Genomic DNA, 144,179 nt, shown 5'->3' with positions numbered 1-144,179 from the left:
CACACACACACACCTGCTGCATACAGATGCAAACATAATCTAAATACAGTCTAAAACAGTCGGAGCTATTAATACTCCCCTGCAGCATTTTCACACACAGCACAGATCCCCCTTGCTCCTCTTGTCTCTCTCTTCCCGCTCTGCCTCCACAGCAGCAGATAGGAGCAGCTCCAGCTTTGAAGGCCCTCACCCCCGCCTCCCTCCCCTCCGCTCTACTCCCTCTTTCCTCCTCTTTCACCCCTCCTCCCTCGGTCCCTGTCAGAATCCATTTATTGCTGTGTGCTGTCAGTGGGTGGCTATGTATATGTAGTGTTAACCTCTCTCGCTCACTCTCCTGCCTTCCTTCCGTCTCTCAACCCTCTCTCACTCTCTCTCTCACACACACACACACACACACACACACACACACACACACACACACACACACACTCAGACTTTGATCCCTGGCCTGTCCGGTCCTTTTAACTTCCACAGCCCTGTAGTATTAACCTCTCCTCCCTCTCAGCCCCCTCCTCGCTCTCCTTCCCTTTTCAAACACTGCCTCTCTTCAGTTTGATCTGCCTCCCCTCACCTTCCCTCTTCTCTCTCGCTCTCTCTCTGGGCTGCTGGTGATTTTGGGGCTTGTCAGTCTGTCGAGGAGAATTTTTAACCCCCTACACCCTTGCCTTGCCGCTCTCTCACATGTTTCTCTCAAGGTGTCAAGTTATATCTAATGCCGCATTTCCACTGCATGGTAAGCCACGGTTCTGCTCGGCTCGGCTCGCTGGAGCAAAGTTGTGGATAGAACTTGCACAACATGGAAGATCTTGCAAACCAGACATTTGTAAATAGCCAAGCTACTGGGAATAGCAGCTAACACATATATATATTTACTCAACTGAGGTTTTTTAGAAAAGTCCAAGTTGCAAAACTACGGCCCAAACTAAGCCGTACACTAAGTACGCTGCACAACTGACAAAGTGCATATACGTTCCTTTGTTTTGCTTGAAAGGATTCAGCGAGTGTTGTGTTGAAGAGGATGTCGCAGCAGTTTCACGCGGCATCACAATGGCAATCAGCTAAGAATCCGGCCTCCACTGAGGCAGTGCTCTCTGCAGTGGAATACGAAATAGAGAAAAAGCCCTGGTACCAAAAATGAGTGGAGTGAAGTCGAGCCGAGCCGAACCATGCAGAGGAAATGAGGCATAATTAAAGTCTTTTGACTAAGAAAAATGGTTTAACCCACGTTCCCTCGCCCTTCCTCTTTTTTCTGTCTCACTCATTTTCATCTCTCTTTCTCGTTCAGCCTCTGACGTGGATGATGAGCCAGGGCCGACAGAACCAGACTACACGCTGAGACCAGGCCTAAAAATTGACGATATTGGTGAGTCACGCACACACTCACTTAAATACACCTGAAGTTGAGTGAGTGTGGAGCACAATTACCCGACCCGTCTAGATTCATGCAGACATAGACATCACAGCAGCCTCAGAATCGTGGAAATCATATGATTCACACTTTTCAAGCCGCCAGATTATGTTACAGACAATTATTCTGTTTGTTCCTATTTTCAATGAATGGACGAAAACCAACAAAGTGTGTCTCTTTTTTCCAATACTTTCTGATCTCCACAGACTCTGTGGCCACAATCCCAATTATTGGAGGCTTTGTGGTGGTCTAGTGACTAATTACAGCTCCAGGATGGTGTATGTGGGAAAGAACATGTCATCCTCATTTATGTTTTTTAATAATTTTTGGGCAACTATGAATATCTGTGACACAGAAGCCTGCAGGTAATACGAGGCTCCAATGAGAGACATTGGTAGCGAGTCCCCCTCACTGAGAAGCTTTCAAAATAAGGTCGACAAATTGCAAAAATAGGAACGTCATGGAAGTTCCACACTTTTCATCTCATGGGATTGTAGACAACAACACAATTGTACAATGTCACAAGCCTTATCCTTGAAATACTGATCCTTTATATCTGATGGGGTAGTCACCAGTTAATTTCCCATGCTGCATCAGAAGTGGCCAGCTCAAGTGAAATGTGCCGTTTTCAAAAGGGACCGTCAGCACAGTTAACTTCACAGCACCAGCTGGCTTGGCAAGCTGCTGATCGTGCTAAACAACTACATGCAAATTCATTTCACACTCGCCGTTTTCACCCGGATATGCAAAGAACACAGAGTTTCATGGTTAGTGACCAAAAAAGAACTCAATTCAGATTTCCTGTAGTCAACTTCTAGATCTTGCTCCCACTTTGCCCGCACATTGCTCTCGTCAAGGTTACACAACAGGTCACGTGATTCACGCTAAATCCATTAGCTCCGGAACTGTATGACATTTGGCACTGGTTTTAGGGCTGAGCAGTAAATCAGTAAGTGACAGACTTTAGGATAATCTCTCAGATGATCATGTGGTTACTGTTATGAGCAGCACAGTAACTAAACCAGAAATGTTGGTATCAATCATCATCCTGGCCGGCTTCCACACTTTTCTCCAAGGTAACCTGTAAAATATGGTGCTGAGTTGCCGCTAATCTGTGTGTGTGTGTGTGTGTGTGTGTGTGTGTGTGTGTGTGTGTGTGTGTGTGCGTGTGTGCGTGTGTGCATGCTCACATGCGTGCCTTTGCGTAATAAATCAGTCTGTTCTCATAACCGTGGTGAGAAAACTCATCACTGACTGCAGCAAATAGCTGCATGTCTTATGAGTTTGTCGAGATACTTCTCCCTCACTTCTTTTTCTCCCTCCATCATCCTTTCATCTAATTTTTCTCCCTCGCTCCATCTCCTTTCTCGATGCCCTCCTCATCCTCCTGCTCTTTAATTCCCATCTGCCATTTTTCCCCCCAGAGCACGAGTAGAAATGCAGTGGAGAGGAAAGCCACCAAAACTCAGTTTATTCACCTTTTGATGTGTGAAATTGAGTTTTTCCATTTTTTTTTCTTCAATAAATACGATATTAATCTTATGGTCATAGTATGCATTTAATGCTATCACAGTAAGCCATTTGAAAAAAATCTCAAATTATTTCAAGTTTCTTGTGTTTTTATCTGCTTTTGGAAAGCTGATTGGCGTTAGTTAACCCCTGCTTCTGTTTGCTACTCCAACACGTATTACATTCTTATCAAATGTACTCACCTCTTGTGTGGCTTCCTTCCTTTCCTGCAAATATGTTCAAACTCATAGCAAAAATATGCTCATTCCAGTAATGCATAGAGTTTTATTCAAGATACTTAATTACAATATCCACAATAGAATAAACAGAAACCCAAAAGGTTATTTCAACAGAAGAATAGTTATATTGGATGTTCTTGAACAGATAAGGAATGTGACCTACATGAAAATACTGTTAATATTAAGCGGACGGCTGACACAATAGCAGAGCACAAATTACCCCAGCTCCTGTGGGTCATTTTCACCTGTAGTGCTGTGTTGCCAATTAAATTAATAGGATAACTCAAGTGGCGCAAGAGGAAGTGAGGAAATCAGCAGGGAGATGTGAAATGAATTGAAAACAAAACAGCAGTGCGGTTTCCTATTCCTCTCCCTCATTCACAGCCCTGACTGCCAATTAGACTCATCACATCATAGTTTTAATTACTGTTATTCAAAGTTCACATCAGCACATTCGCACAAACACGAGGCGTCGTTGCAAACCGCTCGGTAGAAATCTGCCTGATTTCCGTGTCTGAACATTTTTCAGTAAGCTGAATGTTGCTGGTGTTGTAAACCACCCGTCCCTCTCCCCTATTTCCTGGCCGCTGCCCCTTTCAATCAGTGTCGACAGCTCAACAGTGGCTCCCTCCTGAATAGGGCCGCTAGTATTAGATTTCATTTAGATCTCATTTACAACGCAGATGGAACGGTGCTAGCAGCTCCCCGTGCAGCCATGTGATTACTGATGGCTTTCAGTGGGAGGATACTCATTTACCCACCCTGTTGGCTCAGGTTACTGCATCTGACGGTCAGGTCCAGCCATTAGTGGAGAGAATCAGAAGCTCTTTCTTTAATGGGGTTTATTGTACCAATTAGCACTCCTCTAAGTGACGGTGTGCTTGGGCCACTTTGCCGTGTCGGCAGGCAGAACACCGTTCAAACCGAATGTTTTTATAACATTTGTAGAGACGGTTATGTTATATGTTTTAGTTCAGAATATCTGGGTTTTATATTAAAAAAGAACTTCAGTTCCTGAGAGGCTTTCAAACCACTGTTTAAAGAAGATTTATATCTTCAAGTGGCAAAGGCTTTTTATTTATTTATCGTATCCCTGGTGCTTAGTAGGGCATTGCTCGGCGCAATAGTTAATAATATGAAAATGTGGCAAAAAAAATAAAACGCTGCAGTAATAGCTTAACGGTTATGCTTTCCAAATAATACGTATTATCTCTACTTACAGGGAGTCATACACCAGAGGGTACAGTTCAATTACATATATGAACACTGTAAAATGATGCCTGTTAAAGTAAATTTACCAGTTACAAGGAGGACTACGCAGCATCTAACAATAGTTGTGTTGTCTTTTGTGGCTCTGCACTTACTTACTTACGTTTTCAGGTCAGAGAGGGTACAATAAATTATGCTATTGTATCAATTATGTTTTGAACTGTATGGAGTTGCAATATTAAATCACATTCTGATCTCAGCACACAAATTATAATGCCTTTGATTGCCACATCGTTGAACTACAATACAAAATAATTATTAAGTATTTGTATTTGTCACTCAAGACTCATGAATTGTGTAACAAAGTATTAGGGATTCTACTTTTCAGGTCAATCATTAAACATAAACCACTACAGTTGATGCTACTGACACGCACACATCACAGTAAGAGACTAAGATATCTACTTCTTGTTCTTGTCAACACGACATTCAAATTCATAGACGCCTCTCGGTGTCTGAGCTTTCAAATTATCAGGCGGATGTTGCCTGTTTTTCTTCTCCAAAATGTGGCAAACACACACACACACGCAGTGATACACACAGCTTCCTCGTGCGAGCTGATGTTTGGTTCGGGAACGTGTCAGAAGGTCACGATGTACGTCACGTTCCCCCTGCACAGACATCGCGCCCATGATTAGGTGTTTATCTGTGACAGTCAGCGAGAAAGAGTGTGTATGAGGCGATTAGTGGAGCCACGCTTTAGAACCAGTTTTGGCGAGATGCTCCGCAGTCTGCCGCTTGGTCTTCGAAACCACATTCCTCTGTCGGTCAGCGCCAAGGTAGCAGTGTCCTGACCCCTCGGCTGCATGCTCGGTTACAGAGCGGTCAAAGCATTTAACCTGAGCTCCACTGCTGCATAGACCTCATTATATTGGCCGGCGGAGCATACCCAGAAGAGGCCATCTCTAAAACCAGGTGTCAGCCAGTCATTACTCTGCTGTCTGACCCACAAAGCTGCTGGAAATGTTCTGCAGCCTGATATGGAAACACTGAGAATATCCACACGTCTCTTGGATGCCATCAGACCATTAACACACGGACACTAATCAGCATCAGCCGTCGCCATGTTCAGACAGTGAATGACGCTACTGTCTGTTCTCCGGTCTCATTAATCAAGTGTAAGGAAGGCGTGTCGGGCCTCGCGTGTGTCTCATAAGTGCAGGCGTGCAGCGAACAGTCTGCTGTTTGTGCACGTCGACTAGACATCAGCGCTCAGCATGAAGCCCGCAACTAAAGACCGCAAACTATTTTTAGGACATCACCAGGTGTACATGGGGGGGGGGGTACTGTATATACAGTGTGTCTGGGTGTAAAGGGATGTGTCACTTTAGTATAACAATAAGAGCTCTCTGATAACAGCTGCAGCAGTCTGCCTCGGCCCTGCTGTTGTGTTGTCTCTATAGCGGACTTTAGAGGGAGTGTGACTCTGTGCAGCCAGCTGCCTTTTTTCAGTCAGACTCTTCCATTTAAAAAGTGTTTAGTAAAGGCCGGGCTGTGTAAGCCGATTATAGCTCAATTAGAAGCACAGATTAACTCTTTTTGCCTCATTTAAAGTTTTTAAAGTGCAGAAAAAATCCCTTTCCATCGTTCTTTACCTTTTTTTTCTTCTCTCTGCTTCTGTTTTTTTCAGATGAATTTAACCCTTTTGTCCCCAAACTGGAGAAGAGTGTCAGCGGAAGCAGCCCATCCAGGGATCGCCTTCTCCTCACCGTGACGATGCTCTTTCTGGCCAGTTTTTTCATCTCCTAGCAACGGCCATCCCATCAGCGTCACCATGCCAACTAGCCTTGGGAGGGTGTACAGTATCAGCGGATGGGAGAGTTGAGGAGGGGGGGAGTCAGGAGGAGAGAGAGGAGAATTAAGATACCACAAATAGAGCAGAAGGCAAGAAGAGCAAGAAATGAGAGTTTTCAAGCATCACGGTGTGAATGCGTGCGATTGTGTGTGTGTGTGTGTGTGTGTGTGTGTGTGTGTGTGTGTGTGTGTGTGTGTGTGTGTGTGTGTGTGTGTGTGTACAGCTGTGTGTCTGAGGGAGTGTGGTTTTGGTGGAGTTGAAAGACCTTCAGGCACTCAGTGACACAGACTGAACCGTATGTTGCATCAAAGTCAGCCTGTGTGTGTGTGTGTGTGTGTGTGTGTGTGTGTGTGTGTGTGTGTGTGTGTGTGTGTGTGTGTGTGTGTGTGTGTGTGTGAGAGTGTCTGAACAGGCCATAGTTTGAGCTTGTTGAATCATGCACACCACACAAAAGCATTTATACACCAGGAGAGGCGAGGCTGAAATCCGAGTAAAAAGAAGAAAAAGCATCAAATCCACCCACCCAATTGAAAATAATTTGAAGACTTTCCCCTGGATCTGATTGGCTGAAACACTTCCTTAGCGGTAGTTGCCATAGTTTCTTGCAACAAGAATTAAACTGACCTCAAATGAACTGAATCAGATAGATTTCATCACAACTGAACTGAAATTGCCTTTTGTTGTTGTTCTTCTTCTTCTTCGTGGTGTTGTTGTTGTTGTTGTTGTTGATGATCTTGATGTTGGGAACTTGTCCCAGTCCACGGAGAGGGGGCGGGGGGGGTGGTGAAAGGAACCAGTTGATGACCTACGCAGGTCCTGTGTAGGAGACTAGTCAAAGTAGCTGATAGTTCATGAACACACCCTGGGACTCCAGTGTTTTAGCTCTCCACTCGGCCTGCAGCACGTCTCTGAGGAAGCACAGGACGGGGTCGGAGCATTTAAACCACAAATCATCCCCCTGAAACAAAAGAAAGTGGCTTTGCTGTAGATGTGCCGCTGACACCGAAACTGCAAAGGGTGTGTTGCTGTTTAAGTCGCTGTGTCTACTTTTCTGTCCGGCCTTTGAAGTACTGGGTTACTCCTCTGTCATCTCTGAGGTTAAAGAAGCACACGATGGCTACGGGGCGGCCATGGACACACTCAGCAATACTGCCCTCCTCTCAGCCCACTGCAGGCTGATGGAGGAGAGCAGGAGGAGAGCAAGAGGAGCGGGGAGGCGGGACGGAGGAGGAAGAACAGTCGCTCGCACAACAGGTTCGGTCAACAAGACATAAGGACAATAAGACGCTCTCCACTGATCAATGCTGGAGCAGCGTCCCGCTCTACGATCTCATCTCTGAAAACCCATTCGTCAGATGCCACATGTAAACGTTTTTCTGTTCCTGAATGAGCGCTTGTGTGTGCTTGAACGAGAAAACATGTGTGCCACGTGTGTGTGTGTGTGTGTGTGTTTGAGAGCGAGAGAGACTATTTTAAGTGGTACTAACAGCCTGAAAATACATCCACATACTGTATATCTTGCAAAATGCAAAATCAAAATGCAAAATCAAAAAAAAAAAATCAAAACACAAACTAAAGCAACAAGTAATACATACAAACCAAGTGCTTTGGTGGGGAGGTTCGGCAATTCAAAACTAAAACAGCTGTACCAGTCGGGTGCTCCAGAATAACGTTTCCATAGCAACTAGCACCTTATTCACCATGGTTACCCCACCCTGCCAAACGATGGACTCTAGTAGGGCATGGCTTACCATAGTAGCTGATAACAATGATGAAGGTGAAGATGATTATAATGACGACGACGATGATGATGATGGACTGCGAGCTGGCCGACCAGGTCACGCAGCAGCTCACCCACCGCCATGTGAGGCGTTCAAGTACTCGTGTAAATGTTATAACGGACAAAGAATGGAATAACCTATGTGTTAAAATTTGCCAAGGTGAAATGTGATGTAAGCATTTTACAAACTCGAAACTCAGTTTTCTTGTGTGTTTTTTTTAATGTTTTTATTATTTCGTTGAGTTTACTGTGGTGTATTTTTGGTTATCTTGAGGGGGAAAGACGGGGGTTTAAAAGTTGTAAAATTGGGTGAGTTGAGCCATATGTAAACTTGGGCTGCACTCTGAGTCTCTTTGACAGAGCTGTGGCGATTTAAAGGACACTTTCCCAACTATACACATGTTGTCAAATGTCTCCTGTGGCTCTGGAGGGATCTTTTAAAAAAATGGAGGGAATAACCCTGATGATGTCACCTGGGTTGGTTTGGAGTTGGTAACCAGTTCAAGGAAGGGATAATTATACTTCCTCAAGAGGTATACTTATTTGAAAGACGAGAAGAAAGTCTGAAATCATAAACGCTTTGTGTGATATTTGTATTCTGCTTAAAGGTGCTTCATTCGAGCATTAATGTAGCAGCAAACCACTATTTGCAATGTGACGCCATGGTGGAGTAATGTCTACCTGAGCTCCCTCGCTGCGTGTTGTTCTTCTTGCTTTGGTGACATGGTCGGGCCGGCCGCGCGTGCTTTTAGCGCACGTGAGCGCGTCCCACTGGCTCGCACGCGCTGCTCTGCATTCATTCAGAGGTTTCAGCCGATGACGTCGTCCTGAACAAGCGTAGCAGCCGCCCTCCGGTTCTTCTCAGGTAAACGCTGATCATTCTGTCAGCACTTTTGCCGTTGTTTGCACCCTTAGTGCCGGCTCAGCCTTTGCCATGTTGAGAGCCGTTAAGAAACAATAGAAAATGCTCCAAATCTCGTATTCAGCACCTTTAAGTATTTCATGAGGAGTCAGACTCGTTTTGCGGGGAGGGTTCAGTTCTGGGAAGTACAGTTCCTGGGGTTTTCTGACCGAGAGGACCGAGAGGTGTCCAGTCCACTAGGTTGGGAAACCTTTGTTATGTGTTAAATCCAGAAGGAAAACAAACTTTTCATCATTGTGTGCTTGAAGTTTGGGAGTATTGTGGCTTGTTTTTCTCCAAAGGACAGTGTCAATCAACAAAACGTCAAGGAACAGCTCTTGAGTTAACCACAAAAGCACACGGTGTCAAATAGAAAATGTAATAAAAGTGATAGCTTTTGCCAACCAGACAAGAGATTATACAGGTGGGGAGGAACAGGGACCGCGTGGTTTTGGAGCATCATTGAGAACAGTGTGAACCAACCCAGGTGTATATATGGCTCTCGGTGGGAGGGCCAGGTAGGAAAGGTGTTGGGTCCTGGTGTGGACTGGGAGGGTTGAAGAGCTGTACAAGAGGTTCAATCACTCTTCAAGAAGTTGCACTTAAGAACTTAGACACGAGAGTAAGAAAGTGTGCTGTTGTGTGCCCGTCTGAATGTGTGTGTATGTGTGTGTCAGGGAGAGTAAGAGCTCATTTCTGTTCATCACTTCATAACTGTGTGCAGGAGCTTTAGAGTGAGATGCTGTCTGTCTTTGTGTGTGTGTGTGTGTGTGTGTGTGTGTGTGTGTGTGTGTGTGTGTGTGTGTGTGGCTGACTGAATGAGTAAGCAAAAGTCTTTTTGTTTCTGCTCTTCCCATGTGCGTGTGAGTGAGAGGGAGTGACCGATTTTTGTCTGGCAAAAGAAAAAAAAAGCATTTAATAATGTTGGAAACAACAATTACAATCATGTTTACCTTCGACTGGAATGACTTTAAATGAACTTGAAAATAAACTGTAAACTGAACAAACCATAACAGAGGTAATAACAATGATCATGATAACAAAAATAATAAGCTTACAAATCTTACTTTTAACAAGATGTGTGTTCGGCTCTTTATTTTCCTCCCTTTTCTAATCCTCCCTCCCCCCCGCCTCTCGCCCTCCCTGCTCTCTCTGTCTTTGAGGATCAGAAAAAAAGGGACCAAGCATGGAGCTAATCCAAGACAACAGATGGAGGGGTTACAGGAAAGGTTTTTCCTGGTATATTCAGTTCTGTGTAGATAATGTTATTTGGGAGCTCACAGATGTGATTTTCCATATCAAAGTTGGTGTGGCGACGCTCTCCCTCAGCAGTAATACCTTGACACGCTCCGATTAGGAGAGATAAGCGCTTCAATCACCAGCTCAACATTTGAATGACAAAGGGACAGGCCAGCAGTGTGTACCTGTGTGTCTGCTGCTGGCTGATGGAGGGATAAAGCTGCCAGGCTCGCTGTCTGATGTATGCAACAGGTCCTTGTCATGCGGGAGATATTCTGGACGTGAGTGACAGCAGAGCACAAAGAGGAAGATCGACAGACGGAGGTCAGCACTGGGTTCTCTGTTGTAGTAAGAAGAAGGTTGAAAAGACAAAGGTCATGTTCACAGAGACAATCTTCCAGCAGCAAAGTTGTGTAAGTTGAGGTTTGGGTTTTGGAAGGTAAGTAAATAAAACCTGAAACAAAGCGACACTAACCAAGCTGGTGTATGCTTGAAAGGTGTTTGTGAAAAGGTTCTTCTTAGTTTTCACAATGGGAGAAAAATAAATAACCAAAGAAACTTCTCAAGGCATTCCTGCAACATAAGCACTTCTGTGTTCGCCTTCTCCATTCCAGTCTATTCAATTAAATAGTTTGTATAGCCCAAAATTACAAATTTTCCTTGGAGGGTTTTACAATCTGTACACATACAACATCCTCTGGCCCGGGACCATCACATCGGTGCAGGAAAAACTCCCCCAAAAAACCTTTAAGGGGAGAAAAAGTAAGACGCCTAGGGAGATCCAGAGATGTATAATAGATGTAATCTATAAATAATTAAATCTGTCCGTCAATCGAAGCAGAACGAACATTCACTGGTTCAAGCTTTTTAACTGTAAACATGTATTGCTTTTCTTATTCTCATGTGATGGTGAACTGAGTATCTTGGGTTTTTGACCATGGGTCGAACAAAACAGGCAAAGTTAGGATTTGACCTTGAGATTTAGGAAATTATGACTGAGAAAAAAAAATTATATTTTCTTTTGTTCATATTTCAGAAACCAAATGGTCTACAGGTAGTGTTTCCTTCTCAGAAAATGTATTTTGGCTGGAGTGTCACTTTAATGAGATAGGATCCCAAAGTTCTGGCTCCAACCGATACAGTAGGTTAGAAGATGGGTCCAGTTGTTTGCTTTAACTCCCAATCGGTGTGGAAAACACATGCGCATCTGTCTTTCACAGGTTAAAAAAAACAGAGGTGCTCCAGTGTTTTGCGTTCTTAACACTGTGATGAGGTGTCTTGCTGATCTAATGTTTGGGGAAAAAGCAACATGATCTTTTCCATTTGGAAGCGGACACATCATCAGCCCTGCGGAAGAGGATCCAGGCAGTGAGTCAGACAAGAAGTGAACTCGATGGATGAGTGCTGACTGGCAATCAACAAACCGTATTCTGGTAACAATATGTCTGCTTTTCCAAGAATCACCATCATGACTCACTTCTGGGTTACTTCCAGACATTTTTGTTGATTTTTTTAAATAGTCAAAGCACTCCCTCCCTTATGAATCTCGGGCCATTATTCTTCACAAGGCTATAAGCCCTTTTCACAGCAGCCATTTCCACGTCCTTTGTAGGTTAAACACAGGCACAATCAATACCATTCATTATGGCCCTGTTGTATTTAGGTGCTACATGCTGTGTGCTGCATTCTGCATGATGGCTCACTGGAGTCACACACACACAAAGGTAATTGACCAAAGCTTGAAAAACTGATTGAGTTTATTAAAGAGACAAAGTTTGCAGCATGAACAATTGTGAATTCACTTAATTCTTAGTTCTATTTGACATGTCCACGCAGTAACCAAAGTGAACCACTTGGAGCCGCTGTTCAGTCACAGCTTTGGTGAGAAGAGGTGCTGCTCCCTTGTGCCCTGCCTTGTAATCCTTTATCTGAATACATGCATTACAGCCACAATGGCCATTGTATAAGTGGAGTTGGGATTAAACATGCAGATCTATTTGACTGGCTTATGATATAACAGAGTATTTGCATCATGTTGAAGGCAAGTGAATTCATAGAGAGCGTTTTCTATGGCAGTGGATATCAGCCATTAAAAAAGTATGCAGAAGGCATCCAAGCCTTCTGCAAATTCTTGCAGTCAGGAATGTCATGGCAGTGTTTTCCGTCTGCATTCATTTATCACAATGAGTTAAGCTGAAGAGAAAATGTTCTGCCGTCTCTGATTGTGTTTGTTTAACAGAGAAACCAATGTTATGCATGGGCAGGCGTGTAAATATGAAGCTGTTTGCACTAGGCTCGTTCTACCAGTATCTGAAACACACACACATGCACACAATGTAACTCTTTTGTTAGGAATTCTGACATCTACAATTAACTGTCTCCACTGCATGTCTGACCTGAAGTCTCAAAGAAGTGAGGAACATGTTTAGCTTCATTTCACTCTGTGTTAAAGGGTTATGGCCTTCTAAAGGTCTTATGTATTAAAAGAAATGCCATGATTAATTCAAACGTGGGTTTTATTTTTGTAACTCAGGACATCTGTCCTATTGATTGATGTATTTAATTAATCTAAGATCCCAAAACGCAGGAACCTTCGCAACAAATAGGTCCAGTGGGCCAACAAATACATGGTCATACAACTAAACACACAGTTTGGACCGATTAGCTACCACTTTATTCAATGATGCAAATATTGCCTCATGAGGGAAACTATGCTATAGGTCAAAGTTGAACCACAGAGTTAATCTCAACACTCAATTGTAGTAATGTGTTGTCAGAACCGATCGAGCCTGAGCTACAAAAATAAAACAAATTGCAATAAACTGTGACTTTCATTCAATATCATGGTCTTGATCATTAAGAAATGATCAGCCCCTCCACACCCATCCTACAACACCCAAAGACACATACGCAGAAAGAAAGACGACGACACACATGAAACAGATGATCTGCTCCCCTGTCTGCTCTTAGTCACGTCTGTGTGGGGATGAGCCCAGTGACTGGCGGAGCGACAAAGAAAAGGAAGTCCTCCCACTCTGCTTTATGGCCCCTGCTTCAAAAACATGCTCCTCGCCACGTGAACTCGCCTCTCAGCTAGAAAACTAATTCAATCAACAAGCCTTGAATAAAGTATGCTATCCAGTCCCAGGCGTTGCACTGGGCAGAAGGGCTGTGTGTGTGTGTGTGTGTGTGTGTGTGTGTGTGTGTGTGTGTGTGTGTGTGTGTGTGTGTGTGTGGCACCTTTTCATAGCTAAATCTTGTTTTTGTTTTTCTTCACTTTGAAAAAAAGAAAACTCACAGATGTTTAAGGTCTGAGAGGAATTTTGGTTACACCCCTTTATGGTTGACGCCAAAACCGGTCTCTTTAGCGCTTCGAGGGTTTAACGATGCAATTTCATCACTGATCACTGATGCCGATAATTCCATTTCTCAAACCTCATGGTACAAGCCTTTAGGTTGAAGCAATGATCTGTGTCATTTTCATATAAATACATTTCTATTCCATTTCAAATCAACTCATTTCATATTTCATTTAACCTTGGAGGCTTCCAGGAAAAATCTAGAGAACAGCAAGTGATGCATGCGTATTTATGAGAGGAGTAACAGGGAGTTCCTTGGAGTGGATAGAGGAAAACTAACATTATTATGGATGTTGAAAACCACCAACTCAAACTGCGTCATGGAAATCAAAAGAAAGAGACAGAGATGCACTGGAAACACTTTTCTTAAGTTACTTGATTTGCCATTTTACAAAAATGTTTTACATACTGTTTGTTTAAGGTTTTACAATCTACAGACATAATCACTCTTTCACATTCACAATGTAAGGAGCACAACGGTGAGGAACTGAGAGAGCAAAGCTGAACGACCCTCTCCACCCTGTCTGTCTGTTACTTGGTCTGTTCGGCTGCTTTAATCAGCTAAATGGCAACACCTGTGTGTCAGTGCTCTTTTAATAAACAACCCTCATGGGGCTCAGTTGCTGGTTCTCTCTCCTCCATGAAACGCCCATGAGGCCCTTGGTTATGGTTTGTGTTGCAGTGTCATACAACATGGCTCATGCACTCTCCTACTCCTAATCTACTTATTCCACATGCCAATATTAAATTTATTTTTCTGTTGTGAATTCATTTTTAAAAAGTGTGTTAATTTGCCTGGCCGTGTGCATCTCCCTCTTTTGTTATGAAGGTTATGTGGTGACAAGTCGGGGTTCAGTGGTCCAATTTGATTTGTTAGAGACCATTGTTGGTCCTTGACATGAGTGGGCAGGTGTGAGCCAGTAGCAGTGATTGCATGGACCTCTAGTGTGTTTTAAATTCTGAGTTTTTTTGTGGTCCGTTTGGGCTCGCTGCTTTTTAATTCTTTTAGTTTGTGGGGCCTCACTGGTCTCCAGATTAAAGTGATGAAAAAGCCTGTGCTCGTCATTCGTTTGGTATAGGAAGACTTCCACATTGGTTTGGTGAGCATTATTACTTTCTCCATCGTGCACTACTGATCTGGGCAACATTGTCTGTTGAGACCTTAGTCATGGTCTGTTATAGCAGGGATTGAGGATTTAACCTGTTAAGCCATCGCGTCCCCCATTTGGGGGACCTTTTTATATCAGGGAACTCAAGAATAAATCATGGTATAAATCCCTCCCCCCCCCCAAAAAAAAACATGTTAGGTATCAAACTAAACATAAAAATCAGGGCTACAATAATATATAATCCCAATGTACAACCTCTAAACACAACGCAAACAATAAATAGGGTTAGGGTTAGCTTTATTGTCAGGGATTTATTTTATTTTTGCACTTGAATATTAGCAGAGTGAAAGATGGCTTGAGGAAAACGTAAAGGCCATGGTTCAACTGCAGTTGGCTGAGAAAGGTGAGCTGTTGCTAAGCAGGAGGGACTCGTCTGTCAGTAGCAGCACAGTCACTTTCAGTTCGGTTGGGAAACTTGTATTGCTTTTATTACAGGAGTCTCATGAAAAAGGTAAACAATTGGAATTGATAGGAGCCTGAAGGGCAAAGGATTGAGATAAGCTGGAGGTGGATAAACAAGAGGCAGTGGAGCGGTTGCGGTGTTAGACATGGAGGAATACATTGTGTGGCAACAGAGTGATGTTGGTAAGTTAGAGATGGTACACTTTCTCGGGATGCTTTGCGAGGAGAAGAAAGTTAATTTCTGCCAGGGTCTCCTTTGCGTCATTTGCCTAAATTCAATGAGAAGGATCCTGATATATATATTTTTCTTCTGTTTGACCACCATTTTCTTGCTTGTGAAATCCGCTCAGAGTTGGACCAGTTCAGAAAAGCACATGAGGCGGGTGCATCTTTCTGTAATGACAACATAACTTGTAAATCAGTCGAGGCTTCTGTACTGAAGGCGTATGCGTTGGTCCCAGAGGCGTATCGCCAGCGGTTTAGGATGTGAAGAACGACGTCTAACCAGTCACACATGGAGTTTGCAAAGGAGCTGACGAATCATTATTTGGTGCATGTCCTCTGACGTTGAACATTTTGAGAGTCTGTACAATTTGGTCATCATGGATAAGTTTAAGGGGTTTGAGGTTTGAGGGGTTTCTAACGCAGGCTGATGGTGACACTAAGGTGCCCGTTAAGATTTTGAGAGATACAGGTGCTGTCAACTGACGGTTACTGGGGGATGTTGTGTGCATCTGCGTCTTTTTTTCATGAATGTGCGGCCCGGTTTGGGCCCATTGCCATCAGACATTAAAATGCCATCAGACACCTACCAATGAAATGTCGGGTCCCCTTCTGACAGCCGCGAAGCAGATGATATTCTGACTGCAGCTGAAAGCATCGCAGTTCTCTACATCTTTTTATTTGAAGGCCCAAGGAGATTTAGTAATGCCCCTAGAGAGCATCACGCTAAATAAATGAAAAAAGTTATTGTCCTGTAGATTAAGTTATTTGCTAACATTACACCATTTTAATTGTTTTCTCATAAAGCAAAATAGATTTTATTCTCTGAAATTCCCCGTAGTTGTTCTGAATCGTGAAGTTATGACCGATTGTGTCTCTTTAGACGAAAATGCATACAGTAAAAGTAATTTAGTTTGGATGCACTTAGAGTCGGAGTCCATTTCCTCCCTTCAGACCAACAACCACATCCCCCTACTTTATTACTCGGTGGACATTTTTAACCAACTCCATCTCAGACTTTGAGCTGTTATGACAGTGTTGAATGTTACAAATTTCTTTATTTAATCTTCTGTCCAGTTTGCTCCATCTTCCTTATTTGTACATTTCCCTTCTCCCCGACTCCTCATCCCTCACATGGATGCAACGTGCTTGGCCCCATCACATCTTGGCACTGCCTGCTTCTCCGTCTCTCCATGTTCTCATCCTCCCTCTGAACGGCTGCTCTGACACTGTCAGTTGCCCTCAGATTCATGTGCTTGGTGTTTGTCACTGCTTGGCTTTCCCCCTCGTCTTCTCATCACATGTCCCCCCTCGTCCCTAAATTTAGCACTAATCCTCTACTTCTGAGTCAGCATCTGTACAGGCCGAAACGGATGGGAGGGTTATATGTACTGTCTGACAGACACATCCATACACATTAATAAATACACACTGGAAATGAAAGACTATTAATACCACTCTTGAGACTGGAGATTCAAAAAGTTATCATTCAACTCATCCCGTGTAGTTTGTCAGGTCAAGATATCAGAAAAACATAGTTTATATATATATATATATATATATATATATATATCACCCATATGACAGTGTTTCCGCATGCTTATTAAACATTGTGTGATATCTTGGAACTGGTCTTAAGGTCGGACAAGGTATCGGATTGACTTAATGGCTTTAGATTTAATTGATTAATCAGAGCGGTCTAACTCTAACCCGTCATGTCCTCTTTTCTTATCCTGTAATCACCAGATTATCCGCCCTCAGATTTCCGGAGTGACGGTCTCTGTTCTGGATTTTTTTGCATTTCTGACGACAACAACTTGTTCTTATGTGACACGCGTGGGTTGGAGCCCACATAATACTAACCTCTCTGCGATCCATTGTATGGCGTTTGTATCTTTTTTGCATGTTTTTCCTGAGACTAATTGTTGCCAAAGAATATAAAATGGTACTCCTGTTTCAAAATGTGATCACAAGCAAAAGTTAACCTAAAACCAAAATAAATCCACTTTTACAACAACAAACAAAATCAGAATCTATCTGAATCTTTATTTTTAACCAAAAACTAATCCCAGCTCAAGGTCCTCTTACGGTTTTCTTTCTTTCTAAAACTTCTGAACTCATCACGTGGTCTCCATCAGTGGATCATGTTTAGGCTTAACTTTGAGCCTAATTGTCATGCTAAAATTCCTGCTGCTGGTTTTTTCCGAATTGTGAACACAACCGTAAACGGGCCTTAAGTTTCTATTAGGATCAGTTTACTAACAAAATATACATTTTTAATCTTTAATTATGTATGCAAAATGATCTATAATTAAGTATCAAAACTACAAATTAAACCTCTAGTTAACAACAATTTAAGGAACTTTTCAAACCTGCTGATTTCTGTAAATAACCCACAGATGACACTGGTGCCGTGAGGTGACATGGGTACTGAGTAGGGATGGGCATTGTTTGAGTTTTTTCCGATACCGGTGCTAAACCGATAGTTTTAAAACGATACCGGTGCCTAAACGGTGCCTGAACCGATACTTTTTTATTGCCAAGGAAATTCCTTTTCTTAAAATTGAACAATATATTAACTGTTTAAAGTATACTTTACATATAAATAAATACACGCAACATACTTGTCTTAAAACTACAGCTTCAAACCTTTTAACTTCAAACGATGAACAATATATATTTAAAAAAGAACAGACACAAGCATCAGGTGGCCTGATGGGACCGTGTGCAACAGAACTCAGACACTGTTGGATTCTACAAACTGCTGCTTTACTGGACTACACGTCATCATTAATATCAACTTGAGAGATTTGTTCCAGCAAGCCGAGGACTGACGTTCAAAAGGTCGTGCTCGTGTCTGCAGCGATCTCTGTGTGCGCGCGCTGTGAGTGTTGTGTGAGCGCTGGAAGCCCCGCCCCCTTGAGCCCCGCTCTGCATGCCGGCGGACAACAGAGAGTGGAGGAGTGAGCTCTGATCCGCGCTATTTTAATAGTATCGATACATCAAAATCCTATCGTTTTTAACGTACGGGTACCGCGCTACCTTTTTAGTATCTATATACCGAGCAACATTACAGAGTAGTGTAAAAAAAAGTATTTAAATCGGCTCAGGCACCGGAAGAAAGCACCGAAATCTGCGTTGCTTTTCGGTCCGGTAGGTACCGGACGTGTTGTTCTCGGTACCCAACCCTAGTCCTGAGTGGGACACATGTATGAGCTCGTCTGAATCATCTCAGGCGTCAAAAACATGACACACATGCTCATCTACATGCCCTCAGACACCTTCGTGGTGTAAATTCACAGATGCATAGACACGCAGGGCTACCATCATGCTGGACATATTGTGTTGTGTGTCATAGATTTGTTCACATGTGCATGCATAGCACCCATTATGACTACTGTTGCATTCGTGCATATATTCATTTATATTCATGCCACACGTGAAAAAAATATGTCTACTTCACAACTTAAATGGGAGTTCAGGATGACAGAAATGAGTCTCCGATACATAACGAGGGGCAGAGGCTCTTCAGACTTTTTGTGACCGTGTTAAATTAAAATGCAATTCAAATATACTTTCTGCTGCACTGCAGTGTCACAGATGAACAGTTAAAATGATTTAAAAACCCCAAATACTCCGTCCCTGTAGATTTGAAATTAGGCTTTAACAAATCTTTAATGTACTTGTTTGCAGTCTGTTATCCCAGATTCCAATTTGGCAAGTGATCACGAAGGAAAAAAGCATCCAACATGTTTATAAATTCTTCTTTAATAACCACATCTGCTGCATAATAGACTTACTATTTGAGAAAGTATGTTTTCTTCTATTGATGCCAGCATAACAAGGCACTGGAGAATAACATAGAAGTTATGTATTGAGCCACTAAAGTGCAAGTTCTAATGACATTTTCATCCTTTTTATACTGCTATTAAAAACAAAAACTTAAAGGAATAGTCACACTTACTCACGAGAGATGGATGACAACATCAATAAATGTCTGTGCATCGATGGAGCTAACTCTGAGTTAGCATAAAGACTGGAAGCAATGGGAAACGGCTAGCCTTGTAGTCCAAAGGTGCACAAGATACCTACCAGTACCTCTCACTCACATGGTAAGCGTTCAGTCTTTATTGAAAATTGTTGAACAGTACTTTTTTTTTCTTCTTTTTTCTCTCAACTTTCAAGCCTTGAGGTCAGTGTTAATACTGAAACGTCACATTTTGAGTGGAGTATCATTTTAGGCCAGTAAAAAAGTAAATTTTTTAAATTTCTGTGAATCCACGTGTGCTTCTGAAGGAATGAACTAGTTCACATGCCAATAATTAATCTACAAATGAGGAACAAAATAAAAGGATTAATGCTCTACTTTACTTGTTTGGCCAAGTTGAGCTTTGAAAACCCATGGGGTGCACATAAGTGCAAGCTCGACTGAAGCGGTGGATAATGGGCCACGGGGCATATGGCGTCGTCTAGCTTCTGCTTTGTCCCTAGATTTCCTCTTAATCTCTCGTGTGTCTCATTTTGACCGTCTACTTTTCTGTCCTGCTTTTTATGCACCTCTTTTTTTTTTCCTCTTAAAGTCCCAATTTTATCAAACGAAGTCCCTTAAATGCCAAACAACTTTGAAACAAACAGCTGAGCCGTCTGGCCCACACACACACACACACACACGCTAATGAGCACGACTGAAACTGTGAGCGTGTTGCAACTTGCTGAGAACTGCTTTGTACTTGTAAATAGAGGAATTAATGAAGGAAAAAACAGGCTGTCCTAGAACTATGACATTGTGTGTTGTGTGGCCTGACATATAATATAATACATCTCTAAGACCCCAGAGTATTTTCTACTGCAATTAACTTTTTACCTTGTCACATTGGTCCTATTCTTGGGTGATTACATCACCTGAAACTTTGAATTCATAGTCTGGTTGGGCGCTTAGCGGATGTTAAATTACATTGTAGCCTATGTTTAATTGGTCCCTTCTTAGTTGCCTAAAGGTGCACTTTGGTCTTAGTTGAAGATTTAAGTCAATCAGCCTTTTTTAATTGTTTTTTTCATGTTGACTGATTTATTTCCAAGAAACACAACACATCTCTGGTCAACATGACCAAAGTGGTGCTTTTATCTGATTCTTTGAGGGGAAAAGTTTTACAGATCAAATGCGATCAAATTGCGCAAAATGAGACCAAACTGAGACTCATTTAACATTTTTAATTTTCCTGAGATAATGTTATGCTGTCAAAGTGTAATATGTTTTTAAATTAACCCTAGTTCTCGAGTTAATTAAAATACATTATCAGTTTGTGCAGCAAAGAGTGATTTGAATGCATAAGCTTCAGCTTCTTTCAAAGTGGTTTCTCCATCACACTCATTCATACCTAATTCAGTCCAGCAAGCTTAACATTCCCAGTGATGCTTGTTTGTCAGCTCGATCTTGAGGCGACAGCGCTGACAATCCTGTCATAATGCCTGTCATTTGGCAATTTCCCCTCAGTTCTCCTTAAATCAGCCCCAGCTTCCCCCCATTGTCTGTGGTGTTTCCACTTCCACTTGTTTGTCTCTCTCTGTCGCTGCCGTGGCTTCTCCATTAATTTGCCTGGCTCCCTGATTGCCGCCAAGCTGTTTCACCTGCTCCAAGCCCCGCACAATGTATCGCTCATCCCACCTCCCAGTCTGCACACCTGATTCTCATCAGTTCATCCGCCAGTTCTTCTACTCACTCCAGATCCACCTGTTACACCTGCCCGCTCCCCAACAGCCCTCCTTCCCTCTGCCTCGCTCCGCTTCCTCTGGGCTCCGCCGCTCCTCCTCCATCATCACCTTCACTGGGAGTCTGCATTTGGGTCCTCGCTCACTGTACTAACAGTGTACTATTCTTTATTTGTTCCTCAGCATCTCTTCAAATCTATACATTTGTAAAAATGCCTCAGCTGCAAGGATGTGGATCATCAGGTCTCAAAGCCTTCAGGCTGAACTGCAGTGTCACACACTAACACTTACTCACACACACACTGATTACTAAACATCTCCGGGGCTTTGACCAGCATCGTCACAATGTAGGTTATTGTGCATTTATGTGGCAAAAAGGAACAGATGAGCAACACATATCATTATGTCACCGTGGCATTACACATGTACTATACATGTGATGGTGCGCGCTGGTTTTTATGCTTGATCACGCGTGTATCTGTTACCACGTGGAAGCACGCGGCGGCCGAGGGAAACGTCCCCCCTCGTCTCCAAAGCTCTGAGCAGACAGCGCAGAGGCCTAAGCCTGTAAAATGAGTGTATCATCCGGTGCCCCCTGGAACACAAATAGCCTCTCTCGTTTAGTCAAGACATGCACTAAACCCCCACTCATCTTCTTATCTCGTGTAATTACAAATCAGCAATGGCTTAATGTTGCAGGAGCTCCATGTAGAGTTTATCAAAGCTGGTTTCTTGTGTCCCAGACCGCTCTTTCTTTTTATAGGGGTAAGTTACCTTCAATCAACCCTCAAGTTCTACATTTTAAAATCTCTTTAGGATTTGGGCTTTATCTTGAGCTGCATCACACATAATCTGTGCCCTTTGTAGATTTTGAATCAAAGTTGTGTTTTCGGGGTCAACCTTTTGGGATGTGAGGATAAATACCAGATGTTAGAAAGCTTCAGTTTACAAAATGGAGATTCCATGTTTTTCTAGGATTGAGTCATTTCCACAAGTTACAGTCATTTAAATTCATTAAATGATCAGCATAAATCCTCTGCCGTTTTAATGCGAGTTGCTTCTTTATAATGGGATTTCACTGAAGTGTATGCCTCATTGCATTCCAGCAGTTTCATAACTATGTTTTTTTTCCCTGATTTGCCCTGTTCTGACCTTCGAACTTCACATGAACCAAACTGTTTTGATAACGACAATGAGGAGTGGGGTATTACAACCATTGTGTAGCACATTTATCATTATTATGATAAATCTGCGTCTGCACAAATGTGTGCACTATAGAGGGCTATTCAGGTCACATCATTTTCATAGATCACACAAATCCTTATCTTGTCAGTATTGTCTCACAATGTGCTGCAATACAGTGCCACTAACCCAGAGGTCAAATGTATTAGACATTAATTTCTGAAGAATGGTGTTAGTGATGAACTGTATTATCTAATCTATGTGTTTTGTAATGTTTTCCACTTCACAATGCTTCAAACGTAACCCCTATTTTGATCTCTCAAACTGCTACAATCTAAACTAAAGGTTGCTCTTTAAATCAAAGTGAAATGTTCTCCAGATGCATCACTGTAAATGTATATTTTGAAAGCAACATCAGGTGTAATTCTCTTTATTCCAAGTTGTAATATTTAGGTTTCCCTACAATCTGCTTTCTAAAGGAAGGTCATGACTCAAAGAAGCACCCATTCAGTTATCTGTCTGCATTTGTGATTGTCATATTTTCTGTTGAAAGGATTATATAGTGTGCTCTGCTGTTGAGCCGTTTGCTGCGGATTAAAAGATGCACTTCTGCGTATATGCTTACTTTCTGTTCTGGGCTTTAGGGCACTGTTTGAATGCTGGTCACATTGAAAAACAACAGTCTTGATCCACGAGTGAAGTGGCAACTGTCTGCAAAAGCAGATATCTTTCTGCCTGCACACATGCCATATCATATGGGTTGTTATGAAAGCACTGCAATTTCCTAATTAAATATCCTAATAGTGTGTGTGTGTGTGTGTGTGTGTCTCCTCATATCATGATGCAAAATCACATAAACCTTGACAGAAATACTGCAGCAGAGAAACATGACTATGTTAGAGTATGAGGAAATTCTTACTAATATGTCTTATCTACAACTGCTGACAGGATATGCAAAGACGTCCCCTTTCATAGCCTTCCAAAAGCAGCAGCTGAAGGACAGGTATTCACTTCTAATCTGCCACCTTTGATTTGCAATGCACTGCTGTGTTTGCCTCATCCAGTGTTTGTCTTATCAAACCGGTACCAGGCTTTTGCAAAAAAATTAAATATTTCAATGTTTTTTATGGATACCAAGCTTCTTTACTTCCACAAAGCCTCCGTCTTACCGGGAGCTATATCAGATGGAGGTATCCAGCAGCCCTGGACACAGGAGTCTCCACTTATCCTCAGTCCATCCTGATGCAAACACCTTGTGTTGCTGGAGGGGCATTAGTTGAACAAGCCATCTCATCCTTTAAACAGCTATCCCAAAACACAAGCCTCCTCCAAATGCATTACACAAAGGTGCATGGCTGCTATGAACAGTGTGGTGTGGTCGTCCAGAATTCCCTCTGTTCTCTCTAGAAAACAAAAATACGTACTTCAGTCATGCAAACAGGAGGATTGCTGTCTGTTGATGTGCCAGTTTGTGCAATCATTGAAAGTGGTGTATCAGTGAGAAAAGGCTGCCTTTCACCCCACATTTACTGTGTTTTTGTGTCTGCTTAATTGTTCATTTCACTCCAATCTTTCAGTTTATTTGATAAATCATCAATGAAGGTGTATACATTAGTCAGGCTTGTTTAGTTTGGTTTGTTATATTGATTTTGTTGTTGCTCTGGCTAACACGTTGGGGTAGATCGGCTGCTCAATCAAGGAAAGTGAACAGGTTTGCTTAATTATTTCCTGTTAGCAGCGTTGGGTCGGGCACCGTGAAGGTGTAGGAGGAGTGATAAGATCTGCAGTAAATTACATTCTGTTATGACTGGTGTGCTCATTGGTATGTAATGGGTGCCCATTGTGACGCAAGCAGTACACTTGGAAATCTTGTATAAATGGTAATTTCATTATTTTTGTAGAGACACAGACAGACTAAAAGCCAAATGAATAGTGTGCATCATTAGACTCCGCTAAATATTTCTGTCTTTCCAGAAATGAGATTTCAGCTGACAGAAGGGTATGATCTGCCCTCAGGAACGTAGTCTGAGAACATATATTTTTGGCCTAGATTCACTTCAAACAATGAGATGAATTAACAAAAGCATTCAAGTAACAGGTAAACTCAGACGTGTTCAAAATATAAAATAATAAAACACAGAAACATAGTAAAAAGGCGACCAGTAGTTTACTTCTAGTGCACAGCAGTGCACTAGAAGTAAAAGCCATGATAAATTAGCTGTGTTACTCACTCTCCCCCGGCTTTGGATCAAGATTTTGGTCCCAGATAGCCAAGAATTTTATAATGAGTTCTCAAGCAAGAATTATTTCCATCTGTATGACTGCAATCATGTCAGCCATCCATCTCTGAAAGGAAGAGGAGAGGGTGATTTCCATTGCCTCAAAATTAATCGTTTGGTGACATCCATCCCGATCATTAAGGACCGCTGCATGGCGGTAGAAAGGCGCGGAGTGATTTGTGAGCAGTCGACTATGTGAGTCAAGTTTCCAATTGGATGGTTCTTTTATAGGCCTTAGAGCACCAGTTCAATATTTGGGTTCAGAATACAGCAAGTGAAAGGCAGAGCTGGAAAGTGTGAGACAATGCGCCCCCTATTACTTGACTTGCGTTTCACGGAAGTGCGACAAAAGGGTAACTCTCGTGCAACATCGGATAATTCAATGATCAGTTCCCCTTTCCAGGCTTCTCTAATTCTCAAAATAAAAGCTTTAGAACAACCAAAAAGAACTACATACATCTTAGAAACCAGATTCCTGGATTAAAGAGGGTATATTTGTAGGTATATGAGGCAGCTCATATTAAAATGTTTTAATTGGAATGTGGCGCACTTTTTGCTCATTTGTTAGGTACACCCACGTAGTAAAATACAATCCAACATTGACTGATAATGATTTCCTCCACGCCAACCTATTTTACAAATAAACCAGTGCCAGAATTCTGTTAATTAAATTGCTCCAAAAAAAAAAACTCACACAGAGACATTGTGCCTTCTCCTTGGGCTGGTGCCATTGGTTTATATAAATGGATTTATACTTAGTTTCATCTGGCACACATCGAAATAATTAGAAAACATCTATTGTGTGCTGTGCATAAAGAATGGGTTAATTATACAGAACGTCATAATGTGAGTTAATGCACAAGGGGAGATTTGATCACATGTTCTTCTTTAGGTCTTCTATAAGGACAGACATAATAGTTTGTGTAACCTACTCCCATTGAAAGACCCAGATAAAACAACACAAGTCAAGACACACACACACACACACACACACACACACACACACACACACACACACACACACACACACACACACAGACACACATAGTACATTGCAATGTATTCAAACGCCTCATTAACACACACCCTGCAGGCTGTTCTTGATTAATTTTGGCATCAACTCCATATTATCACACGTGTCAATTGTATTATTCTAGTTTACAAGCTATAAATACACTCTCACCCTTCACAGATGAGTTATACATGACAAGTCCAAAAATACCACTTGAATCGGAGATGAGATTAAAGGGTTAGAGTGATGGACGGACAAATACATGATGAAGACACGGCTGAGGGGAGAGAGAGAGAAAAGAGATAAAAGGTGGGGATTACACAAATCAACAGCAGTAAGTCAGTGGGGCAGGACAGAAGGGCGAAGGATGATGGATGATAGCTGATACTGTGATACTAGAGGGGTAGAGAGAGAGAAATAACAATCTGGCAACATCTGGATATGCAGGCGCAGAGATGGTGACTTATTTCATGACCCAAAAAATACATCCGGTTCTAGTTCTCCTTTCAGTACTGTACTGGAGATTGTTCACACTGTTTTTATGTTTCCTCGGAATTTGTGTCTTATTCAACCTCAGTAAGTGATTTCCTACATTTCCCACAAACCCACACAGGAGTTAACACAAGTAAAGTAGCATTACAGAGTTTTTGCAATTGTCATTCAATTATCAGTCACCTGTTGCCAGTTACCAATTAGATCACTTAGAAATCTGAGGTTGAAGACCATAATTAGGATTCACTTTTGCTCCTCTGTGGCATATGGAGACCAATTTTGGAATATAGATAGATAGATAGATAGATACTTTATTAATCCTGCAAGGGGGGATTGTTTCGTTACAGCACATGTATACATAAAAGTAAAGCAATATTAAATATGAAATGCAAAATATATACAAAAATAGAATTAAATCATAGTACATTAACTAACAAAACAATAGTGCAAAGATGTAACCAAACAAACAAACAAACAAACAACAGTGTATGGGTGTTATAGTTGAGTGATTGATTTGGCCACAGATGATTTACTGTAAAGTGTTATTGCAGTTGGCAGAAATGATCTCTTGAATCTTTATCCGCTTCTTGTACACAGCGTTGACTTTGATCTTCAGGTTCAGTCTTTTATTGATTGAGACACCAGGAACGTGTACTCCTCCGTGTCCACCTCCTCTCCGACTCTCAGCGGTTGTGGAGCCATCGTCTTCCTCCTGAAGTCGATATTTTGGAGAGAGGTGTGTAGTATACTGTATTTTGTTTGCAATATGATTCATGTTGTATGGGAATTGTGTCTGATACTGTTATGAGTATTAATAATAATAATCAAATTGGTACCCCATTGCATTTTTGTTCATAGCCTATATTTACAGCATGCTACGAATGAAAATGCGAAAGACTCTAGATTTTAGTGCCTTATACTTAGCACATTAGTGTAGAGTTGGCATGTGTGGAAAGAGACATTTATTTTGTGTTAGCGTGTAAAGTTGTGATGCAAAAAAAGTATTTAATTAAGTGTTTGCTTTTGCAAGAATTGTAAGATATTTGTAGTGTCATTTTTTCGCTATTTTCAAATTGTGTTTCTGCAATTGCATAAAATGGTAAATATTATTATTTTAAAACCAAAAGTACATAGTGTGGAAAGAATGTACTTATTTTTCACTTTTGCACACGTTAAGAGAACATAATCTCCCTTAATCTGGATATTAAATTATTTTATATATGTATAATAATATGACCTAATAATATATGAATTCATCCAAAACCATCAGTCTGTCATCAAGGCGAATGTTCACACAATTAAGCCATAACACTCATGAACCGCGTGAGCTGTTTTAAGATAAGATACAAAAAGATAATCCTTTATTAGTCCCACAGCGGGAACATTTGCAGGATTACAGCAGCAAAGTGTATAGTCAAACAAGAGGCACTTTTAAAAGTGTTTCTACCTCTGTGATAAAATCGCACACCTTCCAATAACCAAAACCCTGAAATATAAAATCCAAAACCCATGACTCTTAGCTAAGAGCTAATTGTACACTCTGAGCTAACCTGTTGTGAGTGTTTTGTGATTATACTGCCGTCTCTTCAGCAGCACCTGTGACTGGCAGACAAATCGCTAACCCATTATGTGGAGAGACTCTGTACAGGCTCACAGTCTCTATTATATAATGTTATAAAGGAATCCTACGTGAGAAATATCATAAACATCACTGGTGAGCAGCCATAAAAGATCTTATCGTGATATGATATGATTAATTACTTGGGAATATTGGGTACGCCATTAGGTGAAGGATATGTAGATACAACAGTGCACAATGATAATGATTCTATTTGAATATTTAAAAGTGAAATTAGGAGCTGCATATACAAAAGTACAGTATTTTCAGTTCATTTTAAATTACTGGCAGATATATTGTAGAGATTATATCATACTGAGCTTAAAATGATGAACCTAGAATGTGTTGTGGTATTTTTTTCCAAAGGCCCAGTTATGGCAATTTATATAATGTGTTTATGAATAATTTGACTGATTATGTTATTCAATGACTGGGGAAGAGAGCCCACGAGCACAGCTCTGCCCTTCTTCCACCCAGTCGCCCTGTTGTCACAGTTCATTTAACAATAACATGGTGTGAAAGGATCTGATTAGTATCATCAGTTCCATCACTTGTAACATCGTGTGTGTGTGTGTGTGTGTGTGTGTGTGTGTGTGTGTGTGTGTGTGTGTGTGTGTTTTGCATCCACCGCTACTGCTGATAAAAAAAACAAGGATTCTCAAACTGACCAGAGATCAGCAAAGGTTCTGTAATTATTAAGCCCGAACAAACTTTCACCCGTTTTGAATTCCTGTCTTGTTTTCTTTCTCCCACATTAGTTTCAAATCTCTCTCCATTCTCCCTTTTTGGCTATATTGTTGGTTCTGTCTCAGTTCTAACAAATGAACGGTTAATGAGTTTGTTCAGTGACGGCCTTGAACGCCTGCTCTTCTCACGTTGGCACACACACACACACACACACACACACACACACACACTGAATGAATTGTTTCCCTTTGAACACAAACAGAATTACGTTCAGATCCATCACTGAGCAGAGACAAACAGGGTCTTGACAGACACAGAGAGCTCTGTGGTACGAGGACATGGCAGCGAAGCCAAACCGAGATTGATACAAGTGTGAAACGAGGAGGAGGGCGGCCAGAGCCTTTGATCCTCTCTGACCTAGAATCAACAGCGGGCCACACTGGTTCCTGTAGTGTTGGACTTTTAGTAAATAGATTTAGTACTACTCGTTATTACTACCCCAAAAGTTTGTCATTTGCGCTTGGTTATCCTACCCTATATAAAGAAAAATAAATTGAAATACGTTAATCTGCTTTCTTAGAGCTGCTGATAGGCAGATTGTATGACCAGCTGTTTCCCTTCAGTTCAAGTTAAGCTAAACTATGGATGCTGGCGATAACTTCATATTTAGCATATAGACATGAGAGTGGTTTCAATCCTCTCATTTCATTTTCAGCAAGAAACTCAACACACACTGGATTGGCAGTATGTAGTGCTTCACAAAAGGCAAAACCTTTTCTTAGTGTAAAATATATCGTTTCATAATAGTGACGGTTTGATCTAGAGTGTATTTCTATGCAACAAAAGCATTGAGTCATTTACTCTGGCCTTGGATATTATGGCTAAAGATCTAGTACAATACAAAATAAATTCTCACTCCTCAGAAAGATTCTTAGCACCTATTGCTTCACAGATTTATTGCATTCCTATGTTTATTCAGCTCAGTCGGCTTGTCTCCTGAAACCAAATCCAACCTTCAATAACACAGTCTGAGCTAACAAGAACGGGCAAGCTACAATTTGCAGGAATACAAGAGAGGTAGCAAACTGGTATCATAGATTTTAGCGCTGAGCGGGTGGTTTCAAGTATCAGTACCTGGAATAATGCTGACAGCAGCATGGCATCACACAGGAGTGGACACTCGTGTTGGTGGTTGAGTCAGATGAAGGGAAACAGAGCAGCGAGTGAGGTACAGGAGTAGTGTTTCTGGATGTTGTAAACAGTGTAGTATCAGTGACCCGCCTCACCAGCAGGCATGAGCTCACCTTCTTTAATGAGTGATAAGACAAAAGGCCACAGGGATACTTGGCTAGTTTGGCCTTTTTTTCTTTTATTTCGCAACTTTCTTCCTCCTTTGGTATTATGGGAATACTATTTGGCCAGACTGAAGTGATTACATTCTGATTGTACTGTTTTTACATGGATTTTGAAAAAATTTTGTCGGCCTTATCAACATCAAGTCGACGTGAAAATGATTGCTTTCTTTTTTTCTCCCGTTTTCGCTCTGCTTCTCTGCATTTCTTTGGCTTTACACTGTCTCTGTCTCACATTTTCACATGAATACATCTATATTTTGAACTCTTTTTACTCTTTTGCGCATCCTAAGACATTCTGGCATGCATACAGAAACCCACATACACTAACAGATACCTTCCACACACTGGTGCACAAGGCAATAACTATGCACATGCATGCTCACACAGAGACAATGGCGGTCTGAGTAAGGGACAATAGTGCCTGTGTGAGTTTTGCTGTGCCTGTCTCTGTGGGAGTTAAATGGATTCCAGCCAGACTCGCAGAAAGAAAGGTTTCAGAGCTGGGTTTACAATTGACATCGTCTGTTCGGCCAAAACAACCCAACTTTCAAAGTCTATTCTTGAGAAACATGGTGAACTTTGCACGTACACTTGTAAGATAAAAGTTTTATTGAGTTATGATAACGAGTACAACTTCTCCTTCTCTTGTTTTATATCTTTTTACTCTTATCGGCCCTGGATCAGGGTGCGCACACACACGGGTAATAGGTCCTACAAATGCTTGCCATGAGCTAACGCACGTACACTTACTCGTGTGCTTCAGCATGGCAGGAGCACATACGTCATGTTATTAACTTGAGCATGCAGTCAGTGATTATTCACGTACATGCTACTATCTATTAATTCTGATATAGTGTATTCATTAGCATCCATTTTCATGAATGTTTTGTTGGCAGCTTGTACAATGTGAGTAAATCACCATCTCTACATCCTGTACATACATCCCATAATACTACTCAGCTGTCTCCATTGTTGCCAAGGTAACCTAGACTGGCCATTCGGAAGTAGGACCTAATTACAATCTGCTCTCTTCCCCTTTTTTTCCATTCTTACATCCAATCCTTCTCTGTCTGCAGAAACCTCTCCGATCCTTTCATCTCCCCACAACCCAGGCTTGACAGAAACAGGACAAGGTGGCTTTTTGATAGAAATGTGAGTCGGAGAGCTTACTGTCTTGTCCTTCTGTCTCTCTCTCTCCGTCAATTAAAGTCAGTTTGTCTGAATCTGTCTGATCCTTCTGACCCGCAGAGACCAAGCAGGCCGATCCAGATTTGACCGTAATAACCAGGCCTTAATTATGCAGAGACACATACTAGACGGAAACATGCATTAAGGACACAGGGGTCAGGGAATGTCTGGGAAAACATCTTTCTGCTTAATTCACACAAGTGAATGGGCAGCCTTCATTTTTCCGACAGCTGTATTAACAATGTGGAGCAGGATCCTTTAAGCTGTAATAGGTGTCCGTGATGTTGTTCATAAGTCGGGCTTAGCCTACTGTTAGCTGTCTGAATCTATGGACAGTAAGATGTAGGTCAGGCGACAGGCCCTCCGGATGGACACAGACAACTTGGACTTACTCCATGTCTACATACTGCACGGCCTTTTTTTTTATTTAACCAATATTTTCTTTAGTTTGAGTGATGCTGGTCTTGTTTAGTCTGCTGTATGTCCACACATTAAGTCATTCTCTCCAGAAAAGTCAACACCAATCCTAATAAAACATTGACAGTGCCAACAAGCACAGACGTAGTTCAACAAGAGTCAAACACCTCATTGCTCAACCCCACAGCACATGCGCTCCACCCAAAACACTCAAAAATAGACCACCCAGTCCCCAGAGACGACTATCGTCCAGCACTGTGTGTGCTTTGTGTGTATACCTAAAAAAAAAAAAACTGATTTCATTGACATTTTGAATTGACTTCACCTGTTTTTCAACAGCTGCTCATGTACATGTTCTGCTGTCTGGGTCGTGTGGCTTTACATTAATTGGTGCTGTATCAGACAAGCCACCAGGCTCTCTAGTCTTTCATTCATTCAGTCCCTCATTCAGTCATCTTTCAGACCTCTCTTCCTTCTGTTTTTTAACTTGTAACTTATTTCTCTTTCTAATCTAACAATTTATTTTCTGGTGTATGTCCTGAACCCAATCTACATATTTCTACCTCATTTAATCTCTCTGACGTTATCAGGCTGAGACGTTCCACTTCTCCCCAGCCCCGTAGATCTGCATAGTGACATGAAGCTGTTTCTGTTACCCTCCAAAATAAATTTGGCTTTATCAGGACAGAGATCAGGTTACCCCCCCTACCCTTCGGCCTCACCCCATCCCTCTTCCCTGCTTTCCTCCTCCCTCTTCTTTCTTTCTCTCTCTCTTTATATTCTCCCCATTCCCTTGTATTTCAAGAAACATTTCCTCTTTTACCTATTTCCACCATTTTATTTTCTGCCTTAAAATTCACCCTCCTGCTCATTTCCTGAGCTCCCTTGTGGTCTGGAGCGCAGTAAAATGAATGGCATAATTAGAATCACACACTCTTAATTGGCTCTTTCCCAGCCCCATTCATAACAACTCTATTTAAAAGCACACCCCTCTCAGGGTGTCTGTCACTTGAGGCAAAAGTGTGAAATTAAGCTTGCCAGAATGCAGTAAAAGCAGTGAACTCTGGACACGGTGTGTGTGTGTGTGTGTGTGTGTGTGTGTGTGTGTGTGTGTGTGTGTGTGTGTGTGTGTGTGTGTGTTCCCAGTGGATGTGTGTGAAATGCACTCATTAGCCCATGTCGTCTAATGAGAGCCATGGGTGGTTTAACACCGCTGCCCTATAGACGGGGCCAGGCTGTGCCAGGCTGAATTCAGCCTGATTGTAATTATGGCAGTCAGTCTGACAGCCTGGTCTCCTAAAAAATACATTCCCAGTTTTGAGGGAGACACATGTTCTCCCAGATTAGGCCTAAATTTGTTTTTGCGCACATACAGTTTCTAATGATAGTCTGCATGTGAGGAGGTTAGGGTGGATATGTGAGTCAAGCTAGCATAGGACCACTGTTCATGTCCCGAGTAAACCAAGAGTCAGCATTGACTTCTTTTAATTGACGTCCATAATCTAAATAACCTAAAAAATATTTGTATTTTAAGCCAAACCATGATGTTTTACTCGCCCTTACCAAGTCGCGTTGATGCCTCTAATAACCAAGTAATTGCGTTGTGTTTTTGTTTTGTTTTCCAATTTACAACGTTAACCACATGCAGTTGTAATCCGTAAAAAAAATAGGTTTGCTTGCAAGCTTGCAGTTTAGTTCTATGGAAATGTAACTTTGTAGGAGACTGAGCAGACAACAGCGCATTAAAGAGCCAGTGAGTATTTTGCATAATCTAGTGGTAAGGTTGCAGATGGCAACCAACTAAAATGTCTACCATGTGTAGGAGAACTATGGTGGCTGATGCCAAAACGCAAGTGGCCCTATCTAGAGCCAATGTTTGTCCGTTCTGTGCTGCCGAAGTGCAACCACGGACGGTTCAGACAAGAGACACCCCATTGAGAGTTGGCTTTGTGTGTTTGTGTCACTGCCCTGACCCTTAATGAGTCTAGCAGCAAGTCCCGAGTGCTCCAATGGATTCCAATGGGGGGAATGAATGTGAAAACAGATTATGACACTCCATAGTCACCATGTCACCACTAGACACATTCTTCAAAAGCCGCATGCCTTCCGAAACAATCGCACACTGAAATGGCATCGTTTTAGACAAATCCCCTAAATGCTACACACTGGCCCTTTAAAAGCCCTCTCCTTGCTATGTCCTGTTCTGTAATTAGAAATGTCAGAGCTGACCTATTGAGTATCTTCGGTCATTTCTCTGCACTGCTTTTACAGAGACAACAGCTGGAGAGGGAATTGAACCAGCAACCCAGTTGGCAGCCATTTGTAGTCAGGGAATTATTTCCAGAGCGATCATGATGGAGTGGAGGCAAGCAAAGAGGTGATGCAAAACTACAGGAATTGGTCCCTTGACCATGTCCGTGTGTGTGTATGTGTGTGTGTGTGTCACAGAAATAGAGAGTAGTGTGAGCACATGAGTGCAGCCCTGAACCACAGTGAGCTAACCACAGTGAAGGACTGCAATTAAGTTTTTTTCCCAGAATAGTGAGAAAACACTCAACTTCTCTGCTGACCATGAAGCTTAAACCAACACAGTGTCAAGTGCATATGCCAAGCTACACTTTCCACTTTTCAAAATTCCACTTCAAAAGTCTCTGCAAAATTACCAATTGCAAAGACAGGTTACAGTCAACTCGCTTATCAGCAAACATACACACCTCGCAGAATATGTCAACCTTGAGAGAGCCCGGCTTGAGAGCTTTTCCGAGCCGTCAGGGTTCACTGATTCATTGAGCATTCATATCATCCGCCCAAGCTTACTTTAATGAAATTTCAAGTTTGCTCCGTATTATTCCTACCCATTTTTTTTATGCCAACAAAATACACTGAGCGGAGTGAAGACCAGCTGTACAAATCAATTTCAAAAGTGGACATTTTAGTGAAATCCATATCAGTGTTGGTTGGTGATGAATGCTAAATGCACCTGAGGGGATCTGTGAGTCAAGCAGCGTTACATTAAACAGTACTATTTTTTTTGCAGTGAAGAATAATACATTTCTTTGAGGCAGAATGGCACATTGCAAATAGAAAATAGTAAGGAGACATCTTCACACAATCCAAGATCCTTTGATAGGGAAAGCACAGCTCTTACAAACATTTAATTACGTTATATGCACAATTTAAAAGACAACATGATGACATAGAGAACAGTTGACGTGTGTTTATAAAATGTGCATTCACATGATGCAAACGCAAGCTTGCGCACAATACGCACGCCTCAAAACAATCCGTCTGATGTGATGTTAATGAGCGCATGAACAATTTCTTTTGTTTGCAGTAATCATTTCCAAATCTGACATCTTTCTTTGACTGATTTAGGCCAATGCACTGACACACTCCATCATAGACGTACTAGAAAACACCGTAGAGTGTGCTGAATGTACACACATCAAACACACACATCCCTGGGATAAACAGAGCCAGTGACGTTAACACCCTTAAGTATTCCAATAATGGGATTAGATCCTTTTTTTTCCATTGACGGAGAGGAGAAGAGTAACGAGAGGAGAGGTCCTCTATGATGACACGTGACGCATGCTAATACTTGATTTCTTCTTCTCTCCAGCCTCTATAACAGATGTGAGATTTCAGATGTGAGGTGCTGTACAGATTAGATGACAAATATGAAAGGTTGGAGAGCAGATGTATCACGCTTTGATGCTCACAGCCTTTACCTTAAGCCTGTTATAACCAGACTTACTGCGCCTCCTCTTCATACCTTATCCCCCCGTATAGACGTGCACCCCGTAATGCGATTGGTTTTAATCGCATAAGAGTAACAAAAGAGACTTTGAGGACGTAAGTAATCCCCTCCGGTATGGCTTCTTGGCTGTTCTTTGTTTGACCTTCTGACCAGCCCTTTTAGTGTATGCCCAGCTAGCCTGACCTCCGGCTAAGGGGTTGTATCACATGACATGCTTCCACTGCCGACATTGTTGAAGGTCAGCCTTTATTGGAGGCTTCTTCCTTTAAAGTTTCTCTGATAATAAATGTTTGAGTTTTATATATTGTGTAATATGTACAGGACAAAGGAATCCTCGTAAACACAATCTATCTTTCAATATCTCAGGTCTTATGTTAGTGCTACACCCAAATCAGATTCTGCAGTTTCATATTCCAAAATATTTCGACAGGTTTGGCCCACAAGCCAATGCAGATGGCAGCAATCAAAGCCAAATATGAACATATTTTAAGTTTCCACTTTGTGAGCATGCACCCATCCTACTTTGATTTAGTTTGGAGTTAAATTCCAGTCCTTTGACAATCAAGTATAATCCAGGGAAATGATGTATCACAATGCATCACATTCATTTTTTTAAGGTGGCACTAGTTTTGCATTATGCCATAGTGAGTAAGACATGTTGGTCTTGAGCACAGTCCCTCCCTGACAGCCTACGAAAGCCCAAATCAGAAAAGAACATTTTAGTTGAATGAGTAGAGTCCCTGATGAGAAGGCTTCTCCAAAAGAACCTCCCTTTCTTTGCAACTGAATGACGTGAAAAACATTCATCAGATCCCCATGAGCCTCTTTCCTCACAGGATCAATATGTTTTTGTGCGTGTGTCGAACTGAATCCGGCTATTTTATTCCATTAGTCCATTCTGGGAGAGGACACCATCTGTTAGCTGTTAAGAGCTTTAGAGGAGACCACCGCCCCAACTGAACTTTCATTCACTGCCTGTTTTAACTCTCCAATAACCTCCAAAAGTGACCTGACCTTTCCTCAACCCATCACCTGCTGTCATCAAAAAGCTGGACGAACAACCTGTCCACACTTTGCTAACTTGGATGACTTCAGTGACTTCACGTCCATAAATCACCCAAGTGAAGAATTCCTATCTGTTTGTGTGGATGAGCCTCTGCTGATCAGATTTGGCCGCACTGTAAAAAAATGAACATGTTGTGTATGTATCCCTCTTCCAAACCTACTAACATGTGTGTGTGTGTGTGTGTGTGTGTGTGTGTGTGTGTGTGTGTGTGTGTGTGCGTGTGTGTGTGTGTGGTTGTGACCAGATTTATGTGGTTAGCATGTAGCTGTACTGGTTAAAGACAAATCCCTTTGTTAGATGCTAATATTTCACTCACCAATTTTAGATTATGATAATGATTTAGTTGTTAATAAAATCTTAAATTTACTAAAAGAATTGAAAAAGAAACCAAAGGCAAGTGTTTAAATACATGCCCCTCTCTCAATTGGAAATGGCCATTAGATTGTGAAGATCCCTGTTTTTAAACAGATAGTTTTTCTGTGCATTGAGTAATGCATTGAAATGTAACTGATTTTGTATGTGTTAACTTTCATCTAAAAAGAATAAGACAGCAGTCAGGATTTCAGAGATACTGAGGTGCATGAGTGGAAATTTCCCCAAGAAAGCCAAACTAAAAAAAAGTCCAGTCTTTGTGTCATTAAACTGCCCAGAAACATTAACAAGGACATTGTGTCCTCAGTCGTAGCTTTGGCCCTGGTGTGATCACTCATGTTCCTTATCTACAAACGAGATAAACTAGCAGTGTGTAAACTAATATCATAACCAACAGGATTGAATATAAACATAAAGGCCATGTTGTAGAAATAATTAGAATTGTCCTATGATGCTTCCAGTGAATTATTATATTGTGAAACATCATCAATACAAAGTTCTCACTAATATCGAAAAATAGATGTGTGTTTGCTTTTGTGGTGCAGTGCGATATAGCTGGACTCGATATTGCTGCAGCCCACTTATGTCATTTAGGAGACCCTGGTTGAGGAGATCACCATGGTGACCAATCTTTGCCAAGAGGTGCACAAATGCACAAACCAACACACACCTCCTGTTGGAGGAGAAAGCACATCCATATTTAATGGTCTGTGCTCACTCAATCATTTCCAGTCTCTCATTAGAAAATCTCTTCAAGGATCACATCTGTGCCCCCATTCTGAATAACTCCTCTTTGTCCTCTTATCGTTATCAGCATTTGCACAACGTGATCTTAGGGACAACAAAGAAAACTGCCTTCAAAATCACACATAAGAGCGTGAAAAGGTTTGATATGTGTCTTGAGTGTGGGTGGAATTGGCAGTGTAACGTTGGAAGTTGTAATTATATCTGCAGGTGTGTTTTTTACTGGAACGTTAGTATTATGCTCAACAGGAGAAAACAAGAGATGCAGCGATGATGGTTTAGATAAAGGCAGTGATGGATTTAATGTGCATGTGTGTAGATTAGATTAGATATGCCTTTATTAGTCCCGATTACAGCCGTGTGTGTGTGTGTGTGTGTGTGTGTGTGTGTGTGTGTGTGCGCTGCCAGGTTGAGTGTGTTTACGTGTATGGAAGGGAACAGGGACAGCTCCCTGACATGGCAAGTGCCAGACTGAGCGTTCTTGATAGTTAAGCGACTGTGCGGTTATGCAATGAGCGTGACCATGCCAATGATGGACAAAGAAAGAACAGGGAGACAGAACAGGAGGCAGAGGGAACAGCGTGACTGGGTTGGATGGACCCACGAGAAGAAGAGAAAGAAACACTACTGAGAGAAAAAGATGCATTTTAAAGATGAAGTTGAGCGGATTGGTATGTTTTGCCGTTTGCTGTATGGAAACTTTTATGATGCGTACATCGGGATTTATGCTACGACTGAGCATGCAGTAAGCTATATTTGGTGGGGTCAGGCAATGTGTGTATGCATTTAGAGAATGCTAACGTATCCATGACACACATACATGCACTTTGCCCTTGCACCTGTAACATTGTAACCTTAGCAGACCATGTGTGTTTATGTGTGTGTGAGTGAGTGCGCACCACAGGGCCTGAACTTGGTTAGCAGCCGGCTATTAACTTCTTGCCTTCTCTAACTTGTTGATCCTTTGGGCCTATCCATAGACACATTCAGCATAGCAAGCATGTTGGGAGTCGAAGGGTCATATGACTTAAAAAATAATAATGGTTAATCAGTATGGTGGTATATTTAGCGCTAACATTTGCAACGTAAGCTACATAGCCATGTGGACTTTTGGGACTTGTGTCTTTCCAAAGGATTTGAGAGCATGGATGCAGAGATTTGCTTCCATTCTACCACATGAACATTAGTGAAGTCGGAAACTGATGTTGGGCTCACAATTGACATTCATCCTGGACGAGTTAAATGAATGTGGAGGTCAGGACTCGCTGCAGGCCAGTCACACCACATTTCTTTATGGCCTTGATTTCTGAGCAGAGGCATTGTCCTGTTCAGGGCCTTCCCCAAAACACTGTTGAAAACACACTACTGTCTAAAATATCATTACATACTGCAGCATTTTGATTTCCCTTATCAACTATACTGGCCAAGTCCAAACCATTTATTAAAGGAGTAGTTACAGAAGTCAAGCCGTGCATCTAGAAAATGATCATCTGTCGTCAAACAACATGGCTTTGCAGTGATGCTAATTTATGTGGTTTTGGATCACGCGGTGCGACACGAGTCACACACTGAAGCGCCTCGTGTCTCATGAGCAGTTTACACGGTTTACATTTCTGAAATTCTAAAGCAGATTATTGTAATTTAGGAATTGCTCACATGTCCGCATGTAATGGCAATGATGAAAGGTCATGAAAGTGGGAAAATTGTACTATTACCAATAAGCAATATGCATGACAAAGCTATTGTCATCTTTTAAAGTGATGAAACATTGAGTTCTTTCAGAGCTGCTTATTTTGACTTCAGTTTGTCAAAATAACTGTTTTTTGACATTAAAGCAAAAGTATCTAAACTCATCTCACTCACTTTATATTCAAAGGCAGAGCAAATTCCTCATGAACTGACATCCCTCAGCTGGCGTCTGATCAATTCTATTGTTCGCTTCCTTAAAGAAGGGCATAAAAAATGCATATCATCAAAACAGAGCTATCTCTTTCTTACTCAAATGCTGAAATGAACACGTACCCACACACATACACACACAGGCACATGCATGCACATAAACTATAGGCTACACACAACTATGCACACGTGTACCCAACAGCCGTGCATGTGCACACACAAACACACAACCACCCACACACCCTTGGAAGAAGCGACTCACACTTCGCCCCCATAGAGTACATGTCAGTCCATCTGGGATCATTAACACTATGTTAATGAGTATAGGGCTGGGACATGGGACATGGGGCGAGAGAGAGAGAGAGAGAGAGAGAGAGAGAGAGAGAGAGAAAGAGAGAGAGAGAGAGAGGTTTGAGGATGGAGGAGAATAATGGATTCTCTCCTAACAAATGCACTGCCCGAGGTACTTGTAGGGGGCAACAGACGAGGGATAAGAAAAAAAGATTGAAAGTGTGTGGGGGCGGGGCAGCAAGAAGAAAACTGGACCAAAACAAGGAAGGAGGAACTAAAAGGGAGAAATAGAGCATAAAAGAGAGTAAAAAATGAAACATTATAGAGCTATGTAAATGCAATCTGAAATGAAAAGAAAAATAAGTAAAGTAATCAGGGAGAGATGTACCCAGTACGTTTTGGCAAGTGGCTGATGCGGGCTCTGTGGAAATAACTGAACAGATGAACAGAAGAAAGGGAAGGAAGGAAAGGAAGGAAAGGCAGCAGAAACAACAGATGAGTCGAGAGAACAGGCAGGGAGACAGACAAGGAGATACAGTATAACAAATAATGGCACAGGAAATGCAAGATGAGTAGCCTGGTTAAATATTTCACTGGGTTTTGTGTGTGTGCGCGTTTGTGTGTGTGTGCGTGTGTATGTGTGTGAGTGTGTGTGTGTGTGCTAGCGTGCGTGCGGAGTGAGAGTCCCTGGGAGACAGAGAGGAGGACAGAGCGGCAGGGAGGGAGTGAACGAGTGAAGTGTGCCTGTTGACTGGGCGAGTTAATGATTCCTGCGGTCTGAATAGTGAGACAGTGTTAGTCCAGAAGGAGGGGGGGTAATTTACCCCCTACGGACACACACATACAACATTGTTTTAGTTTGTTTGTATGCACGTCCTTGGCTTGTTTTCATCCCCTGTGCTCATGTGTTGCACGTTTGGAAACAGCTCACCTTCCATGGCGACTTTCCAAATAGATTCTCGGAGCAGAGACACCATGCACCTCATTAAGAGTTTGGGATAAATCTAGACACATGGAGCGCTTTTAAGCAGAAGTGTGCCTCCCTGTGTGTGCGTGTGTGTTTGTGTGTGTGTGAAAGGGTCGACCACCTGTATGCAGATGAATGGGTGTGAATAGGGGCCGGGCGACATGCCTTTGTGGTGGCAGAGATGGAGCAGCTTGTCGGAGTGTGCCGCTATGAGCCATGGGCCCGCATGAGGCTGGGGATAAAGGGACAGAGGGCGGCAGGGTGACAAGCTGTCCATGTGTAGATGAAACAATGCCAAGTGTTAACAAGCCTAAGCTAACGGTAATGACAGAGGTTGGGTGAACAAAAGGCAACTATTTGAAATGCAATCTGTGATTAACTAGAGTCAATACGGAGCATATGACCGTTATTTAGCCCCTTTAAGTGCCTTTATACCCTTTGCATTGTATCATAATGTTGATCTTCCCTATGACCTTTTCTTTCCAATAACAGCTTAGGTTATTCTCTAAAGGGAGAGGCAGGGAAGGAGAGCCAGAAATGGCACATTAGCAGCCGAGGAGGAGGCTCGAGGGCACGACGAGTGGTGACGTGGTAAAATCAAGACAAAAAAAAGGAGGCACAAATGTATTCAACTGGATAACGTCTTGTTCTTTCTCGTGCAACACAGACAACAGAGAGAGCAGCACTCCTACACAGATTTAAACTCCCAATACACCCCTGTGCACGCACATGCGTGTGTTTGGGCAGATGTGCTCATAGACTCACTTGAAAAGCGGTTTCTCTCCCATCCCTGATTGGTTCCTTGTTATGTTTCTTTGTGGCTCACGCCCAGTGTTTTTAATGTGTCTTTTATCTACAACACCCTTCTTTTCAAAGTTTCACTCCGCCTCATTTTAAAGTATTCTTTCGTCTCTGTTAAACTCTACTGCTTCATATTTCTGTGTGTCTCAGGAAACCTCTTTGAGACAGAGATCCCCGCCTCAGGCCGGCAGGATGAGAGGAGAGGACGAGGTGGAAGAGAAGGGCAAGACTAAAAATGTAATAGGCTGAGGGGACTAAGTCTTTTTTTTCTGAATAGCTGTGTCCCTCATATCCTGAACCCCTCTTATCAAAACATGTATTCTAACTGAGCTGATACTGATCTTCTTCCTCTGAAACCATCTGTTTTAGTTTCGTATCTCTTCACTCCCCAAATGTTCCCCTCTGATAGGAAACGCATTTGCTGAGGTTGAGAGAGTAGAAAAGAGAAGATCAGTCATTGCCAGGTACAGTAGCACCGCTCGCTCTGTGTTTCCTTCTACTTAATTACACAAGTTATGTAATCGTGGGATTTCCATAACATGTTGATCAACTCGTGGCAGATATTGTGACGCCTGAAGACAAGTTCCTTCGAAATAAAGAAGGTGGTTCCCGTTCACAGAGAGGTGTGTGTGTGGCTGTCAAGTCTTCCCCAGACTTCCTTTAATCCAAATTTAGAGCTGTCGAGCTTTCTATCATCGCAAACACTTTTTCTGTGAGTTTCCTTTTGGAGAAATCAAGTTTTCTCTGTCATCCGGAGAAGCTCTGGTCTTCCCTGGCTGTGTCAGCCTGTGTGGGCCTGTATGGGCTGTGGGAGGATTAGGTGTCACTCTGAGAGTCATCCCAGCTACAACACTATACCATAAGAGTCCACCTGTGTTTGTGTTTGTTTACATACATGAATGATCCTAACCATTTTACTCAGCAGCAGCAGCAGCAGCAGCAGTGATGAGATGTATTTGTGGGTTGGGAATCTCAAAATGTGTGTTTTTTTTACTTGCTACCCTGTCATATAGGTCATATAGTACATACATGCATATGTACCATGAGGAGATATCATGTTTGAGCAGCAGAGTTCTACTAGCAACAAGGGACAGTCTCCTAGTATTGTGCATAAGAGAACTGACGGTCCCTGCAACAGTATTTGCATTTTAGAGGAAATCAATACATATGTGTAAAGCAGTTTCTAGTGTCAGTAGCTAAATGAAAGACGGTGGGCATTACAGGTATAGCTGCAGGAACATATGAAATCATACAGAGTTTTTGCGTACAGAGTGTTTATCATGAACTGGACCTGTACCCATTATTCTTCATCAGTTCACTTATTCCGCCCTCTTCCTCCTCCTTTTCCCCTCGATTTTTGGGAGACATTATTGAGCGGAAAAGCGCCCTCAACTGCGATTAACCCCCCACTGTCTACGGGATCTACAGTCAGAGTGTGTGTGTGTGTGTGTGTGTGTGTGTGTGTGTGTGTGTGTGTGTGTGTGTGTGATCCTCAGAGTGCCAGGACGTGTCTGCTTGCCCAGCCAAGCCTAGGGACAGTCAGACACTCAGCTCGTCTGCACATACTATTACGCGCACACACACACACACACACACACACACACACACACACACACACACACACACACACACACACACACACACACACACACACACACACACACACACACACAGCTCTGAACCAGCTAACCCAGGCTGGGCTCCATCCCTGCCCGAGGGAAGCCCACTCCTGCTGGGGCCACAATCCCGCTGACACCCTCTGGTCTGGAGTTTATCCGCTCCATCTGTGAAGTTGTTTTCTGAAGTTACCTGTCTGGGGACGAGGCTAAGCGGAGACCACAAGATTAGACTGGTTGATAAGACGGTAATAATTCTTTACTATCTGACAAAGGGTAATCAGTACACCAGCGTGCCTCGACAACAACAGTCTGCCAGAGCACACACATCTCTCTGCAGAGGGTTCTCAAATGATTACAACACAATAATTTGTCTCTGCGGTACCAACATATCTGCAGCTCAATTTCCAAACAATGCAATTTAGCACAATACAAAAAATACAAGTTGACAAACTTGTATTACAACGCATAACAACTCAGCACAATATAATTGCAACATAGTACGTCACAATACAATGCAACATGCACACATTACCGTGTTGCAACAACATTGAAATACAATTCCAACAACAACTGACAGCATCATAACACAATGGCTGTGTGAATTCACTTAAAGGAGTTATTTAAATAAAAAATAAAAAATTATAGTACAAAGAACAAAGCGCATTTACTTAAGAGCAAATTTGAGGTACAATACTTGTACTTTACTTAAATATTATACTTTTCACTATATTTATTTAAAATCTATAGTTACTAGCTACTCTTAAAATTAAGATTGTGCAATAAAAACATATGATCAGAGTATGAAATAACTAATTATTAATTATCAACTAGTATTAACGTCAAAGTTCTGCTTGCATGTTAATGCATCAACAACTATAATCTGATCATATCATATTACACTGATTGGGGCTATTCTGCAGAATGATACTTAATAACATTAATAGCAATACTGATACTTACAGTACATTTCAATACAACACATGTTTATGTTCTTCTTTTATGGTCCATATTCCCTGATATTATTTTAATTGGTTTCATTTATTTCAACATCTGATAAAACCTGTTGACAACTGGCTGAATTTGATTCTAATCAAGTCGCTCATAAATAGATAGATATGTGTTTCAGTGTTTATTTTTTATTATTCATTTCATTTTTCATTTTATTGTATCTAATTGTTTTTTCTTGTCACCACATGATTTATATGTCTTTATTACGCTCCTACGGGGTTATTAAAGGCTGGTCCTCGAGTTGTTTTTGTGTTTCTCGATGTTCGTGATGTAAAGTGCGAGAGCAGCTGAACGTCCGTGGCTGCGGGAGGTGGGCGGGGCCTTCAGACTACCTCACAGCTATTGGCTGGCATCATATAGAGGGGCGGTGCTACAGCCACATAAAACAGAAAAGTTGCGCTTTCGTGCACCAGTTAAGACTTGCAACAGTGTTTGGTTAAGCACATCACTCTGAACTGCTTTGAGTACTCGAGCACCGTCAAATCCACCGGTGTTTTTCGTGCGTGTATTTACGCATTTACATCATCAATAACAGAGGCATCTTTAAATCATCGCTTACTAGTTGAACTTGGTGATCTTCCGTTGGAGAAGAGGCAATATGGAATGTGTGTATCTGGTGTGTTTGGCGCTGAGCATCGGTGCTTGGTTCGCCTCTGCGGAGAGACACAGCGTCTACTGGAACAGCACGAATCCAAAGTAAGTGCTGATCTGTGCTTTTGTGTATTAATTGTATGTGTGTGTGTGTGTGTGTGTGTGTGTGTGTGTGTGTGTGTGTGTGTCTGTGAGTGCGTGTGCGTGTGTGCCTGTGCCTGAAGTTGTCTTATGTGTGAGTTGATGTGGAGCGTCAATCCCTCACTGCTCTGTCTGTGTGAGTATGTGTCTGTCATGTTCCACATGTTAAGTCTCTATATAATAGTCTGCATTGTCCCGTGTGTCTGCGCACGCTCCTAAACGGTTACAACCAAGCTTGTTGTTGTTGTTTTCATTCATGTAACAATTACACACGTTTAAGGTGTGTACTCTTTTTTTAAACCCGTCGAGCAGGATTATGATCAGGGTATTAGTACTATACAGCAGCAGCAGCAGCAGCAGGGTGTAAAAGCAGAAGCTTGTGAGCGGGTGCCTAGACAGATGGACAGATTCACCACTATATTTAACTGCAACTCATAGACACAGACATACTCTAATAGTAGAAAATAGACCGACGAGTCTGAACTTGGCCTATAAGGCTGTCTGTATGGTGTGGTTGTGTGCATGTATGTGTGTTTGCCATGGAAAGTCTATAAATGAATCTGTGGGTTAATTTCATAATCACTTTAATAGAGATGACAGGGTTTTTTCACTGAAGAAGATAGTGTGTGTGTGTGTGTGTGTGTGTGTGTGTGTGTGTGTGTGTGTGTGTCAGTCAGAGTAAGAGGCACATATTGCTGATTATGTTGTTTTGAGGTCAGAAATGTAATGCTATCTGACCACTCAGTGGGATCGATGGAGCTTCGCAAACTCTCAATATCACAGTGCAATTTATTGAGCTTTTAGCATGGAGAGAGTGATCCCCACGCTTGAAAGACAGTATTATTTTATAAGGGAGCTGAAACAAGAGGACGGTCCCCGCTCCTTTGCTGCAGAGAGCGGTCGATTAAAATCCGCCACCGAGACTAAACAAGGGCAACAGCCATTATGGCCTTTTAGTCTTGTCTTGATTACATTACTGGCTCTCTAATTGCCCTTTAAGAATGACAATAGACACAGGACTAAAAACGAGCCCCCTGTAACAAGGAAAACAATTGTCCTGATAATTGGATAAGAAGTCTACTGGAAAGCCCTGCAGTGCTTGTGTCATGGGTTAGTCCATGTGTGACTCACCGACTGGGTCTGACCCACCTGAGTTTTACACCTGAGTCACCACACATAGGGGGAGGAAGTGTGGCTCACGTGAGACAGAAAGGACAGGTAGAGAGGAAACGTGAAACCAGAGGCTTTCTATTTTGGATAAAAGAGGAAACTGGACCTTTTTAAGTTTTCTTCAATTAATGATAAACCAGGGGTTGTCTGCTATCTCTACTACGGACTATCACTGCTGTCAACAGGAAGTTGTCTAACCAGAAGAAAAATCATAATATAACTCTTAACATGCAACAAATGACACATCACAATCACTATTCTGACTGTTCTCCTCTCATCGTCTGTCATAGTTCTGTTGAACCAGGATGATTTCCATTTCTCGTTCTCTGTTGGTTCAGAGAAATAGGAAAAAGTGAGGGACCGAAATTATTATCGGGAAGACAATGGGAGCTAAAAGCTGAAACCATAATTGGCTGAACCCCTCATGCCACTTGTATTATTTTTTGTGTCTCATTTTACAGCCAAACCTCTATTACTCCTCTATATTCCTTTTATTCCCAGACCCCCTCTTGAACCTCCTCTTTTCCTCTACCTCTCACTTGTCCTCTGGTTTTCCATCATCTCTCTTGTCTTCTGGTTCCCTGGTTTCCAGCTAAAAGCCCACCTGCCCCGATCCGTTCCCCAGTGATCAATCAGTCACCTGTTAAGGCTCACGTTGATCCATCAGCGGGGCTTTGACGGCATTGGGCCGTGGATAATTTATGCTAATTGATTCTTGGGCCGATTGAGCAGCAGTGATTTGTCTAAGGTTGAGGACAGTGACCAGATGGCAGCAGTCTGCCCATTCATGTCAGGGAGTATAGAGACACTGGCAGCAGCTTAGGTGTGTGTGCGTGTGTGTGCATGTGTGTGTGTGTTTCTCTAAACACAATGTATAAGTGTGTTTTATTTTCACCAACTTTTCACCAATTTCATGACCAGTAGGGGTTTGATACTCGAGTGTGTCTGTGTGTGTGTACAGTTTTCCTACTTGACAGATGGAGAGGCATGTTTTTCTCAATCTGGTCTGGTCTTGTTTTTACGCTACGTGTCTCTGCATGTGTTGATCGTGTGTGAGAGAGAGAGAGTGTGTGTACGTGTGTGAGAGACTTTGAACTTGTACTGCCCTTTACTAGCTTTTAACAGGAAGTAATTGTATTTTTGTTTTGGACAGAGAGTATATGATTCATAGTGTGTGTGTGTGTGTGTGTGCGCGCGCCCAAACGTCAGAATAAAATAACAAGGAGTGGCCGTTACCGTAGGCACTCTTACCGAGACATGATAAATGTGTGACTCACACTTGCACACACTGGGGGGCAAGAGGGAGGACTTGGATGTTAATATTAGCTACAGCCAGCATTCCTCCCCGCTGTTACTATACTCAACTCTGTCAGCTGTGTGTGTGTGTGTGTGTGTGTGTGTGTGTGTGTGTGTGTGTGTGTGTGTGTGTCACTGTCCAGTACCTGTCTCTCCCTCTCCCCATCTTCACTCCTTTTCCTCTCTTTAACAGCTGGGTCTCCTCCCAGACTGGCCACTGGCCCCGAGCCCTCCGTCTCCTTTTCTCTCTACTTACTGACTCAATTGCAAGACCTATACTTCTCTGCGCAGCTTATACACAGGCTCCTCTAAATACACTATCTCTGTCTTATTGGGCTGGTTCATCCATCCAGAGTGTCCTGGCTTTATTTCCCATGCTCCTAGTACCTTTATCAGGAGTTTGGTGTAATGTAATATTCTGTTTATCTCCGTCTGTCTGGCTCTGCCTTTGCTGTTATTGAAGCAGCCGGGCCTGCCTTGACACGCACATGTGGCCTGGAGTCCAGATCCCCCCCCCCCCCCCCCACACACACACACACACACACATATACACACACACACACACACACACACACACACACACACATATACACACACACACACACACACACACTCAACTTGTACATTTTATACATTTTGTTCCCTCTCTCTGTCTCTCTTTACACTCATTATGCCCCCCTCCCCACCCCATGTCCCGTCTGGTTGAAGGCCTGTAATCTCACCAGAATGACAACACACACACACACACACACACACACACACACACACACACACACACACACACACACACTAACATAGACGGCTTGTAATCTGACCATCTGACCCTAACACAAAACCATCATCCTTCAAGCTTCAGTCTATATATATATATATATATATATATATATATATATATATATATATATATATATATATATATATATATATATATATAGTGTATGCCTCTGTGATATAATGGTGATTATGCTTTGTCCTCTCTAGCCTGTACGTACATCTGTACATTTGGGTCGGTGGGTTATATTGTGTAACCGTTACGATATATATAAATTGCTTAATAAAGCCGTCACAGTGCATCATTCCCACCATAATCTCCCAGATGGGATCCATCCAACACAGAACAATAAATTACAATCACCATAGGACAATAGGTCATCTCTATTTTACTTACTATGCATCCCGTCCATCTTATATCACAAGGCTTTGTGTCTGTTCACTGCTGATATAACTGTCCTCTTACCCAACCTGCTTATAAATGTTCACACATACTTTCCTGCATCGTATACCTAACAGCACCTGAGGATTTTAGTTTACAGTATACTTTTCTATCTGTGTCTCACCGTCCTCCCCATCACAATATCCATGCATCTCTGTTTTCACTCTGCTCTTCCTCTCACTTCCTTATCTGTGGTCCAGACTTCCTCCCCTCCCTCCATCAGTCCCCCTTTTTCTCACAGACCATCCTCTGTTTTGGCCCCAGTAGTTTTCCACCGGAGGAGGACGGAGCGCCTCTCAGCTCTGGCTCTGCTAACATTAGAGAGGCCTGCTTTGCTTAGCGTTATCGTAGTACGTCTGGGCAGGCATGCATGTATGTGTACACGGTTCATTCATAGCATTTCAGGCATACTTTGGCTTTGCTGTCCACACATAGCCCACCATCGCCCCCTAAAGGCCATATTGACACTAGATTTCTGTTAGATGGACTTAAACTAGAGTATTTACGGGATGTTTTGCTGCAGTTGCTTCATGTCTCTTTTTTTGTAAATTCTTAGAAGTATCGGTCTCTGTCTGTGTCAGTCTCTCTATTAGACAAGACCGACACAGGCACACAGATTAACCACTCTGTGACCCCAAAACATATTAAACCAAGCTTGATACCATTTGGCCTTCTTCTATTCATCACATACAGAAAAGGAGGCGACAAAAAGAGAGTCCGGGTGAAAAGATTTTGGGCGCAGAGAGGAGGAGGAGGAGTAGGAGCGGAGGCTGGGGTGCAGGGTGAGAGAAGGGTGAACTGGAGAAAGGGATTTGTGTTGAGAAATTAGCCTGGATGAAGAGCGGTGGTATATTATGTCGGCGTTAAGAGACGGGAGACGGGAGATGGGGGATGGGCTGATTTTGGTAGAATAAAGGAGAGGCAGACGGAGGGAGGAGAGAGTGGACAGTGATGGATGAAGGGAGGGGAGAAGTTTAGAATTGAATAAGTGAGAAATGGCAAAGTTTACCATTTTAAAAGCTCATCTTGCAGGGGCCAAAAGGATTCTCAGTGTCTCAATTAACTAGAACGCATGCATATATACAATAAGCACACCGATTTGCATGTAGAAACTATGCTGGAGCTGTGCTGGATTTACAATCCAAGTAGAGACAGCAGGTTGTAGTGGTGCCTAGTAGAGGAATACTTCCCACTCTGTGTCTTATTGCAAGACAACGAGATGGAGGAAGAATGAAGGTAGATTACATTGGAAGCTAATAAGGAAAGACTTTTCAGTGTACAGTAAATTGGCTGTAATGGCGTATCCCACAAGTGAGCAGCTAAACCCATTACAACCACTGACAGCTCCTTGGCCTGTGTGAAAAGAGGTGTGAATCCGCCGTACCACCGCAAATTAATAGGGTATTAAGTGTTCACGTCAAAGTACAAGTGTGTGAGTGTGACTGGAAATTTGATGAGTGTGCCTTGTGAGAACACAGTTAACCCTCCAAACCACAGACCCCTCCCCATTGTTACATTCCAGTATATGCACACTTACTACTGACTACCTGTAGAGCAAATGTTGGGGGGATGCATCTGTTTGGTGTTTCAGTGGTGCTGACTCGCTCTGTGCATGCGAAAGAAATATCTTCAGTGCTGACTCAGAGGTTGGCGAGTGTGAGAAGTTGGGACCCTGATCTCTAACCCCTCAACTCGGCTGACAGTTTGAAAGGCTCCCCAGAGGGCCCGGGAAAGACAGAGTTCCTGTGTCAGTTGTTTGACCGATACCAGTGAAGAGCTCGAGGGACAAATTGCAGGACAGCAGAGAGACACGTCAAATGAAAGAGGAATGGCAAGAAAAAAGATAATGGAAGTGGGGCAGTGCAAGAACAATGGCAAGACTTCAAAGCTTAAATGAGGAGGCCAAGTGTTGAAGAACTCACCTATACTGTCGTAACTATTTTATACCCTTGTAACACACACACACACACACACACAACTTGCCCGCTGACGCAAAAGCAAGAGTAGCTCCTTAGTGAGAAATGACCTGTTTGCGGCAGAGAGTAAGAAGGATTACAGCCACCTTCAACCCTGGCTGTTTACCCACACCTCAGTCACATGCAAGAAAACACACACACACACACACACACACACACTGAAACACACAAGAGGCATCAGTAGGCCTCGATAAGCAGATGTGCTCTTGAGCCTGCGGCATGAGACGCCCTGAATAAGGGTCTTCAGAGATTCCCTCTCCTATGAACACACACACACACACACACAGACCAACACACAGGAAGAAGTAGGTTTGCAACAACTCGCACACCTGGCTCTCACTCTCGCATACGACATAGCTATCACGTTGATGCGACTCTCACTCTGCCGGGAACTGTCAGTGAGAGGCCAGAGTGGTTGCAGGGAGATACAAGCGCCTCCAGAGTGGAGAGCTTTGATGAGTGAAACGCAAAGGACCGGGAGGATGGAGGGAAAGACACAGGTTTAGGCGTGAACATTTGTAGAGTCCTTTGGCTAATGGTTTGATCAAGATAACACAATTGACAGAAGAAGAAGAAAAAATAACTTTGGACAACCCAAATGCCGTAAGACAGTCATATGACTACACATATAACACACACCAGTCAGGGTAGTGAAATCTCCACATGAGTTAAGGTACAGGGGTTGAAGGGGCCCTCTAGCCTTCAGGCAATCTGTCTTTGGGGAGGGAAAGTGTATAATTACACCCCATTCATTCCTCCTCCCCTCCTCTTCTAGAACACGCTGGCCCCAGACCTCTAACCGCTTTTAATTAGCCAGAGCAATGGAGGAGAGGAGGAGGAGGAGGAGGGAAATGAGGAGGTGAAGAGAAGGATAAAGGAAGAGTTTTTCTTAAAAGCACGAGTTGTGAATAAAATTAGCAACATAATATCTGTTTTTGTTGGCTTTTGACAAGCCTGTGTTTTCATGTGGAGGTTGGCCAGACCACTAATAAGGACGCAGTGTGGGAAAAAGGTATATCCCATACAAGTTTTAAAACTACTCTTTTCTTCAGAGAGAGCAGCTAGAAATCTCCAAGTGCCAGTGCTACTGGTCTGACTCAAAGAAAACAGAGGAACAAGATGAGAGTCGAGATTATTTGGCCAATTAGGTTGCTAGAGGCTGTCTTTCTTCCTTTCACTGAAGCGCGAACATTTTCACACAAACAAAGGCGTGTACACCTACACAGGAGTGTACACACACACACACACACGTACAAAGAACCTTTTCTGAGAGAGCAGCGATTGCAAGTGGAGGGTGGTGATCAGCCTGTTAGCTCTGGATAACAAGTGTGGCGCTGTGCTCGGCTAACAAAGCCTGTTTTGACAGGTAGGTTTGTGCTAACCAACACACACATACCCCCACACACACATACAGAGGCAGGAAGGAGGGGTTAGAGGCCCACGTTTGGAGCCAGTGTGTCTGTGACTTGGCCAGGGGGTCCTAACTGGAGGCACAACAACAGGACGGGGGGCGGGGTCAACACGTCCAATGCTTTGATGCCGTGACAAACACACTTGAAGCACACAGTAACAATAGCAGACAAACATGATTTTTTTTTCTTCACTTTTTGTCGCTTTCACTCTCAGCAACACGCTAAACACAAGCATCCACAAGCAGTCCTTCGGTTTAAACACATTCTACAGGTGAGGATCAGAGCCTGTTGGGATGTAATCACAGTGATATGAAAGTATCAATCTTTCTTCACCTCCTGGCTTTTGGCTGATCTCACAGCAGGAGCAACATGCCAGACAGCTGCACAGCACACTGCATCATGTTTACTTGAATGGAAAGACATTAGTTATGTGAAACTGACAGTTGTTTTTTCTCTTTGCCCCAACAAGTCTGCTACTTCCCTCCACGAAAATCGCTTTTAAAATTGTGAATTAACTTCATCAGCACACATTTTTGGTGCAGGATTTTCAACATTTCTCTACACTGCATGTAGGATGCCAAACAGGCCTATAGGAAGTGAACAAAGAGTAGACGGGGAGGCTCAAAAAGAGCCGTAAAACTAAATGAAGGGTAAAGATGAAAAGAGAGAAAGAGGGCGACAGTCTGACTGTCTCCACCCACTCTGTCTCCGTCTTTGATGAAGTCTGTGAGACATTGAGTGACAGCTTCAGATAGAGACAGCAATTTAGTGTGAGGACTCACGACAGGAGCCTCAACACTGATGGACAAACATCCAGGAGAAGAAACTAGTGAGGCAGAAACTTTCCTTGATGGAAAGGCGGGCAGAGAAGCTGAAAAGGGACACTGGGAGTTCTTGTGTTTATTGTAAGCAGGTGTGAAGTAAATCTGTGCTGAAGGCAAAACAAGGGAAGAGAGCAGGAAGGTGCGTGAGTGGAAGGGCTCATGACAGATGCTGTAAACGAAATGAACAAGTCCAACCTGATCAGGCGGTTTCTAATGCTGTCACCGTGATGGGCTGTCACAAGTACACTGAAACACAAACACGCTCATGTGGTGCCTGACCTCCGCCCTAGTTACTGTACCTGTGTGATAGCGCGTGTGTTAACATGTGCTATTCGTGTGAGTACGCCTGACTGCTGTGTGTGTGTGTGTGTGTGTGTGTGATTAGCCCTCATTGTTATTCTTAACACGTGTGTGGTGTGTGTTGAAAACGTGTACAAGCAGACCAAATCTCTGTTATTCATGTCAATCATTTGGCAAAATCAAAACATTCCCGTGCCAGATGGAGACACGTGTCAGTAACCTCCTCCTTTCCTCCTGTCTCCCCCTGCAGCTTCCTGTGGGATGAGCACGCAGTGGAAGTGCGTATCAACGACTATCTGGACATCATCTGTCCCCACTACACCCACGGCGAGGTGTCATCGCATGCAGCTGAGCGCTATGTGCTGTACATGGTGGAGAAGGAGGACTACGAGGTGTGCAAGCCTCACTCCTTCGACCAGCTCCGTTGGGAGTGCTCGCGGCCGTTCGCTCCCCACGCTCCCGAGAAATTCTCTGAGAAATTCCAGCGTTTTACTCCCTTCACCCTGGGCAAGGAATTCAGACAGGGAGAGAGCTATTATTATATCTGTAAGTATGAAGAATCACTTTTTTTTTAACTCATTGTGCTCCTGAGAAGGTGTTTTGTATTAACGTTCCACTCTTTCTGACTTTCCACAGCCAAGCCAATGCATCACCATGGCCAGGACTGTCTCAGGCTGAGAGTGGATGTTGTCGGACTTAACGGCTCCGGAAAAAACAATGTAGATAAGTCCAAGGCGGAAGATACAGGAAAAAGCTTGGATGGAGGAAAAGAGAAGTTTCCTGCTGCTGGAGGAGCTCACAATCCCTCTAATCGGCTCCCAGCAGGTGAGGATTCTTCTACTAAAGAAAAAAAATTAAATACCAGATGCAAAATAGTCACAACAGTCCCATGTCTGAGAGGAGCTCAGCTGGGTGTGTTTGTCATGCCTGAATGATTAAACTCAACACTGACCGCCCTTTTCTTTCCTCAGATGACCCTGCTGTGATGGAGCCAAAGGTTCAGAGGAGCATCGGCAGTTCAGGAACACAGCTGGTCTCCGTTTCACTTTTCCTGACCATGGTCTCAGTACTACTAGCCCCGATGCTACACTAAGGCTGAGCAACACCTTACAACAGAGACAATGCTAACTCAATGCCGGTCATTGGGGCCATGAATGAACACTCAGAGATTTTTTTTTTTATACAGATTTTTTTTATACAAGCATGGACTACTGTCAGTGTGTGTGTGTGTGTGTGTGTGTGTGTGTGTGTGTGTGTGTGTGTGTGTGTGTGTGTGTGTGTGTGTGTGTGTGTGAGAATGTGAAACGTTGATCGTTCCAAAGAAGAGGACCTTTTTTTTTTTTGGTTGAAAATTCTCATTTGTGACCATTTTAAAGTGCACTCTTTTCTTTTTCTTTTATGAACAAAACTGCAAGCAAACCGATCATAATACTAATGGATTGATATCAAATTGAAAATGACAAGGAGTATATTGTCTTCATTATCCTGTGTTTTCACCATTGGTACAGATTTACATTACGCTCCTCATCTCAGCTGTTCATGAAATTGTTCTTCCTCTACATGTAGAGAAATGATAAATGCTGTGTATTGGAAATGTTGTCATCTACTGCCAAAGTGGATTTTTATCATGTTGTTTTGTAGCACTCAGCTCCCTTATGTATCTCCTCAAGTCTTTTATATCTCTTTAAGTCTGATACAAAAGCAGTCACAAGATGACTGAAAGCATTTGACATTTGAAATCACAAATTTCCTCAGTTCAGTTAAAAAACACAACAAGAATCCATTTAGTCTAATTCAGACCAGTGGTTCTCAAGCTTATTTTTGGCTCATGAGTTACCTCATGATTTGTTTTTGCATTTTATAATATATTTGATTATGAACATTAAAGAAAATGGACCCGCATTTGATTTGGACCCTAGCAATAAAAATATTGTGTCACAAGCCCTTAGACTGCCATGTTTTCGTAAGGGTTTGTGAACCGGAGCGTGAGATCCACTCATCAGAGACAGATGCACTGAGATTTAAAAACTAGCAGAGTTTTAGGGAGCCGAGCCTCTTCTGTAATTATGGTTATTCACTCATTTCTACTGCACAAGGTACACTGGCTGATGTGCAGATGTGATTCCACTTGCACATTGTCAAACCTCAAACTGAAAGGACTTCCCAGAATACATTTACAGTTGTTTATTCTCCTGTAAAAAATGTTTGTTTTCATTTTATAACTGTGTATATGTAAATTTGTAAATAGAGAAAACTATCAAACTGTTTAAAGATGTGGAAAGAGATCTTGAGTGAAATAAAAAAAAAATTGTGATGTAATGAAAGTTTCTCTCTGGGTTTCATCAGCTCTAGACACATTCATTCTGGGCCTTGAAATCCCGCTGACATCATTGACATTTTGATGGATGACAAAATATGTTGGCATATGCGTTGAATTCCCCCACCCCCCCATACATATTTTCAACCCCAGGTCTTTCCCAACCACAATTCTCATCCCCTCTTCTCTGCCCTCTCCCATCTTTCATCCCTGGTTACACAGCTTAGCCTGGCTTAGATTTCACAGTCTGAAAACCAAACACGAGAACCGAGAGGGGGGCGATAAAGGAGAGAGAGGCCCACAAGCAAACTGACAAATGGGTGTGACGGTGTCACTCCTGCCTCCTCGCTCACACTATTTTTTTGTTTCCCTGTACATACTCCATCTACACAGTGGTATGTTGGAATGAAGAGGAGCACAGTGCACACACCCTCCTACCTGCAAACCTCAGTGCTGACTGAAAACTGTCAAAAGTCACCATGCCCTGTAAAACCACGCAACATATACGTTCAAAACTAGGACATAAAACTGAGTTGTTTGTTTTTCCATAATCACATCATAGTTTGAATTTATGATGATCACACAGTCTCAGAAATCTAGCTCCTATGTCGTTCTGTGCAGGAGGTTAATGAGACAGAAATGTGCAACAATCCTGAAAGGCAGTCCAATTGCAACCGGGAGAATTACAAATAATAATCTTTAAAAACCTACAATTGCCGGTTTATGAGGAAGTATATAAAGCCTTTAGTATCCACAATAAAAGGACCCATTGAGAAATATGGTACCATCAGAGCTTAAAGTTATTGATGCATAGGTACATACTTCCATGCATGAAAACACACAAATTGGAGATAATCAACTAGCAAGAATCCCTAAAATCAGAAATGTGTACAACACATAAGGAAAATCCCCAATACTGGGGAACCATGAAACTCTCCTATCTTCAGTTAACGGGGATTGTCCTGCTTTAAGATCAGTTGGAGGAAAGCGTTCTCAAAAAAACTACAATATTATCATGCTTTAACATTAATAATGAATGTAGAATCTTCATCTGTAAAATTCCTATAATTACAGCCTTAGTTTCAAATGTCTGGAAATAGATTATTCACTTATTGCATTACATTTCGAATATACGTTTGAAAGGAAAAGGGTCTAAAGATTAGACAACCTTTTGTGAAACAAACCTTTATGCATTTCAAGGGCCTCGAGGAGCTTTAGGAATATTGCAATTTAATAACAGAAACCACAGACAAAAGAGCATCTGTTGAGAAATGACATTAAAAATAAGGACAAAAGAGATTAAGCGAAGAAAAACAATGAAATGTCAAACAAATGAGAAAAAAATAGCTGCAACTAAAAGAAAACGATGGAGAAGAAAGGAGACAATTATACATCAAATACTGCAGATGAAGGTCAAGTCTGAGAGATTTTTCAGAAGTGTAAGTGAGAAAGGTTGTGTTGAGAGCTTCACAGCGATAAGTCTAATAGACTCATCCACCTGCAGCTCTGATGCTTACAGCTGGACACAGGAGGGAGGAGTCCGCTGACCAGAGGGTCCATGATGAAGAGAGGTAAGTTAATGGGCACCTTTTTAGAAGATTGGCATAAAATTCATCTGAACTTTGCTAACGCGGCAGTCATTTGCAGTTCTAATTCAAAAGATTAAATATGAATCGTCATCTAAAATGCTGGATATAATATCCATGAAATAACACTCTGCAGCTCAAATGGTCCACTGACTAGTTGACAAATGATATATGGAATGAAATAAATCAAATTACACTGGTGCACCCCATTGGAGTGGGGTTTTAAGTGTCATTCTACACAGTATTTTATTGATCATTTTGAACACCCACAGTATATGCCAGCAACACTATGGTGGAGGAGTACAAGTTCCTGGGTGTCTCCATCAACAATAGACTGAACTGGAAGGCCAACAACTGGAAGGTACACGCTATGTACAAGAAGGAGATGAGTCGACTCTTTTTCTTGAGGAAACTTTGATCCTTCAATGTGTGCAGCAAGATGTTGGAAAAGTTCTACTAGTCTGTTGTGGCCAGTGCTCTGGACTTTGCCATTGTCTCATTGTCTGCTGGGGAGCAGCATTGGAGCCGGAGACACCGATAGACTCAATAAACAGGTGAAGAAGGCCGGCTCCATCATCGGCTGCAAACAGGACTGTCAGGTGGTGGAGAGAAGGACACTGAAGAAATGAGTGTCCATATTGGACAACCCGGATAACCCTCTCCAGCACCTACTGCAATGACAGCGGAGCACTTTCTCCAACAGACTGATTCAGATCCGCTGTCACAAGGACAGATACAGGAGACCATCCCTGCCAACTGCTAAAAGACTTTATCATAAGTCACCTCTGGCCAGATCCCACACTACATATACTTTGCATTTTTGCACCTTCTTTATTGTTTAATTTTCTTAAATGTAAGACGCTCTGCTGTTTTGTTATATATATATATATATATATATATATATATATATATATATATAGAGAGAGAGAGAGAGAGAGTATTTTTCATACCTAATATGTTTGTGTCTTCTATGTAACTTTGCTTGCTGCTGCCACAAACACATTTGTTATGTATGTATCTATCTATCTATCTATCTAATTGACTGTTGAAATAAGGAAGATTCTCTTCCAACAATTCCACCAATTGTTTCATTCGCATTATTTTTAGGGGCCTGAAGATGTAAACATATCCAGTAATTCCCAAGAAAAAGGGAAAGACTAGAAAAAGTCTGAAAAACATATATTCTGATTTCATATTCAATTTAGTATGGCACTTCCATGAGGTTGGGGAACTCACAAAATACAGATTTAAACAATTGATAAAAAGGAATAAAATCAAATAATACAAGTTGAAAACATCTTTTGCTTCATTTCTTTCAAAGTGTAATACATGCACACGTGAACATATTCATAGGGTAATACAGTACAAACTGAAATCTTTGTACGACCAGGGATGAATAAAGTGTAATTTGTTTTAATTCCCACTGCATACGCTCTGGCAGACCTCCATCTATCTCACTAAGCTTAAAATCCACCAGACCGTCCGAATTCTTTCAACGTGATGACGTAACACGCCACGTCCGCCATCGTTTCAGCCTCCTATTGGAGTAAATCCACCCCGCCTGCTTCGCGGCAGAGCCAATCAGAGCGCAGAGCTGCTGTGCACACTGATTGCAAACACGGAAACACAGTGAAACGAGCAGGGCGTCCGTGTTGTTGTGTTACGTCTTTATTTGCATGCAATTCAATCATCCGTGTTTAAAAGCAGACATTGCACATAAAAGACAAAACCGGGTCTGATATTAGATTTTTCTTCTGTTTTACTATGGAGTCAATGCAGCTTCTGTCATGGGCCTGCATCGTGTTCACAGTCGTGATGTTCTCTACTGGGCTGTAAGTTGAATTTCTCATAATTTAATGTCATGCCGTATTGCATTGTCCTCTAACTGTATTGGTTGGTAAGAGACAATAGCGCAGTATTGTCTAAACCGATATATACCTGCATATGCACCTGTGATGGAGTCTGTGTTGACTTTATTTTTGTTTACCTTGTTTGTTTGTTTGTATGCGCGCGCTTCTAGGACCGACCTTAAGAAGATGAGAGAATCCAAAAGTGCTGACAATATCCAGTTTCTCCCTTTCCTCACCACATGTCTTAAGTGAGTGTGTATGTGAGTGAATGAGTGAATGAGTCTTCACTATGATCAGTTCAGTATCTTCTTTTCTGGTGTTTATTGGAGGTTAAAAAAAACAGCTTAGAGGTCATTGTTGTCCTGCTGCGCTCATCACTTCTGATGCTCATCCCGTTTCCATAGTAACCTGGGCTGGTTGTACTATGGGATGCTGAAGCCGGATCAGACGATAGTCCTGGTAAACGTTATCGGAGCTCTACTCCAGATCCTCTACATCATCGTTTACCTCCACTACACTAAACAGAAGGTTAGTGAGGGAGTGTAGATCGGGGCCACTCAGGTGTGCTCGCTGGTGTCTCCTTACCTGTGTGTGTGTGTGTGTGTGTGTGTGTGTGTGTGTGTGTGTGTTTCAGAAACTGGTGATGTCACAGACCCTCGTGGTAGGGACGGTGCTGACCTGCGGTTGTTTCTACTTCACCACGTTTCTCCCAGAGGGAGACTCTCGGCTCAGCCAGCTCGGCCTCACCTGCAGCGTGGTCACCGTCAGCATGTACCTGTCCCCGCTCACCGGCCTGGTACACGCTCACATGCATTACGGACAAACACCACATACATGTACAAAGTCAAAAGAAAGATAGAAGATAACAACATATATTCTTTCCAGCCGTATCTGTGGTGGAAAGTCACAAAAAAACAAAAAGATATGTGCAAAATACAAAATCTCTTGCAAAAGCAAACTCTTAATTCAAAGTATATATATATATTTGCACCATAATTCCAAACACAAATGCTAAATAAATAGCTTTCCACATGCCAACTGCATGCTGATGTGTTAAGTATTTTAAAAAAAAAAGGTGTTTAGAGCACGCTGTAAATGTAAGTTATGAACACAAATGCAATGAGGAAACAAACATTTACAACATTCAGTGTTGTATTTTTTTATTTTGAGGTACTTACATTTTTGTGATACTTTATAGTTCTTCTCCGCTACCATTACCCCATTACGTGTATTTGACAACTTTAAATTACTAGTATAAATTACTAGATTAAGATTATAGAATATAATCAACAAATGAATAATGAAGGTAAAGATGAGGGAAAAACTGTCTTGGTCTCCAGAGGTAAATTCACAGTATATAAGATAAATAGAAATACCCCAACACATAATACCTTTCCCATAATACACATAAATCTGGAATGAGCCATTCTGCATCAAGATTTTAGTTTGGTTCTTAAAGTGTATTTTGATGCAAATATTCTTTTACTTTTACTTTAGTCAAATATAGACCAGTACTTTGAATTATAACGGAGTATTTCTACACAGTGGTTTTGCTACTTACTGAATTACTTCTTCCACCAACGTTGCTATATGCACATTACGATAGTAACATACAGAAGTGAAAAGCCTGGATGACTTGTCAATGGACAAGTCTTTAAAGTCATTTATAAAGCTAAAATGCAGACCATTTCAAGTCAATCAAACTTCAACGTCTTAGTTACAACGCTGATATGTATCAAACAGATGTTTATGCCATGGGAATGAAGCAAGATAGTCTTTGATTTCATCGTAAATGATCCCTAATTAGTTTCATATCGATTCTGACAAGATATTTAAGATAATTTAAATATCTTACATTTGTATCACCAGTAGTTGAAAGAGGATAAGCAGTCGTGAGTTATTACTCAGCTTACTGTGTCAGCACTCAGTCATGGTAACTAGTCATGGTAACTAGTCATGGTAACTAGTCATGGTAACTAGTCATGGCGGATTTTCTGTCCATTAACACCCAGAAAGAAAACAGTCAAATTATATTTTCAGGACGACTGGAGATAACATGGGGAAATATGTGGCACAAGGCTGTACAATTATCTATAATAATAAACAATTTCACCTGTAAAAATTACAGACCAACATAGAAAATAAATGCCCAACTTGCAAATCTTGCTAAAGTTTTTAGGCAGACGGACATTTCCAAGCACTAAATGTGTTGTGGAAGCTGTTCTCTACATGTATCAAAGTTCATATAAACTTCACAGTTTTAACTTCAACACACTAAGCTGTAAGCGGCACATTCAGTCTTTATTTCTGAACATATGCTGAACTTCTGCAAAGATAGCAGGCAGCATCTGTTCAGGTCAGTCAACTCTGCACGTGCAGCTATTTACCAGTGCATCCCCTGTTCTCTCTTTCTTTCTTTTTGTCTCTTTGTATCATCTTGCCGCTCGGTCTACTATCCTGTTTGCCTCCTTCCCTCCATCTGCCTCACAGCCCTGAACGACCCTCAGTCTGTTTCCTGCGTTTCTTTTCCCTCATCTGTGTCTTCCTGTTATTCTCGGTCTGTTTGTACCTCATCCCCTTGGTTAAACTTATGTTTTCTCCTCACACGTTACAACATGTCATGTGGACTCTTATTAATCAAAGATGCAAGACTCATTTAAATATGGGGATTGCGGCACACATTTGCCGTAAGGCATTCAGAGTGTTGCACTCTGTTGTACACTCAAAACGGGACAGAAAAGACTGTTTAAATAATGAGAAAAATGCCAAACTTTTGTCTCAGCTAGTTGCTGACCTTTACAGTGGGCTGTTTTGTTGCTGAGTGCAACAAAACAGTGTTGTTCTCAGTGCTTATATATACTCAAACCCAATTATTTTCTCCAAACTTGCCCTCTATTGTTGTGCAGACCAAAGAGAAAACCTCTAATTTATCAAATTGCTTACAGGTGTTTTCGCAGGTGATTGATAATTGAGTGTGGTATTTAAGTGGCTTATTTAACACATAGGCTTTTATTTTTTTTAATGGAGTGTCAAGATCTAATGTAGATAATCATGTGTGGTCATGTGCAAAAAGTCTTTTAGAAGTTCTGACTGGGTGCAAAGCAGACAATGTGCTTATGGTCGTTGTACCTCGTCAATACATAATTATACATTTCAATAAATGTTCCACAAGCAGCAGTTTCTATGTCTTGGTATTTCCAAAACCCTCTAAGTCTAGTTTAAACCTAGCTGTAAAGTCTCTGTTAACTGATTGGTGCTGTCCTCGTCTGTCTCCCCTCCCTTGTAGGTACAGATCGTGCGTAGTGGGGATGTGAAGTGCTTGTCCTTCCCTCTGACTGTCGCCACCTTCTTCACTTCAACCTCCTGGGTCCTGTACGGCCTCCAGCTAAACGACTACTATATTGTGGTGAGATGCCGTGACTGTGCGCCTATATGTCCCCGCTGTAAACGCAGCTTTCAACATTTGTTTAAACATTTGTTTCTAATTTGAATTATCCATTATCCTTAATTCTTCTTCCTTTTCGTGTTCCTTCCAGGTTCCAAACTCACCTGGCATCTTCACCAGCCTCGTCAGGTTATATCTGTTTTGGAGATTTGGGTCTGTCAATCAGAGTTTACCGGCCCATAAGTCTATGCATATATGACTCCGTGGAGGGCTGCAGCAAAGCTTTCCCATCACTTGTGTGTTTATATCATAGAGACACAGATGAAGTGGAGATAATGTCTTATTGTCACTTTGCGGAGATATGTGTATGGAAGTCCATGTTCGCCAGTAAAAGAAAAAATTTGATAGAAAGTCATAATTATGAGACAAAAAGTCAAAATGATGAGATAGTAAGTGCGCATGCGCTTCCCCAGTGCTGGCTTGTTTTCTTTCTTTTTTTTCCCGTCCTGATACACTGAAGCGCATGCGCACTTTCTATCTCATCATTTTGACTTTCTATCTCATACTTATTACTTGTTATCTCATAATTACTTTCTATGAGAGAGACTTTCTATCTCATATTTTGTTTCTTTTACTGGCGGAAATGGGCCTCCGTGGTTATATTTGTCATATTAAGTGAAAAAAACTTGTCTTTGATCCAACAGTTTTTTTGCCTACAGCTATTTCTTAAACCTGTCTCTCCTCTCCATGTCCGTCAAGTGCCTTCTATCAGGTCATGTTTGCCATTGAAGACTAATGGCATTTACAGATCTACCAACATGTCAGGAGACTTTGAGTCTGTTCAAATTCAGTGAATTGGATTGTATCGTCACTAACTCGTACTCGCCAAAGATTGTGTGTAGTTGTAACTTGCTGGCTGCTATTTTAATACAAAGGTAGTGCTCTCTTATGGTACTCATGTGTGGAATAATGTAGTATATAGTTTCATATTTTCCCTGGAAAGGCGATGATGATTTCAAATCCCTTTTAGAGTTGCTACTAAAGCTTTTGTATCACCATGCAGACAAAATATTGAGTGGTTGTAAATTATATTAGTTTTATATATATATTTTAGGTCCGTCTTGATACATATTGTTTATGTGGTCCAAGATCAAATAGTATCTTCTTTTGTTTTATAAATAGATTGTTTTTTATTTGGGAATTATGTATGAGATTAAATAAAATAAGAAAGGACATATGGTTTGTTTACACGAATGAATGATGTTTATTTCCATGGTGTCTGGTGGTTATAGGTAATTGAGTGTTGCTTATCTCCTCCTTATTATCTTTAATAAGGACATATGTTATGCAAATGAAACAGCCGAGTGTCAGTGCTGATTTTCTCACTTCTAAAGGATGTAAATAAAGTCTTACCATAACCATCAATGACTTGTATTTGCTGATTGCTTGTTAAATTGTGAAAATGGTGGACATGAAAGATTTTTTTTTTTTTTTGTACCGCAAAGTGAGCAAACTGCACTTTACCCTTTGAAGTAGCAAGATTTTGTTTTGTTATGGTCGTAATAATGAGCTTACATGCAGATGTGTGGAGATAAGGGCTGTGTGTGTGTGTGTAGGTGTACAGTATGGTGTGTGTGTGTGTGCATGGGCGCGTATGTGTGTGTTTGTGCAAGAAGAGACAAAAGCCTGTTTGATGGTGCAGCAGTGTGAATGAGCTTGTTTGTGTGACTGTTGATACAGAGAGGGCAGTGGTGGGAAAGGCCACACCAGTGGTTCTCATCCCATGTGTGTGTGTTACACTGGCCTCTCTTCCTGAGCTCAAAGAGCCTCTCCCTGACAGACCACAGACACAACACAGTATTGTGCTGGACTTGAGTGTTGTGTAGAAAGAAAACTACGCTGAGAGGAATGGAGGTGGGAGATGAATGAGCTGCAGTTGAAAGTGGGAACTGGAAAGTAAAGGAGAAACATTTGAGCAGGAGATGAAGAAGAATAATGAGTAAATGAGACAGAGGTAGGAAACAGTCAAACCTGGGAAACGAAAAGTTTAAATTTAGGTTTGGCTCATGTAGTTCTGTTGTATGATGGCAGCTAAACAAGAAAAAGAAGGTAATTCATCCTGAAGGAGACATAGTTCTTAAAGGAAAAGCCTACTTCACCCACACGTTACCATATAGTGATTATTCACCCTGCTGTTTTTTTACTTTTTAAAAACTTTTTTACCTTGTAAAGTGCATTGAGTACGGCTATACTATATCAAAATCAAATGTATTATTATTATATTTTTTCTTGCATTCCCAGAGTAAACAAAGAATCCCAAAATTGAGAAAACCCCTGATGAACTGATGTTAACAGGGACTGCAAAATAATATCAAAACATCTATTTACAAACTCTCACCTAACTCATGCAGTGTAATCCAACTCTTATGTATCCAGTCGTATGCTCGCTACTTCCCAAACGTATGCACGCTATTCATCCGGATTCGCAAAGACGAGTAGTGAGTGCAAGTGTGAGACTACTGATAAGGAAGTGTTTTAAATAGTACGGTTTTCGTGAAGATGCATGTGTTTGTGATAAACTGGATAAATGATACATGGATTATACTGCACACATTGTGTGAGTGTTTTAAAATAGTTTGGCTGTTAAACGCTCAGCATTTTTGTTGTTTTTCTATTCTTCATTCACTGTGGAGGAGTACAAGATAAACTAAGTTTCTTCAAGAATTCACGGTAACACAGAGAATATTTCCTGATTAAATGATCATAGTGGGTGAAGTATTTCTTTAACCAAATGTTATGCTGATTCATAAAACGTCAAGACATTTCCCTCTCAACCTCAGATGTGAACCTCATGGTGGCACTAGAGGAAAAGTCAGAGGATCACTAGTCAGTACAACCCCTGAGGACCATGAATGTCTGCACAAATGTGTTTGACAATCCAACCAGTAGATGTTGAGATATTTCCTCGCAGAAGGGAAATCTTCTGCTTGTGGTGCTATATAGTAAAACTCTGAGCATCAAATGCTTAACTTTGATTCTTCATCTGCAGACCACGAAAGCATGAACGTACAATTGTGTTTGCCGATCCAACCAGTAAAGATATGTTGAAATATTTCGTCTGTCGATGTTGTTATCCCTAGCCATCGCTAGCGTGGCTAAAAAGGTGAGCAGGAGAAAGCAGACTGGAAGGGTGTAGAAAACAAACATTGGAACATCATGGATATCATGGATTTGCCTTAATCTGTTATGACGAAAGTTCACTTTACAAGTATTACAAAACAAAATGGGGACCGGATAGCGCAGACAAGTGACTCATCAGGTCTGCTACAGAACCCAGATACAAAGACAAAGTGAATAGAAATTAGTCATTTATGAGGAAAGGGCAGTAGTAAGACAAAATAAATGAGTACATGATGAGTCCATGGAGAAGATAAGGGCGTGTGGGATGTTGTCCATTCTTCTTGTGAAAGGAGACAGACTGGAAGGACAATGCATGGAGTCAGATAGACTGGCCGGACACACCCTTCATTCCAACCTATGGCTTTATTGTGAAGAGACAGCATGTTGAGTGTTACTCTGGAAATCAAAGCACGGTCCTTCTGGTGATGTGTAGGCTATACATCTTTGTTTTCGACGGCCAAATACTGACATGGGGCCTATGGTGTGTACATGAGTGTGTGTGGGGGAGTGGGAGGGGATGAGGGTGTAATCAGCTGAACAATGAGTACAACTCACAAACAGGATCCCTCTGCTTCCTGAAGTAGAGACGACCTCCTTCAACAGCACACACAATCTGAGTATCTTTAAGGAATACACACGTTGTGTGTAGACTTTATTGTCTCTTACAATCTCTCCCCAACAAACACCACGTGTGCATTCAGATGTCTATTTTTGTCATTATGGGCAAAGTCGGATCTATGGGACCGGTTTCCCCCATAATTACACACAACAAAGTCTCTGCTAACAGTGTGCACCCAGACTGTGTGCACACTCAGCATATAAGCACACAGCATACATGCGGCACACTGGGGGGCAGTGAGCAGCCTGGGCATTTTCTACCATCAGTAAAAACACACCTGTCCCAGCTGCTGTTTTGAAGAGAACAAGAGGTAGAGAAGGAATGTGCTTCTCTCTTCTCTTTTCCTGTCAGCCCCTCGCCCTTCCCAGCCGTCTCTGTTGCCGTCCTCCCTTTCCTGGTTTATCTCATTATTCCCCTGGTCAGCTCTTCTCACGCATCATGTCTTTATTTCTCCCGGTCGTGTTTCTCTTCACCTTTCCTCAGATCATATCTCTAACCCGTATCTTCTTACACCCTCTCTTTTTTTAATTAATCTCTTCCACCACTTTTCATTCCTCTTAAATAACTTGGTGGTCTTGCAGTCTTGCTCCACCACTTGCAGTCAGACAGTTGACTGCCATGTGTTGTGCCCTCAGATCATCTGAGGTGATAATCAGGTATGTCTCATGAAACTGTCAGCCAGTCTAAGATTTATATAGATTTTACAAGAGCAACACACGCTTTCTCAAACATGAAAAAAAAATCACTTCAAGCTCTCTTCATGTGCAGCAAATTGATTCCACATTACACATGAAATTCCACAATTAACTTTCATACTGAAGCTTTCTCTCATAGCTTATTAATGTATGTTCATGTATGTGTGCACTCTGTTGTTTGTGAATGCAGTTGCTGCGGTAGGTATTTATGGGGAACGTGTGCAAGGAGTAGCGACGGGCTTTCTACTCTCAGTTTTACTGGCTCCTCCCCTTTGTTTTGATTTTATAATCTGCTTTTTTTTTTGCTCAAGGCCTGGTGGTTGCACAGCTGAAAGGATGCATGCAGCAGAGGTAACACAGCAAGACCACCTTCCTTTTTCTCAAACACACACAATCAAAATGCAAAAAAATGTGGGCTTCCAGCTCTTTAACTGTTACCAGTTGGTGCTGAAAGACCTTTGCTCTGTACGGAAATAGATTTACAGGCAGCCCTCCGGTGTGTACTCAGGGTTATATTGTGTGGTTCAGTATGTCCTGTCTCTCATCCTCCTCCTTCCTCTTCTTCCTCCTCTCTGCTTCTGCCGCCCTTAAGAATGGGAACAGTGAGCCAAGTGAAATGTGGACAGCTAGTCATTAATCTGTCAGAGGACAGCCTATGGACCAAAACACTGTCAGCGGGGATCAACATACACATGTCTCCTTAGATATAAATCATTTGTCAGGTATCTTCCTCTCAGAGACTCAATAACTGAGCTTGACACAACTGGAACTCAAAGTTTCATTTAGCTGGCTCCAAAAGTTCCAAATAAATACATTTGCATTAATCTCACAAACTTCTTATTCTTCTTGGTTATGTTCTATGAATCAATTATAATACTCACATAGCGTGTATACCCACAAAGCAGGTTAAAGTTTTAAATCAAGGCAAACAGGTGGTTCAATAGAGTTAAGGACTAAGGAGAGTTAATGCCTTCCGAGTCTAAAAATGACACACAATCACACATAAATACTCACAGAGCCTCAGGAGCTTTGGTCCTGTCTGAGCAAGCTTTTTCATTTTGGCATCCATCCAGAACACACACACGCCGCATGTGTGTGTGTGTGTGTGTGTGTGTGTGTGTGTGTGTGTGTGTGTGTGTGTGTGTGTGTGTACATATGTAAATGTGGATTGGAAGAGTTTTTGAGTGGCAACCATGTGAAGTGGATTTGGATTAAATTGCATGTGTTTGTGTGTGATTTTCGTTGCAGTGACAGACACAAACGTTCAGGAACCTTTTCGAGCGGTGGAGAACTATAACGTTTGACAGTTTTACAGACAGGAAAAGGGAAGGCCATAGTTGGGACTTGTATATTACTCGGGGGCCTACATGTTGGTGGAGGAGAAGTGTGTGTGCAGGACGTCCACGTCCGCTGCGATGTGCAGAGGTGCTGAGGAAAGACAGGAGACACAGCTGTTCTGGGGACTTTGGAGTCTGTGCTTGCATTAGCAAACATTTCTGCAGCTTCCTGCACTGTATGCACATTTGAAAGTGTGCTACATATCAATGTGCGTGGAACTTATTCTGCATGGCACTCAGCATTTTTGTTTCAGTCCAACACAAGAAACAAAGCTTCATTGGCTATTCAAATACAGGAGATTCCTCCAAGATAAAGACTCAAAACAGGTTATTTTAGCCGGTGACAGTGGATTTTTATCCATGAAAAATGTCATCTATATGTTTATGTTGAGATATATGAAACATTTGAGCAAAAGCATGAGTAAAATGTCTTCAACAATTTCACTATCTGTATTCATGATAATTCTAAACTTCTAGGTGTTCCCTGTAATTGGCACATACTGTAGCTGAGTTGCTTAATCGTCTTATCTTCTGATTATCTTTTTCATCATCAGACAATCAATCAACTCAAATTACACAAATTACAGGAACAATAGCATCTCAAAACAAAATTCATATGGAAAATTGGGTGGATTTCACATCAACACGCTTGCGTGCAAACACTAAGACGAACGGTGGCGTAATGTTTGTGTGGAGGAGTTCTGTCGCGTAAACAAGTGAACACAAGACGGAGCTGTTAATGATGCAACCAGCAGAGCCGGAGGAGGCAGAGCTAGAGAGAAAACACTGAAGTAAAACGCTGTTTCAATGGCACATTTTGCAAGTTTGAATTATACTAGTTTAGAATAATACTGGGACGAATGTGGTGTTAATGTAGTCTTGTTCTTTCTATGATGTCTCATTTGGTACATGTGGTGTAAAGGCAATGTAGATAAGTGTGATTCATATGTGACTCTCTGCAGAACTGTGCTGGTGCATTTTGTCAAGGGACTGCACATAAAAATGAGTCAACCTAACTAGCATGTGTAAATTATAATTAATCTTCATTTATATGTATTGGCAATGACAAATAAATAAATAAAGTAGAACAAATGGGAGATAGGAATAAGCAGAGGGCGAGAAATATCCATCCATGTGTAACACAATGAATAGCATAAAGAATAGCACTCTTAACTTATATTTGACTTGTCATTACAGATGTGTGACCAGACAAGTTAGTGTTGACACAATAATGCACCTGTTGATGGCTAATGTTTCAGACAGAGGAAATCAACAATGCTCAAACAATGTCGCCCCCTACAGGTTAATTATTATTATTGCATACTCCTGCAGCAGACAAGTCATACTTACAGGGAACACAAACACTGGTTTGATTGCAACATCTCTTTGTTGATGTAAAAAGACCTTAACAAATGCATAACTATCCAGGTGTTATACAATAGCTATACTGAACTCTTTCACCTCTGTCCCGCTGTCTGGGAGACGATGTTCTACAACAAGTCCAACCGGCTCACCGACTGAACCGTCCCCTCTCGTGTCTGGAGCTCACATATAATACCGCCCTGTGTCCTGAGGTGTGTCTCCCTTCTGTACAAAATAGGTTGGTTATATTTAAACCCCGTGGCACAAACGATCCCCTTAACCTGTTAGATCTGGCACACTTGAGTGATTAAGGGCACGCTTGCCCTTACATGCAGGCGTGCACCACGCACTCCATGACATTTAAACAAGGAGAGTCTGTTTTATTTAATCTCTTCTAGAGCACTGCTGTTTACAGTCAATCAAAATGTGACAACTTTATAGCACGCTCCAATTAAACCAACTGTTGGCGATGAGGAAAATAAAATAGGTTTACAACCAAGAAAGCCTGTCAAAAATACAAATCAAGAGGACATTCACAAAAGAAAAAGTGTCTTGGTTACCATGGGAGAAGGGGTTGCTCTATGTGACTTCGGAAGGCATCACAGTAATTATTGGTCATTATATGACACAAAGGGAGTCCGTGTTACAGTTATCAGTCATTTATTGTTTTTCTCATGACATGATAGAAACAATCTGCCAGCCAAGGCTCAATCTATTTCTGGGATGCTACAGTCTGAAGTCATTCAAGTGCTGTGCTGTAACACAGGAAGAGGAGTCGAGACGCGTCGTCAGAGACGGTCACAGCCAGTGTGCACACACACACACACACACACACACACACACACACACACACACACACACACACACACACACACACACATCAGAAAATCATACTTTATATCAAAATACAGACAGAGCCAGTCGATTTGAAAATATTACAATATAGACAATCTCTTGCACTTAAATTATACATTACTGGGCTCTTACATTACTTTATCAGCTTAGTCAAGTAAATGAGCTACTGTCAGTTGTAGTAGGAAAAAAGTGAAGTCAACCAGACCTCTTCTCATTATACTTCATCCATCCACTTTCTTGCAAATCCCTCAAACACGTAGCAGGCCATCTGTATTTTTCCCTTTCGTCCAAATGTAAAACACTGAAATGTATTCACATGTTATTGAGTCGAACAGCATTATGAGAACATGGTTCTTCTCTTTTGAAAACATTGAGGCAACTGTTAGCGTGTTTACCCAGCCAAAAATGCCACAAAAGTTATTTTTGAAATGCAAAACAACGACCATATAAAATACCACCTGGGACTGTTAAGACACAGAGACGCGTTATCCTGACGTGAGCCAACCGAACTTTACAATTCAACATCAAAGAATATTCACATTCTGTAATTCTGACATGTTTAACAATTGTTGAAGCTACATTACAAATACATATATAAAAGTAGACATACAGTACATCTGAGGTGCTTTTACAAGGTGACAGTCAGTTATCTGCATATATGTAAGTTTTGAATCCTAGTTACACTTGCATGCAGTGTAAGAGAAGATCAGACTTTTTTTTACATTGCAAACAGATTTAACCTGTTATAAAGGGGATTTACTCACCCTGTCAACAGAATTCTGCATAGTCTAAAATCACTTCAGCCACAAAGTCCATAGGAGCATTACACAATTGAAAAGAAAGAAAGCAGGAAATAAATAGCCAAAAAGACAGATTTCATGTCCAGGCCAAGTGTATATGCAAAAAGAACACGAGATATTCATATTAAGATCTCAACAATCACACTGAGAGGGAAAACACAACCATATTCAGCAGTGACAGTTCAATCAAGCATCAACGTTTAACAGGATCAAGGCAATTCATTATTGACTTACATTAAGTGGTGAATATAAACCACATTTATCCATACTGACATTAGGTTTGATTGCTGAGTCAACTGTGCCCCATAAAGTGTCTCGCCACAATTTATTTGCTGAGATTCGTTGCACAGGTTTGGATAGTTACCCTCCGTGGTGACGGCTCCTCGATGCTCCGATTTGCCACGAGGTCCTGCAGCTGCAGGGCTCCTCCGCCGATGAAGCAGAAGGCCGGACACACTGGAGCTGAACAGTCCATGTGTCCCTCCCAAAGGATCCTCAACGAGTGGGCATCATAGAAGGTGACAAGTCCTTTGTCACAGTCCAGACACACTCCCAGTCGGGGTGGCAGAGGAGCGGTGTGAGGGTGAGGAAGGTTATGGCTGGTGCTGTGGGAGTGCACGCCCACCTGGCTGTGGCTGTCCGCCTGGCTCTGAGTGTGACCATGTCCTTGAGGAAGCAGGATCTTGCCCATGCCTATTGTGAGGAAGCAGAAGGGAGGAGAGTCCTGGCCGTCCTCTGCCCCGCTGTCATGGCCACTGTCTGGGTCGCAGCTGGGGGGAGGAAAAGATTAGACTCAGCAAAAGAAGAACGAAGCAAAGAGGAACATTTATCTAATATTTTAAAAGTTTGAATACAAGGGCCTGAAGAAATACAATACTCTACTGTATACTCTGCAATGCTAGCTTCTATTTGCACCTGTATTGAATTTGAATGTATTGAACAATCATTGAAAAGCAAGAACAGAAAACAGTAATATTACTGTTTTTTTTAATTCATATTATCAAGTTGGTTGTCTGGCCTCTAAAAACATTCACATTGTGACCTTATGTCATACAGCTGTGTTGCAACTCCAATATGCACGGCAACATATGATCTATGTTTACAGTGTTGTTACGTGAATTGTGTGTGTGAAAACGAGTCAATGAGTTCCCTCAACATTGTGGGTTCACGCCCTTCCTTCATGTATTTTCCTTCTGTTACCCCTTAAAACAAAATGAACCTTGCAGATAATCCATTAAAAACACGGAATAGAAAAGAACAGGGTTGGACATTTGCACCAACTACCAGCCAAATGCTGGTGGAATATGCAAGTAGCTGCTAGATTTGCTTCACTCGCCCGCTTAAAACACAATGTTATTCTATTAACTGGCTGGTAGCTTTTGGCATCCACCAGAGACTGTGGCAGATGTGCATAAGAGTCCTGATAGCTTAGCTTGTGGGGAAACTGCTTCACAGTCGGAGGGTTGTGAGTACAAATCCCAATGGTGTGGTTTGTGTTCTCCTTCTGTCAGCCTTTGGAGTCTTTAAGGTATCGCTTATTGTGAAAAGCCTGTAATGAATGAGCCTAATGAATCCGTCTGTTTCATAAAAACACTCAGAGACTTTGTCAGCGCTGCAGAGGAGTTTGAACCTGTCAGCAGCTGCTGATGGAGCTCATACTGATCTTTTGAGAACGTTTGATCTCCTATTAAGAGCTAACAAATTCAATTCCTAAAATGCACACAATATTAAAGGGTTTTGATTGAGGGTTTTTAATGGATTATCTCCATGGTTTACGGTTTTGAAGGGGAAACAACCCCTAAAAGTTGATCAAATGTTTTCAACTTTGTCCTGAAAGAAGAACCAAGTGTCACTTGGAAAACTTTTGTCTTTATAAGACTGATTTCCTTTGCTGAGAAGTTTTGATGAATTCATGCTCTGACTAGCGTCTTTAACAGACTGTATTAGTCTCATTCAAGACAGACATTTCACAATAAGATCCACATGGATGAAACAGCCCTCTGAGGGAAAACACAAAGAACACACGAGGGAGTAGAACAGTTTCTCTACCAGCTGAGCGAGCATTACTGTAGAAACTTCCTTTTTTTCCAGTAAATGTACAGATTCAGGAGATTGCTTCACATGTGTAAGGCTTCAGTGACAGGTTTCCGATTATTTATAACTAGATGTATTACACTATATTAAAGCGTTTTGATTAATATGTATTGCTCTGCAGGCTGATAAAGGTTTCTGGAACTTCAGATCTTCTTTCTCTCTGCTTGGAGCCAGAGATGAGCCACACTCACTAAACATGATGAATTTAGCTATAAAAAACAATAATTTAAATGTCAAACATTGTTTATATTCATCACGAATTTTGGCCACATCTTTGCACTACTGTTTTTTTGTTTTGTTAGCTTAATTTAATATTATTAATCTATTCTATTTGTTGTATATATTGTGCATTTTTCTTATTATTCTACTCTATTTTTGTATGTGTTGTGCATTTTTTTATTTTTTTTATTTTATTGCTTACCTGTATCTATAAATGCTGCTGTTGCGAAAATATTTCCAATCGCGGGGAAGGTTTTAGTAGAGGCATGTTGAGGCAGAATCTTTTGTCCATCTCAGTACCTTTGGGTACTCAGTCACTTTGTCACTATAGGTATTCATTCAATTTCCTTCATTTCACTGGGGGTTAAATGGGCCAGAACCAACACTGGTTCTACTGCCCTTAGAATCAGTGACCAATTTTCATTCATATGTGAATTTGTGGGTCAATATTTGTTGTCATAAGAAACTGAAATTTAAATCTAAAGTCTATTTCTAAGAGAGAGCGATGTAGTTACCGAGGGCTGGACATGTCCTGAGGGAGATGAAACCACTCTTGTAGCTTAGCCTCCTGTCCTACTCCCACCTACAAAGACAGACATATTTGGTTACATCCATTTTGAATCAGCATGTAAGGTACAGATGATTCCATATATACAAAACGCATTATAATACCAATCCAAACTGACCAACAAGCATCCCTCTCACCTTCACCAGGTAGGAACCCGGCTCCACAGAGCATGCCCAGTAGTGTCTGCCTTGACTGACAGCCAAGTCGGCCACCAGTAGGTCAGAAGTCAAGTGGCAAGACGTGAGCGTGCGGTCGGCCGCCTGCAGGAGGGAGAGGCCCGGCACACTGCGAGCATAAGTTTGGCCTCTACCCAATGCCAGCCTGTCAGCATGCAACCCCCAGCGTGAGTCCAAGGAGAAACTCAACACTAAGGGGGCAGGAAAAGGAGGCATACCATGAGGGAAAGGAGGGGTGAAGAGGGAGAGAGATGGCAAGGAAGGTAACGGAAAGGAGTCACGAGGGAGGAAGGGTTAGATCCTGAAGCTGTGACAGTCAGGCGACAGCAAGTCTGATCACATAATGTGGGAGGAGAACACATAATAAAAGGCAGATCAGGAGAAAAAGTGTATTCAAGAGGAAAAGTAGGATGGGGTGGCCTTGGCAGGAGGAGGAAACGTGAGAATCAGAGTAAAGGTAACGTTCAACCGATCAGGTTTTGTGAAGAAAGAGCTATGTAGCATGTGATGACCCCTCCACTCCACTAGGTGTCCCTGTTCTTTGACTTGCAGAATCTGGGTCGTCAGCGTAATGAGCCACACCTGTGCCTGCTGTGCTTCCTGTTATAAGAGCACCTGCTCACTTCCCTTTCTGCTGTTTTGTTTGTTCTATACTTTCCATACAGGCTTACATGACTAATTACTGACTTCCATGTTTGTTTGTTTTAAGTTTTAAATAAATGTGTACTATTTATTTATACACTCGTTTAGGCTCCCTACTTTAACGCAGCCCTTGAGTCGGGCTGTGACAAACTAACATTAAAAGGGAACACAGGACAATATCAAGGAACAATTTATTGTTTGTGTGCAGAAGGACAGTGAGGAAAGAGTCTGGATGAAACTGAAATGCAGAATAGAAAAAAAAGAGTGGTGCTGAAGCTAAAATAAAAAATGGGAAAAGAGAAAACAAAAGGATGAGGAGAAAAGTAAAATATCAAGATTAGTTACCCAATTGAAGAAATCGCAATACCGGGAAAAAAATCAAACTTAACTATTTGAAGAGTATTTTCTTTGTTACCAATGCAAACTAACTTCTTTTGAATAGAAACATATAAGTGTATTGATTCTTAAGGCATATCACTTATTCTTCAAGCTATTTACAGTACAATTATTTGCAATGAATTCAGTGAAACTGCATTGGAAACAAGGAATGGCCTCATTTGTTTTTAAAAGAATGGAAAGTGTTTTTGTAATGAAAGAAATATAAAAATAAAAAATGTGATGTAAAAGAATAGACGTCCATATCTCACCAGGTGCTGGAGGAGTGTGGAGGTAAACTTCTTCGCTGTAGTCTCCAAACCCGGCCTTGTTGCAGCCTCTCACCCTGAGCACATATACACTGTCCATCTGCAGCCGATTAACCACAGCATTGGTTCCTCTCACTTCTTCCAAACGCAACCATGCTGTTTCAGCATCAGGAGATCTGGTGCCGCCCCAAGTGGCTGCAGCGCCTCCTGCTCGCCGTTGGTACTCAACGGAGAAGTGCCAAGCTGGGGCCGAGTCCTGAGGGAGGCGCCAGCACAGAAACAGCTGGTCATACGCGAGGGTCTTCTGGGTGTCAATGACTGGAGCCAGCGGGGCTGTGGAGGACACAAAGCAACACATGTGGTGACATTCATTTACTATCATAAAGAATATTTTCGTGTTTTATTTCTGTGGTTTATATCACAGAAACAAACGAGCCTACCATGTATGAACTCCAAGCTGTGGATGAGCTTGACTTCTTTGGATGCGTCGAGGTGAAAGTTCCTGAAGGAGGGATCAGCTGAGAGAGAGAAACACTGGAGGTTTTCTATGGCCTTCACGAGCCTGGAGGGGGAGAAACACACCGAAAGAAAGAGACGTCAGGAAGCTAAATCTTACCAATTCACTCCTCCAAAGGTTAGGATTCAGCTGAATATGTGTTACCTGCTGTGGGTGACTCGGGCAGCCTGTACGAAGCAGGGTGGATCGGTCTCCTTGAGCAGCTCCTGTGTGTAGGCCATCAGGCCAGCGTGCTCCAGCAGGCCTCGCCTCTCTGAGGCCTGGACAGACAGGGCATCCTCCCTCCTGCTGCGGGATCCCTCCAGGACCAGAGCGAGAGCCCCCTGCCGCTCCGCTACAGCCGCTCCCAGCTCTCGGATACAGTGGGTCAGCTGATTCAGAGCCACTGCGCTGTTCGCCTGGAGAGAGACAGAGTGGGGAGAAAGTGCTGAGTTAAAAAGCAATGGCAGATTAGGAATGACAAACACAGAGACAACGTCTTAGCTATTGCCAACACAGAATTGTGTCATTGCACTAAAGCCCCTGGCCTCTAGAGGGCCCACTAACACTGCATGTGCCTTTAGCTGCATTTGTAGATACAGTAAACTGGCAGGATGGGCTGAGGATGGATTCCCATTGAATTGAAGCACAATAAACAAGTAGCTTTCTCTAAACCACAGTGTGATGTTGCTTTTTGTAAGTAACCGTCAGTGCTTTCAGCTTGTTATACAAAAGGAAAGTAATTATTGTTTGCAGGGCTCTCAAGTTTTTAAGACAGGTAAGAGTGACATATTCTCCCCCCTCCTCCCCTCCTCCTCTCCCCACCCCCCTCCCCCCCTCCGCGCCTCCGTATGCCCACAGACCAGCCTCCCTCCCCCCCATATTATTATTATTGTTAACTTCATTTTCATTGGTTGCTGGATTACATTTCACCCAGATACAACAGATACGTTTTTCTGATTGTCTATTCGTGTAGCCCATTTCTTTTTTTTGATTGGCTGATGAGTCCAGGGGATTCGGGGGAGACGTGCTTGATTCCTCCATGGTGAGGGCAGCGCGACCAGGTCATGTTTGCGCGCTGCGGCACATTAAATAGCCTAGAGGTTTTTTTCAGCGTGACAAATACGATGTGTGGCGGGAGGGCGTGACTTAAGACCGAAATGCGTGACAGTCACGCTCAATGCGTGACACTTGAGAGCCCTGGTTTGTGTTGACCCACTGCTAGCCACATGGGATAGTCATTACCATTGAACCCAATTATAGCAGCAGATTCTCTCACTACTTCTGGACATAGAATATGATGAGGAAACGGGTACTTTGACAAAGCAGAGACATGATAGTTCACCTCCATCTGTTTGATGGCAGCTTCCAGTTGAGTGATCTGAGTCTGTATTGTCTCCTGGTTGGACAGGACAAAGTTGACTTCCTTGATAACCTTTTCCTGTAAGACCAAAACAGAAGAGTTAACATTTCAAGGCTGCGAACATGGAGATCTCTACACAGTTGAAGCTGACTCACCTTAAGGGCCTGGTAGGCCTGTGCCATAGGCAACACTTTGTGTCCATGGTGGACCCGACGGAGCTTACAAAGTGGGCACAGTAACCTCTGGCAGTTACGGCAGTACCATTGCAGTCGCTCCTGCTCATGCTCGGTGCATGTTAGGACCTGGAGCACGAAAGAGGGTTAAGGCACAATGCCAATAGAAGAGAAGCTACTGCATACTATGAAGAAAACACAAAAACAGACAAACCTTGGGCCGAAAGCTGTTGGTGGGTAGAATGTGTTCGTGCTGAGCTCGAGGGGTTCCCCAGGGGTGATAGAGTTTGAAACACTCGTTACAGAAATTGGACTTGCAATCAGCGCAGCCCTTCGAGGCCTCCAGCGACTGGGGAGGCTTACAGAAACCACACATGATGGCCACACTGCCCAGGCTCACTGTGTGCCTGTACCTAAAGGCAGACAGGGGAACAGGGAGATAAGGGCACGGCTACAGCAAGTATGCAGCAGGGGAAAAAATGAAAGCAGGAAAGGAGGAGTCCATAAAACTCAAGTAAAGGAAGATTGAGCTCATCCCAATTTGCCCTGCTCTCTTTTTAGTAGCTAGGAGTCCAACTCTGTAACGGCCTGACCTGGATACGTCACCACCAGCTGCCTTGTTGCTGCAACTTGCGCAGTAAAACATGCAGCGTCACACTTTCCCGACCAACACAACTCGTATCTAGGGAATCAGCAGCTGCACTCATCAAACACTCTGCCCATCTCAGAGCACTTTCCCCAAAGCAGCTCCTTACAGTTTGATCTTCACAGTTTTAACTGATAAGAAAAGAGGATGATTAACATTAAAGGAAGATGAGAAGGACTTCACTTCAAACTTCCTCAACATAAGTTTGGTTTGAATTGGACAATTTTGCCACAGTTGTTGTTGCGCAATACAATTAAGCTGCCCCTGCAATCTGCTCTTAGGGTCAGTCTTTGATCAGGAGAAAAGGAAAGATTCATTGCTAGCTAATTATGTACTGTCTCATTTATAAGGCAGTATTGACGCTGCCTGTCTTTTTTGCCTGTAGGATCTTTATGAGTTCTGTTTGTGAGCTGATGATGAGAAATTACCATGGGGTGAAATAACAACACAGCACAAGACAGGTTTGTGCCTGCAGTGTCAGCTCTTATTACACCTGACTGCACCTGTGACGCTGCTACAGTGTATTACACAGTATAGTTCACATAGTAGTACACAGTGTATTATACAGTATATTACACACAGTATGTTATACAGTATCTACATACAAACCTCTCCACAATGCGCTCCAGTGTGAGGTTGCGGGGGCAGTCTGTCAGGCCTTTCTCTCCGAGCTCCACGTCCTGCTGACAGCAAGGACACGGGAACAACATGGGGGGAGGGGCCGGGTCCTTCCGTCTCCGCCCTGGGTGTGTCCCGCACACTGAGAGGAGGACGCAGGTGTAAAGGAGGGGAGATGAAGGAGAAGGAGACATGGATAGAGATGTACATGAGAAAAAAAGCAGAACTCGTAGTTGTCCCTCACATATATAAAAATAAATGTGATAATTAAAAGTTAGTTCACTTTGGAGGAAACACAATTCACTTACACACACACACACACACACACACACACACACACACACACACACACACACACACACACACACACACACACACGCACACCTATAATCTCCACATCCTTTCTCCACCTGTTCTGAGGACCCGATCCAGGCGGTCAGGGGTCCTGGGTGGGGGTCTTCGAGCCTGTCGTGGGGAGCGAGTGTTGGGAGTGGAGGCCGGCGAGTTGGGCTCTGGAGGGAGGTCTGGAGGAGGATACCCTCTTTGTACCAACACCTCCGCCGCACACAGTAGACACACACTGTGCTGACACGGCAGGAGGATGGGCTGCTTCACCATCTCATCGCACACCGGGCAATGCAGCTCCACCTCCATGCTCTTCATGTTGGACTGGAGGGGAGAGGTTCAAGAAGAGAACTGAGTGAGGAGTCAGATTCGATAAAGGCTGAGTCACCAGAGTAAAAAAAGAATCCACTGCTGTTTACATTCTGCAGTACATGGGACTTGTATAAAAAGAAAAGTGCATGAGATGTGTAGGAGTCGAGAGCGAGAAGGGGCGTGGCAACCGACACTGGTTATGTACTGATGTTTGATGTAGAGCACAGGGAGGGGACATGTGGGGGAGAAAATAGCTTTCCCTGACTTCAGGTGTTAGCCTGTCAGGAGCTTCACCTACTTTGAACGATCCAGGTAGAGAATTAACTCAACTCTATCGCATAGGATACCATGGTTCGATAACAGAGTATTACACTCCTCCAAGGGAGAAAACAAATCAATAAAATGAATATAGCTTTCAGTTGTTGCTGCTGAGACCTTGCTTCAAAGCGTTGCTGGCTGCTGAGGCCCAGTTCCGGTGTACTAAACGCAGCATCCCGTTTCTATGACAACTGCACACATTAGTTCTGCCCCATCGTCTGCGGCCCGAAAGCGTTTAAAGCTTTGAACATACTTGTGGATAATAATCGCCAAACATCCACCCTGTTATTTGATACAACGTTTGGGTATAGCCGACGAGGATTTCTGGCCTTGCTTTGCATGTTTCCGCCCACAGTGCGGGAGCTTTGCCAAAAAGCAAACCTGTCTTTGATTATATTAATTCCCCCAAAAATGCTCTGACTGAAGAAATGCATCACAATCCTTTTTTCACAGACGCAACCTGTGAGTTCAGACGGGTCGAGAGGACATATGGCAAAATGATTGGATTAAATGAGGGTGGAGGACAAAAGATAATGGTGGTATCATGTTTAAAATAAGCACAGTTTAAAAAGATAAAATAGCGTAATAAAATGAGCCTCATACTTACACTAATGCGAACCAGAGCGTCCATGATAGAGGTGAAGGATTGTAACTCTGCTTCAGCCATAACGTTACCTCAAAGATGTCAGCGGCACTGCGATACAACAGCTACACCTGTTTATTCTGGGGAAAGACGGGGATAGGGATGTCAGTCGTGCCGAGGAGAAGGCGACCCTGGACCGTAATTGGTGAACCGCCACAACAGATTTGCGTCTGTGGGTTTTCTCTGCTCAGTGTGAGCTGGTATGCGCACGCGGACTCTGTGTCTGTCTCAAAGCAGCGACTCACCTCGGTGTAGAAATAGGATGGGAGGGGGGTTTGGTAAGGTCTAGTTTAAGCTGTATCACAGCCGCATTGCCCAAGAAATCAGTAAAGATGTTACATTGTTAAATGTTAGTATTGTTATATTACAGCATTATTATACTGAGTTGTTTTTTCTTCTTCAATATTTGCATTTTTGACCATGTACAAACATCCCGTCCGGTCAAGTCTAAACCAGCAGTTAATGCCCAGTATTTTTCTTTTTATAAGAACTAATATTTTTGTAATCGTATCGCTTCCTTATTGCTATATATTATTACATGTATTTATTATTTTGCAGTTAGTCCAAATTAATCTCCTGGTTGTTGTTTTCAAAGGTGCGTGTCTAAAATAAATATGTCCAATTGGTTGTGGCCCAGTTTTCGTAGTACCGCTAGAGGGCAGTGTTGTGTAGAAACACGTGAAGGGTCCTCTCTCAATTGTTGTCCGTGTCCCGGAACCTTTGGATATTGGTCGTTAGTGAAACCGGACTGTAATTAAGAATGCACAGCTCAAATTGGATGTTGTAGCAACCGTCTTCAGGCGCAATAGTGTGCATATATTATGTATTGGTTGTGTTGGTCGTAATAGTAAGTAACTCAAACATTAGTTACGATATGTTCAATATTTATAATTTGTTTGCACTTCAACGTCGCAAAGTGTGGCTTATATTCGCCTTGGATAAAGTTAACGTACGCGTATGTGTCAGACTGCCGCTAAGTGCAAATGCTAAATGAGCAGGGCACAAATAACGCAGCCTTTGTTTGCGCCTTGTGTTTCAGTGTACTCGTCTGTTTTGGCAGGTAGTTGCTCGGTATGTCGGCTGTCAGCAGCCTCGTGCCTGCCCGGTTCTTGACCATCACAGCTCACTTTGTCATCGTTATTACAATCTTTTGGTCGAGGGTAAGAAACAGGTTTTATTCACTGAGTGATATATTAAGTTCGCATTAATGTTGAATCGATTATGCAAGTTAGTGTTTTTCATGCAAAGCTGAAATAATTGTTTTCTAGGAAAACAACGTGAAGGCTTGCTTGCCTTTGGATTACACGCAAGAGCAGTATGACGATGAAGACCAGAAGTAAGGAAATTCTGACACACACACACACACACACACACACACACACACACACAGTCGGAATAAATTTGACCCATGTAGCAAGGTTGTAGTCAAGACCACCTAAACCGAGAACCATGCACAGATTTATGTGAAAGATCCACATTCCTATAAACACACCCACATAAATCATTCACCTCTTGTATTGCCTTCATACTGCACAAGTGTTCCATCCCTGAGAAATGTCTTGAGAAAATAATCAAAAGGCTTTGCAGAGGTCAATTGAATATGTGCTTTCTTTTGTTTTCATTTAGCAGTCACAGTAATGATGTTAAAAATGAACAGACTACGCAGAGGCAATTTAGTGATGTCCTCAATGTTGTGGTCTTGACCGGCCTTGAAATATAATCCTCCTTGTCTGAGACAGAGACAAGGCCAAGTATAAATACGGTTGAGACGAGACAGAGACCAATTTCAAGCACCCCAACACAACAGGCATACACACCCTCTAATGTGTCTCTCTTTGTTGCAGGTTGGTGGTGGCATTGGCAGTCACCCTCGGTCTGTTCGCCATAGAGTTAGCTGGGTTCTTCTCAGGAGTGTCCATGTTCAACTGCAGCCAAGGTCTCCTGTGTATCCTTCAGACTGATGCTGTTGGTCCCTCATTGATGATGATTGATAAAAGGATGACGATATAATTGGTATATGTTCAATTCCAGCAAGGGGCCTTTGTTGCTAGTTACACCCTTCTCTCTCTCCCCCTTTGTTTCCTTTCTGACTTCACAATGACATTTGTCTTCTGGAAAAAGAAAGAGGTGGGATATAATTTGGGCTTAGAATTGATGACAGCCTCAAAAAGAGCAAGGAAATTGGTAGTATAAAAATAGATTAGTGGTGTTAAAAAGTCACTCTAGTTGTCGGTTACAATTCCATGACTCCAAACTCCTGTTTATTGGCCTATTCGTCTACTATAGCAACAGGAGTCCATGCCAGTGCCTCAGTGGCTCTGCTTTTCTTTCTATTTGAGCAGTGGGAGTGTGACATCTACTGGTGGATCCTTGCCATTTGCAGGTTAGTGTATATACTGTATACTTAGTATCGTCTGTTTTGTTTTTCCAAAAACATTTTTTTTCCCTGACCGATATTAAACCCAGCACTGGCTGTCCACTGCAGCGCATCCGTATCTTTATCTTTCTTTGTGTTTGAGAAGTGGGAATGCTGGACATATTGGGTTATTTTTTCCATCTGCAGGTTTGTGCTTGAGTGCGTGTTGATATGCATGCATGTATCAACTTTCGGATAGCAAAGTAATAGAACCTCTATAATTGATGACGTATTAGTAACTATGACATATAAATGCATGAAAGTAGTACTAAGCACTGTTTTCTCTACATTTCTGTCTCTCTTTGTCTCTCCCTCCAGTGTGCTTCCTGCTTTTGTGGAGATTCTTCTGTTTATAGCTGTTTTTGGACTGAAGAAGAAGCCATTATGAAAGAAAGTACTCATGTGAAATGCAACAATTTAGTGTGAGTGAGTCTCAAACAAGAGACCAATCAGAAGGGGAAGAGACTGTAGCTCCAGAAGGTCTGTGGTTCATTAATGAGGTACAGAGGAATGGATGGCACTACTGTATTAAGTGCATACAGCGCACCAACAAACAGGGACAAGCCGCTTGCTGCATTTTTTTTTATACATACACACTTGTATATATATAACAATGTTGTGGAAAAAGAAACAATCAAGAAATGTTTCAAAAGTTTACAGTGGATGTCTTAGAATGCTCAAATACAAATACACGTAAACTATTTCTTAAACTGCTGTATATTGTCTTTTCTTTGGCACTCAAGTCACTCGGGCACATCTGTTTCACAGTGCTTACCCTGTACCAATACTCCTTCACCCAGATTAGCAGACCCTGACCACAACCAGGGTTTTCATCAATTACAACATTATATTAAAAAAGAGATGGGTTGCAGAAAGGGAAAATAAAGTAGGTATAAAACAGTATATATATGTTAGATTAGTATTATTCATTATTTAACTTTTTTGAACAAAGACTCAAACACAGCAGAATAAAACATTTAACGAAGCTGGTAAGGATAATACACTCATTTACAGAATAAGCAAAATTCTTTCTGCAGGATAATATGGTTTCATATTCAGTTCAGATTTGTCATTTATTGATACATTTCTATTTATTTAAAACATATTTATACTAAACTGAAATAAGAGACAAATGTGCCATGATTTTTAGAGCTGGTTTATTCAGCAGATTTAAAATGAAATTCCAGTCTTACCAGCTACGTTTCTCTCTTCCGCCATCCACGACTCCGCCCACTGGTCCCCCCGGACATTTGGTCCGGGTGGGAACGTTTTTTTAGTTCCTAGAGCCGATGACAAATTAGCTGTCTGAACCAAGTTAAACCCAATTCACATTTGTTTGACTACAGGGACTCTTAATTAACATCAAACCATGGGTATGTATTAAATGATTAATTTGGCATTCAAGTCAACTCACGAAACGCGTTTGTTTTCGCAGAGACTTTGTAAAAATCTCCAGCGGCCAATTCTATGGCCAAGCTAGCTAGCTGACGTGTAGACACGGACTGAGAGCAGTCCCGCTGCAATGTTTCACTGTAAATGCATGTGCCTACTGTAAAAAAACATGCATATATCACTACACTGTGTATTTAGAGCGTTACATTAGCCCGATGTGTTTGCGGCTAACGTCCGTTGTTTAGCTTAGAGCTAACAGCAATTTGACGGAAACGTCTGTGAACGAGCACTGACGTGGCGTTACGTTATGAAGCGTCGGCCCATCGAGTCTTGAGATTTTTTAACTGCTTTTGAAGTTGATGTGTTTCTGAATTGATGATATCGGGGCTTAAAATGCAGCAGAGAGTAATTCAAGCATATACTATCCTAACATATACTATTAGACGTCTCAGTAGCTGAAACTAACTAAGTCAACAGAGTAAGTATAGTAAGTAATTTAAGTATGTCGATTTCAAGTTGAAGTATCCTGTTCCGAAACTGGCTTCTCCGGTATATTACTGCATCCTAGGACTTTGCATCAGCGTTGGAGTCATCCAATAAACACTGTATGTTCCCTGCAGCAGTGAACACAGGCACCTCTCTGGTCCTGTCCAGTCTGCTGTCAGTGCTGGTCTTCGCTGGGATGCAGATGTTCAGTAAGCAGTTGGGATCCACTGAGTGGCTTACCATCCTGGGAGGTTTCCTCGGCTCCGTCCTCTTCATCTGCTCCCTCACTGTATCCTATTGAACTGCTAATCATTCAACTACACAATTCTTGATTTCATTATTTGTTAAAATACCTTCTTTTTTTATGAGCATTCCAATGCTGTCGTTGTCTTTTGTTTACAAATCCTGCAGCAAAATGCTGCTTCCCATGTTCTACCTAATCTGATTTCTCTGAGCAACCGTGTTTCTTGTGTGCATGTAAATGTACAGATGCCACTGAGGAGAGTTCCACCTTAACTTTTGTTTCCAGGCATTTAATAATATGGAAAATCTGATTTTTGGGAAGGGATTCCAAGCCAAGATATTCCCAGAGAGTAAGTAGCGACAGCACTGAAATCAAACTCATGCTGTTTTTACATGATGTATAGCCTACAATTTCTCCTATGATTTGCCAAGTCAAGTGTTTGCTCAGTTCACACTGAAAGTTGAGCATCCTTGATTGTTAAAGCATATCTGAACATCATAATGCCAGCCTCTCCTAGCAGGAGTTAACCCGTTTAATACACAGTTGGTTTGTGACTTATTCAGTGATGCAATTCATTATCATAATTAATATACCATCTTGCAATGTATCTGGGATTAGCCCACAGTGTCAGTGCTTTGATATATTATTCCGACTCTGTGCCTCACTTTTGTTATTAATTCTTTCAACTTCCAGTTCTGCTGTGCCTGTGCCTGTCACTGTTTGCCTCTGGTCTGGTGCACCGTGTCTGTGTCACCACATGGTATGTCACGTCACGGCTCTGCAGAGCACCCATAACTTCTTCAACTTCATACAACACAGTTCAAAGTAGTTGTCAAATGTATTTTATTTCATTGCTTTTTCTTCTTCTTTCTATTCCAGCCTGATATTCTCCCTCTTTGCCTTGTACTACATCAACAAAGTATCGGCAGCTCTCTACCAAGCAGCTGCTCCCGCAGCAACCCCAGCAAAAGCTGCCAGCAAGGGCAAAAGGAAGAACTGATGAATCTGTTGGATCCCACTTGCATTCAGTAAATCAGTTAATATTACTCAGCTGCTGATGGCCAGTGCAACAGCCGTTTCATATTTTGTATTATTGTCTTGAATCCAAAAACCTAGGTGTATTTCTGCAGGCTTTTTAAAGATTACTTGGGAAGTTATGATCAGTTCAATGACTACAACTTTGAAACCATGATTACAACATATTTACTTTTTAATTTTTTACAGCGATCTCAATTTGAATCAAGGCCATACAAAAAGCCTAATGGCTGTCACATTCCTTTGATAACCTTTCCTCAGCCCTCTTTTTACACTGATTGCACAGAGATTCAAACATGTTATCTGTGTATTCATCAGCACATAAAGTTGCTTTTTTGTTTAATTCATTTTGTAATTAAACTCTGTAAAAGACTTTGACTGTGATTGCATTCTTTCAAACTAGTGGCCGTGTGTTTGCTCAGGTAGGTGTATCCTAAAATTGTGAGCTGAAAAACTGTTGTAGGAAAAAGCAGGGGAGGGATAGAAAAGTAACTTGTTTCCTCCTATTTCACCAACTGTTGTTTAAAATGCATCTAGTGATGCTGCTGTACGTTGAAGAGAGGTGAGTGATGGTCAGTTAGATCTATTTAGTCAAGGTGAAAAAAAAGAAAAGTACCAGTAAGGCATGGAATATTTGTCAAAAATGTATTTATGTTTTATAGAGTCATATATTTGCAATATTGTGTTATTATTGGGCAATGGTGGCCTAAAGATTAGGCTCCCAACAGTTCCAGTGGAGCTGCTCCGTGGCCAACAGATCACTAGTCAGCTTCCTGGTGTTGCTCAGTGTGATCAGGGCATTCCTGACAAATAGAAGCTTCCTTAGATAAACAAAGGCTTTAAGAACGAACGGATGTGTATTCTGTCGTCGATGTATACTTTAATCACTGGCATCAGAGAGAACCATGAAAACAAGCGCATTAAGTCATTTTATTAATTGTGTTTTTTGAAAGATATATCCAACAGATTATGCAATTGAAAACTGAATCATAAGATGCCTCCAGAGCACAAAAGACCATTATTTTGACTAACGATCTTGACTTGGCATTCTGGCCCAGACCTGCCCTGACTCAGCATGTCCTAGCATCATATCAGAAGATATGCGTGTCATTCGACTAATTTGCCTCATATTGCTTTGGCGTTGCCACATTCATTATGATTCATATTAGAACTTTAAATAACAGATGTTTTTGCTGGCAGATTTTCCAGATGTGGACGTTACAACTCCAAAGGGAAAACGGTTTTAACAGCTTTTCTTTTGGTATTTAAAGAAAGTGTCGCATTTGAAAGATGTCTGCGTCGCTTACGGTGACGGTCCTGTGCGGAAACCGGGGCAGAGATAGTGTTTGCTCATGCAGCCATTTTCATGTTATTTGCACACTCACTCACTTACTCTTTCTATCTCTCTGCGTCTCTATATCTATCCCTCCCTCCTTCTCTGTCTGTCTGTCTCTCTCTTTCTCCCCCCTCTCTCTCTCTCTCTTTCTCTCTCTCTCTCTCTCTCTCTTTCTCTCTTTGTCTGTATCTTTGTCTCTCTCTCTCTCTCTCTCTCTCTCTCTCTCTCTGTATCCCCCTCCCATAATATTGGGCGTTGCCCAGTGAAGTATAAAATCTTGAATAAACTTCCAGTAAGCCCCTGCACTCTTCCCTGAATCTCAAACTACAGTTTCTGCCTGTTTGTGACCTGGTGAGTTCATTATAATTACTTAGACACTATGTTCTTTCTGCGCACTGTTGTATTGCCTTTATTTATAAGTTGTGTTTAGACAGAAAACGTTTTCTTACGTGAAGAAGATTATTCATCTAAGTTGCTGTATAGTTTGAGGCTACTCAAAAGATGCTTTTTGTTGCACTTTGTGTCTGTATTCATACTTTTTCTTATGGGATTGGTCGATGTCGCTGACTTTCCTCTGATAAGTCGCGCCTCGTCCTCTGTTCCCGGTAAACGTAGTTTTCCTTCTTTGTCTTCCATTTTCGTAAAGGCACCTTTTATTTTGGAACTCAACCCAAAAATGGTCGAATGGAGGGAAAAGGCAGAGCGAGAGTGGGAGGCTCGAGATAAGGAGTGTAGTTTATGAGCCATAAGGGAAGTCTAATAGTCAAAGAATGTGCTCTGAGTGCCAGCAAGACCAACACCCTAATCCTCTCTGAACAATATGTTATTTCTGGATGAAGTGCATTAAATCTGCAGACCTTTTACTGAAGTAAAAAAGTAAAAGTACTCATGCCGAATGCATTGGCCCATATCAGAATTGTGTGTTATGTCATTGATTTATAATTATTGATGCAAATACCTCAAAAGTACACTTAAGTACAGTACTTGAGTTAATGCATTTTGTTACCTTCCACCACTGAGTAGCCTTCTGCTTTAATACAACCTTTAGGCCTACTTAGCTTAAGTAGAAGTTAAAAAGTAACTGAATAAAAAGTTCCACTTTACAGTTATTTCTGCTTTATTGTTGAAAGTTATTTAAGGTCCAAGCCTATTTGATCTATCATCTGGTAGTTGGAACTATAACAGAGAATCATTTTTTATGCTTATCCGTTTGTAAAATGTTGTTCTGCACAGTAACTTACAACAGCTGTGGAGAAACAGTAAAGAAAACAGTATACATCCAGAGAAATTCTTGCCCAGACGTGTCTTTCCTCCTCTCAGTCCTCACCTCTGCAGCCATGACTGAGTTAGAGAAGTGCATGGAGTCCCTGATTACCATCTTCCATCGCTATGCCGGTGAGGACGGTGATGGAAAGACCTTAAGCAAGAAAGAACTGAGCAAACTAATAGAGACGGAGTTGCCCAGCTTCCTGCAAGTATGAATCTTTCCTTTTAAATCTAATCTCTAATCAATGCACATCATTTACCGTGGCTACTTTTTGCAACCTGAACTTGTCACTCTTGCTTTTGCTCTTTCAGGCCCAGAATGACCCTAAGGCTGTGGAGAAGATCAGGAAGGATCTGGACCAAAACGGAGATTCTAAGGTGGACTTTGAAGAGTTTCTTTCCCTCGTCGTCGGCCTCTCATTGTCCTGTGAGAAGTGTTTCGTGCTCCATGCACAGAAGAAGTGCAGAAAGTGATGAAGAGTATAATGTTGTAGCACATATGGGTGCCAGATTCTCAAGTAAAAACTACCTTTGACACGATATCACCGTATGTTTGTTTGATTACTCTGTTATTATATCAGGGACAAAAATACTCTCATTTATAATTCATCAGGGAGTTTTCTTCCGGTTGCCTATTGTTATAAACGCTCTGCACCATCTATTTCTTGTGCACATGGAACCTTTATAGTCGAGCAAAGCTCTGCCAATTCAAGAAAAGTACCTCAGAAAGTATTGATTCATTGATTCACATCACAGGTGTGCTGTTCACCCATAAATACTTCTTGAATGTTCAAAATGTTCAAATAAGGTAGATAAAAGATTAAATATGGGAATGTGCTGGTTCTCAGATGTTGCCTGGACTTGGGTGCAGCAACACATGCCTGTATGTCATGAGTTAAGGGTTTGGGGTTGTGCCAAATGAGCATGCTTTCAAGTGCTGCAGTGAAGATGTGGTGGGGTTTCAAGATTCAAGATTCAAGATGTTTTACTGTCATATGCACAGATAACAGAGTTATTCTATACAATGAAATGCTTATTTTGCTGGGTTCTCCTAACACACAGAATTAGAATAAACTTAAGGTAAAAAAAAAAGAAAAAGAAATAAGGCACAAAATATAAAAGATATAACAGTATTGCACAAAAAAGAATATATAATAATATAATAATAATTAATATATATATTATATATTTATAAATTTATAAATATATAATATAATTATTAACTATAATAATAATGAATATAATAATAATAATTAAAATATGAAAATAGTATTAGTATTGCTCAGTGTATAAAGTGCACTATGCATTGCTACAATGTCCAATGTTCACCAGCCTGATGGCTTGCGGGTAGAAACTGTTCGTCAGTCTCGTGGTTCTGGACTTCAGACTCCTGTAGCGTCTGCCTGATGGCAGGAGCGAGAAGAGTCTGTGCTGGGGGGGGGGGGGGGGGGGTGTTGTGTCCCTGATGATGTGGGCTGCTCTCCTGCTTACCCTAGTGGAGTAAATGTTTTGAAGAGAGGGGAAAGCTGCTCCTGAGATGTACTGTTTTTTTTTATATAGTGCCTTCCTGTCCTGGGCAGTGGCAGCTTCCATACCACACTGTGATGGAGCTGGTAAGGACGCTCTCCACCGTACATCTGTAGAAGTTACTGAGAATTTTGGGTGGCATGCCAAATTTCCTCAGCCTTCTTGGGAAATACAGTCGCTGCTGGGCCTTTTTAATGTTCTGCAGTGCCTTGTGAGACCAGGTGAGGTCCTCGCTGATGTGTGTTCCGAGGAATTTAAAGGTTTTGACCCTTTCCACCTCTGTCCCACCTATGCAAAGTGGTGTGTGAAGATGTATGATTTTTGGAGATAGTGGTGATTTTCTCATGGCCTCCTCCAGATGCCAAACTGTTCATTACTCTGTGTTTCCAATTTATTCTTCTAGTATCTCTATTAGCTTTTTATTCCAAGTACGAACATCTTTAAAGGGACTTAACGCTTCTTGCACCAACCAACGCATAATTCAACAGAAAGTACATGTATATGAAAAGAAGTTCAAAGTGCAGAGGCAAAGGACATGGCACACTGCAGAGCATGAGGTCCAATGATCCATCAGTAAGTACAGCCCTTTAGGCTGTACTTACTTACAAAAAGGCACACAATGTTAGTCATATAAGATGTTTGAAAACAGCAAGTCACTTTTTTATTATTTGCCTGTTGGCAATGATTGTACAAAAGCCCTCTGTCTTTTTCAGCCTGATTTTTGAGCCTGTTATGAACCATTCCCATAAGTCAGCATTAGATGCAGACTTTGCCCAAGGGAATTACCCACAATTCATTGCAATGTGACTTTAAACATGGGGTAACCAGTGGAAGTCTGGAGATGTAAAAAAAAGAAGAAAAAAGAGGACGACACGTGTGTTCAGCCTGGAAAATTACATTTACTCATATATATATCTCACACAGAGTTATTTATCAAACATTTTGTTTTGTTATTGAAACTGTTTTGACAAAAATAAGTAAATAGATTATGTGAAATGACCTCTCATCTTGTAAGGAAATTAGCCTGGAAGACGTAAAGTATAGAATAAACACCCCCAATTAGACACAATATGTGTTTGACATTGACATGGTAACGTGATGTGTTGCAGCAAAGTGCTGTTTAACAGGTGAGGTCAGTGAGTCCCTGAGGGTTCAGGGTTTGAGGCCCTAGAGGGGACATTGGGTTTCTCTGACAAGTCAACATGTAGTGTGAGAAAGGCCTTTTGCTTTCGAACATATACAAGTGCATCTTTTTTCGAACAACACTGTAAGGTTCGAAAAAAGATGCACTTGAATATTATTTGATCACAAACTTGCATCAACTAAATCAATAACCAAGGGGCTAATGGAAGATAATAGAATTGGAGCACTGGAGCACACCACAGGTCAGTGAAGAAATGTAATTGCTAATTGAAGCAACGAAGCATTGTCTGCTTGACAAATAAGAGGCAACCCATCAAGGGCAATCCCAGTTATAGACTACCAACTCACTGCTAAAGCCTTTAAAGAAAGCAGTGTCAAATGCTGCACAAGTCAATTATCTGAATAACAAAACATGTCACGGAAAAAATAGCATCATTTGATACTGTTAAAAAAAGGTTTTCCGGTGCAGTCGTTTTGACATGTAAACACGGGCAAACACGGGCAGTTTAATCAGGGCCCTGTTCCAATTAGGTTGACCAGGGCCCTGGCGTTGTGCATGCTGACTCAATGTAATGGCTGTGATGCACATGGGCCGGGACTTGCAAGTAGTGGTCAGTATAGACAGGCAAAGCATTCAGGATGTCATTATGAATAGTAACGTGGCTTACGTCCGCCCTACCCAGTAAAAACGGTGAAATGTGTTGGTGCCTGCACCCGCTGTAGAGTCATCTCTGTGTTGTCTGTCTTTGGTGTTTTATTCCTGTTGATTCTCTCAGAAGTGTCAAGTTATTTAATTTTTGCGGCTAAAATAATGCTTGCAACCTCCACGGTGTCCATTGACTTTGTATTTATTGTGTGTCAATTGTATTTAATTGTCATATGTTCTGGTTAATTCTAGTAAAGGTATACAGAGGAAGGTGCATTTTTTTTTTTTCATGAATACGTTGTATGCACTTACTGCAAAGTGCTGGAATGTATTGCTGGTTTGAACATTATAACTCTATGGTGTGGTGTTGTTTCCCTGGTGTGTACTTTGACATTTAATGTAATTTATTTTGTAGCATGAAGGTGATCTCGAATTTAACAATAGTATCATGTCATCATACGTATCAAAATGATCCTCACCATTTTAACTGACTACTTTTGACTTTTTTTTAATTCAAATTCAAACAAGTAATTATAAATCATTATAATACATATTTCACAAAGAATAAAGTGGCAATACTTTTACTTGAATATGATATTGTTCCATCGTTGGCCATTTGCGTTGTTTTAGTTTTTTGGGATTGCCATAAATTAAGTAAATTGGATGCCACAATGGCCACAGCAGCCAACAAGGAAGCAACATAAACATGTGGTGATGTTGTACTTTAAGAAGGCGTTCATGCCTTTAATTCACCACTAGATGTCAGACAATTATAAAAAAAAACCCTAACTGTTCTGTCCAGTTTAACCATTTGAGTGAGGAAAGACACTGTAAATAAATGACGCTGGGTTCAGTGAGGATGCGTCAGACCAGACTCTGACTTATAAACACACGGTTTGTTGTATCCTGACATAGAGCATGAAAGTATTGTGTTACACAATGTCTTCTGGTGTTACTGTGGGGTTGATGGGATGATGCTGCAGCTGCTGGACAGAGCAACCAGTTTAGTTTAATAGTTTTCCCCAAAACAATATATATATTTTAATTGACAGTTTTGTCCACTCCCTTGTACCAAATACATCACTTGCTCGGACCGTCTAATAATGACAAGGAGAGGAGGAGGAGTCACACTGGACATGACTGTATACCTTTACTTCCTTTCGACTTTTGTTTATGCACTCTACAATGTAGAGAAACCTGTGCCCCACACCCATACTTTGACAGGTTGGATTACCTTTTTGCTTGGTGTTATTCTTTTGATCATGAAAGGAACACAGACAAAGCAGCATACTGATCATGTTTGTTCAGGTGTTAAAGTGGTCCTGCAGCTACGACTGCGCAACCAGTTGCAGTTTATGTTTAAAGGATTCCAAAAGAGCATTTCATTGACAGTTGTGTCCACGCCCTCGTAAAACCTTCTGGTATGCATCACACTGAACATGACTATAAATGTACCTCCTTTGGACTTGTGTATGTGCAAACTACAATGTAGAGAAACCTGTACCCCACACCCATACTTTGACTTGTTGGATTATCTTTTTTGCTTGGTGGATTGTTTTGATCATGAAAGGAGCACAGACAAAGCAGCATTATATATATATATATATATATATATATATATATATATATATATATATATATATATATATATATATATATATATATATATATATTTGTATTATTTTAATATATTTGAATCTCTGCTCAAAGCTATTTCTGTTTCATTTTAAATTGTGTTCTAGTACATGGTGCAGACTGCAGAGGCACAGCAGCTCCAGTGAAGCTCATAGCCCAACCAGCAGGGTGTGGAAAGATGAACTTTTGTAATTAACACCACACGATCCTTCGTCTCTGTTTTCTTTGAGCCCCCTGCATGGAGAATCTGATCGTTTTCAATCAGTGAAAGTATTGAGGCCAAAGTGAAGAGAGGCTTGAGCTAAAAGGGACTTGGCAGGGGGCAACAAAGGGTAAGAGGAAGAAAATACTGCCGTTCTGCTGCCTTGGAACAACAAGTGGAAAATGGAGGTTGAGTTTCACAAAGTTGAGCAAAATGAATGGGCTGTGACTTGCGTCAGAATGAACAAACAGCTGAAACACTCCCACTGACTCACTCCAGACTCATGTCCAGCAGACTCTAGTGATATTTCTTTAATTAGGACAGTTGTACTAAATAACAGAAAAATAAAGTGTTCAATTGGTTTTCATTGTGATCTCTGATGGTGGCAGAAGTAGCATATTATATATTTATTCCAATAATACTAAGAAATAAAATACAACTGGCACTGCGAAAACGGGTTTTTAAGTATTGGCTGCTCAAAAGAAAGAATTTTGAAAATTCAAAATGTGCTTTTTACATTGTGATGTTAGCCACAGTTGCATGATATTTACAAACTTCTAAAGGTTGTCCATAGGGAATTCAATACAGCCTTATTGATAAAGAACATCAGCAAAACTTTAGAGCCAACAGGACGGGAAAGATGTCCATGCAGACATTTGGCCTTGCCTTTAAACTTTGGGTGGGACTACACCAACTCACTATAACTTTCCATTTATTCTGACTCATACATCCAGGCGGCTACACTGAGCGGCTCCTCAATGTAGAGGCTAATTGTAGATGATCTATGCCAACTGTACACACACACACACACACACACACACACACACACACACACACACACACACACACACACACACACGCACGCGCGCGCGCGCGCTTTCTTTACGATGGCAAAGCTCTCAGGGAAACAAGTTTGGGTGGAGGGGTGGTAGCGGTGGGGGGAGTTTTCCAGTGCATGTCCGTGTGGGTGGGCCAGACAGTGTACGTCTACTCTTTATTAAGAGGGCTTCCTCTCAGTCTGACAACAGTCTCGCCTGGAACAGCTGGTGATACAGACGTGATCTCTCCTCACCCAGGAAACGTGAACTCTAAGGTGAGTCCCGATGCAAAGCAAGATGGGGAACGCAAAGAAAAAAATGTATTATTTCAGATGCAATGCAGATGCAATGGCAAAATGGAAATATCATGGTGCTTATGTAGAATGTACTCAGTGCTCTGCCCACATTTGTCAAGTACCTTATTTTGTCGATTCTGAAGTTTACATCCTATGCTCATATACATTTTTATAAATACATAAAGTCATGATATAAGTGTATCTTCTGTTCATCCAGTATGCTTTTGGTTAAAGGTATTTGCTCTTGCCGCTTTGTTAATGACTCTCATCAATCGGTTTCTCCAGCTACAGCCATGGCTCGTCTGGACCAGGTCATCACAAACATTGTGGATATATTTCTGGAGTATGCTGCTGAGGATGGAGGCAAGAAACCAAAGTTAAACAAAGAAGAGCTGAAAAAGGTGTTGGAGCAAGAAATACAATCCGATGAGTTAAAAGTAAGAGACTGAACGGCTGTTCATGAAATACATTATCCTGCTTCTTACTCACTTTTATGTATTTCATATTGTTATTTAACTGAGGATGTGTTCTCCAGGATAAAATCAATGCAGGTGACATTGAGGAAGCCATGGCTATGCTGGATAAAAACCACGATGGCGAGGTTAACTTTCGAGAGTTTTGTCGGTGTGTGAGTGACCTGGCCAAATGCTACTACCAGAAGAAGACAGGCAAGGGTGGCAAAAAAGGCAAGGGCAAAGAACCAGAAGATGAACAAGACTAAAGAACCAACCCTTAAAATATTTATAGCATCATAATATATTTAAAAATGCTTCATACTTAGGACATTTACAGTGTATGTTATATGTGACACAGCTGACCTTTGAACCAGATGTTGCTGTATTACTCCATTTGCACATCCATCATTCAAATCAAGCTTGTTATTTCTGTTTTGAAAGTGCATGCATGATGTGATATGCGCTGCCTTGGAACCTCTGTCAACAGGTTTTCAACGAACTTTCCATGTATTACTTTGCTGAAAATGAATAAAAGCAATGAAGTTTGATTTGTTCTATCTACACGTGTCGTTATTGGGTTTCTGGTGTCACTGCTGTGGGAGGAAACAAGCGTGGGTTCATCAAACATTCAACAGTCATCACCTGCTGTGTTCTCCAGAGCACATATCTCTGTCACTGTTTCCTTAGTGAATTAACGGATAACGGATATATTCCATGTCATGAAAGTCCTTGTAAAATCACATGAATTAAACGTCTCTATTGTATGAATGAATGAATGAATATATACTTTATTAATCCCCAAGGGGAAATTTTTTTGTCGTCATCAGTAGCGCCTTACCACTTGAAATACAAACACACAAGATAAAAGATCAAATATATAAAGAAGCAACAGGGATGAGAGATATATACAAATTAAAATAAAGTAATATATATATATATATATATATATATATATATATATATATATATATATATATATACATATATATACACAATAAAATAGAATACAACTAACTGGACTGAAATAGCTGAAGAGTGTATTCATTAATTAAAATAAGTAAATTAGATAAACAGATTGCATTCCCAACCTCTCAATGCACAAGGGATTTTTTAAATGGGGCAAAAATGTTATGTTTATATTTCTTTAAACATTTATCATTATAAACCCTTTGATGGAATTGTTTTGAATTTTGGTTGTTGCCCAATAATCCCTTCAGATGTTTAACACACATGCTCTGCAAGGAAAGCATGGGCCCCGAGCCCTGACAATGTTTTCATACCACTTTTAATATTGATTTCTATAAGGTTTTGCTGATTTTAAATGGGATTTTCATCCAAGCGTCAACTCACTCACATGCCTGCATACATTTCTATTGGTTCCCCTTTGCTCCTGCCTCCCAGTGAGGCACTTGCAATTGGTTGAAAGACCTGTCTGTCAATATGTCTAGCATCTAATTTATCAAATGAAGCTCAAGCGTAAGTTCAGTAAGGAAGACACTCTTTACACTCCGGTTTCTAAGCTCAGTCTCTATGTCTCACAGCGATTACTCCATCAGCTGATTGGGGGCGTGTATGTTGAATGAACCAACCAGTCGTAGTCAAACTAGTTCCGTTAGTCATGCAGTGTTAATGTCTAACCTTGAAATAGTTTCTCCTCTCTGGTGCTGTCAGTTGTCACTTCAGCTCAAACCGATGTGACCCTCTTCCACCCCAGGCACCTCCAGTCAGCATTCAGTGCTGCTCATCCTTCATCATCGGATTATAGCAACTCCCGTCTTCAACACCAGCACCAGTGTCTGAACTCCAGGGAGATTCTGCTGTCGCAGATGTCAGCATCACTACCCCTTGCTTATCCTGATTCAGGATGGAGTCCAATCGCCAAAGACTTTGCACTTTTCAAAAATATGCAATTGTAATAAATTGTTAAACTCTGAAACAAGTCTCTCCTGATTGAACTAAGGTCATGACAATATATTGTATACCTGCGTACAGATGTTTGTGTCTAGAGGCTTCGAATAGGCAGAATATAACATAACACACACAGGGGTAAATTCAGTGATTCAATGCTGTTACATTTTTTATAGAAGAGAAGGACCACTAAAGCACTTCCAATGTGTGTCCTCACCTCTTCCTACATCAGTCACACCCATTGATTGCCCATGCTTTATGCGCTGCAACTGCATTCTTCTGGCTGCGGGCAAGGTGGAGCAAGTGTGCTGTATGTAGAGGTGAGCATCTGCCAGCACACTGTTTGCTTTACCAGCATGTCCTGTTCTCTCGTAAGTAGTTTTAAATGTACTCATTTTAACTGAAATGTACTCATACATCAATCTGGGCTGTGGTGGCAAATATATTCCTTGTGTGTAGCTAAACATTAACCCATATCCCTCAAATAAACCCACATCCTTCAATTATAAAGGTGTTTTCAAGCATATTAATGCTTGAAAACACATGCCATGAAAAGACAAAGAAGCCCATATCAGATTAGACTTCAGGCTTTTTTAAATCATTTTTCTCAGATAACATTGAATAGACATTTCAGGCCTCAGTGGATGGAGCAGTATCATCGGTTGTCAGCACATAAACCATTTGTATGTTTTAGTTTATAGTCAATCTATTTAGTCTTCACCTTATTGTCTCTTGCCAGTCTTGTTGCTGAACATTCTATACCATAAGAGGCTCACACAAAAGGGTCAAAGTGAGTTACTGGCTGCAGTCTAGAAACAAAGTAATACCAACAGTGGTGTAAGCATAAATTAACCCGAATTCCTATTCTACCCTACAATTACTCCTGAAGACTAGAAGAGACTACACACAAGTAAGTGAAGAAAATGCATGTTTTAGTTCAATATGTCCCACGTTGACTCGCCCAAAATCTTTTGTATAGAGCAACACTGCAGTCTGTGGTTGTAAAAGGTTTCCAGAGTTAGTTGAGCAATTCCCCACTAGAGTGATCACCTGATCACCCTTCAGGTATGGAAAAGAACACACCCTACCCAGGTGTACTTAATTCCAACTGTGCTACAGGTGGCCCCTTTGTTTTTCATTTTGATTCCCAGTTGCACTTATAAAGTCAAAGTCCTTCGAATACATTATGCTATCACTGTTTCTACGTGAACTAAACAGCAATAAAGTAAAAAATAAAAAATGACTATGAGTAATGACTATGAGTAACTACTCATGATTTATCCATTGTGTCACAGTCCAATGGTAACTCATTTTAAACCAAACTGTGGTAGCAGCAGCGTTATTCTTAAACTAAGCTCCAGTTTGATCTAGCATTACAATTCAGAGATGCATTACCAAACACCTCAAATACTATAATTACCTCTAAAGAGTGTTAACACTCTTGCGCAAGGGAAGTGCCAGAAGCTTTTTTGGATTAATCTGCAATAATTTAATGCATATGCTGTTTGATGATTTACAGGAAGTGGATTATTTGTTCAGATCAAATAACTATATATTAAACTAAACAGTTAAAACGTTTCTGAAAGAAAAAAAAAACAAGAAAGAATGAAGGGCAATTTAGCTGCTCCCTCTCTGAAATCCTCTGCTTAAGGTAAACAAACATTCTTGCTCACACACCCACACATGCACACACAAGTCATTATGTTAGAGTGGAACATTCCAGGTGCTGTTGCCATGGGAGAGGCAGCAACTACACAGCACAAAACCAGTTTGGACAGTTTAGACAAAACCGAGCCAGGCTCTATTGAAAGTTGAATTTGGCAAATGCATCAAGTAAAAATCCAAACAAAGCACATACAACACACTTAAACTGGAGGTGACTTTTTGCTTTTGCTTTTACCTTTAATGGTACCTGTTGGAAGTCTCCAAGTGTTTAATATCTACATACTGCTGCTGTGTGACAGACACAAGTCAAATTATTTTTCAGTTTGTCAGATTTCAAAAATGTATTAACAAGACTAAAAGTATGCATCTATTGAGTAGATATGTAAATATGTCACTCGAAAAGTGGACTTTGGACATCTGAACCAAATTCGATGGTAATCCATCTAATAGTTATTTTTGTTGTTAATTTCAATCCAAAGACTGTTCAACAGACAGACATTAGCATGGCAAAAAAAAAAAAAAATCAGTAAGACAGATAGACAAATAAGCCTCAAGTTATGGTGCATTCCTGCTCATCCCGTGTCTTTGAACACACCTATGTAGTATATATACCTGCTTGTTTATACTTGTATCTCACATTAATACCAACTCCTTTAATTATCAGAAGTTTGACCAGATGGCAGATTATGCATTAGCAACAACCCACATGTATTAGCAACAACCCACACAACCCATAATAAACAAGTGATCTCTAGTCTCCATGCACAGACTAGAGATCACTTGTTTATTATTAAGCTCTCACTCATCGTTGTTGTGCTTGTCTTGTACTTTGCTGTATTAAAAGCCACGGAGGCACAAAGTTGGGCTGACATGGAGTAGAATAAATTGAGCTAAGAGATATAGAAACCGTTTGTACACAAGTAGCTTTAAGCAGTATAAAGGTTGTCGTTCCATGTTGCTAAAGGACTCAATAAAGCTGCTTGGTGTAATGTTTGTTTATTTCAAATTAGCCACAATGGAAAAACACTCCATAACAAGTAATAATGACTTTCAGCTGATTGAGCTTCTGTATTAAAAGTAAAAGTACTCCATTTACAATGTAGCATTCAATTATTCCTTTATTTGCCAGGGACAGTGCACATTAATCAACATTTGAGTTTCCAGTAAATGTACCAAAGTTACCTAAAGAGGTAATTTCCGTCTGTAGTCCCTGGGCATTTTATTTTTTTAATTTAGTGGCCTAATATTATGCGTACAATTCAGAAGCAAACACTATAGTGCAACACTGTACAGCACAATACAACACAATACAATACAATAAAATACATAAATGCATTTCAAAAGTACAAGATTTATAAAAACTATAACATTGGCAGTGTCAGAGATGAGGTAGTATGATTTATTGTGATTGCAGGTTTGTTTTGCGTTGAACCATCTCTTTAATTTTTGTTAAACATGAATTAGTGCTATCTCTCATTAGACTGTTCCAGTGGGTGGCTCTGACTGAGAAGACTGTTTGCCCAAACTTGCTCCGTCTGTATTGCACAACAGTCTCCTCTGGTATTTGCTCTTGTTACTCTTTTTATACTTTCTTTAAAAAAAAAAAATTAAAAAAATAAATAAATAAATCCCCGGGCGCCTCAAAGGGCTGCCCACTGCTCCCTAACCAGGGATGGGTCAAATGCAGAGAAGAATTTCCCCAAGGGGATTAATAAAGGATACTTTCTTTCTTTCTTTCTTACCGTGTGTGGGCAGCTGCTCAATTGAGTTAATACAAAAGTTGTAAAAAGTGCTATTATGTTATGATGTGGGTTAAGATTCCAACTTATGTTTCCTAATACCTTATTTCGAAGGAAAGTTCAAATGTGCCCGTCATTACTATTTGCTGATATAGTGCTCTTTTCAGTGGAGCATCCTGCTCGCAATTGACACATACACGAGTTTACATGAAGGTCTTTCAAATCGTTAAAAAGTAATTTAATGAGTTCCATAATTATATATATATATAATTTTCTTGTAACTTATATTGTTTCAATTTGTTTATTTCTTTTTCTTTCTATTATTTTCTATTTGTTGTGTTGGTATTGTGGCTGTTTCGGGGATTTTTTGCCTTTTTTGCCTTATCTGATTCAGCGGATTACTCGTATCTCTTCAGAGCGATGTGTTCGTTTGTTTGTTGTCTGTACTCAGCGCCAGTTCGTCAGTTAAACTATCCCAAGCAATATGAAACTGAATGTTATAACCTGTATATGCAAACCTTGTTGGGACAGCCATGTTCACATTTTCTGTCTGATTTATTTGTAAAATCAATAAAAAAAAGATTTAAAAAAAAAGAAAAAGTAATTTAATGACATTTGATTGGAAAGTAAACGATCAACACATACATCCACTGAAATAGATCAAATGGGGGAAACAATGAAAAGTAATGTTAAGAAATGTATTTATATATATATGTATACATATGTAATATAATATAAAATAAATAGGGGTTTTCTTTTCTTCATTGGCATTTCCATTGACAAGATGGTTTTCTTTTTCCTACTCTTGTTTTGCTGTGAAAAAAAAACTGCATGGCGTGACCAGCCTGGTTAGACTTGTGTGTAACACGGGATACACCCTCCAAAACCTGCTGTGCTAGTTTTAACAATGAGGACAATGTTTCTGAAACTCATGGTCAATATTTGAAAGATTCAGGTTGGGTGGGTGTATCTAGCATGTGATGCTGCCCTTATCGTACGGTCTGGACTGAAAAGAGATTACATTGATTACCATTCCATTACTTTCAAAAACTGCTATTACTGATATGAAAGGGGGCTTACGTCAGAAGAAAAGCAGGAAAGAGTGCATTTCAGCGTTGTCATTTTGACATTTTGTAAGAAAAAAATACAGAAAGAGGGGTTGGGGCTTGAAAAGAGGATTTGTCAACCTCTATTTAAGTTCTGCTTAGACTTTGGAGCATTTATGTTAAGTGCATATATACTAATGTGTCCCTTTGGTTTGATTTTGTTCCCCATCTTAACTATTGTAAATATTTTGGGTGAAATATGCAAATATGATTCTTAGCTTTTCTGCATTGTTATAATGAAAGGAGGCTTCTGAGAGTATATTATAGTGTTATCAATTTCCCACTTTGTACGTTTTTCTGGAGAGAAAAATGAAGAGAAAAAAAGACAGATGGGTGGGGCTTTGAAAGAGGGTGCGTCAACCTCTATTTAAACCTCTGTGTGAGTCCGTTCTCAAAACCCTCTCTTCCACACTCTCTACCTGCACAAGCTGTTGTACCATTTTGGTAAGTGGAAATGTGTGTTTTTTTAACCATTTTGCATTGAATTGGTCCAAATACTTGATACCTAACATGTAACATTATGTCGCATGAGATGCATGAACATGTCAATCTATGGTGAGATGATAGCAATTCTAATTTGAATATTGTAACAACGATGATCGTGAAATTGGTGTGAATTCAACAAATTCAAGCTACCAATGATTCTGGGAAAAAACAACAATGAAAAGTTACTTTAAAAGTTATGCAGTAGGGAGGGAAAATTACAAATCATTGAGTAAGGACAGTGTATGACAGTTTCATTGATAAGAAACGTCCAGTTAAGTGAGTGGGCAAGAAGTCTATGGTGAATTGTTTAAGAAACTCTTTGAGACTTTCTTGTAACACCAGGCTACAAATTTGCTCCCCGTTGCACCACCGATACTTGATCATATCTCTTTTTTTCAAACCAATGGTAACTAAACAGTTTGTATTTACCCCGGAGGGACAAAAGAGCAAGATTTAGAAAAAAAGAAAAATACAAATTTTTGTTATGTGACAAATGAGGAAGTGCATTGGGAAGTACCAGTCCTGATATTAACAAGTTGCGGCAGCTTCGATCAACAAGGCTACCTTTGATAAATATGCTGGTATAGAAGGAGACAAGACGACTTTGACCAAAAAAGAGCTTACAGCGTTGCTCAAAAATGAGGTTATCGGTGAAGTAAGTAGAACACAAGCAGTACGTTGGCAATTTTGCTGTGAATGCCTCTTTGACATATGGTTTATGTTTTGGATTCACAACTCCTTCTGTTTTTCTTTTGTTTAGGCTCCATGCACCGAGGAAATTAACGGTTTCATGCACATGCTGGATCAAAATGGTGATGATCGTGTTGATTACAGGGAGTTTGTCACTTTATTAGCAAGCTTCCGTCAGATTTGTGGATAACCCAAAAAATTTACAAAATAAACTGGAAGATTCAATTTGCACTGTATAACAGTCACGTCAGATGTTCTGAGAAGGACAACTTGGTTAAACACACAAAGATCAATTAATCATATGGTTTATTATGTTGGATTAGAGGACTTAAATTGTGATGACACTGATGTTAAATGTAACCAGTGACCAATAAAGAAACAAAATAAATGTTGTCACATTTTGTGAATGTTTTGTGTGTTACTAAAGAAAATACACGTATCATTCAAACTCGGGCAGCTGATCATCTCTACTGTGCATCTACAAGGAAGAATGCCTTTAAAAAGCGGAATTTGCCTTTTCACTTAATTTAACTTGTAATTGGATGCATTGCATTACATGTAAAGCAGGAAATAACAGCTTTACATCTGCATGTGGTCCTTAAAACGCTGAGTATGAGTTTATAACTGGTGGCGTACACAAAGTGTGGATGAAATAAATCTCCAAAACCTTAGACGCAGTAATCTTCATGCACATATTTGTAAAAGTTTCAGTAATTGTGCTGTGGTCTATGTTCTCATGTTCACCACTGAGTTGTCCAAAACAAACACTTTACGCTGCTATGATGCCCCCTTGTGTTTAAAGCTTTCACTCTGAGGCGTCCATACCATTTATTTCCCTGTGGCAATGAGCCTAAAAAAGGTGTAGACCTGTTCTATATGAAAGAGAACCTTAAAGTACAGGGTGGTGGGCGCCCCCTGATATAACGGGAGGGGAAACACTGAAGATGCTGGTTTGACATGCGCACAATATTGAACATTGACTTCAGAAATGGTCATATGTATACAGAATTTGTGTTTTGTTTTTAAAATGTTATATTAAATATTGTTATTTTAAAATCTTTAATAGCAGCGTTTTGGATTAAAAAAAAAATTTGGGACGAAGCTCAAAACTTTTTCTATTTTTAGAACATGCCTCGCGGGTGACTCACGTGGTCCCTGCGGGCGACCAGGTGGCCGCGGGCACCGTGTTGGCTACCCCTGATCTACATGCTGCTGCTGTGTGACAGACACAAGTCAAATGATTTTTTCAGTTTATCAGATTTCAAAAATGTATTAACAAGACTAGAAGTATGCGTTTATCGAGTAGATATGTAAATATGTCACTCAGAAAGTGAAGACTTTGGACATCTGAATCAAATTAGATGGTAATCCATCTAGTAGTTATTTTTGTGTTCATTTCAATCCAAAAACTGTCCAACAGAGAGACATTAGCATGGCAAAAAAAAAAACAGATAGACAAATAAGCCTCAAGTTATGATGCATTCCTGCAAATGTTTTCCTCCTTCAAACAAATATCACAGCAACTCATTGTTGACTATGTTGTTGAAAAATCCTGACTATGAATATAGGTCTGAAACCAATACATTGTGTTTATTGGTTGATGTACTGCAGATATTTTTCAGTCGATGTTGGTGTGTGTGTGGGTGAGGGAGGACATGCAGAAGGGTTTGGCACATTTGGCATTAGACAACATTCCCCACCTGTTAAACATCCCGTGTCTTTGAACACATCTATATACCTGTCTTTTCTTGTAGTTGTATCTGACATTAATACCAACGCCTTTAATCATCAGAAGTTTTATCACATAGCAGGTTATGTATTAGCAACAACCCACACTTGTCTGTGCATGGAGACTAGAGATCACTTGTTTATTATGAAGTTCTCACTCATCGTGTTTGTACTTGTCTTGTACTTTGCTGTATTAAAAGCCACGGAGGCACAAAGTTGGGCTGACATGTAGAATAAATTGAGCTAAGAGATATAGAAACCGTTTGTACACAAGTAGCTTCAAGCAGTATAAAGGTTGTCGTTCCATGTTGCTAAAGGACTCAATAAAGCAATATCATCGGTTGTCAGCACATAAACCATTTGTACGTTTTAGTTTATAGTCAATCTATTTAGTCTTCACCTTATTGTCTCTTGCCAGTCTTGTTGCTGAACATTCTATACCATAAGAGGCTCACGCAAAAGGGTCAAAGTGAGTTACTGGCTGTAGTCTAGAAACAAAGTAATACCAACAGTGGTGTAAGCATAAATTAACCCGAATTCCTATTCTACCCTACAATTACTCCTGAAGACTAGAAGAGACTACACACAAGTAAGTGAAGAAAATGCATGTTTTAGTTCAATGTCCCACGTTGACTCGCCCAAAATCTTTTGTATAGAGCAACACTGCAGTCTGTGGTTGTAAAAGGTTTCCAGAATTAGTTGAGCAATTCCCCACTAGAGTGATCACCTGATCACACTTCAGGTATGGAAAAGAACACACTCTACCCAGGTGTACTTAATTCCAACTGTGCTACAGGTGGCCCCTTTGTTTTTCATTTTAATTTCCAGTTGCACTTATAAAGTCAAAGTCATTCAAATAAGTTATGCTATCACTGTTTCTACTTGAACTGAACAGCAATAAAGTAAAAAAAAAAATGAGTAATGACTATGAGTAACTACTCGTGATTTATCCATTGTGTCACAGTCCAATGGTAACTCATTTTAAACCAAACTGTGGTAGCAGCAGCGTTATTCTTAAACTAAGCTCCAGTTTGATCTATTTTGGATGAAATATGCAAATATGATTCTTAGCTTTTCTGCATTGTTATAATGAAAGGAGGCTTCTGAGAGTATATTATAGTGTTATCAATTTCCCACTTTGTACGTTTTTCTGGAGAGAAAAATGAAGGGGAAAAAAAACAGATGGGTGGGGCTTTGAAAGAGGATGCGTCAACCTCTATTTAAACCTCTGTGTGAGTCCGCTGTTCTCAAAACCCTCTCTTCCACACTCTCTACCTGCACAAGCTGTTATACCATTTTGGTAAGTGGAAATGTGTTTTTTTTAACCATTTTGCATTTAATTTGTCCAAAAACTTGATACCTAACATGTAACATTATGTAGCATGAGATGCATGAATGACTTGTGGTTTGTGTACGATTTGTCAAAACATGTCTATCTATGGTGAGATGATAGCAATTCTAATTTGAATATTGCAACAACGATGATCGTGAAATTGGTGTGAATTCAACAAATTCAAGCTACCAATGATTCTGGGAAAAAACAACAATGAAAAGTTATTTTAAAAGTTATGCAGTAGGGAGGGAAAATTACAAATCATTGAGTAAGGACAGTGTATGACAGTTTCATTGATAAGAAACGTCAAGTTAAGTGAGTGGGCAAGAAGTCTATGGTGAATTGTTTAAGAAACTCTTTGAGACTTTCTTGTAACACCAGGCTACAAATTTGCTCCCCGTTGCACCACAGATACTTGATCAGATCTCTTTTTTTCAAACCAATGGTAACTAAACAGTTTGTATTTACCCCGCAGGGACAAAAGAGCAAGATTTAGAAAAAAAGAAAAATACAAATTTTTGTTATGTGACAAATGAGGAAGTGCATTGAGAAGTACCAGTCCTGATATTAACAAGTTGTTCATCCAGCTCTTCCCAGTATTTTAATTTGACGCTCCAAAGCAGTCCAACCCACATTTTAAGATGAAATGAAGCATTATACTCTTTGACATATGATTTATGTTTTGTATCCACAACTCCTTCTGTTTTTCTTTTGTTTAGGCCGCCAGCACCGACATCTTCTACAACATGTGTGAGTGACGGTGATTATGTTGTTGATTACATGGAGTATGTATGCTACTTTTGTAGCAACCTTTTGTCTGCTGCTTTGTTCTAAATTAAAACATGAACTGGAAGATCCAATTTGCACCGGATTACAGTCACGTCCATTCAATTTGTGTCATTTTCAGAAGTTCTGAGAAGGAAAACTTGGTTAAAGACACAAAGATCAATCATATGGGTTATTATGTTGGCTTGGAGGACTTAAATTGTGATGACTTTGGGCGACTGTGGCTCAGCGGTGAGCAAGGTCGTCCTTCAATCAGAGGATCGGAGGTTCGATTCCCGGCTCTGCAAGCCCATGCCGATGTGTCCTTGGGCAAGACACTTAACCCCAAAAGTGCTCCTGCTCCTGTAGCTGTGCCTACATTGTATGAATGTTCCTGATGGGCGGGTGGAACCTTAGCCCCTCCCGTCAGTGAATGATGACAAGTAGTGTAAAAGAGCTTTGAGTGGTCGGAAGACTAGAAAAGCACTGTACAGGTCCATTCACTAAAGTCAACAATACTTTCCTCATTCCAGCAATCCCCGAACTCCTTGCGGACGCTTCGATCAACAAGGCTACCTTTGATAAATATGCTGGTATAGAAGGAGACAAGACGACTTTGACCAAAAAAGAGCTTACAGCGTTGCTCAAAAATGAGGTTATCGGTGAAGTAAGTAGAACACAAGCAGTACGTTGGCAATTTTGCTGTGAATGCCTCTTTGACATATGGTTTATGTTTTGGATTCACAACTCCTTCTGTTTTTCTTTTGTTTAGGCTCCATGCACCGAGGAAATTAACGGTTTCATGCACATGCTGGATCAAAATGGTGATGATCGTGTTGATTACAGGGAGTTTGTCACTATATTAGCAAGCTTCCGTCAGATTTGTGGATAACCCAAAAAATTTACAAAATAAACTGGAAGATTCAATTTGCACTGTATAACAGTCACGTCAGATGTTCTGAGAAGGACAACTTGGTTAAACACACAAAGATCAATTAATCATATGGTTTATTATGTTGGCGTAGAGGACTTAAATTGTGATGACACTGATGTTAAATGTAACCAGTGACCAATAAAGAAACAAAATAAATGTTGTCACATTTTGTGAATGTTTTGTGTGTTACTAAAGAAAATACACGTATCATTCAAACTCGGGCAGCTGATCATCTCTACTGTTCATCTACAAGGAAGAATGCCTTTAAAAAGCGGAATTTGCCTTTTCACTTAATTTAACTTGTAATTGGATGCATTGCATTACATGTAAATCAGGAAATAACAGCTTTACATCTGCATGTGGTCCTTAAAACGCTGAGTATGAGTTTATAACTAGTGGCGTACACAAAGTGTGGATGAAATAAATCTCCAAAACCTTAGACGCAGTAATCTTCATGCACATATTTGTAAAAGTTTCAGTAATTGTGCTGTGGTCTATGTTCTCATGTTCACCACTGAGTTGTCCAACACAAACACTTTACGCTGCTATGATGCCCCTTTGTGTTTAAAGCTTTCACTCTGAGGCGTCCATACCATTTATTTCCATGTGGTCTTGTGTGGCTGAAATCAATTAGCCTAATAAAGAGGATGAGAAGTATTTTATTTCCGTTCCACAGTTTGGGCACAACTGGTTGACAGTCAGACTTATTCATTACATTGATAATTTAGTCAGAAAATAACACTGACTGACTCACGACTTGTTTGTATACAATGATGTGCCCTGCCCAGGAAACTAGCCAATACACCCGTGATCCGAATGGAATGCATCCTCGGGCAGGCTCGTGAATCATCGGACTTTGTCGGCTTTTCCCGGCGATCTCGGTCAGTTAGCTAGCCGAGCTGATTAGCCCGCTACTACAAGCTAATGTTTGTTGGGTAATAATTGTTCGCTGAATTTGAGTGGATGATACAAAGAGTATAGAAACATGGCGGACGTCGAGGGACAAGGAAGTTGTTCATCGGTCCCTCCGTTGCCTCACCCTTCTTCTCGCAACGGCTCCGGGAGCGGTAACGTTACACCGGGCACCGGCGGAAGCTGCCAGACGGCAACTACCGTTACTTCAGGCCCGCGGCTGGTCCGGATAGTGAAGTCTGACTCGGGCTATGGGTTCAATGTCCGGGGACAAGTCAGTGAAGGCGGGCAACTACGAAGCATTAACGGGGAGCTGTACGCTCCGCTGCAGCATGTCAGCGCGGTGCTACCGGGAGGCGCCGCCGACAGAGCCGGTATCTCGAAGGGGGACAGGATTCTCGAGGTGTAAGTGGCTACTGTCTTAGCTTCACCCAAAGCATATTTGATATTTAAGTAACGTACACGTTACTCCATTACCTCAGAGTGATTGTGAACAAAACGTCGAAGCGAGCGGAACTTTTGAGCATAATTCCGCTGTCTTTACTGGGAGCGGCGTCGGCCACCAGAAAGCCCGAGTGAGCGCGCGCACTATCGCTCTGGTCTTGCAGGGCAGAGGTTCATCCTGATGAAAGGAGTGTCTGTGTTTGTGTCGAGGGATCATTACACATTCCCGTCACACTACATCCTATTCCACTCATCCACGGCATGCCACATATCCTCAAGTCCCCCCTTGTACACGTTCATATCATTGTCACCAGATGCAGCGTGTTATGTGTCGATTTGCTTAGATTCATCACTCGGGTTGAAACAAGTCAAAGCATCATAGTCTAGTCAGTTTGCCACACATGGCTCTGATGTTGCATTTAGGAGAGAGGAGATTGCTTGCTGATGTTAGGCTCTGTTGCTATGGAGAGGCACACGCAGCCCACAGCGCAGCATCAGCACTGACGCTTTAGGGTGTCTGTTTGTGTGGGATAAGGCGATGCAGAAAGGGAGGGATGCCTTCAGTTCAATTCTGATTGGCTTCGCTCTCTAAAAGTCAGTATCTCATTGGCTGGCTTTTGCACACTGCTTTGTTAATGGATGGCCTGCAGTAACCTGGCAGTTTGTTGACCCCATTATTATTTATAATAAGTATATTATTATACTGTGTGCGTGTGTGCAAGTGTGTGGATGTATGCATGTGCAGTGTTGTATATATTCTATACACAGGACATCCTGTCAGACAGTTTTATTTTTATTGTATTGCCGTTATTCATTATGATAAATGTAAATGTTTGTATTCTCGATCATGCCTACCATTTGCACTAATTTATTCTGCCTCGGTGTTGGCTTCAACTAACACATGCTGTAAATAAGACCTGCCAAAAAATACATACTTGCTATCAATATATCTTTGTACATTTACAAACAACTCCTGCTTCTGAACCTTTGGAACAGAATAATTTATAGTGCAAGACAACTTGTATGAGCCTCCTGCTTGATAATAAAGACGGTGTATAATGTCAAACACTCAGAACAATACCCTGTCTATTTTGCAGTGTATATTATTGTGGCAGATTTAGCTTTGAGTTTTAGCATATGTATGTGTGCGTCTCTGCTTTTGTAAGTGTAAGTAAGCATAAGTTTAAGTAAATGTGCACTGTGCATGCATAGAGGACAACATAGAAAACGACAGTGATACAAACAAATGATATAACTATTGCCTTCAGTTATAAATACAGAAGAAATGAAAATATGACGCACAGAAAAATATTTATGATGCTCAGAAGTGCTGATAGTGCAGGTGCAAAGGGCACTACATCAGGTGCTTATTATATAGTCATAAAGATGCTAAAATGAAAGCGCTGCCAAAATGCTTAGTGTGTATTTTGTGTTGTAGGAGACATTTGTTCTTCCTCCCACCTGCAAGATGTCTCCCCTATCGGTCTTTGCTTATTTCCACCGACATATTCATCTTTCATCTTTTCTATGTGCACCCTGGCTCAGAAGCCTCGACTCGATATGAAGTTATCTCTTACCATTGAGTTATTAGGTATAAGAAAGCTTTAGGCCTGTGTCAACCTGACAATAAAAGCAATTCCATGACATAATGGCTGACAAAACAGATCAGCTTTTAGTCACACATTTCTGCATCAATGTGAGGAACTGCCTTGTTTTGAAAATATGTGTTCTTAAGATTACAGTTGAATTCTTATTTCCTAATTTTTTTCCTTTCCATTTCCTGATGCGCTGTTTTGCTTTTGGGGGGAACTTTAAAACTTGTATGTGTCTTTATAAGTCGGTTAATAGTGGCTACATGAGACTACAAAATGTCATCACACCGACTAGTCTGCTTTCACAGCCTCGTTGTGTAACTCGTTAATCGCCTAATGTTAGCGTTTTACTTCTGGCGATTCCAACATTAATCTTGCTGGACAAAAAATGTAAATATCATTAACTTGGCCTCAGCTTTTATTATGACATTTTTTTTAATCCAAAAGAAAAATCCTGTTGGCTTTTTGACCTGGGAACCAGTACGATGCTAACTTCAAAAATACGTCATGCAGCCCTCTATATTTGCACGCTGCTGTAAAAATGGCAAACATCCATTACACTAGCACGAAACCTAAAGCAAAGAATAATGTGATTTACTAAATCTCATTGTGACATGGTTTATGCCTTAATTTGGCAAACTACCATTACTTTGGAAGATGTTTTAAATAGTGTCATAAACAATAGCTAGAGGTGATGCTGAGCGCTTAATGCAGTGGCTGTTTTGAGTAAAGTTAACTATAGGTCAGCTACAGTCATCAGCACCGTCATGCCCTGACACATGCCTGCCAAAGGGCACACCAAGTGTTACTCATGCTCAGCTTTCCTAATGACATAAACCAAAGGTCTTATTCCTATGGGGATGTTGAGGACAAAGTCTCTGTCACTGTAAACGCATAAACAGCTGTTTCACTTAATTCACTTTGTAACTCTTTTTCACTTTCATTTCATTTAGAACTTGTGTTCTCTTTTGGGCTCTCACCATTCAATGCTTCTTCTTGAGATAAGCCTACAATACACAATTATGATGAATTATCAGTATATGAATACAACAGTCCTGTGTTTTTTTTCTGCATCAAAGATCTGTTGATTCAAGTCTATTTAATTTTTTAACCCGTAGTTTTTATTATTATTATATTTTATTGCTTTATGTTGTGAGATGTGTCTCGGATTTTTTTTTACTCCTTGATATTTAAACCCTTTAAGTATAAGTCAGTCCTGTACAGCCCGAGATATAAACAATGTAAGATGGAATATTGTGGGCAAGATAGTATTTCTTTAAGATGAGAAAAGGGCTCTGTGTGAATAAATACAGTTCAAACTCAACAACTATCACATCTCTTCCTCCATGTTTTCAATAGTAATAGTGTGAATGTAGAGGGAGCGACCCACAAGCAGGTGGTGGACCTGATCCGGGCTGGAGAGAGGGAGCTAATGCTGGCCGTGCTGTCCGTCCCGCCCCAGGAGACCGACTGCTTGGATCCCGGAGACGACATTTCAGCTCAGTCCTGCTATGACTACTCCGACAAGCAGGCCGTCCCCATTTCTGTGCCGAGCTACAAACACACTGAGCTCAACCAGGAAAAGTTTGTGGTGGGTGCAATTGTGGATGAATTCATAGATGACTAAAAGAGAGGAGGAAGTTGAATTTGGAAGCATGAATGAGTGAAAAGATTGGTCTTAAACTCCCTGTTATCGCGTTGGGACATTCATTTACATTTTTCTGTTTCTCTGCATTCACATCTAGGTATATAATGTGTACATGGCAGGAAGGCAGCTGTGCTCCAAGCGTTACCGGGAGTTTGTGATCCTACACCAAAACCTGAAGAGGGAGTTTGCCAACTTTACGTTCCCCAAGCTGCCTGGGAAATGGCCTTTTTCCCTGTCAGAGCAGCAGCTGGACGCACGACGCAGAGGCCTTGAAGAATACCTGGAGAAAGGTCAGGCAGAGAGAAGGAGACTTCTAGAAAGTTTCTAGAAAACATTAGTGAAGTCAATTTAGTAATTAGTATCATCCTTTCTGGGGTTTGTAAAGTTAAGTAATGGGGGGGAAAGTGGAAAGTTCTGGGATAAATACTGTCCACTCCAAAGTGCATAACTATACCTTTTATTGTATTGCATTGTATAACCACGGTTGTTTCACATGAGAAAAATCTTTACTTTATGTATCTTGTCTGTTGTCTGCAGTGTGCTCTGTACGGGTAATTGGAGAAAGTGACATCATGCAGGAGTTCCTGTCTGAATCAGATGAGGTAAAAAAAAAAGAAAAAAAACACATTCGTATCGTTTTGCAGCTGTCTGCATGTGATTCACCGTGCAGTTTGTCTCTCCTTCTCATGACCTAGAACTATAATGGCGTGTCAGATGTGGAGTTGAGAATAGCCTTGCCCGACAAAACCACGCTCACCGTTGGAGTTTGCAAAAATTCTACTACAGATCAGGTCTACCAGGTAAACAGGCCTGAGAAACTGTAATCATTATGAACGTGACCTGATAACAGTCATCTCGCAAGTGCTTTACTCTTTCTGTTTCCTTTTCTTAACTCCCAGTTATTCTGTCTCTCTCCTTTTCTCTCAGGCTGTGGTAATGAAACTGGGAATGGACAGTGTAACAGCCAGCTATTTCGCTCTATTTGAGGTCATCAACCACACCTTTGGTTAGTAAGAACACGCAATTGAGCTTTGAGTTTGAATGTAACTTTTCTACATTGAGAAAATGTAGAAAGATTTTTTTTATGAGAAAGTTTTGCATGCAGTTCACAAAAATTCAGACTTGTTTCTTTCAGCCCCAAAATGTATTGGAAGTTAAGAATATTGTGTTTTTATCAATGCCAGATAAAAAATAGAAATATTTTCATTCCTTTCATTTTCCAAAGTCTCTTTTTATTTCCAAATTGGAAGAAGAAGCAAAAGCAAGACGATGAAATCGCCACCCTTCCTCTCTGGTTACCTTTTAGTATCATTGTTGACTTGAACATACTGTATTTGACACTTAATGCTAAATGGTAATCTTTCCTGTAGGTTGAATAACTGAAATAAATTGCATTTATCGCAACAAACTTAGATAAACTAGGTAGTATGTCAAGATAGAACAACACTTTTTTTCTCACCACGTAAGAATGGGACATCCCTCTCTTTCATTCCCTCCCTCCCTTTTGTCTCTCTCTTTATTCCTCAGTGCGTAAGCTTGCCCCCAACGAGTTCCCCCACAAACTGTATGTACAGAACTATACCTCAGCCATCCCAGGAACCTGCCTCACCCTGCGCAAGTGGCTCTTCACTACAGAAGAGGAGATTCTGCTCAATGACAACCAGCTTGCTGTCAACTATTTCTTTCACCAGGTATGCCTTTCTTCCCTCGTGGTGTGTGTAAGAATGTGCTCTTTGTGGGTTTGCTTCACCGTGTCCCCTATCTTTGCAGGCTGTAGATGATGTGAAGAAAGGCTTCATCAAAGCAGAGCAGAAGTCCTACCAACTGCAGAAGCTGGCTGAGCAGAAGAAGCTGTCCATGGTCAGTCTCTCACATATGGACAGACACCACACAGCTCCACTACTACAGTTCCTGAATAACTTACAGAGGCAGATAGTGTTATGCATTGTACTTCAGTGTGGTCCATTTCATCCCCTCTCAACCACCTGGTAACTCTCCCTTCACTGCGTGTGAGATAACTAAGTGGAAAAGGTACCTCCTAGGTATGGAGGTTGTCTAACAGTGAGAGTGAAGGTTTGACTGGGGAGGAAAGTGTGCATAGAGAAAGCAAGTGAGTTCCCCTCTGTCTGAAAGCATGAATAGATTACTCTACAGAGAGAGCAGGTAAACACTCCCACCCTGTTTTCAGATCACTCTGTGTCTAAAATCTTCAGTCAACTACATATTGTCATATAACAACCACTATCTTGTCTCCTCTGGCTCTTTCTTTCTTAGTATATGAGTCTGTTGAGGGATTGCGAGGGCTACAATGAGATCATATTCCCACACTGTTCCTGTGACTCCCGACGTAAAGGCCACGTCAGCACAGCCATCAGCATTCACCACTTCAAGCTGCACGCTTGCACCGAGGAAGGGACACTCGAGGCAAGGGGCAACTGTTTGTTAGCGTGTGGACATTAGTGTATGTAAATGGAGTGAGTGTACTAAAGCCTCAATGTTGTTCCAGAACCAGGTGATTGCATTTGAATGGGGGGAGATGCAGAGGTGGGACACAGATGAAGAGGGCATGGCCTTCTGCTTTGAATATGCACGAGGAGAGAAGAAACCACGCTGGGTCAAGATATTTACACCCTATGTGAGTATCGCACGCATATTATTACACGTCTGCTATACTATACTCAAATTATTCTCGTGAAAATACAGCTCTTTCAGTCGTAAAAAAAACATGTTATGGAAGTTTGGAACAACATGGGGAAAATGTGATCCTGTAAAGGTTTTGGTAATCTCCCTATCCATAGTGTCATCTGTTCACATGTATTGAATAATGACTCAGATGATCAGTTTCCTTTCTTACTCACTGGCAACATTTATAACAGCTTTTTCATTTTTAAACAAGTCTCTTGATATAAAGTGTTTAAATTCCTGTTGCATAACATCAGAACCTGCTTTACTTTGTAACGAAATAAAATGAAAATACACAGTATTAGTTTGTAATTTTATGGAATAGTTTGTCATTTTGGGAATGTGCTTTTTCGACCTGTGCGGAGAGTTAGGTGAGAAGATCGATACAACTGTCTGTATGGTGAATATTAAGTTACCGAAAGCCGCCCGCTAACTTAGCTTAGCATAACGACGTGAGACTTTGTCCCTCTACCGGCACATCTAAAGCTCACCTCTTGTTTGTTAAATCCACACAAAAACCAAAGTGTTGACCGGTTACATTGTTTCTTGGCTGTGAGCAGTTGCATGGCAACAAGCGGAGACTCCAGGAAGTAAAAGGTCTCCGCCAATGAATAGTCACAGACACATAACTCCCCCTGAAATTGCAAATTTCCTTTTTAAAGGCATGATCACACAAATACAAGCAAGTGACCTTCGTCTGCCAAGGAACCTGAAGATTCACCTTAAAAGTTTCCCTAAGGTCCCGAATTTTCATTGCCACCAGACACAAATGTTTTTCGCCCCTTCGCTCGCATTGGAATTTCGCGAATGTGTTACTGTGCTTTTACAGTTTTTGTGTTGATTAACTATAGATAGAACGTGTTAATTTGTGAGCTTCACCGATGGTGGTAGAATCACATCTACATCTACCATCACCTCTAAAGCTCACAAATTAATACGACCATTTGACGAAGCTCGGCTAGCCGTTTCCTTCGGTTTCCAGTTTTTGTGCTAAGCTAGGCCAGCCGTTTCCCTCTCTTTCCAGTCTTTGTGCTAAGCTGGGCTAGCCGTTTCCCTCTATTTCCAGTCTTTGTGCTAAGCTAGGCTAGCCGTTTCCCTCTATTTCCGTCATTGTGCTAAGCTAACCAGCTGCTTGCTGTGACCTTGAGACACAAGAGTGATATCAATTGTTATCCAACTCTTCGCCATGAAGCAATAAGTGTATTTCCAAAAATAACAAACTATTCCTTTAAAAGAAAATATATAAACCTTATAGACATAATTCTTATTTGTCTTTTAAATCTAAATTCCTGTTTCTCTCTTTGTATTTGCTATCTATGGCTGATGTTCAGTTTAACTACATGCACGAGTGCTTCGAGAGAGTCTTCTGTGAGCTAAAGTGGAGGAAGGAGGTAAGGACCATCTATGAACAGACTAACCTGCTCTATTACAAGCCTTGTATTGTGCGCTTCGCTCATACCTGCAATGTGTGTGTTTCTACAGGTGGAAGAGGAGGCTACAGACAAGGACAATAAGAACTGCAGTAAAGATGGTATGTGTGGCAAGGTAAGGCTTTGCCTGCCTCTGTCCGGTACATGATTAATCAAGAGCCTGGATGAATTTCTCTGTTTTCTGTCTCTGAGTTTGTGTGTCTTCCTACTGATTGCTGTTTCTGTTTCAGAATATTTTCCAGCTGCTGAGGCACAGAAGGGATGGAGGCACCTAGGAAGGGAGATTGTTACCTCTTAACTACACTGTCGTCACCAACTCAGCTCAGCCGTCATCTAGCCCCAGACCCAGCAACACTCAGCTATTGTCATCATTTACACTCCATCAGCTACAACCTCAGAAGCTACCCCCGTTACATGCAAACCAACAAGCACCTGCAAATGAACAAATCGAATAATCTGAAGCAAAAAAAGCAACAGACACATGAACCAGAACTCTTGAATCCAGCGCACCATAATCATGCATTAAAGCAGAGCTCTGTCAAAAAGAAATGACTTTAAGTCAAGGATTCATGCAATCATTCTTCTTATTGGTAGGGACTTGAAGTGGAATGTGACTTGTCCATGAGGACGTGTTGACCCTCTTCTGAAGGAGTCCTACTGGGAAGAGAAAGCTGAATAAGGAAATATTGTTGGATTTACAACGAAGAGTGAGGCTGTGAGTGCTCGCAAACGGGAACACAGATAATACCGATCAGAGATGCTGAGCACAGGAAGACACTTTGTTTTTCTCCATTTACGGATCAGAGCAGCAGTTCTTCTATGTCTTTTTGGCCAGTTGTTCGCGCGCAAGTGTGTTTGTACGTGTTAATTATGCGTCCAGGGGGCTCCAAGAGGCCAGAAGCCAACCCAAGTGAAGCACTCAGAATGTAAGTCACAGCTGAATTACATCCATTTTCATCTGTTTGCCGATCAATTCGCATTCATAAAAGATAACTATTAACATTGTAATGTGGCAAAAGAGAGAAGGGATAGAGAACGTGGACATTTGTGTATTTATTTTTTTCATTTAGTCGCAGCTGTGATTATTTGACACGAGCTGGAACAACGTTAAACTTTAGACTAATGTTGCACTTTATCAAACAGTATTAACAACCTCCAAATGTGGGAAATGTAACCTAAGAAGCAGATAGTGAGCATATTACTGGAACTAACCTGTGCTTAGTTTGCATTCATTTTTGACTGACTACAGTATGATTATGTATACTTGCAACATCAAATGGCACATGCAATGTGCAGAGTCATGCATTAAACTTGTATGTATTTATCGTATCATGTGAACACTCCATGCAAATGTTTTGAAGCCATTGTAGAGCGGCAGTGATGATGTGGAGCACTGATCAGACAGTGAAGTACATCATGTTTATTATGTATTACCCATAAGAGACAACAGGGGTCCTCCTCCTCCTTCCTGTTCTCCTACAGGCTCTGATTGCTTTGTTTCTGAAAGCTCCCGCGGGATTTATTATCGGCCTGTAATCCAGAAGACCTTTCTACTTGCAGCACTATTTATCTCTGTAGCCGGTACTGCGCAGTAGTGTTGAACCACTTATGCACTCTGGAGTCAGGTTAAAGGGAAAGAAGGAAAGGAATTTCTTTGGAAAAAAGGGCAGCTTGCATACTTTATCAACGTGATAGATATGAAGATAACTGTGCACATTCACTAAAGGCTTTGTAGCAACTGATCACAGAACTGTAGTGTAGTTTGATAAACACTGTAATTCAAGGTCCCTTCTAAATGAGCCCAGTTAATGGTGTCATTCCTAGAATATTGTAATAAGGTATAACATCATTATCTGATGATGCAATAGTGAGTCCAGGCTGACAAAAATAAAAAATGCAATTACAGGTTATAACATCATTAGAATATGATTACATGCTTCCATTAAATAAGAATCATTGCTCAGTGCAATATTTTAATGATACTACCATTTCCTTAAAATCTAAATAGCTTTACTGCATCATCACCTCATTTAGAAGGACATTTTAAAAGTTATTATTTTATCCAAAAGATACTACACATTCAGTTGCTTTGAGCTTTTACAAAACGAGCCCTCCTATTAGTGTCGTGTGATCATGGTTTATTATCATGAAAATAAGAACATTCCAAAATCAATATACAGTATGTCATAATATGTCTCATTTATGCAAAATCACTTCAAACTGATGCTCAAAGCAAATACTTTTTTGCACATTCATGTATTACATGAGACGAAACTTCATGTGTGCAAAACAAAAATATCACCAACTAATTGTCTTACTTCTTAATTAAGACATGTGATCAGTGTATGATGCCAGTGAATGTTTGTAAATGCTACTATTCCATTTTCACCCATCCGTAAGTCCTGCCCGGCTCGTATTGAGAATGTCAACAGTATTTTTTGTTAAGTACAAGCAAGTAAAGAGTCATAGATTGAGATCAGTGGCTCTTGCTAAGAGTGCTTGTTTTAATGATGGTGCATTTCACAAAAGCCCTGATTAATGAGCTTCAACAGACCTTGGTGGGTGTGTAAAGGAGGTTTAATTGAATGTGTTGAGCCTTGAATTGAGAGAATTGCAATCCTAAAGGCTGAATGCATTTCGCAGGATCCTTGTCTGTTTTAGTGGGCCGTGTCTTACGTGGTCAATTGTCTGACATTGTCTGATCTGCCCACCTTCAAGTGTGCGCTCATAACTCTCTTTCTCTCTCTCTCATCCTGACTAAACTTAAGTGTAACTCATTTTATTTATTTCAGTAAGATACTCTATGTTAAATTTAGCATCTCTTAAGTTTCTCACCTGATACTGTTTGGCTTTCGAAAGGTCACGCTAGGAAGAGGATGGAGATTGACAACCTGCAGATCCTTTGACATGTTGAAATGTAAAATTTAAGACAACGTGTTTGGTTACGTCGCTTACTGTAATAAATTGTAACATATTCTTTTAAATAAACCAATTTATTGATGCAAAGTGTGTTTTTTTCTTTTGTGTGTGTGTGTGTGTGTGTGTGTGCAGCTGTGGCTCAGGGAGTAGAGTGGGTCCTAAAGCTTAGGATGGGTTAAATTTAGAGGTCAAATTTCACTTAGTTGCATTGTGTACGAATGTGTGTGATGATGTAAAAAGTTTGGGTATATATTTTTATGTCTGTGTTTGACTTCCAATATGATGAAAGCTCACAAATTAACACGTTCTTCCACTCTCACTTTGTGGACACATCTATTTTCCTTCTTCTCTCCTGCATTGCCATACCTTTCTCTCAACAACTCCGATGCATTTTAATTCGATCTGGGCGACAATTACCCAACAGGAAGTGAAATGGCCATTCCATATCGACCTGCATCGACTACCTGCATCACGTAATTAATAACTATTGACTGTTGGTGGTCTGGGATGTTATCTTGAGACATCTGCATTTTGAAAAGCTAAATTCCTTGGGCCAGTAAGATGTCCGGACGTCTTGCAAATGGTCTGACTTCAGCGTTGATCAGTTTCTTACCACAACTTGTACACAGAAATATGTGTAGCTTTGAAGGTTAATTGAATTTAGAAAAAGACACCAAAACAAGTAGAGTTTGTTGCCGAACTGTAGGTTTCAATATTTCAAAATGTAGCATTGGAAATCTGAAAGATTAAGATAGGAGCATTACAGTGGTTCAGTTTATTGTTTAATTATTGTGTGTATTCTATCAATTTAGTAGTTTGATTTAACTATCAAAATACAGACATTATATTAACAATTACTTGCTCTTATTTTTCCCCCCATGAGCAAACTGAACTGCACTGACAGCACAGTAGTTTACAGTGTGTGTGAGAGAAAGAGAGAGAGAGAGAGAGAGAGAGAGAGAGAGAGAGAGAGAGAAAGAACTAGACAGACATACTGTACGGAGACAGAGAGCTTTAGAAGTATGTGTGGTTACTGCATTAGGTCTGCAGCCGGTGTGAGTGGTTGCTTTGTGCAACTGCAGCCACACATTGCAGGGGCCCCTTGATATTGCAAGAAATATTTCTGCATCCCACTGTCCTGCTCGCTGCATCAACCTCCACTGGTATGACTCAGTTTGCTTCTCCTCTGAACAAACAGCTGCGCGTGAAGCGTAGACACAGAACGGGTGGCTGAGCCCCCGAAGGAGGGGAGTATCTTAGATTTATTGCATGTGCTGTTTTGCTTCTCTCAGCTGTGTGAGGAAGAAGGAGCTGCGTAGGCCATTGAAATGCACGGTGAATTGCTGAACTGCCGTGCCTGCACATATGCTGTACTTACAATGAAAAAGTTTCAAGCATAATTAATAGCCTCAGGGCTGAAGGTTGGGGTAAAGCCATGCCAAAACAGCAATTAGCCAAATTCAATCATCAGTGTGTTTGCAATATTTCACTCAATCATTTTACATGGGCCAAGATCCCTTAAATACTTTCATTGCCAATTCAGAATATGTCTTAGTCACCACTAAAGGCTGGTCTAAGAACAGTTTAGCAGCAGCAGCATCCCGGAGGAGGAGGGAGGGAGAGATTCACTCCTCTCCTCCCCCTCTGTTCTCCCTCTCCCATTAATGAGCAATCAGTTAAAAACTTTATCAGCTCCTATTGGCTTTCTCAGCACTTTTGTTCCCTCCCTCTTCTGTCTCTCTCAATCATGCAACCACCATGTTCTTTTTCTTCTCTTTCATTTTGCATCATCTCCATCTCTGTCTCCCTGCATAGCCCTCCCTCCCATCTCTCTTTCTGTTTTTCTTCCTTTTGCTCTCTTTATTGCTGTGCTTCATTACCTCCATCTTGCCTCTCCTCTCTGGTTCTTTTTCCTCTCACACCACACACTCTCTCCCTCACTCATCCCATCCTCTGTTTCTGTGTCCTTTTAAAACTCAATCGAAGGGAGAAGAGTCAGAATAGAACATTTGATGCATGTCTCAAGAGTACAAAACACAAGGCTGTTTATTTCACACTGTGTACAGCTCGGTCCGTCACAACTCATTGGCATTCAGAGCGTCCAACACTCCTGCAAAATGTATGGCGCGATTTACATTCAGGGTACAGCCAGGGTCATAGAGATTATATTTTTCTGCATACACAAAAGGGTCAGTGAGTGAATGAGAGAAAGTGTGCTGCTGCTGTGGTGTGTGCGTGTTGTACAGAAGGACAATATTGTTCCATGTTATGAATAAAACCAGAGCTTTGAAATATTTGCTCTAGCTGTGACAGTCCCATATTTGGGAAGGAGAGAGAGAGCGAGAAAGAGAGCGTTCTCTAAACGACCCCGTCAGCTGAGATAGCAGGTCATTGTACAGTTTAATTTGACAGAAAGTGAATAAAAAAAATCAATTTTAAAAGATAAGGAGACAGAATTGTTGGGGTGTTGGTGCTTAAACTGATGTTTGGATGCATGGCTTGTATTGCACTTTGTTCCTTGTGACGTTATATGTTGTTGTATTGTCTGTTCTTCCGTGTCTGTTTACACTCACTTGTTTTTATCTTGTGCTGCTGCATATGTTGTCCAGAAGTCCTTTGAAAAGGGGACTCTTGGTCGATGGGACCTATCTCCCAATGGGACCTATCCTGGTTAAATAAAAAAATATATACTTTTAACCAACCTCTATGGCAGTATATAGGGTAGTTTTCAAGGTGTAGTACGTTTTCACTTCAGTGTATATATGCAGCTAACATGATCATAATGGCATCCTGTTGACAAGTGAACCATGGGGAAAAATCATTCAGGAAATGCAGGTTTACATGCAGCACATCAGTGTCCAGTTTCTCTACTGACCATCTTCATGTAGCGTCCAAAGACAGCAGTACAAATACTTTATAACAAATTTGGTAAAGTCATGCTTCCCAGTGATCACATAGATTTTGTGATGATAGGATAATTTTCCTTTCAAATCCTCATTCACAAAACTCTTCATTTCATATTTCACTGTCAAATAATATTACAAGGGAACAAAACAAACAATCAAATTTTCATAGAAACCATTGCAAAGAGGATGTGAGAACAGTAAATGCGAGCATCATCAGGTATATTGTAAAAAAAATGGCACACAAAAAAATAGCATCATAACATTTCTGCATCACAGTCTACTCCAGCTTTCTGAATAGGAAATATCTGCTGTTGTATGTCCCAGTGTCATTAGCAGCCATTGTGCTTCCAACAAATCCCTGACATCTCCCACTCTCTCATATCTTTGTTTTTAGTCTGTCAGAGGAAATCTTTTGACAGAGCCTCTCCAAAGTTGGGTGCAGCCATGAGAATAGCAATGGTACAGATGATGTTGAAAACACTGAATCCCATTAGGCACAGGCGATCGATGACAGCCGCAGCAAACTGCCACTGCTCTGCCAAACTGACCTGCCGGTCCTGCTCCTTCACGCGTTCGACTAAAAACTGCACCTCCATCAGAAGAGCCTGCAGCTGGTTGTCTACTGCCACAGATCGGATCACACCGCTGTGGGTATGTATAGCAGCTGATCTCCCTGCTACAACCCCAGCCTCTAGGCCGCAGGGTCCAGAGGCTGGGGTTAATGGATCAGGGTCCGGGGACAGTAGAGTTTCTTGTGGGGGGCTACCAAACTTGGAAGATTGGATGTGTTGATGGATAGGTGCATCTTCAGATGGTCCGCCTCTTCCTGCTTCAGCTCCCTCTTCTCCTCCACCAAGGCCATTGCTGAACCTCCCATGACTTGTGGCTCTGCTCCGGTGAACTGGCTCCAGCTCTGCAGTGGCCTGGAAGGTTTGGAAGCCCATGTAAAGCAGATGGCCGTTGGGCTGTGGATGTGGATTGGGGCTGGGATCTCTGTGGATGGGATTAGGGAGGATGACAGCTTGAGAGTTGGGCCGGTGGGTCGGTGGGTATGACAGAGGGTGGTTGAGCTGAGCCAGGCTGGCCTGCAGGGAGTTGAGGCTCTGGGCAGGGATGGAGGGCACTGGTGTGGGGATGGTGGTGGTAGTGGTGGTGGTGGTAGGAGAGGACAGGGTCTTGCTCTGAGAGTCTGCTTGGCAGCTGGAAAGAGGCGGCTCCCCTCCCTCTCCTGGACGCTTCATCCGCAGAAACCAAGGAACCCACTGCAGCAGAACCAAGTGCACCTGGCACACAAGGACACCAACACTGGTAAGAAGAAAACTCTTAAATGTTTCTTTGTGGTCTTAATTGGCTTTCAACATATTGCTGATTAGGTTAAACCATATATAGTATTCTTATCATGCCACATTGAACCTCTAGTTTTTAATCTTGACATTATATTTGACACCATCTTAAAATGCACCAAGTTACAAAGCTTGTTGTCTTGACTTCGTAAATCTCATACAAGACTTCATTTCTTAACTTTATTATGCAGTGCGCGTTTCACCTGCCTTGATCAAATATATTTAGACAGGCTATAAAATTCAGCCCCAGGCTTTTAACCAGAACTAAGAGATAAGATACCATTACATCTGTTTTTCCTTTTCACTGGCTTGTCTGTTCGTTTTAGAATTGTCAACTCTCAAAGCACATTTAACAGCGTTCATTCATTTGGCTCCCGCTTATTTCCTAAATTGTATCCAGTTTGTTATTGTTTTTTGCACTTCATTGTATTGAGTATTTTCCATATTATTTTTGATATTGTTTATAAAGTTCTCCATGGATAAAGTGTATTATAATTATTACACTCACCCAATGTGGCATGTGTCCACTGTTGGGGTTGTGGTGATGGAACTGAAGAACAATGACTGTGGCCGTGACTGACATCCCGACAATCACCATGGTGGTCGCAAAGTACTGACCTGATAAAGGCAGGAGGGAGGCACGTTTCACAAATTAGGGTGCTGCTGATCTGCATGCTATGAACAATGTCAATTCCCCCCTCCAAAAAAAACACCAAAACCCACGGACAGATACACATATGTACATATGTAGAAAGAAACTGACCTATCAGTGGCACAGAATCTGAAGTGGCGGGCATAATCTCTGCAACCATCAGCATGAAGACAGTCAGAGAAAGCAGAACCGTGATGCCTGGAGGCAGAAACAGGACACCAGGGAGTAGTGGGACGCAACAAAAAAGAAGACAGAATCCTCAAGAGAAGAAAGTAAGCGAGTGCGCTTAGTTGGACAGTATATTTGGTATGGTGCACAAGACGTCTCTCCACAACCATCGGTCGGTCTGACAATAGAAAAACTCATACGATGTTAGTCTCTCATATTCCCTCTGGCCTTGTCTCTGTATTTTCTATCTCTTCGTCTCTCCATCCCAGCCCTTTCCAACATACTACAAAAGCTCCGCTTAGCTGATTGAAAGTCATGTTGACAGAGATTGTAAGAGAAACACTCAAAGAGTGAAATAATCCAATTATTTCACAAGGACGGAATGACAAATATGCAAGAAATATATTTTATCTCGCAGCAGTCACGCATCTGGTTTTATGCATCTCATATATTCTCTTCCGTTCTTATTATAACATGTCACCCCTGTTCTTCTCCACCCTTTTATTATTATTATTATTACTCACCCAGGCTAATCTTCTCCCCCGAGTTGGCGGGGAGCAGGAAACACACCAGAGTCATGGAGGAGAGAAGCACACAGGGCATGAGGAGATTGAGAGCGTAAAACAAAGTCCTCCTGCGTAAGGTCACCACAAAGGTGACATCGGAGTAGGGCTCTGGACAGCAGTCATAGAAAACTTCGTGACGATCTCCAGGGACCCCTGAGGCGGTGGAGAAAAAGGCGCAGGTGCAGCAAAGACGACATTAAAATATTCTAGTGAGGGTGTGAAATGAGGAGCTCTGACGTAGGACCAGCACCATAAAAGATGTTATTGAACAGGAGTGTTGAGGGAAAGATCTAGTTTCATGAAAACCAATGATGGTATCTGCAGGGTGGCAGAATGTGTTATTTATGTATTACTGATTTGTTTTTATTGTATTTTTATTGAATGAAATGTGTATAAGGCAACTTCTACTAAAATCCTTGTCGGTAATGTAAGCTCTGCTACTAAGCAACACTGTTTGTCTTCCAGGGCCTCAACAGCCTGTCTTACCCACGAGGTCCCACTCTCCGTTGGTCATGTATCCTGACACATCTGCCTCCTTCATCTGGAGGTCTAGCAGCCAGCCATCAAAGGTCCAGGAGCCAAACTTCAGTTCACAGCGCTGGATGTCAAATGGAAACCATCGCACATCCACGGTACATGTGCTGACAAATATTCCTTTAAAATAGTTTAAAATTAAAAGGGAGTTGATATCAAAGTCAAGTTAATTAAACCCCAAGATGTTACTTGAAAAAACAAGCTGTTTGTTGCAGCCATCTGGAAGTAAGTGAAGAAGAAAATATTAGATTGCAGTAAATATTTGTCAGATTAATTTACCACAGCATGAGTAATGCGGTATGTGTGCAGAATGACTGAGACATGGTTTAGTATTGAGAACTTACCTGGAGGCAGATACTCACAGAAGCCACTGGAGTTAACAAGCACGTTGGTCTTGAAGGTGGCATCGAACTTATCATGAGCACTGGAGGGTAACACAGAGGGGAGATAGTTTAGCTCAGCCGCAGCACTGGGGGTGTGTATGCTGATATTCCACACATACCTGTTGTAAAGTAATATGTCAGGTGTCCAGACCTGGTCAGCAGTGAACCGGAGGTTCTTAACTCCAGGATACTCTGACTGGTTCCACTGAAGGTAGTGGTCATACCACTGCTGGGAGACACAAAGCGCAACACTGGTTTTACATTTAATAAACATGACAACACTTGACAACAATGGACACATGTTCTAATTTTCAATATTGTTTTTTGTTGATTTATTGTCATTTCATTCTACTTTGTTAGACAAAACCAATCATAGAAGAGGGATGGCTTCTTTGTTGCTCTTCCTGCTCTCTTCTTAAAATGCACATCACTGCTTGAAGGGCAGAAGGTTTGAACATATTGTAAAGCACTATGATGTCACAACTGGGTGTGATGGGACAGAGACTCAGGATCAGAGGAAACGACAGGAGTCTCGGGTAGGCAAAATCAAAAAGGTACTTTACTAAACAAAGTTACAAAACAAAGGAAAAGACTGTCACAGGAAACAAACACTAGCAAACTAACAACTACAGCTTGACAAGGTACATACATCGAAGACAATCCTACAGCTGAGAAGGGAAAGACACAGACTAAATACACAGGGGAAGACAGGCAATGAGGCACAGGTGGAAACAATAAGGGCGGGGCTTTACAATCACACAAGGGAAAGGCACAAAAGGAGGGAGGAGTCTGGAATGAGAACAGGTGAAGGGAATAAACAATCAGGAAACACAGGATGTTACATATGAGCCAAAGTTGTGATTTGGGATTTTGGGCTCTACAATTAAGATTGACTTGACACAGACTAATAGCTTGGTGAATTCTCATGATAGTCACAACAAGGCCATGTGAGTGATGGGAGGCATACACAATATATCACTCACCATCTGCAGCCAGGCATTTGTGGTGAGGATCTGGTTCCTTTCATCCTTGCATAACACAAAACAACAGTGACTTTAACATTCTTGCCAATAATGATCCTGTAAATCTACAGTCGTCGTTCTATGTAAAAATGCATTCCTGAATTCAACTGAAGCTAATATAATCTAAACAATCAAGTGGGTATCTTCAGTCTTTCTAGCATGAATTCCCTCTTTGTGTTAGTATCCCCATGCTGCAGCTCAACAAGGAAATGCTCTCCTTTAAAACACATAATTCAAGTTTGGGAGATTTGATTGATTCAGACGGATGAAATCGTCGTATTAGTTTTAGCTGAACTTTTGAATGCACTTCATGGTTGTATCTTCATGTTTATGGAACATGTTTGCCGTACGTACCACATCCATGACCTGCATCAGAGTAAAGGAGAACTGAACAGTGAGACTCTGGGAGTCGTTGGCCACCGGCCTCTCCATGGGGTTGTAGTCCTTCAGCAGCTCCCTGAGCAGAAACCGCTGGTGAGGACCCTGCACTGATACTGAATGAGGGAGAGGGAGAAGTTCAATGGATGGGGTGGAAAAATGAGAGTTGAATCACAAAAGAAAAGCAAGAGAAAACATGACTGTTACAAAGAGAATGCTGTGCCAGGGAAGACAAGAAAGCACTGAAGAGAGAGCAATAACAGTAAAATGGTCTTATTACGAGGATTGATGGATAGTTTGGGGGAAAGTGATGTAGAAATTGAAGGCCAGGTAAACGAAAGAGAAGGAGAACCAAACTAAATGAGGGAGAGCAGACATGCTCCAGTAGAGGTAAAACAGAGGGTGGGTTTTTAGGGGTAAAGGAAACTGTAATGTTTTAGAGATGGAGCACAGAGAAATGTACAGCAGTGGGTTACACGGGACAAGAGAACACAGAGTGGAAATATGTGAGAAAACATGAGGAAAGAAGGCAGGAGACCAGAGAGAAAGAATCCTGTTCCTCCTCATCAATTAAGTATCTGATTGATCACCATCAGTCACAGTCTTTCCAACCGCTGTAAAAATGTCAGATTAATTTCATGCAGGAAATAGTGAGGCCATTAAACACAGAAACACCCCAGGCAGACACACACAGCACTGAACTGTCTCTGCCTTCGCCCTATAACTCCACCAAAGCCCTCAATTAACTTTTGATCCATTCTCCACAAGACAACAACTTTTATGTGGAGGGAGCGATCATTGGTGCAAGAGGCACATTGAATGAAAAAAATATATAGTATACACTTTAAACAGCCTGTTCTGCAGGCAAATAGCACATGCCACTTCAGTAGGAGTGCTAAATGGTGTTAGATTAATGCACTTACTGCATGGTGTCAAATCTATATTCATTTAGTTAATTAATATCAATATGACTCCACATATATGTCTATCTATCTATCTATCTATCTATCTATCTATCTATCTATCTGTCCATCCATCACAGTATTGTCTTAGCTAACACAAAAAATGCACAGCTCAGCTTTGCAATTTGCAGTAAATAAGATTGCATTTCATACTGCTGCTTGCCCATTACAAAAATAAATCCTTTTTTTTCTCTCTCTGCCTACACATCAGCACACTCTCTCCCGGTGTTGAAATAAGCTGCTGAGTGCAGGACAGAGTGCTCGCTTGCACAAGAAATGCAAGAGCACATACAGCCCATGCAGAAAACACACACTTGTTCGAGCATAGTATCACTCAAAGCACCAATGAAAGTCACTCACCCCGGAGCAGAGTAGCGAGTATCAACAGCCAGAGAGCCACAGCCTGCCACATACTGCATTCCTTGGAATACACAAAGAAAGAGTGGAAGATGGAGAAATAGAGAGAAGAAGAGGGAGGAGGGAAAAGGGGAGAGTGAGATGGAGAGCAGGCTCTGAAGAGGAAGAAGGATTGTGGAAAACAAGTGGAGAGAGTGCGATACTGGCAGAGAAGGTAAAGGGAGGGGAAGAGAGAGCAAGAGAGGCAGAGTGTGTGAGAGATGCAGTGAAACGAATACTCCTCTGAAGAGGGAAATGTTGCATGTCAGAGTCAGTCGGATACGGAGATCTGTGCACGTCTCGATCAACAGCTCAAAGTCACCCTTCATGCTTCATGCTCATTCATTCTTGCAGACTTTCTGATATGGGGTTATCTGTCATCACATTAGTCACCATCTGTTTGATCCACCTGGTCTTGTTAAGGAGATCCTTAGAGCCTATGGATCCAATTCATGGGATTATATTGCAGCAGTAATCCAGGTGTCTTCAAAGTTTGGGAGGAAAATTAATGGAGCAAAAATATTAATGTAATTAATGTAAACACATGGCAAGGAAACTATTTTAACAACAATTTTAAGTTATTACATTACACAGTTATTTTCTAATCTTCACCAGCAAGCAATATTCAAAAGCTGCTTTGCTTTCTTCTGTAACTGATCTGGCATCAGTACATTCACAGAGTAATGGTGACACCCACTGGATATGTTAGCAAAGTGCAACATGTATTTTGCAAGATATAATCTGTGGTCTACTAAAAGCTATCGATATCATAAACACATTAATTGTGATTGAACAAACATCCCTAGACTTTTACCAAAGAGGATCTGCATAGTCAGAATTTAACTGAATAGACCCTGTCTCGCTCTCTGTTTTTATTATGGACTGATAGAATTTGTCATAAGCATATTCCTCTTCCCCTTTAATGCATAAAGCGTGCCACAAACAAGCACATTGTAATCAAGGTATTTTAACTCAAACCATGATCTTTTCCTAAACTAACCAAGTAGGTTTGTTTCCCAAACTGGAGGTTCCCAATTGTTTGTTAGAGAAGGACCCCTGAGGTATGTCCTTTGGAATGATGTGAATAATGTTTTTTTTTTCACTTCTTGGTAATGGTGTATTATTACACAAGAGTAATGTATTAGACAGAATCCAAAAACTTTTCAAGGATACCTGCCGAGGGGTCCCAAACTAATTACTGGCCCCAAGGAAATGAATGCAAACTTCACCCATGTTCCAATCAAATCAGGCTATACAGAGAAGACAACCTTGCTTGAGCGACATATTGTTGAAAGTTGAAAACTTAATGCATTTTCTCCCAGTAACAGTATACAACCTTAAATGTTACAGTAAAGCATTCAGAGGACACAGCTGCAAAATATTCGAACCTTGCCGATGTGGATACGTCATCCACATGCGACGCGTAGCTCTGTGTCGGTCGCAATCAATAATCATCACTTTTTCGCGCACCAGTTCTTTGATTGTTTGTCCATGGTATCGCCGCACCACCGCATTAACGTACTGCACAGCAACACGAGCCACTGAGCCGAAACACTGCAAGTTCAGGTAATTAAGCGAAGCCGTTGAGGTTCTTTCAATTGTTTTAATAGCTTTGGTGAAGCGTGGTTTGTATGTGTTTCGTGAGCAGGCAATGTGCGGTAGTTGGAAATGGTGCAGTGCACCGCTGCTGGTCATAAGCTAGCAGGCTAGCTCACGTTAGCTGGAAGAGCAACGACGTGCAGTCTGCTGCCGCTAACAGCGTTACCATGGTTTTACCGTATCCCAATCCGAGGGGTAGCGGTCCGAACACACGTGACGCGTTGGTTTTAAATGCCAGCAACACGTCCGACCTGTAGCTGCTTACGTCGTCGCGTCATGCTCCTTCTGAAAACACGTCCAATATAAAATAAAGGATGATAGCAAATGGCTTTCGAGCTTCATCCGCTGCCCTTGGTGATTAACGTTAGTCCTCCCACAATAGTGGTACCTTTTTTATAAATGTATCCGTCTCTTTTCCATAACAGAACCACACTGATGAATGTATCCACAGGGTCAGATTGCTAGATCTAACTAACACGAGGAATGGGAGCGGGAAATGTCTCCGAGTGAAAACAACTGCCCTGAGTTTGAGCTTTGTTGATCCATGAGCTTCACGTTTTCACAATTGTGTGCATAGTTGGATGGAGAACAACTGGGAGACATTGTATTTCGCCACAGACACCAAGTTTGTAATACTGCGAATACTATAAATATGATTAATTAGCGGCTCACCTGTTTTCTCTCTCGGTGTTTGTGTAGTAACTGAGACACACATCCTTTCAAACTAAGTTTGTTTTATATAACAACATATTATTTTGTAATATTCACTGTAATGTTATGTATATATTTAATTATATTAACTTTTGTATTATTAATATGCTAATAATCATACTGAGATTGGGCGCATTTACTGAATTATAAATGATGGGAAATCACACTGATGATCAAGTTTGGCTTTAATGGAGTTGTGCTTTTTAGGTCGAGCTGCATTTTAATCTGTTAGTTACTAGATCATGTGTGGAAATTGGCTATATTGCAATTTTAGGTACATATCAGAGCTACACTTGTTTCTGATGGTGACCTTCACTTCATAGTACACTTGCGTTGTTTTTTCCATCCTAACACAATCCGGTAACAACATCCCACTGTGAAATTTGTATCTCCCCAAATCTATTGCATTACTGTCTCCGTCACTCTCTCTCTCTCTCTCTCCCCGTTTTATATTTGATGTGAGAATCTGATCTGATCACGTGACGTCTGTGTCCTCTCTGTAGACGGCATGCTTTACAGAGAGGATGTCCTTGTAGCGCGACAGTAACACAGGCACATTGATTGGTGTTGAGATGGACCACAGAGCGACCTCTTTGTTATGAAACGACCGCCACAGAAGAGCTATACGTTTATGACTTTTTACACGGAATAGAAACTTATTCATGTCTGTGCATAAAGCTCGCCTGCCCTGGTTGGTAAATCTGTGAATGTGGGTCACGTGACCGACAAGGGAAACCTAACTTGTCGTCAGAAATGAAATCGAAACTTACCTCGTGTCTGTTTCCTTTTACACGGTTCATGTCGCGGTGCCCCCCCACCCCTCAACTTTCGTGTTGCAATAGTTAGCAATGTGTTATTAATAATTGCGTACAGGCTTTATAAGCGAGCGACATCATTGGCGTTTTCAAAGTGGAAGCTACAGAAAGGACCTCGCTCATCCAAGACGGAAGACCATGCGCTTTGGAATACGTTTTTGCCGTTTTAGAAATAATGTTTACATGTTTTGTCTAACCTACAACCGATTCCCTGCGTAAACGGTGTTTACTCTGATTTATGTATTGAAAGTTGCTATCGTTTTTCCGGGTCTCGGTTTGAATCTTCTGATCACGGGGAGGTGAGAGGAGCAGCAACTTTACAAATTCCCACTTTTTTTCCACCGTTGCCACTTTTTTTATTTGAAATACTCGAGGGCTCACTTGGGCCTTGTGGTCCCAGTAAATGTGGTACGTTGCATGCACGCACATGTGCACACAATTCGGACCACTACCAAGTTTAATTTCTGCACTGCTATGTTGACAGCGAACACAGAGGTCTCAGTGATGGAGGAAGCGGGCACTTTGGACATCAGACGGTGCATTGGGGGTATTTCTCTGTGCCTTGACATGACAGCATGAAGTGTGCACACAAGTTGATTCATCCGTTGTCCAGCCCATGCGTCTCCTCCGGATCCAAACAGCTAGGAGCATAATAGACTGGATTCTGAAAAACACAGTTGTTATTTTGGCTGTCAACTGTTGCCTTGCATCAGGGTCAAGATGAGTCAGCTCCAGCCTGGTTTGGCCCCTGGGCTGCCGGCCCTGTCGGTCCCCATTACTGTGATGAACCAACACTATGGTGTTCTCTATTAATGTGGCGGTGTTCAGACTTGCTCAGCTCAACGTGACAGAGCTGTGATGCTGACTGGGCCAGGGGGTTTGAAACCTGACTCGGTATTGGGTGTCTCCTTGTTGTCAGTCTCACTGTTATAGACATTATCGAGTGTTGAAGCTGAGTGCTGAATCAATGTTTGTTGTACTAAAGAGGGATATTGGAATTTGGGACTATGCCGGTAGAGATCTACTCATTACATTTGTTCATGTGTGTTTTTGTAGGAGATATAAATCTAGCTCTGCAAAACCTTCTCTGTTATGGTCGGGACGTCAGCTAGCAACTGCATCTGTCCACAGCTTGTCACTGACAGGCAGCGATGTCCTTGGAATTGTCCTTTTTGTCTGCATCAGTGTCTCACTTTTCCTGTCCGCTATGGATCCAGATACAGCAATAATTTGTAAGGCCAGAAATAAAACAGAATGGTCACAAGAAGTTCTGAATTATTAATCACCATCCTTTTACCCTGGGATTAGGTTTCAGTGTGACTGGGGGAGACAATATGTCACCCTGCAGTATTCTTGTAGACTGGCTAGGGTGTAATCGGAAAAAGCAACATTGACAGTGTAGGTGTACGTTAGAGCATATCTTCCGCACATAATCTTTTCGTACCATAAGACCCAGCTATTTAGATGTCTACTTTATATTTTATTCTGCATTTCATGGGGGCAAGACTTTCGGATTACATATTTGAGGCTGGTATAGATTCACCGAGTTATCAAAGGACACTTGAGCAGGTTGGAGATTTGCCAGCAGGTGCCCAAACTTGTTATTGACTTAAACAACACTTTCTCTTGCCCTCCATTCTGCTGCTGACTTTTACTCGACTAGATTATATTACTGTTATGTATTTCTTATTTATATTCTCCTAACATTGTTCTTTGTTTGTATTTCAGGTGCTCTGCTGTTATTGGCCTGCCTGGACTTTCCATCAGGCGCTGCTGTTGGTGCTAGAGGACGTACACTTATAAAGGAAGCTACACATCAAACCGTACGGCCCCCTTCAGTCAACCCCTGCGCTATGAGCAGAGGTAGAGGAGGGCCTCTCAAAGAACACTACAACAGGCATCCACCACCCGACTCCCAGGCCAACGAGAATTACTTCAGACCTGGCCCATCCTCACTCTACCCTAGAGCTGGCCCACAGCAGAACCCATATTCAAGTTACCACAACAGTCCTGCCCGTCCCGTAGTGCCCGTACAGCCGCCCCCAGCTCCTTCTCTCATCCACTCCGCTCCACCCATACCAAAGCACAGAAAAGTAGACCCTAAATCAGAGGCTCCTAACTGCTCATATAATCAGAATCACGGTCCCAATCCTGCTCCCAATTCCTTTCAGTACCAACAGGCAGAGTTCCTCAGAGGACACAGCTCTGAGGCACCACAGTTCAGCGCCAGTCCACGTGGAGGGAGAGGAGGAGGGGTCTCAGACAGGCGTCCTAGTTCCTCGTACCAGCACCAGTCAGGCTCCAGTAGATACCCATCATACCCCAACAACAGCCCAAGGGGTAGATGGGGGAATAGTCAGGACCAGACTTCTGTATACTCAGTAGCCCCGCGTGCCAACACAGGCCCGCGACACCTGAATCAAAACCAGTTTTATGGTACAAACCACAATCCATACTCCAACAGACAGTGGCACACGCCAACAGATTCTGTATGTGAAAACTTTCAGACTTTGTCCCTTCATCGAGACAGGCCAAACAGAGGAGAAGAAAGGTTTGACAGACATTCAGCCTCCAGCAGTTCGGCACGCTCACGCTCTACTAAAGTTGACATCAATCTTACTTCTGACATCCAGGACCAGGTTCAGAGGGCTTTGGCTGCTTTGAGGCCAAGTGATGGTATCTCTGCAAAATTGTTAGCCAAAAAACTGCATCTTCCCAAAAAGATAATCAACCAGGCTCTTTACTTGTTGGAACGCTCCCAGAAAGCCTCCAAGCAAGGACTCCTCCCTCCTGAGTGGAGTCTTTGCAGAGAACCTGTCAGAGGTGAGGAAGATCAAAACTCTAAAGTACAAAGTCCACCTTCCAGTTTGTGTGTCAGCTCAGGACACCCTCCAGAACCTGAAGCCAAGGTTGAGCTAAAAACGGAAACAGCTGAAAACAGGGGACAAAGCAAAGAAGAGGACTCTGACACAGAATCCAGTTCTTCTTACTGCGCCTCTTCAGAGTCATCTGGAGAGTCTCAGTCACCAGCAAAAGGTCAGTACCAGGAGAAACAACATCCCATCACTTCTAGCTCACCTGATCTGGCACTTCCCACAATGTCAGAACAGAAGGAGCTAGTTCTGCAGTACCTGCTGACTTCAAGGGAGGCAACGGCTCTTGTCATAGCCAAAAATCTAGGTCTTAGGGGTACCAAGCAGGTCAATCCCACCCTCTACTCGCTGGAGAAGCAAGGTGAAGTCGTTAAGAATAGTCTCGATAAACCGCCCACCTGGGAGCTCTCCACCCACCGCAGAGAGAGGATGGAAAGGAGCCTTAAAGCCTCAAAGAGCAGCCGTGCTGTGGGGGATCAGATCCCGGAACCCAGTAGAGATCAGAAAAGAGGAGAGTCTGTCTTTCTGTCGTCACCATTACCAACAATGCCAGGCCTCGAGCCACTGCCACTCCCAGAAGGTTGGATGCCAGAGCAAAGTCGTAGTGAGGTGGTAAGTAAAATCTCTGTGCTTTTAATTTTGTATTCATTAAATGTTATTAAGATGATACCATTCATATGAAAATAAATTTACAGGAATGTGCTTTTGTCTCAAAACATAACTGGAAATGACAAAATGGAATCTATTTGATAGTTCACTTTAAATGTCTGCCAACAATTTCAAGGTAATCAAAAATATTTTCCACAGATAATAAAGCACAGCCTCTATACAGCGATTATAGGAATAGTATATATTTTAGAAATACACTTCATTGCTGTTTTCAGTCCTAATGCTACTTTATGCACTACTGCTTAAAGAGAAAGGAGTTTATTTTTACTAGATTAATTTAAATGAAGTTACCAGAGTTTGACTTCTACACTAATTTTATTAACACTTTATCTCTGCTTTTCTCTTTTAAGTCCCAGTCCTCATTCCAGCCCCCCTCCATCACCTTGTGTAAAGATGAAGAGAACAACGAAGGACAGTGGGCTAATGACGACATCCCAGAATTCCTCAACGCCATTCGCAGAGAGACAGATGCTGGGAAAATGGCAGCAGATAAGGTCAACTCTGTGGGAACTGTAGCTGTGTCACTGGCTGCTCCACCTCCCCAGAACCTGTGGGCCAAATTACAGGAGGTGAGGCTGAAGAACCCCGTCAGTGGCCTCATGGAGTATGCCCAGTATCTGGGCCATAACTGTGAGTTCCAGCTCCTCGACCAGTCAGGACCCTCTCACGACCCTCGGTTAGTCTCTTAATCTATTCTGTTTGTTACTTTCAAGTTTTAGTTGTGTAAAGTCAATTAATCTGTGATCTTTGTCTGTGTATTCATGCTGTAATTTTCAAACTTAGCTAGAGATGCACCAGGGCCAATTCTGACCTTACAAAGTGGATCAGGTGAATCCACATTAAATACATTGTCTTTGTCAATGTCATTATGTGTCAATGTTACATTAATTAAGTCACGACGGGCAACATACTGCATTTTCAGTGCCACAATAATATCTTTATTATTTATATTTAATTGACCAATTAGTTTCAATGATATGTTTTTCTCAAATTTAAAGTTGACATCAGAGTAGTAATCTGCATCAGGAGATGCTCTTAGTTTAGGTATTAGGCAAGAACGAAGTGGATCAGTGCATCCTTCAATTTATCAACTTTACACATTTAGGGTGTTGTACTTTTTTATTATAGTGTATGCATAGTTTTTTTGTTATTCCCTCCACATGTTTGTTACTTTCTGAACACCTAGTGACAAAGCTATCGATTCAAAGCCTGAGAAATAAATCTGTTGCCGTAATGAAGACGTATGATGCTGCCAATTAAGAATGAAAATTACATTGGTTGTAACACAATAACACTTGCAATACAGTAGTCTTGGAAAATTGTAGCAGCTCAATTAATCATGTATTGGCAGATCAATGTGTCTCATTTGTGTGTTTATTTGTTTTCCTCTGTCAGATTTCGTATGCAGGTGATGCTCAACAGAAGGCTGTTTCCTGTCGCAGAAGCTTCCAGTAAGAAAGTTGCAAAAAAGGATGCCGCTGCTGCCACCCTGCGCATTCTCATCGGAGAGATTCAGGCAGGGCCGAGTACGGCAGACGAGGGAACAACTGTCAGTGCGGACCAAGTGTTGGATGAACTCCCAGATGCTAGTGTAAGTTGTTGTTTGAACATTCTCAAATTAGCCACCATCATCTACCTAAAGACAGACAAATCCTGCTTTAAACACCTGGGATGGGTCAGGCACATTGTAGCATGCGAGTAGAGCGCACTACATTTATTGCATCAGAGCAGAAACTTTATACAGTCAATATACATCAGTCAAGTTTAAGAAGTTGTAGAGGCCATCACTTTTGTTCATTATTATTTTGCATCTGTGCTTTAAAAAGTTAGTTTCAAGAGATTTTTTTTTTTTAAACTGCAACCACCAAACGGTACATTCATAATTTAAGTATATTTTTCTCCTCCACTGGCCACTAGGGGCAAGCTGAAGGCGCAGCAGGGATTTTTGGGACTACTAGTGAGGAAGGCATGGGTACAGTGGAGGGACCTTGCCAGCCGCTGTCCCGCTCCCTGCCTGGTGGGAAGAATCCGGTGTCTGTCCTGATGGAGTACAGCCAGCGGAGCGGGAATCCCATCGAGTTCATCATCACTGGGCAGGCAGGCCCACCACATGACCCAAGGTACTCCCCCTCTGAATCTGTCCCTTTTTGAATGATGTTCCCCCGCAGGGAAGCAGTTGATCAGCTGATCCTGTTGAATCTTTTCTCAGTACTGTAGTCAGCTGACAAAGACACAATACCATCTCTGTCTTGTCACTCTTTTCAACTCTTTCTGTTTATTGTCCTTCAGGCAGTCGGCTGGTAGATGCAGTAAATACTTTTGTGTTCCACTAGTCACTTTCTAAAAACTCTGCATGCATCCGTCTTGAACACTGTTACGCCATAGGCTCTACTCTGTTGCGTCTTCTGATTTTATATAGGGTGAAAAGTCAGGCACATGTGACATAATCTATGATCTCAGATGAAAAGAATCTTTCTCTCTTTCCACCATTCTTAACCCTCTCCGCTTTGTGTTCAGGTTCATGTACAGGGTAAAGGTTGGAGAGAGCTTGTTTACAGAGGCCTCAGCTCCAAGCAAGAAGGCAGCCCGCCAGCTGGCAGCAGAGGAGGCCGTTAAAGAATTAATGGCTGATGGGAGACTGCAGCTCAACAAGGTGAGAAAGTGAAAAGCAAAGAATAACTTAAGTGGTGCATTTGGGACAAAAGAGAAGGTCTTTGCATATCCCCAGAACGGCTGGAATTACTTTAAAAAGCACCAGATCACTCAGGCTGAAAGAAATGATTTTTGTCATCTCTGTCACTTGGTTCTGCTCTGTTTTCTCAATTCTGTTCACATCACTTTTGTTTTCCTCTCCCTTCTCTCTTTTCCAGCCTCAGTTGCCCTTGGGCTCTTCCAGTGATAGTGATGGTACTGGGACTACTTGTCCCTCTTTGCCACCCCTGACTGCAGATGAGTTGCGAGCAGCACACGAGGCAGGGGTTGGAGATCTCATTAACCACTTGAACAACAATGCAGTGTCAGGTCTTCTGGAGTATGCTAGAGCCCGGGGCTTTGCTGCTGAGATTCGACTAGTGGGCCAGTCTGGACCACCGCATGAGCCGAAGTATGTGTGAAACAAACGCAATTAAAATTTACATACTGGATAAAAGGAATTTCTTACTGTCCTGGCTATCATGTACTCTGAAAATAATGTCCTTTGTTGACCTGAGAAAACCTAATGTATAATACTTCCATTTTGGAATTGTTCTAGCAACGCTTAACATGCTAAGAAAATGCTTCAATGGATCTTTGTGGAAACCATGATTATCCAATTACCTTTCTCTTTGCCCCTCCTCAGGTTCACCTACCAGGCCAAGCTGGGCGGACGCTGGTTCCCTCCAGTGTGTGCGTCCAACAAGAAGCAGGGGAAACAAGAAGCAGCAGATGCAGCTCTACGGGTTCTGATTGGAGAGGCTGAGAGAGCAGCCCGCACTGGGGAGCTTATCCCAGCTGAGGTACGGACTTTACAGTGGTTCACATTCTCTATCATGAAGCATAAGCCTTCTCTGGCTCAACATGGGGATAAGGCAGGACATAATGGAATTACAATCAACACCTGCATGTCATTTTCACCCCCCTCACTTGAGCAAATCACTGACAAAATAACAACATATGCATACTTGGAGTAAACTACACCCGGAGCCAATAACTCCACACACTTGTTGTTTCACAGTAAGCAAATTGGTTCTCCTGACTGGAAGGCCTAAGCTCAATAGCAGCTATAGGAGGTGGTGAATTTGTATCAACAGCCAAAAAACATTACACATTCTCTGGCTGCACATGTTTTTTTTTTCTACCACATACTCTGGCAGCCAAAAATATGTTTGAAAAAGCTTTAATGATTTGCTATGTTAGTTATTCAGATGTATCACTGGATTGCACAGTCAAATAAGTTTCAGACCTACCGAATATTGAATAATCCTCATTTCCTTTCTATTTTGCCTGTCCTGTCCTATATACATCCCTTTCTCTAGCTTCCAGTGAGTGGCAGCACTTTGCATGACCAGATAGCAATGTTGAGTCACCAGCGTTTCAACGCCCTGACCACACGTATCCAGCACAGCCTTCTGGGACGCAAGATTCTGGCCACCGTCATCATGAGGAGGGGGGAGGGCCTGGGGACTGTTGTCAGCCTGGGAACTGGTATATACATTACCTAAGCATACATGCAAAGGGAGTTGGTAATAATGGAGTGTATAAGCAATGTGTTGCAACGTACAAATTACTTTTTCACTGCTTTTTTTTTTTCATGATGCGAGTACATTTTATAGATTTCTGTAATCTGAGGCATACACTTTCAATAAGCTAAAACAGAACTAGTTCACTGCAGAACCAAGAGGTGTTGCATTGTTGTGAACTTTGACATTGAATGTACCTCTCTTGTTTGTTTTCTCCCTGTCAGGAAATCGCTGTGTTAAAGGGGAGGAGCTGAGCCTTAAAGGGGACACGGTTAATGATTGCCACGCTGAAATCATCTCCAGAAGGGGATTTGTTCGGTAGAAACAGATCTTGCTTTTTCATCAATATTTCTCTCCCTATTGTGAAAAATACTCCGCTCTTATACTCCGATATTATCTATAAGTCTGATTTGCCGTTTCTTTTCTTTTCAGGTTTCTATACATTGAGCTGATCAAGCACTATGATGGTGCAGACGACAGTATATTTGAAGCAGTGGACAATGACAAACTGCAAATCAAATCTGACATCACCTTTCACCTCTACATCAGGTGGGTGTCTGATGTTCTCTTTCTCCTTGTTCAAACCCCGCCCCCATGCTCTCCTGCCAATATCGTCAGGTCCACCACTCAGATGCATCAATGAGGTCTCCCTCCTCTTTTAGACTGTAATATTAATACCGTATGTCTTGTCTTTCTCTTTTATCCAAAGCACGGCACCTTGTGGGGATGGTGCTCTGTTTGACAAGTCATGCAGTGAGGCAGGAGATGAAGACGAGGGCCATCAGCCTCTGTTTGAGAATGCTAAGCAGGGAAAGCTCCGCACCAAAGTGGAGAACGGTGAGAGATGAAGTGGACACACATCTGTCTTTGCAAATATATATTAGTGAAGTGCTTGGAAGCCAATTCTTTAAGTTTGTAGGCAACACCGGTGACCTTTTGTCTATGTGTGTGTTGGTGCTTGTGCCAGGTGAGGGCACCATCCCAGTGGAGTCGAGTGCCATTGTGCCCACGTGGGACGGCATCCAGCGCGGTGAGAGGCTGCGAACCATGAGCTGCAGCGATAAGATCCTGCGCTGGAACGTGCTGGGTCTGCAGGGAGCACTGCTCACCCATTTCGTGCATCCAATCTACCTGAAGTCAATCACGCTTGGTAAAACATACTGTTGTTTTCAATATATTAATTTTAACGGGAGTGAAATTGGATGAGTTGCCACTCTTACATTGCGTCTCGTCTCAAGTTTCTGTTCTCCGTGTCTTTGTTGTTCTGATCCGTCAGGCTACCTGTACAGCCACGGTCACCTCACACGTGCCGTTTGCTGTCGGCTGGCCAGAGACGGCGAAGGGTTCACCGAAGGTCTCCCTCCTCCCTTCAAGCTAAATCACCCAGAGGTAACTGCACAAGTTCTTGGCAATGTCAAATGGGAAAATGAATCGGGACTATTGAGGTCATTCTCCAAAATATTATTAATTGAGCTGCCAACACGCCTATTTAACTGTTACTTCATTGCTCATCATTTATTAATTTGGCTCATCTATCAATTAAGAAGAAGCAGGTAGGTCACTCTCATATCGCTGGGCAAAATGCCTGAGAAATGCAGTTGAAACACTGTTTTTGAACAATTTCTTGGTTGAATACACTGTTTTTAATTGACGCAGCCGTCACACTGACACATGCAATAGACATACATTTTGACACGCTCTGTTTGGAATTGCTGACTCGCACTTAGGGCTTAATTATAGATTGACCAACAACAACTTTCTTTCTTCCTTCCCATCCCTTCTCCCCATCACCTGGTTGGACTGTAGGTGGGCAGGGTGAGTGTGTATGACTCCACACGGCACACAGGCAAGACCAAGGAGTCCAGTGTGAACTGGAGCTTTCCAGACCAGCAAAGTGTCGAAGTGCTGGACGGGACCAAGGGCAAACTGGATGAGTATGGGTATATATCAAAACAAAATTCTCTCTTGATAGCAACATACATTGTGTATTAATAGCTTTTCCATTGTTTGTAAAGCCTGTTGCCCTCTTCAGTGTTTTAGTTGTCCTTCTCTAGCGGTTAACAATCACTTCATTAACATACAACAGATTCAAGTAAATTCTTTGCTCAAGCAAATATTGGGTTTTACACAGTAGCTCCCTATGTCTCTTAAATGCTTTCCACAAATGTGATTTTGTTGTTGATCATCGTGACATTGATCAAACACCATAACAAGAGACATTATTGGAGTCCAGAAGAATTATTTAGAAGAAATCAAAATCGGTTGTTAAAATTGTATTTGTGTAATAAGTGCTCATCCTTAAGAAATAATGTGGTAAACTCTGCGTAAACACTTCACCACCATTGGCAGCATTATTTTGGATAAACTAAAGTGCTTAGTAAAAACTGTCAAGTAACCACAAGCTTCATTACATTTGAATTAAATTGCCTAGAAGAGTGAGCAGCTGGCAGATAAGTAAGCTAAATAAGAAACACTGCATGATCAGAGGAACTGTTGTCATGCGTTGTTCTATGAACAGTCCTCCTAAACAGCCCTCTGATGTCTTTCCTCTAGGAACAAACTCTGTGTGTCCAGAGTGTCCAAGTCCAACCTGTTCTGTCTGTTCCGCTCTGTGTGCCAGCTTAGTGGCCGCACTGACCTCCTCGCACTGCCCTGCTACTCCCAGGCCAAGATGTTGGCCATGTCCTTCCAGCTAGCCAAGCAACATTTCTTCCGAGCTCTCAGCGGCCACGGCTACGGCGCCTGGATCGGCAAGCCGCTGGAAGAGAAGAGCTTTGAGTCAGGGGAGGGAAACGGGAACAATGGAGCAAATGAGAGATACGGCAGCAGTAGAAACGGAGGAGCAGTGGAGTTGAAGCAAGAGGACGCATAGAACGGTGCAGAGTGCATTATCAAGTGGGTGATATAAATGTGGGGAGAAGAAAAGCACAAAGCAAGGGCAGATTGGAAAAAAGACAATCAAACGATGCGTAGGCAGCAGCCAGAAGTGTATCTTCTGATGAACATGGTTTAAGGCTGTGGAGGAAGAGTAATGGAAAGAGACATAATAGAAGAGGAAGCTTGCAAGGGTAAAGCCTGAAGGACGAGTGGGGTCCCAGGAGACCGACGGAGCTGTGGAGAGATCCAACGGCTGCACAGAATAATGTAAACTCTACACGAAGAAGGAATTGGTTTGAAGTCAGGAAATAACCATGGTAAATACTACTACAAATCTGGGTCGCATTAGTTTGCAAAACAATTACTTAGTTTTTTTTTCTTCCTGTATACAGTTTATACCCTTCAGTTTGTTTCAAGGTTTAATGTCACTTTCTTTTGTCATTGCAGTGTTTGGCATATCCTGTCATTTATTTTGTCTCTGTTCTTTTTGATATATAAACTAGTGTTGCATTTGTTTTGACTATTCCAAGTGCAGTTTGGATCCAAGTGACTTGGCCTCTTTAAATGGCTGTTTTCAAATGTTGCCATGAGAACTCAAGTGGCTGACAAGTGCTGCTAATTGGCATTCAACCTAAATGACCCACCATTGCAGCAGTGTTTGTAACTGATTAATTTAAGTTAACATCCTCAGTCATGTAGTCCTTATTGTTTCTGCTCCATACGTTCCGCTCCATCGAAATACAAGCAGCTGCTTTTAGAACAGCAAGCAGATGCAATGGAGCGCTTTCAGCAGGCATCTTGATTTATGATAATTGCACTCGCCCTAAATGGATGTCACGAGTAAACTAGTCAGCACAGCTTTCACTGGACAAAAGAACACCAATGCCAACTTACTCTGATCATTGACTAACCAATCATTCACTGTCCAACATTTGAGGCTTTCGCTCCTAAAGCCTCCGACCAGGCCCCTTTCCGAGTCAAATTTAAACTACTGTACACCCTCAGCCGTTCATCCATCCATATATTGTTGCTGTGGTTACCAATAGCATGGCATATGCCAGAGCGCCCCAATGATCAATCTCATTATTTCTTTTTTATCGAATTACTGATGTCAGAACCTCCAAGAAGTACAATACTTCAGTTATTCCTTGTGTATTTCTACTTTATCTTCACTTCTGATAAAAATGTTCATAAGTAGCTGGCCATGCAATCACATCCTGGAGAGTATCAACTGTCCTGTATATCGTTTAAATTAGTTTTTTTAATTTGTTTTTCTTCATCTTTATACAAACAGGATTTTAGGTTATCTTGCATGGTCAGTTTCTAGTTTCTGTAGATGGATGGTGCAATATATACATCGGGTATATACAAATACATGACCACGCAGATGTTACAGTGGGGTGAAAGAAAAAGTTTGGGGTTTTTTTGGTAGAATTTCAGAATCCACTTTATCTAAGTGCTCTTTAAGATCAGAGATGCACTGTGATCGCTTGATGTTACAATGTTTCTCAGATGTTTGTTGTGTTTGAGGTCAGGTAACTAAAGAGCCGTACAAGTCGGATACTTCAAACCTTTTAGTTTTTGATTGTAAAAGCTGTTGTTTTGATGGAAAAAGGTTGAAGTTATTATAAGCCTCTAAAGTTGCACCTTTCTCTGGTCCGTGTGTAGTTATCTCTCCTCCTGCAGCCCTAAAGTTAAGTTTTAATTGAGGACTTTGTTACTGTCTTCAGCAGTGATTCGTGCTATTGTTGGAGCCTGAATAAAGACATTAGACTCTGACTTAATAAGTCGACAAAATCCTTTATCAAGTTTCAGCACCCACTGCAACATGAGACGTAATAGAGAAAAACAATTATTTTTAGTATTTCTTTGCAGTTTTTTTTAATGATTACATAATTAGATTTTTACCAGCTCTTATGTTTTTGAATTTGATGCTTTAAGAGAAGAACATCTCTATTTGTTTTTATCATTAAAATGTAAAGTTCTTGGTAGTGGACTCTGACTTTTGAACCCCACTGTATGCAAACAGATGTTTTTGTAAAGATGTGAATATATATGTCTGTGTGTATGTATTTGTATAATTTTAAGGTATATATTTTATAAATCATCTACAGTTGTATTTCTGTTTTAATTCAACTGCAAAGAAATATCCTGTTTGTTTTTTTTACTAATGTTTGAAAAGTTTAAAGAAAATGATTAAAAAGTGAGTGTCAGTGTCTGTTATACTGTTTTATTTATTTATTTGCCCAAGACAAAGTTTTTAATTACATTAATGCAGAAACGATGTCGGGAAAAATAGTTTCTAG

The 144,179-nt window shown here is 41.5% G+C and overlaps 10 protein-coding genes, 1 long non-coding RNA gene and 1 pseudogene across 13 annotated transcripts in view; 10 read left to right on the top strand and 2 right to left on the bottom strand.

Moving 5' to 3' along the window:
* The window catches only part of efna3b (ephrin-A3b), a gene marked incomplete at its 3' end in the record, with an annotated part of 48,600 nt that extends 42,426 nt beyond the window's left edge, over positions 1 to 6,174 (top strand). The window contains exons 4-5 of the mRNA XM_079226929.1: positions 1,286 to 1,363; positions 6,056 to 6,174. Of these exons, the coding sequence (XP_079083055.1) occupies positions 1,286 to 1,363; positions 6,056 to 6,174 (197 nt within the window). The remainder of the gene's footprint in view (positions 1 to 1,285; positions 1,364 to 6,055) is intronic.
* Positions 6,175 to 44,356: 38,182 nt separating this feature from the next.
* efna1b (ephrin-A1b) lies at positions 44,357 to 54,984 on the top strand (the record flags this gene model as incomplete). Its single annotated transcript, XM_079227000.1, has 4 exons — positions 44,357 to 44,454; positions 52,932 to 53,227; positions 53,318 to 53,506; positions 53,653 to 54,984. The coding sequence occupies 4 exons, from the start codon at positions 44,357 to 44,359 to the stop codon at positions 53,772 to 53,774; spliced, it is 705 nt and encodes a 234-aa protein (XP_079083126.1). The 3' UTR covers positions 53,775 to 54,984.
* Positions 54,985 to 58,301: 3,317 nt separating this feature from the next.
* On the top strand, positions 58,302 to 62,315 carry slc50a1 (solute carrier family 50 member 1). The gene is made up of 6 exons (XM_079227621.1): positions 58,302 to 58,416; positions 58,605 to 58,682; positions 58,839 to 58,962; positions 59,069 to 59,230; positions 61,721 to 61,840; positions 61,971 to 62,315. The coding sequence occupies exons 1-6, from the start codon at positions 58,349 to 58,351 to the stop codon at positions 62,076 to 62,078; spliced, it is 660 nt and encodes a 219-aa protein (XP_079083747.1). The 5' UTR covers positions 58,302 to 58,348; the 3' UTR covers positions 62,079 to 62,315.
* An 8,677-nt stretch (positions 62,316 to 70,992) lies between these two features.
* Positions 70,993 to 80,016, bottom strand: trim46a (tripartite motif containing 46a; the record flags this gene model as incomplete). Its single annotated transcript, XM_079227922.1, has 12 exons — positions 79,889 to 80,016; positions 78,717 to 78,975; positions 78,298 to 78,448; positions 77,257 to 77,455; positions 77,025 to 77,171; positions 76,852 to 76,947; positions 75,672 to 75,925; positions 75,451 to 75,572; positions 75,014 to 75,343; positions 73,686 to 73,915; positions 73,496 to 73,563; positions 70,993 to 71,437 (listed from the first exon to the last, which is right to left on the bottom strand). The coding sequence occupies exons 1-12, from the start codon at positions 79,946 to 79,948 to the stop codon at positions 70,993 to 70,995; spliced, it is 2,361 nt and encodes a 786-aa protein (XP_079084048.1). The 5' UTR covers positions 79,949 to 80,016.
* Positions 80,017 to 80,997: 981 nt separating this feature from the next.
* LOC306744501 (transmembrane protein 107-like) lies at positions 80,998 to 83,030 on the top strand (the record flags this gene model as incomplete). Its single annotated transcript, XM_079227159.1, has 5 exons — positions 80,998 to 81,084; positions 81,193 to 81,260; positions 81,769 to 81,869; positions 82,211 to 82,307; positions 82,659 to 83,030. 5 exons carry the CDS (start codon positions 80,998 to 81,000, stop codon positions 82,726 to 82,728), a joined length of 423 nt encoding a protein of 140 aa, XP_079083285.1. The 3' UTR covers positions 82,729 to 83,030.
* Positions 83,031 to 83,599: 569 nt separating this feature from the next.
* Positions 83,600 to 85,863, top strand: krtcap2 (keratinocyte associated protein 2). Its single transcript, XM_079227429.1, has 5 exons — positions 83,600 to 83,713; positions 84,353 to 84,507; positions 84,748 to 84,811; positions 85,156 to 85,222; positions 85,342 to 85,863. The coding sequence occupies exons 1-5, from the start codon at positions 83,710 to 83,712 to the stop codon at positions 85,460 to 85,462; spliced, it is 411 nt and encodes a 136-aa protein (XP_079083555.1). The 5' UTR covers positions 83,600 to 83,709; the 3' UTR covers positions 85,463 to 85,863.
* Positions 85,864 to 87,067: 1,204 nt separating this feature from the next.
* LOC306744972 (protein S100-A1-like) lies at positions 87,068 to 88,639 on the top strand. Its single transcript, XM_079227684.1, has 3 exons — positions 87,068 to 87,184; positions 88,154 to 88,308; positions 88,412 to 88,639. Exons 2-3 carry the CDS (start codon positions 88,171 to 88,173, stop codon positions 88,571 to 88,573), a joined length of 300 nt encoding a protein of 99 aa, XP_079083810.1. The 5' UTR covers positions 87,068 to 87,184; positions 88,154 to 88,170; the 3' UTR covers positions 88,574 to 88,639.
* Positions 88,640 to 101,637: 12,998 nt separating this feature from the next.
* LOC306744925 lies at positions 101,638 to 102,811 on the top strand. Its single transcript, XR_013771109.1, has 2 exons — positions 101,638 to 101,683; positions 102,486 to 102,811. It is a non-coding gene; the product is annotated as an uncharacterized lncRNA (long non-coding RNA).
* A 2,585-nt stretch (positions 102,812 to 105,396) lies between these two features.
* Positions 105,397 to 107,336, top strand: LOC306744392 (protein S100-A6-like). The gene is made up of 4 exons (XM_079227016.1): positions 105,397 to 105,443; positions 106,196 to 106,226; positions 106,775 to 106,908; positions 107,014 to 107,336. Exons 2-4 carry the CDS (start codon positions 106,223 to 106,225, stop codon positions 107,131 to 107,133), a joined length of 258 nt encoding a protein of 85 aa, XP_079083142.1. The 5' UTR covers positions 105,397 to 105,443; positions 106,196 to 106,222; the 3' UTR covers positions 107,134 to 107,336.
* An 824-nt stretch (positions 107,337 to 108,160) lies between these two features.
* snx27b (sorting nexin 27b) lies at positions 108,161 to 117,213 on the top strand (the record flags this gene model as incomplete). 2 transcript variants are annotated; one of them, XM_079227038.1, is made up of 13 exons in its annotated part: positions 108,161 to 108,492; positions 111,483 to 111,714; positions 111,869 to 112,061; positions 112,309 to 112,373; positions 112,467 to 112,571; positions 112,699 to 112,777; positions 113,299 to 113,462; positions 113,542 to 113,631; positions 114,046 to 114,195; positions 114,278 to 114,406; positions 115,785 to 115,844; positions 115,936 to 115,984; positions 116,114 to 117,213. In XM_079227038.1, the coding sequence occupies 13 exons, from the start codon at positions 108,161 to 108,163 to the stop codon at positions 116,179 to 116,181; spliced, it is 1,716 nt and encodes a 571-aa protein (XP_079083164.1). The 2 variants fall into 2 exon arrangements, with proteins under 2 accessions (XP_079083164.1, XP_079083165.1); XM_079227039.1 differs by having other exon boundaries at positions 115,936 to 115,998; positions 116,114 to 116,158.
* A 3,616-nt stretch (positions 117,214 to 120,829) lies between these two features.
* Positions 120,830 to 128,376, bottom strand: LOC306745107 (neuronal acetylcholine receptor subunit alpha-7-like; annotated as a pseudogene). Its single transcript, XR_013771252.1, has 10 exons — positions 128,077 to 128,376; positions 126,731 to 126,870; positions 126,338 to 126,382; positions 125,474 to 125,583; positions 125,316 to 125,395; positions 124,924 to 125,091; positions 124,396 to 124,590; positions 123,815 to 123,901; positions 123,560 to 123,669; positions 120,830 to 122,991 (listed from the first exon to the last, which is right to left on the bottom strand). The product of XR_013771252.1 is annotated as a neuronal acetylcholine receptor subunit alpha-7-like (transcript).
* A 4,714-nt stretch (positions 128,377 to 133,090) lies between these two features.
* On the top strand, positions 133,091 to 141,868 carry adar (adenosine deaminase RNA specific; the record flags this gene model as incomplete). The annotated part of the gene is made up of 15 exons (XM_079227663.1): positions 133,091 to 134,722; positions 135,148 to 135,455; positions 136,175 to 136,370; positions 136,697 to 136,899; positions 137,297 to 137,432; positions 137,650 to 137,882; positions 138,117 to 138,273; positions 138,793 to 138,961; positions 139,221 to 139,314; positions 139,429 to 139,545; positions 139,706 to 139,833; positions 139,964 to 140,146; positions 140,273 to 140,385; positions 140,803 to 140,930; positions 141,550 to 141,868. The coding sequence occupies 15 exons, from the start codon at positions 133,091 to 133,093 to the stop codon at positions 141,866 to 141,868; spliced, it is 4,116 nt and encodes a 1,371-aa protein (XP_079083789.1).
* Between the last annotated feature and the right edge of the window lie 2,311 nt (positions 141,869 to 144,179).

This window comes from Taurulus bubalis, assembly GCF_910589615.1.
Source record: "Taurulus bubalis genome assembly, chromosome: 12".
NCBI classification, from domain to species: domain Eukaryota; kingdom Metazoa; phylum Chordata; class Actinopteri; order Perciformes; family Cottidae; genus Taurulus; species Taurulus bubalis.
This window is presented reverse-complemented; position numbering and strand designations above follow the sequence as displayed.

Coding starts and splice junctions, on each gene's coding strand:
- krtcap2 (XM_079227429.1), top strand. Junction 84,812..85,155: donor AGCCAAGATATTCCCAGAGA/GTAAGTAGCGAC, acceptor TTCAACTTCCAG/TTCTGCTGTGCCTGTGCCTG. Junction 85,223..85,341: donor CGTGTCTGTGTCACCACATG/GTATGTCACGTC, acceptor TTTCTATTCCAG/CCTGATATTCTCCCTCTTTG.
- slc50a1 (XM_079227621.1), top strand. CDS start 58,349: ATGGAGTCAATGCAGCTTCTGTCATGGGCCTGCATCGTGTTCACAGTC. Junction 58,417..58,604: donor GTGATGTTCTCTACTGGGCT/GTAAGTTGAATT, acceptor GCGCGCTTCTAG/GACCGACCTTAAGAAGATGA. Junction 61,841..61,970: donor TAAACGACTACTATATTGTG/GTGAGATGCCGT, acceptor TGTTCCTTCCAG/GTTCCAAACTCACCTGGCAT.
- LOC306744392 (XM_079227016.1), top strand. Junction 106,909..107,013: donor AAAATGAGGTTATCGGTGAA/GTAAGTAGAACA, acceptor TCTTTTGTTTAG/GCTCCATGCACCGAGGAAAT.
- LOC306744972 (XM_079227684.1), top strand. CDS start 88,171: ATGACTGAGTTAGAGAAGTGCATGGAGTCCCTGATTACCATCTTCCAT. Junction 88,309..88,411: donor AGTTGCCCAGCTTCCTGCAA/GTATGAATCTTT, acceptor TTGCTCTTTCAG/GCCCAGAATGACCCTAAGGC.